This window comes from Prunus avium, chromosome 5 (genome assembly GCF_965620075.1).
Source record: "Prunus avium chromosome 5, drPruAviu1.hap1.1, whole genome shotgun sequence".
In the NCBI taxonomy this organism is placed as follows: Eukaryota; Viridiplantae; Streptophyta; class Magnoliopsida; order Rosales; family Rosaceae; genus Prunus; species Prunus avium.
In genome coordinates this window covers 23395138-23535285 of record NC_142288.1, presented here as the reverse complement: position 1 = coordinate 23535285, position 140148 = coordinate 23395138, and the positions used below count along the sequence as shown (strand labels likewise).

General features: G+C 36.9%; 15 protein-coding genes, 1 long non-coding RNA gene, 4 other non-coding genes and 2 pseudogenes across 28 annotated transcripts; 10 read left to right on the top strand and 12 right to left on the bottom strand.

Annotated features, from left to right (window-relative positions):
- The first annotated feature begins 12048 nt into the window (after positions 1-12048).
- Positions 12049-16651, top strand: LOC110766679 (importin subunit beta-1). The gene is made up of 3 exons (XM_021970046.2): positions 12049-12234; positions 13275-15700; positions 15797-16651. The coding sequence occupies exons 2-3, from the start codon at positions 13281-13283 to the stop codon at positions 15993-15995; spliced, it is 2619 nt and encodes an 872-aa protein (XP_021825738.1). The 5' UTR covers positions 12049-12234; positions 13275-13280; the 3' UTR covers positions 15996-16651.
- Positions 16652-17092: 441 nt separating this feature from the next.
- On the top strand, positions 17093-21058 carry LOC110766680 (beta-amylase 1, chloroplastic-like). Its single transcript, XM_021970047.2, has 4 exons — positions 17093-18266; positions 19386-19596; positions 19689-19805; positions 19966-21058. The coding sequence occupies exons 1-4, from the start codon at positions 17698-17700 to the stop codon at positions 20770-20772; spliced, it is 1704 nt and encodes a 567-aa protein (XP_021825739.1). The 5' UTR covers positions 17093-17697; the 3' UTR covers positions 20773-21058.
- A 4963-nt stretch (positions 21059-26021) lies between these two features.
- On the top strand, positions 26022-26863 carry LOC148294527 (uncharacterized). Its single transcript, XR_015836111.1, has 3 exons — positions 26022-26144; positions 26245-26300; positions 26441-26863. It is a non-coding gene; the product is annotated as an uncharacterized LOC148294527 (long non-coding RNA).
- A 1810-nt stretch (positions 26864-28673) lies between these two features.
- LOC110766682 (uncharacterized) lies at positions 28674-29524 on the top strand. Its single transcript, XM_021970050.2, has 3 exons — positions 28674-28868; positions 28970-29025; positions 29116-29524. Exons 1-3 carry the CDS (start codon positions 28808-28810, stop codon positions 29239-29241), a joined length of 243 nt encoding a protein of 80 aa, XP_021825742.1. The 5' UTR covers positions 28674-28807; the 3' UTR covers positions 29242-29524.
- Positions 29525-34440: 4916 nt separating this feature from the next.
- LOC110766671 (protein KINESIN LIGHT CHAIN-RELATED 1) lies at positions 34441-38268 on the top strand. The gene is made up of 3 exons (XM_021970033.2): positions 34441-35400; positions 36333-37241; positions 37740-38268. The coding sequence occupies exons 1-3, from the start codon at positions 34748-34750 to the stop codon at positions 37972-37974; spliced, it is 1797 nt and encodes a 598-aa protein (XP_021825725.1). The 5' UTR covers positions 34441-34747; the 3' UTR covers positions 37975-38268.
- A 5381-nt stretch (positions 38269-43649) lies between these two features.
- On the top strand, positions 43650-46149 carry LOC110766675 (bidirectional sugar transporter SWEET4-like). Its single transcript, XM_021970040.2, has 5 exons — positions 43650-43949; positions 44111-44147; positions 44704-45085; positions 45174-45293; positions 45593-46149. Exons 1-5 carry the CDS (start codon positions 43907-43909, stop codon positions 45788-45790), a joined length of 780 nt encoding a protein of 259 aa, XP_021825732.1. The 5' UTR covers positions 43650-43906; the 3' UTR covers positions 45791-46149.
- Positions 46150-46415: 266 nt separating this feature from the next.
- Positions 46416-50915, bottom strand: LOC110766674 (protein NLP6-like). The gene is made up of 5 exons (XM_021970039.2): positions 50427-50915; positions 49148-49719; positions 48908-48955; positions 47838-48777; positions 46416-47689 (listed from the first exon to the last, which is right to left on the bottom strand). The coding sequence occupies exons 1-5, from the start codon at positions 50713-50715 to the stop codon at positions 46566-46568; spliced, it is 2973 nt and encodes a 990-aa protein (XP_021825731.2). The 5' UTR covers positions 50716-50915; the 3' UTR covers positions 46416-46565.
- Positions 50916-60960: 10045 nt separating this feature from the next.
- TRNAY-GUA (transfer RNA tyrosine (anticodon GUA)) lies at positions 60961-61032 on the bottom strand. Its single transcript has one exon. It is a non-coding gene; the product is annotated as a tRNA-Tyr (tRNA).
- Positions 61033-70152: 9120 nt separating this feature from the next.
- TRNAC-GCA (transfer RNA cysteine (anticodon GCA)) lies at positions 70153-70224 on the bottom strand. The gene has a single exon. It is a non-coding gene; the product is annotated as a tRNA-Cys (tRNA).
- A 4654-nt stretch (positions 70225-74878) lies between these two features.
- Positions 74879-82764, bottom strand: LOC110766676 (protein NLP6-like). Of its 4 annotated transcripts, none has more exons than XM_088253844.1 (3): positions 82254-82764; positions 76322-76675; positions 74879-76123 (listed from the first exon to the last, which is right to left on the bottom strand). In XM_088253844.1, exons 1-2 carry the CDS (start codon positions 82540-82542, stop codon positions 76371-76373), a joined length of 594 nt encoding a protein of 197 aa, XP_088109970.1. In that variant the 5' UTR covers positions 82543-82764; the 3' UTR covers positions 74879-76123; positions 76322-76370. The 4 variants fall into 4 exon arrangements, with proteins under 4 accessions (XP_088109970.1, XP_088109971.1, XP_088109969.1 ...); XM_088253845.1 differs by having other exon boundaries at positions 74879-76127; positions 76349-76675; XM_088253843.1 differs by having other exon boundaries at positions 74880-76127.
- Positions 82765-94701: 11937 nt separating this feature from the next.
- Positions 94702-94773, bottom strand: TRNAC-GCA (transfer RNA cysteine (anticodon GCA)). The gene has a single exon. It is a non-coding gene; the product is annotated as a tRNA-Cys (tRNA).
- Positions 94774-99523: 4750 nt separating this feature from the next.
- LOC110771742 (uncharacterized) lies at positions 99524-100403 on the top strand (annotated as a pseudogene).
- Positions 100404-102998: 2595 nt separating this feature from the next.
- Positions 102999-106100, bottom strand: LOC110771724 (protein NLP6-like; annotated as a pseudogene). The gene is made up of 4 exons (XR_015836082.1): positions 105729-106100; positions 104373-104944; positions 104133-104180; positions 102999-104002 (listed from the first exon to the last, which is right to left on the bottom strand). The product of XR_015836082.1 is annotated as a protein NLP6-like (transcript).
- Positions 106101-110584: 4484 nt separating this feature from the next.
- LOC110771726 (kish-A-like protein) lies at positions 110585-112231 on the bottom strand. The gene is made up of 4 exons (XM_021976071.2): positions 112016-112231; positions 111807-111913; positions 111046-111080; positions 110585-110934 (listed from the first exon to the last, which is right to left on the bottom strand). The coding sequence occupies exons 1-4, from the start codon at positions 112214-112216 to the stop codon at positions 110867-110869; spliced, it is 411 nt and encodes a 136-aa protein (XP_021831763.2). The 5' UTR covers positions 112217-112231; the 3' UTR covers positions 110585-110866.
- A 22-nt stretch (positions 112232-112253) lies between these two features.
- LOC110771730 (uncharacterized) lies at positions 112254-117036 on the top strand. Its single transcript, XM_088253151.1, has 14 exons — positions 112254-112485; positions 112584-112803; positions 112910-112957; positions 113037-113111; positions 113368-113465; positions 113645-113888; positions 114041-114138; positions 114306-114549; positions 115046-115143; positions 115344-115479; positions 115563-115685; positions 115908-116147; positions 116246-116307; positions 116736-117036. Exons 1-14 carry the CDS (start codon positions 112381-112383, stop codon positions 116910-116912), a joined length of 1968 nt encoding a protein of 655 aa, XP_088109277.1. The 5' UTR covers positions 112254-112380; the 3' UTR covers positions 116913-117036.
- Positions 117037-117224: 188 nt separating this feature from the next.
- Positions 117225-119310, bottom strand: LOC110771731 (protein ABIL2-like). Of its 3 annotated transcripts, none has more exons than XM_021976081.2 (10): positions 119117-119310; positions 118770-118861; positions 118610-118692; positions 118379-118529; positions 118205-118308; positions 118019-118119; positions 117869-117905; positions 117688-117764; positions 117485-117585; positions 117225-117401 (listed from the first exon to the last, which is right to left on the bottom strand). In XM_021976081.2, the coding sequence occupies exons 1-10, from the start codon at positions 119151-119153 to the stop codon at positions 117225-117227; spliced, it is 960 nt and encodes a 319-aa protein (XP_021831773.1). In that variant the 5' UTR covers positions 119154-119310. The 3 variants fall into 3 exon arrangements, with proteins under 3 accessions (XP_021831773.1, XP_021831774.1, XP_021831775.1); XM_021976082.2 differs by having other exon boundaries at positions 118019-118093; positions 118209-118308; positions 119117-119304; XM_021976083.2 differs by having other exon boundaries at positions 118987-119121.
- A 944-nt stretch (positions 119311-120254) lies between these two features.
- Positions 120255-122933, bottom strand: RPN12A (regulatory particle non-ATPase 12A). The gene is made up of 6 exons (XM_021976084.2): positions 122716-122933; positions 122228-122306; positions 121789-121891; positions 121341-121604; positions 120961-121072; positions 120255-120608 (listed from the first exon to the last, which is right to left on the bottom strand). The coding sequence occupies exons 1-6, from the start codon at positions 122818-122820 to the stop codon at positions 120468-120470; spliced, it is 804 nt and encodes a 267-aa protein (XP_021831776.1). The 5' UTR covers positions 122821-122933; the 3' UTR covers positions 120255-120467.
- Positions 122934-123066: 133 nt separating this feature from the next.
- LOC110771734 (Translation elongation factor EF1B/ribosomal protein S6 family protein) lies at positions 123067-125537 on the top strand. Its single transcript, XM_021976085.2, has 2 exons — positions 123067-123521; positions 125160-125537. The coding sequence occupies exons 1-2, from the start codon at positions 123150-123152 to the stop codon at positions 125397-125399; spliced, it is 612 nt and encodes a 203-aa protein (XP_021831777.1). The 5' UTR covers positions 123067-123149; the 3' UTR covers positions 125400-125537.
- Positions 125538-128532: 2995 nt separating this feature from the next.
- On the top strand, positions 128533-130831 carry LOC110771751 (putative E3 ubiquitin-protein ligase RHA4A). The gene is made up of 3 exons (XM_021976105.2): positions 128533-128889; positions 129098-129183; positions 130021-130831. Exons 1-3 carry the CDS (start codon positions 128647-128649, stop codon positions 130469-130471), a joined length of 780 nt encoding a protein of 259 aa, XP_021831797.2. The 5' UTR covers positions 128533-128646; the 3' UTR covers positions 130472-130831.
- Positions 130832-130894: 63 nt separating this feature from the next.
- Positions 130895-134205, bottom strand: LOC110771750 (cellulose synthase-like protein G3). 2 transcript variants are annotated; one of them, XM_021976103.2, is made up of 6 exons: positions 133531-134204; positions 133284-133433; positions 133002-133127; positions 132451-132894; positions 131785-132132; positions 130895-131644 (listed from the first exon to the last, which is right to left on the bottom strand). In XM_021976103.2, exons 1-6 carry the CDS (start codon positions 134119-134121, stop codon positions 131069-131071), a joined length of 2235 nt encoding a protein of 744 aa, XP_021831795.2. In that variant the 5' UTR covers positions 134122-134204; the 3' UTR covers positions 130895-131068. The 2 variants fall into 2 exon arrangements, with proteins under 2 accessions (XP_021831795.2, XP_021831796.2); XM_021976104.2 differs by lacking the exon at positions 132451-132894 and having other exon boundaries at positions 133531-134205.
- Positions 130905-130986, bottom strand: TRNAS-UGA (transfer RNA serine (anticodon UGA)). The gene has a single exon. It is a non-coding gene; the product is annotated as a tRNA-Ser (tRNA).
- A 1703-nt stretch (positions 134206-135908) lies between the features above and the next one.
- LOC110771754 (cellulose synthase-like protein G3) lies at positions 135909-139905 on the bottom strand. 2 transcript variants are annotated; one of them, XM_088253324.1, is made up of 6 exons: positions 139151-139905; positions 138421-138570; positions 137948-138073; positions 137380-137823; positions 137103-137279; positions 135909-136716 (listed from the first exon to the last, which is right to left on the bottom strand). In XM_088253324.1, the coding sequence occupies exons 1-6, from the start codon at positions 139739-139741 to the stop codon at positions 136168-136170; spliced, it is 2037 nt and encodes a 678-aa protein (XP_088109450.1). In that variant the 5' UTR covers positions 139742-139905; the 3' UTR covers positions 135909-136167. The 2 variants fall into 2 exon arrangements, with proteins under 2 accessions (XP_088109450.1, XP_021831798.1); XM_021976106.2 differs by having other exon boundaries at positions 136932-137279; positions 139151-139902.
- Between the last annotated feature and the right edge of the window lie 243 nt (positions 139906-140148).

Genomic DNA, 140148 nt, shown 5'->3' with positions numbered 1-140148 from the left:
ATGAGGTTGTAAATCATATTAGGGGTTTGACATAAACAATCCGTACCCTAATAATATGATTTGAAACATTGTATAAGAGAAGGACCGTATTGCATTGCAATTCTAACTGAATAGGTTCTTCATCTATTCTGGTTAGCTTGGGTAGCCTTGATATATTGCTAGATGTCACTCTTGGCTTGTGGAAGTCCTAGGATTGATTGTGATCGATCTAAATAAAGGAAGAATTAAAAAGGGGTTTTAATTCCAGTTGGTTAGAAAGAGTTCTTATATTTTCCCACTGCCTTGCTAATTAGAACCTAATGGATCGCACACCTTAAATGGTTAACTTTGAGTAATACAAATGAGAATGAGGAAATCAATTTGATTGATTTGATGTTGATGATTTACTACGTGTAAAAGCGTACTTGGGCCTCGGTAATAGTTAACGGGAAGCCCAAATGGTTGGGTATCAAGCCCAAGGGCTTAAGACACCTAAATATTATGGTTTAAGTGTCATAAGGCCCAATTTTGGAAGCCCAATGGGTTTTGGCCGAAAATGCTTAAGTAAGTATGTATGGGAATTGTTTCTATAAGCTCATTAACACAAAAACACAATCCAACATCAACCAAATGGGTTTGGGAGATCAAAGAGAGAAAAAGAGAGTTTTCAAGAGTGAAACACTTTCATCTTTCAAAGTGGTTTAGATTGAAACCAATCTTGAGAATCTTGCACTAGCATCCAAGTATTCTCAAGATACTTCTTCTCATCTCAAGGTTCCATTGGTATGGAGACTTAGAGGCCATATACTTTTGTGGCTCACATGGAGGAGAAAGATCAAGGAGCAAAGATCAAAGATCAAAGAGGAGATCAACAAAGAGGAAATCATCAAGAGAAGACCAAACACAAATTGGTTCATATAATTGCTTCAAGGGTAATTAGATCTTATCCTTTCTCTTGAATTTTCATTTATGAAAAACATATCAATGTTCATGGCTTAAGATACTTGGAAGAAGTTTTGTTTTTGAATTTAAACAACCACCTTAGACTTCCGCTGCGAGTAATTTGATTAAATGCATGTTTAATATTCAAATGAACTTTGGAAAAATGTTTTGAAATTCCTACAGAGAGCTCCAGAGCGTGAAAACGAAGACGTGCGTGTTCTGTTTTCGCGAGAGATGGGCTCGTTATTTTGAGAATCATGGGTTATTGATGGCAATGTAGGGAACCAGTTTTTCGGTTAAAATTTCACCCGAAAAAAAAAAGGGAATCATTTTTGCTTTGCTACCAAAAATTCAAACTATACATTCTTCAAAGCTTCAAACTTCCCTAACATGGAGCCACTAGTCTTATTGGAGCACGAGGTGTCCTTCGTGATTCCTTAGGTGACTGGATTGCTGGTTTTTCTGTGAATTTGGATAAGGTGCAAATTTTGGAGGCTGAGATATGGGGGCTGTATTTTGGGCTCAAGCTGCTGTTGATAAAGGTATTTCCAACCTTGCTATAGAGATGGATGCTGCTGTTACTATTTCTCTCATTCGGCAAGTCTATTTCTTGCAATGTCATCCACTTGCTGCCTTGGTGCATAGTTGCTGTAGTCACATGAGGCAAATTGGCTATAATTGTGTTGCGGACTGTATGTCTATAATTAGAGTTGCGGACTTAGTTCACTCTTGGTGGATGATTTGTTAGGTAGAGGAGAGAGGAGAGATTGAGGCAAACTAGAGAGGTAGATGAAGACCCTCGCTCGTGAAACCGGAGAAGAAGACGAGAGCTCCAGAGCGTGAAAACGAAGACGTGCGTGTTCTGTTTTCGCGAGAGATGGGCTCGTTATTTTGGGAATCATAGGTTATTGATGGCAATGTAGGGAACCAGTTTTTCGGTTAAAATTTCACCCGAAAAAAAAAAGGGAATCATTTTTGCTTTGCTACACAAAAATTCAAACTATACATTCTTCAAAGCTTCAAACTTCCCTAACATGGAGCACTATAATCCTAAAATGCCACCCCTACACACGCTTGTTGCATTTAAAAATGCCTCTGTTGTTTGTTTTGGACATAAGAAAAGTGCAAACTTTTGTTTTTCCTTTCATGTAATTACTATGTTGATAGAGAGAGAGCCAAAGATATCAGATAAAGTTGGGTGAGGAAGATACAAAACAGATAGAGAATCATGGGTTATTGATGGCAATGTCGGAAACCAGTTATTCGGTTAAAATTTCACCCGAAAAAAAAAAGGAATCATTTTTGCTTTGCTACACAAAAATTCAAACTATACATTCTTCAAAGCTTCAAACTTCCCTAACATGGAGCACTCTAATCCTGAAATGGGCCTCATTGGTCTTGGTCATTCACCTGAGAAAACTCAATCTCCTCCAAATCCCAACCATTTCATCCCCAGAAGGTTTTCCCTTTTCTCTTTTCACCTTTTGTTAATGTTTGTTTTTTCAAAGGTAGAAATTTTGAAAGTTTTGTATGTGTGTGTCTGTGTACTAGGGGTGGTTGCGGTTCGGTTACCACCATTTTTTGGCAAAATCGCAAACTGACCGACTATTTGTGGTATGGTGATTTTTGAAACCGAAAACTGATAGAGAATCATGGGTGATTGATGGCAATGCAGGGAACCAGTTTTTCGTTTAAAATTTCACCCGAAAAAAAAAGGGAATCATTTTTACTTTGCTACACAAAAATTCAAACTATACATTTTTCGAAGCTTCAAGCTTCCCTAACATGGAGCACTCTAATCCCGAAATGGGCCTCATTGGTCTTGATCATTCACCTAAGAAAACTCAATGTCTTCCAAATCCCAATCATTTCATCCCCAAAAGGTTTTCCCTTTTCTCCTTTCACCTTTTGTTAATGTTTGTTTTTTCAAAGGTAGAAACTTTGAAAGTTTTGTATGTGTGTGTCTGTGTACTAAGGGTGGTTGCGGTTCGGTTACCGCAATTTCTTAGCCAAACCGCAAACTGACCGACTATTTGCGGTATGGTGATTTTTGAAACCGCAAACCGATAGAGAGTCAAAGATATCATATAAAGTTGGGAGAGGAAGATGCAGAACAGATAGAGGATCATGGGTTATTGATGGCAATGCAGGGAACCAGTTTTTCGTTTAAAATTTCACCCGAAAAAAAAAGAGGGAATCATTTTTACTTTGCTACACAAAAATTCAAACTATACATTCTTCAAAGCTTCAAGCTTCCCTAATATGGAGCACTCTAATCCTGAAATGGGCCTCACTGGTCTTGATCGTTCACCTGAGAAAACTCAATCTCCTCTAAATCCCAACCATTTCATCCCCAAAAGGTTTTCCCTTTTCTCCTTTCACCTTTTGTTAATGTTAGTTTTTTCAAATATAGAAACTTTGAAAGTTTTGTATGTGTGTGTCTGTGTACTAGGGGTGGTTGCGGTTCGGTTACCGCGATGTTTTGGCCAAATCGCAAACCGACCGACTATTTGCGGTATGGTAATTTTTGAAACCGCAAACCGATAGAGAGAGAGTCAAAGATATCATATAAAGTTGGGAGAGGAAGATACAGAATAGATAGAGAATCATGGGTTATTGATGGCAATGCAGGTAAACGATGTTCCAATTTAGAAAATCTCTCTGTTCTCTTGACATAAAAGCACTCCGAATTGAAATTCTCCGAATTGAAACTATGGAGATAAAATTGACAAAATTAAAACTATAGGAACCAAGGCGGTAAATATGCAACAATTATCCAAATAAACAGTCAAACCTACTGTAATTATCTGGGTAATTGTACAACATAAGGTAATCGATCCAAATTTTAAACCACCGCACAAGTCCAAACCATAATGTCAACAACAACATAATATAATTCATAATTGACGTGCACCCATCCAACTTATTCCTCAGCCATTTCATGCATAAGCCAAGCAACCTTGAAGTAAAGACCTTGCACTTTTGAAAACATCACTCTCTTCCTAGGTTGATATTTAAATAGCCCTCTTGCAAACCACCACAAAATACCATTGGCACGTCCCCCAGGTAAAGATTCGACAGCCCGCATCACTTCATCAAGTGAAGGTGCAGTACTACTCTCAACTGCCTCAACAAGGCCACCACTCCCTTGTGCCAAGGTCGCAGTACCTCTCAGTTGTGACAATGTTGCGGCACCTCTCCGTTGTGATAATGCCCTCACATTTCCTTTGTCATTCTCATATTTCTTAGCTTGTATGACAAGTTGTTCAGCTCTCCTTTCCCCATCCCAGATGAACCCGTAGGTTGAGTGGCTTCGACCGGGATGACATTCCTTCAGTAGTAAGTACACATCAATAATAGGGTCTAGTAACTGTGATATAGAATTCATCCATATATCACAAGATAGAAATAAAAGATTGAGTAACATACAGAGTGATCACATTCGGAGAAAACTTAACTTGAACTGTTAAAGAATACCAATAGGCACCAATAAAAGTAAGAAAATGCATGCAATTCAACCACATGACATTTAAGATCAATTTAGATCTTTAATAAAGGTTGTAATGGGGCTAAGGGTGTAAGGTGAGTAAGAAATGAAAGGTATGGATAAAACAAAGTCCAAGGAACTCAAAGTATAAGAGCATAAACAATTGTTTTCAAGACTTCGAATCATCACAATGAGAATATATATATATATATTTTTTTACATGATCAAAACTCCTTATACCTTCATTTACATTGATTCATACTCCTTTATTGAACAACCAGCAATTTATTTTGAAGGCCCAAAAATGAATTTTCAATCAACCACCACTTAATCACAACTTTTCTCTTTTCTTTCACCAATTGTGTGAATTTTTTTTTTCCCCGAAATGAAACACCCCTTCCCAAACTTAGTATGAAAAACATATTCCAATTAAAGCTCATAAGTTCCTTAGAAAGGTAAATATTTGTTTTTCAGGCTAAGGCGAGGAAATATAATTGGTTAAATGAAAGAAAAGGTTTATATGTAGGTTCAAAATGGTTAACAATGGAAAATCATGCTTAAGCATGCATAAGATTAGCTTGAAAGGCTCAAACGATCCAAAGAGGGCTTTAATATCATTTCTTAAATGTCATGATATCAAAATGCAAATGAATGAATGACTTTTAAGTGTTCAACCAAATCAATGAATAATGAGATCAAACAACAACTTTAGATTACAAGAAAATAAAAGTATGCATATAACACTCATGAATTGAAGTACAAGGCTCAAAAGCTCACTTTGTATGGTTATATAAGTCTAATTTATGCTTGATACAATTCTTTAGATCATGCAAATCCTTTAATTGGAAAATTATGAAACAAATGACAAGTGTAAAGAAGGTTTCAAACATATCATGCTAGAACAATGCCATTTTTTTTAAATTAAAAAAAATTTATTAAATTTTTTTTTTAAAGAAAATCCAATTTTCATTTAAGTCATGCAAACATTTATCACAATCTCATCAAATGTGTTCGGAAAGTGACTAAAAAAAACCAAAACAAGACTCCAATGAAATAAAATAAAAAAGAAAAACAAGCAAAAAAAAAATTTAAGAAAAACCAAATTTACATGCTAAACTCCAAGTAGCATGGATAAAAAGAAAGATTGAAGACTCTGCAGAAAATTGAATATGTTCTATTTCTGTAATTTGTTTGTAATTAAATTTGTTTTATTGTTTTGTTTTTAGGTTGTAAGTTTTATATTGTTTTGTTTTTAGGTTGTAATTAAATTTGTATTTTCTTGTTGGTTGTAATTTTAAATTTAATATTGGATTGTTTTATTATTTTTGTCAAAGAATAGTGGTTGTTTCAATATGGGAATTGGGCCAATTGTGATGTTTAAGGCCCAAATTTTTTAAAAATCAGATGGTCTTGAAGCTTAAATACACAAAAAAACCAAACTGGGCTTTACAGCAAGCCCAAACCGTGAGAACTGAAAACCGAACCGAAACCGGTAGATCCGGGTTGGTTCGGATTTTGGTATGAATTTTAAGCAAAATCGGTCCAAACTGAACCGATCTGCATTTTTTATTCAGGTTCCATATTTTAACAAAAATCGGTCCAAACCGGACCGTGCCCACGCCTACCCCAAACCTAGAAATGAACATTGTCCTTAATGTTTAAAAGTTAGCCACAAGCAATGTCATAATAACAAATGAAGATATTAAAGCAAATAAAAATCATAAAATAAAATAAAATAATTACAAAAAATAAAAATAAAAAACTAACTTAATATAAAACAACTAAACATAAAAGAAAACAAAGAATTTCCAAATTGCAAATTTAATATTTATTATTATTAGCAAAAAAAATAATACCAACCCAAACTTAGAATTTTTAAGTTAAACTATTATTTTTTTAAATAAAATTTTATTTTAAAAACACACAAATATACAAGCAACTCAAGGATGACCAGTTAAGGGCCTCTGAAAACATAGTCAGGGGATCTGGGAAGGTTGGAGGGGTCACAATGGTCCCGCTTAAAACCCAAACTTCTTAGACACCGAAGGTGTCGCCTAAAGAACTCCTAGACACTGTATTGACGGAGACTCTCACTAGAGTTACCAAAAGTCAACTCATATGAAAAATCTTTTTTAAAATTTTTTATGAAAAGAAACATAAACTTAAAAATAATAACAAAACAATTAAAGAGAAAGGATTGGAATGCCCCCCTTGAAGCGATTAGGTCGAGCATGGATGCATTTGGAGGTCGTGACTTCTCCTACTACTCCACACTTCATCTTTTTATGATTGAAGTTGCCTTCTCATTCCCTTTTTATTGAGCTATCTAAATTGCTATAACAAACACACACAACAACTTGAAAGAGAATTAAATGGATTAAGAAATAAAAACTAAAATGAAAAGGAAAATCAACACCATCCAATTCCATGCTTCAAAGTAACAAACATCAATGTGTTGTGTAAGCTGGGACTCAAATCCAGTTCTCATGCTTGTCAGGCAATTGTCCTTTTCCGTTGGACAACAAACACAACTTGTCCATTAACGTGATTAACTTTAAAACATGAAACTGTCTAGGAAAACATGAAAAGGAAAAATAAGAAAGTAAAACAAATAGGGAAAAAATAGAACCAAATTATGTTGCCAATCCTTGGCAACGGCGCCAAAAACTTGTTGTCGTCGGATCAGCTGAACCAAAATGGATTCAACTGCATCCTCAACTTGTGATACTCACAAGTGCATGAGCCGTTTGGTAGTATAGCATATTTAAGTGCAAGGTCGATCCCACGATGATTGATGATAGATTGATTCAATTCGATTCCTTGTACAAAACAGAAACGGAAACAAGATTTAATTGTAAAAACTACAAAGATTGAAAAGAAGAAAGAAAGAAAAATAACTAACTCAAGCAAATAAGTTCTCAAGTTCAATTTAGATTAACGGATTGATTCTAGTTAAAGTATGATTAAGTCATGGTGTCTGGTCCTAACCTTGTATTCCTAATTCCCTAATTTGATCATCTGTTGTCTAACCTAAAATATTGTTTCCATTGCTGAATTAAGCATAATGAATAAGAACAAAAACCATAATTGAAACTTGGAAACTAATCAAACTTGAAAACTTAAGAAAAGAATTTACATTACAAAGAAAAATAAATTACAACTAAGAAGCAAAAGGAAAACTAAGAGAATTTGAGGGAGAGAAGGGAGGGGAGCTCTAGAGAAGTATTTGAGAGCTCCCCCCCTTGGGGTGTGTTTACAAGCTTGGAGAAACTCACTATTTATAGGCCTAAGGGAAGTGAAAATCTGAATTAAGTATTGCTTCTACCTACAACACTCACTTCACCAACTTACCTAACACGCAATTGCATTTGAAAACAATTCCTCTTGTCTTTAAGCTTAGTGTTGCAGCTCCCACTTCATCTTCTTTTACTTCATTTGGCTGCTGCAAAACTCCACTTCAATTATAAGTATTGAATATGCTTCACCTAACCTCCCCACAATCAATAACACTTCATCATGCATAACAATGCATTGCAGTCAGCTTGTGGGCTAGTTTTAGGCTTGTTAATCCATTCATAAAATTCTGGAAAAATATGGATCTTGAAGCTTTTTGTCTTATCTTTCCAAGAATATGCAGCCCAACTCAAGGAAAAGTCGGAAAGACCTTCAAATGTCACTTTTGGCCCAGTAACGCAGATTCTGCCGATTTTTGACCTTAAGCTGCCAAAACTTGTATAACTTTCTCTAGAAGACTCGGAATCATGAACCGTAAAATTCTCCAGAAACTAGACTTCCGTATATTTCCAATGATGTATGGCTTATTATCTGGTTCTTCTTGAGCAAGTACAGTCCAATTCGTGAAGTTGATTGATCTGCAGATACCGTTTTGAGCTAACTTGTCTCCAAAATGCATTTAATGAGTCTCAAGCTTATTACACTGAAACAAACACAAAAGAAATTAAAAGCACAAGTTTAACTCAAAAACATAACCAAATCATAAGTTAGAAGTGTACAAAATGATATGTAATTATGCACCGATCACACGTTAAGGTCATTTTGAGATCTCTTAACTTTGAAAAAGGCATGCCAAACTCAAGTATTGAAGGATGCAACGGCTTCCAGAATGATACTTTTTTTGTCCTTCATATTCCTATAATCTCCTTGCAAGGTAGTTGGGCAATTCTTCCATTGCCAGTGCATGCATTCAATGCTTACAATCATGCCTGGGAAACCTCGAGGCTTGTCTTTTTGTAGAAGCCTTTGGAAGTCCCTAGGCACAGGTTTACGGAGGTGCCTACGTTTGTCCACGTTCGGGCCATGGCCGAGTTGTGAACCATGGTGGTGTTGGCTTGATCGATCGAGCATACCCACTGTCATGGCAACTTGATCATCATCTGCTTCCCACTCCCTTTCTTCTTCATCACGTTTGCACATTCTTTCTTTATTTTCTCGCTAGACCCTCTCCAACAACCTCCTCGTGTAAGACATTGAAAGTAGAATGTGTTTTGTAAAATCTGATAAATGAAAGGATAGAAAGGATAGAAAGGATATAAAGGATATTGATGATTGGTGTGAGTTGAGGCTGTGGTTTTATAAAACAATTTAGAAGACAGAGATGACACATGGCGCAATTATAGCAACTGAAAATCTTATCCAAAATCTGAGATGTGAAGTTTATAATAAATATGGACATGTGGCAACTGAAAATCTTATATGAAATCTAAGATGTGAATTTTATAATAAATATGGACATGTGACAACAACAAAAAATTTCGAAAATCTTATCCGAAAAATGATATGTGATTTTATAATAAATATTGGCACGTGGCAACCGAAAATCTTATCCAAATTAATTGTTTAAGTATAAAAAATAAAATAAATTTAAAATGAATAGTAATTGCCCTTTGCCCTGGCAATGGGTGGAACCCCAACAAAAAAATTGCAAGTGCATACACTATTTATGTGAATAGTAACAACCATTGCCTCCTCTTCCCCTTTACCATGACAAATGGATGGAAATGTTTTAAGTGCTAGGCAGACTCCTAGGCACTAGGCTGGTTCTCCTTTAAAATAAATAAATAAATCAATAAAGCTATACTCTTTAAATATATTATATTCAAAGGTATAGCCGAGCGGCTATAGCTTAGACCTTTTTTTAATTTTTTTTTAAATAAATAGTATCACCGCACGGCTAAACTCTTTAAATACACACTGGGGTCCTTTTAAAAAAAGAATTTTATTTTTTCCATGATTTTCGTTTATCGATAAGAGTAATTTCGAACATTATTCATTAGGATTAATGACCTAAATGGTCACCAAACTATTGCCCCAGTATCATTTTGGTTCACCAACTAAAATTTTCAATTCAAACGTCCTTAAACTTTTTATTTTGTACCAAAATGGTCCATCAGTTACAGATTTCGTGACTTCTGATCACGCGATGGTCACGTGACTGAGTTTTGAAGTGTATATACGACTTTTTGAGAAGCTAACAGAAAACTCCCGGGTTATTGATTTCAATGGTCCCCCCAACTATTGCTCCAGTATCATTTTGGTCCCCAAAACTCCCATTTTCTTCTTCTTCCTCCTCCCTCCCAACTGCCACTAAATTGTTGCAAGATTCACTGTTAGCAATTCAGCAAGTTTCAGTCTTTATGTCGTTTTGGTGCTCAAGATGCGCCAAATCCCTCAATCCCCATCCCCCGCAGCTCCCCAACCCCTCGGCATCAGTCACCTCCTTCAACCTTTCGCCGCCTCACTGTTGGACGAAGCTGTGGTTCCAATGGTGCTCAGGAGGATACTCACCTAAAAATACGATTTTGTCCCTCGATTTCACGGAATAATAAACAGACTTTGACAGATGGACCATCTTGGTACAAAATAAAAAGTTGAAGGACGTTTGAATTGAAAATTTTAGTTGGTGGACCAAAATGATACTGGGGCAATAGTTTGGGGACCATATAGGTCATTAACCCTTATTCATTATTATTAGGACATTACCCGGGTCTCCCCCTTTTGATTTTTTACTATTCTAGAATTATTATCCGTATAAAGAATTTAGTATTTTTTCACTTAATACTCGTATTATACACCTACATATGTATTTATCAATAATACTTATGTTTTTCGTACACATCTTAAAGGTTTGGTAAAATACATGTTTTTATAAAAAGTAAACATACAATACACTTATTGGACACGTAAGTACATATTTTTCATGTTTAATACACATGTTTGTTTTTTTAAAATTTCAATAATACACACAAAAATCACGTATTATACACATAACTTTCACATATTATTGAATAAAAATAGTATATATTTAAATATTTAAATAAATTATAGTAAAATATTTTATAGTGGCCGACCTTTTCTACTAGAACTTGCCAAAATTATAATTTTTTAATAAATAGTACAACCGCACGGCTATACTAGGGTTTTTCCTTAATTTTTTTAAATAAATAATATAGCCGCATGACTATACTTTTGAAATATAATATATTAAAAGAGTATAGCGGCGCGGTTATAGTTTTTTTTTTAAAACCAAAAAAGGGCGGCCTAAGTGCTGGGTGGGTCCCCTTTTTTATTATTTATATAATAAATATATAGCCGCGCGGCCATACTTATGACCTTTTTTTATATTTTAATTTTTTAGTAAACAGTATAGCCTGCGCCTATACTATTTTTAAATATATTATATTCAAAAGCCCATCCTCAGCTAGAATTCCTGATATATGAACTTCCAATTGCTAAATTGTACAACCCAAATTTGAACCCACATTCTGGTCCTTACCAATTGCTGCTAATACGATTTCCTCAAACTTTAACTTCTATCCTCTCATTGCATTTGAAGACCAAACAATAGATTTACCAAAAGAAAGAGAAAGAGAAGTATGATCCCCTGCTTCTTAGCCAAAATTGATTATCTTTATCTATTTTCTTGCTTTCGTAGGAAGGAAGGGTAAAAGCATCCCAACCCATAATTTCTCACTCTGTAAACCAACACTTTTACAAAGCATAAACTCCCAGATCCATAATTTCTACTATATAAACAAAATTAAAGCCGGGAGTTCAAATAAGCAAATAAACACATTCTACCAATTTTGAAGTTAATGAGCATACATAAACTCATAAGTCGGCAAATTTCTTACTCTGTTTTTTGTTTATATAACATGAGAACCAAACAATAGACTCACAAGGGTACAACGGTCAAACAAAACTAAATAGAAGATTTTTTTTTTTTGGAAGAAACAAAACTCTTCCTAACTTACCGTTGTACCCTTGCGAGTCTGTCATTTGCTTTATATATTAAATTAAGCAAGAATATTGTTTATATTAAAGAGAGAAAAAAAAGAACACTAATTAGCGCCTTCCAGCGGATCAAAGCCCATACAAAATGAATAAACAACTGCAATAATAACGGTGCTAAATAATACACGGACGCCCAATCCCACACATCCTTGAACCGCGTATCAAACACGACCAATCAAATCATCGTCCTCCCAAACGATAACTCGCTCAAACACCGGGGCTCACTAAATGCACCCAATCACCCACTTCCACTTAATTGACGCTGTAACCCGCCGAGGACCGCGCGTGGGAAACCTGAGGAACTATAAAATTCAGATATCGTTGTTTTTTTGCAAATCCCAGCTTTACAAAATATTGGGCATATTTGCTTTTCTGCTTCCCACACTCTGCTAGGGTTTTCAGAGTCGCCGCTTCTCTTTCCTTCTTCTTCTTCTTCTTCTACTTGGTCTTCGTTTTCTTTTTTGACTCGGATTCATCACTCATTCGCTGTCTCGCCGAGTCCACTCATCAACTCGGTAAGTTTTCTTAAATCTCAATCTCTGTTTTATATAACATTTGCTGGCACTCTGATTGCAGTTTTGTCGGTCTGATCTGAAATCCTTGATCCGCGATTTGTTATTGTTTTTTGCTTAGTTTGTTCAATTTTGATCTTGGGATCAGCGAGTTATTGATTGATTCGGTAAGTGTTTGATGCGTGATCAATTTGAATTTCAAATTATGTTTAGGAAAGTGAAGGAGTCGATAGTTTTGAATATCCGATTGTTTTTGGGTATAATTAGATAGGTAATCCGTACGCTCAGTGTGTGATAATTTTGACTGGTAACTACTACTGTTGCTAGTTTCACTTCCACTAAGTTGGGAAGCATTCTCAGACTGAATTGCAATAAGAAATTATGTACTTAATGACTTATTAGTTATGTTTTTGTCAGTCAAGGAAACTTGGGTTTTGTGAGGATTAGTAAAGGGTGCTTTTTTTATTTATCATTATGAGCAGTTGGTTTTCCAAGTTATGATTTAATATGGGATTGATTCCAATGTTAATTGGAGTCTTGTAGTTGTAGATATAGCTGATTAATGAAGACATAAGTTAATTGGGTATCGATGATTTGTTGTCCCGTCAATAAATTGTCAATGAATTCTGATAAATAAGCTGCAATACTTTGTGATTTTTTTTTTGGATTATTATGATTTTTTTCCGGCATTAATCTTCTTTATGCTCAACCCTGATGCCCTCTCCCTCTGTCTCTCTCTATCTATCTCTGCACCTCTATCTCCCTCTCTCTTAAAGCTCTGTTCCTCGGAGTTATTGTTATGGCTGTTTCTGATTGTACTTGTCTTAATTGTATGAATGAAATTACTCATTGAGTAGCAGTATGGATGATTTTTGTTGGTTTCAAGTTTTATTTCTTTAGCCCTAAATGCATTCCTCCGTTATTTAAAGAATTCTATATTGTTCAGTGCTACTTGGTTAGTGCATACATGATTACAATTTGTTTTGGACAAGATATGTAGAGCTTTGGTACTATTAATAATTTAATTGGTTTATTGATTTCAGCTTCAAATGGCGATGGAAGTTACCCAGATTCTTTTAAATGCACAAGCAGTGGATGGGAATGTACGCAAGCATGCAGAAGAAAACCTTAGACAATTTCAAGAACAAAATCTTCCAAGTTTCTTGCTCTCTCTTGCTGGAGAATTGGCAAATGATGATAAGCCTGTTGAGAGTCGTAAATTAGCAGGTTTGATCCTTAAGAATGCTTTGGATGCCAAAGAACAACATAGGAAGTTCGAGCTTGGACAAAGATGGTTGTCCTTAGACCCATCTGTGAAGGCCCAGATCAAAGCTTGTTTGTTAAAGACCCTTTCTTCTCCTGCCCATGATGCTCGATCAACTGCATCTCAAGTCGTTGCAAAGCTAGCAGGGATTGAGTTGCCTCTTAAACAGTGGCCTGAACTGATCGAAGCTCTATTGTCAAATAATAATCAACTTCCAGCCCATACTAGACAAGCAACTCTTGAAACTCTTGGATACATATGCGAGGAAGTCTCCCCGGATGTGGTAGAGCAGGATCAAGTGAATAAAATGCTTACCGCTGTAGTTCAGGGCATGAACTCTTCTGAGACTAATAATGATGTCAGGCTTGCAGCCACAAGAGCTTTGCATAATGCCTTGGGTTTTGCTCAGGCAAATTTCTCAAATGATATGGAGCGTGATTATATAGTGAGAGTTGTATGTGAGGCTACTCTTTCCCCCGAAGTAAAGATTCGACAGGCAGCCTTTGAGTGCCTTGTTTCTATATCTTCGACCTATTATGAAAAGTTGGCTCCGTACATCCAAGATATTTTTAGCATTACTGCTAAGGCTGTGAAGGAAGATGAGGAACCTGTTGCACTACAGGCCATCGAGTTCTGGAGTTCAATTTGTGATGAAGAGATTGACATTTTAGAAGAATATGGCGGTGATTTTACTGGGGATTCTGTTATTCCGTGCTATTATTTTATTAAGCAAGCACTTCCTGCTCTGATCCCTTTATTATTGGAGACTCTTCTTAAGCAAGAAGAGGATCAGGATCAGGATGAAGTGGCCTGGAATGTTGCAATGGCAGGTGGAACTTGCTTGGGCTTGGTAGCACGGACAGTTGGCGATGATGTTGTTCCACTTGTAATGCCATTTATTGAGGAGAACATTACAAAACCAGATTGGAGGCAGAGAGAGGCAGCCACCTATGCGTTTGGTTCTATTTTGGAAGGCCCATCCCCTGACAAGCTCATGCCTCTGGTTAATGTTGCTCTGAATTTTATGCTGAATGCTTTGATGAAAGATCCAAATAACCATGTGAAAGACACTACCGGATGGACTCTTGGAAGAATATTTGAATTTCTCCATGGTTCAACTCTGGAGACACCCATAATTACCCAAGCAAATTGTCAACAGATCATCACAGTTCTTCTTCAGAGCATGAAAGATGTCCCAAATGTTGCTGAGAAGGCATGTGCTGCTCTCTATTTTCTGGCCCAGGGTTTTGAGGATGCTGGACCTTCTTCCTCCCCACTGGCTCCTTTTTTCCAGGATATCATCCAGGCCCTTCTCGATGCCACTCACCGAGAAGATGCTGGAGAATCCCGCCTGCGAACTGCAGCCTACGAAGCTCTGAATGAAGTTGTAAGGTGTTCCACTGATGACACTGCTCCAATGGTGATGCAATTAGTTCCTCTCATTATGATGGAACTCCACCAGACTCTTGAGGCACAAAAGCTTTCATCTGATGAGAGGGAGAAGCAGAATGAATTACAAGGCCTTCTTTGTGGTTGCTTGCAGGTCATTATACAGAAGCTTGGGTCATCTGAACCAACAAAATATGTCTTCTTGCAATATGCTGACCAGATGATGGGCCTGTTCTTGAGAGTATTTGCTTGTAAAAGTGCCACAGCTCATGAGGAGGCTATGCTTGCAATTGGAGCTCTTGTCTATTCAACAGGCGCTGATTTTGTTAAGTACATGACTGAGTTTTATAAATACTTGGAAATGGGTCTCCAGAATTTTGAGGATTACCAGGTTTGTGCCATCACAGTTGGTGTGGTGGGGGATATATGCCGGGCTTTAGAGGATAAAATATTGCCTTTTTGTGATGGGATAATGACTCAGCTCCTCAAGGATTTGTCGAGCAACCAGTTGCACCGCTCTGTGAAGCCTCCCATATTTTCATGCTTTGGTGACCTAGCTTTGGCAATTGGGGAGAATTTTGAGAAGTATTTGATGTATGCCATGCCCATGCTTCAGAGTGCGGCAGAGCTATCTGCCCATACATCCGGAGTTGATGATGATATGATAGAGTACACAAATACATTGAGAAATGGAATTATGGAGGCATACTCTGGCATCTTGCAAGGATTTAAGGGCTCTGCAAAGACCCATTTATTGATGCCTTATGCACCTCATGTTCTTCAGTTCTTGGATAGTTTATACATAGAGAAGGACATGTAAGACCTCTGGAACCTTTAATTTATGGTTGTTTTCTTTCTGCTTTTGTTCCTACTAGTTCTAGTATTTCTGATTTTTTTATTTGCTTCTTTCAGGGATGATTTCGTGATAAAAACTGCCATCGGGCTCCTTGGAGATCTAGCTGATACACTGGGTAGTGCTGTTGGTTCATTAATTCAGCAATCTGTGTCAGCCAGAGACTTTCTAAATGAATGTCTCACGTCAGATGATCCTTCGATTAAGGAAGCTGCTGAATGGGTCAAGATAGCTATCAGCCGGGCAACTAATTTTTGAGGCTGCTGCTGTTTAGTATATTCTTGTTCTTACATGCATTTGGTGTCTTGAGTTGGGGTCAGGTCTGGGATTGCATATCATGAGTCGGGTCATCACCATTTTTGGGCTGATATGTTTGCTTCAACGGCAGTCAGTATACCAAATCAGCATCGGGGAGTCAGTTTTTTCTGGTTATTTTTTAATTTTATTGCTTGCATTGCATCGGAGGAAGTTGGTGGTGATGACCCCTGTGTCTCTGCTATCTTGGCAGAAAGAGATGAATAGAAAAAAGAGAAACTGGTCCAATGGTGTTGGAGGAATGAGATATAGAAATACACCCGCGAGTACCCGTTTCATATGTCTGAAGTTGATGGTGGTGGAGGTTTTTGGTTCAGGAGTCGCCGAGTCGGGGCCCTTCAGCAGCAGTTCTGTAAAGTCTGCATTCTCTCTCCCCCTCTATATCTTTTGGCCTTCTTTTTCTTTCCTTCACCAGAATTTGGTGTCTAAAAAAGTATTTGCATTGTTACATCATATGTCAAAATTGTGATAGAGTTTGGTCTCTGCCTTTTTTGTAGTCAGTCATCCCTGTATACTTGCTCGTTATGTAGGATTGGTGACGTCATCCGCATAATATTTGGGCAATATTCATGCATATTATTTAGTCATATTTCATATCATTGTTGTACTCACAGGAATTTTTCATTTTGTCAGGCAAATGTTCCAATCTCATGCATTTTTATTTAAAATCTTATGCTGCCGTTGTTTGTGGTTGGTTGGTTGGGCTTTTTGTATATATATAGCCTATAGCCCATCCCTTGTGTTTCTTTTTGCCCTTGGTCATTTGGGTTGCACCAGATTAGGTCGTCAAGTCCGGGCCTTTTTATTGCCTTGATTTGTCAAACATAAGATTTTATTAAATCTATTAAATCGTCTTATGATATTAATCCTTTTATTTGTTCTTGCATATTTATGAGTAATGTCTTCTTCCCCAATTCTCATGCCTCCCTTGGTTTGGCAAGGTGCTTTTGTCAGAGTAAGTAGAAATGAAAACACATGCTTTGTATAGCCCTTGGGGTTAGCCCAGGTGGCGAAATAGGTCCGGGTTCTGGGTTCTGTGTTTGATTCTCTTTTTTGGGTTCTGTGTTTGATTCTCTTTAGAAAAAAAAAAACGTTAGTACAATTACATTATACACATTCAGACCTGCGAAAATATATCATACGCATTAATACACAACAAATTGGGTAAAACGATCATTCTCTCCCTTCACACACGATTTCAACGAGATATTTTTAGATACAATTATATTTGTTTATTGGTTTTAATTGATAATATCACAAAAATAAATTTGATGACGCGACTTAAAAATGTCAAAAATACTCAGTCGACGTAAGATGTTAAAAATACTCAGTCGACGTATAGAATGTCAAAAATACTCAGTCGACATTAAACGACACAGCAGCCAGCCTGGGCCATTTTATAGTTATAAAAATCAAGAGGACCGAATAGTAAAAGCCCAGTCCCAAAAATCCGATAATCGTAGAGAAGAGAGCCTCTCTCTCTCTCTCTCCTCTCTCGCGCCCTGTGGCTGTGGACAGTGGAGCACATACACACGCGCCCACACCGTAAACCCATTTCCGTCACTCTCTCTCCCTCGCTCTCTTCTGTAGAACAACCACAAACCACCATTTCCCAAACCCTAACCAGAACTCCAAGATTCCTTCAATGGCGATCGCATCTCCGTCCGCTCCAAGCTTCTCCGCCTCCTTCTGCCGTATTCGCACCGAGACACCCTCAACCTTCACTCGCGTCCCGTCCATTTTCACTCACCGAGCCAAGCCTCGCCCACTGACTCGCCGACTCGCCCTCAGCGCTCGGTTCAACAAGTCAACTTCTTCCGATGCCGGAGGCTCAGTCTCGCCGGACAACGGTGAGCCGGAAAACGTTGAGCCGGACGACAGTGAACTTCAGTACGAGCTCTTCCACGGCTTCTCGCCCCAGCGTTGTCGGAAAGGATCTCCGGTGTTCGTCACGCTACCTTTGGACACCGTCGGCCCACTGGGCCTGCTGCGGAGGCCCAGGGCTATGGTTCAGTCGCTTAAGGCCCTCGCGGCGGCCGGAGTCGAAGGCGTGGTCATGGAGGTGTGGTGGGGCCTGGTGGAGAGGGATCAGCCTATGCTTTACAATTGGGAAGGCTACTTGGAGATCGTCGCTCTGGCTCGACGCTGCGGATTGAAGGTTCGTGCTGTCTTGGCGTTTCATCAGTGTGGCACTGGGCCGGAGGACCCTCATTGGTTAGTTTTCTTTGATTCTTTTAGGTTTTAATTTATTTAATTCAATCTTTGATTCTAATAAATTGACCAATGGTCTTTTTTGGATTAGTTTAGGTCTTGCGTTTTCTTTATTTGGACTGGGTTAAGAAATATTGTAGCTGGTTCTTTTGTTTTACTTTGGCGTTTTCTTGTTTAAAGAATTCTCTAATGTTTCTTAATGGCTTGAAGTACATATAGGAACCTGCAATCCAAAGATAGGATCTTTGATTACCAGTCTTGTAATAGCTAGTGAAGCATGTTTACTCTGACATTTTGGTTCTCCATAGGTTTCATGGACTCTTTTATTAGTTCCATTACCTTGACAATGTTTTTTGACCTAAGTTGAGGCTTGAGGGTATTTGGTTGTTCATGGTAATAAAAACTAGAAAAATGTAAATGGACTAGAACTTCAAATTCTGTCGCACAGTTTTATTCTCGTATCATTCAGATTTGGATACAAAATGAATCATTTGCCACTCTACAAGGGTTCATTGATTTAAAGCAAGTTTATGGTGGCAATCTTTTTATCTTTATATATAACGTGCCTCCCATATAATAGATGATCTAAAGTAGAAAGTAACAAAAGGTTTAATAATGATTTGAATATTGGGATTTACCATTTAAGTCTAAATATCATAAGCAATTCCCCTGGTATGCCTTGAGTATCTTTATAATGGATAATGTAATTACTACTTGGGGACATATAGATTTATTTCAAAGGCAGCAATTAAGACCTGTTGGCTGATGTGCCTCTCCTGTTCTCACTAACTATGGAGGAACTTTATTTTATTCTGACATTTTATAGGACTTCATTTGTTTTTTACATGTTCTACTTTAGTCAATATTGTCCTGTATCCAATGCATACCTTTTGTACATTTACAAAATATGTTCTAGTATGTGCTTTTTATCTGATGACTTGAACATCTCCTTCATAACTTCTAAAGTGAATTTTTTTAGAGATTGAGTTGTGGGATTCTAGATGATCTGGCCAACCGTGATTTCATAGTGGTGGCATTAATGATTTAAGTTTTTCATGAATGTTATCTGTTAGCTTGTTTAAAACCTACCTCAGCTAAATCCTTTCCCTTCGTGCATTGAAGGATTCCTCTTCCTCTGTGGGTACTTGACGAGATTGATAAAGATCCAGATTTAGCATATTCTGACAGATTTGGAAGAAGAAATATGGAATACGTTTCACTCGGGTGTGATATGCTTCCTGTTTTGCTGGGACGTTCACCTCTCCAAGCATATGCAGATTTTATGAGGAACTTCAGAGACACTTTTAGGCCTTTTCTTGGTGTTGTCATAACAGTAAGTTATACGAAATGATAGTTGAGCGCATTAAGGTTGTGTTCATATTGATATAATCCTAAATAACAAAAATAACTGCTCTCTCCTTGCAGCGCATTCAAGTTGGGATGGGTCCTGCTGGTGAATTAAGATACCCTTCTTGTCCTACCCAGAAACTAACATGGGCTTGGCGATCTCGTGAGCTTGGAGAGTTTCAGTGCTATGACAAGGTATGAAGAAATTTTAAACTTAATTTACTAGCTAATAGTTGGATTTCTGCCTGTGCCTGAATGAGGCTGCACTGGTGACCGTCTTTGCTACTCTTTTATCCTGATAATTATATTAGTTGTCCCTGTATTGATTTCATTTTGTCTTCAATTCCCTGGCCAGTATATGCTTGCGTCTCTCAATGCATGTGCAAGAGCCATTGGGATGCCTGAATGGGGAAATGGGGGCCCTATTGGTGCTGGCAATTTGATGCAGAATCTTGAACAGACAGATTTCTTCAAAAGTCATCATGGATCCTGGACTACACCATATGGTAATTTTTTTCTTGAATGGTACTCAGGAATGCTGCTTCTGCATGGCGAAAGGATATGCAGGGAGGCTGAGACCATTTTCCGGGGCACAGAAGCTAGTACGTCAGTAAAAGTAGCTGGGATCCACTGGCATTATCGCACTCAGTCTCATCCATCAGAGATAACAGCTGGCTATTACAATACCAGACTAAGAGATGGATATTTACCAATTGCTCGCATGTTGGCTAAGTATGGATTTACTTTGTGCTGCTCATGTTTTGAATTGCAAGATCTGGAAGAACAGCGGACAAATCCAGTCGGTAGCCCAGAAGGCCTTCTCAGACAGCTGCTCTCAGCTGCTCGGGTGTGTGATATACCCCTAGAAGGTGAAACTTCCACAACCAGTTTGGACCATCAATCGTTTCAACAGGTGGTAAGGATGTCAAAGTTTTACTCATATGGTCTAGAGAAGCCCTCTTTTTCGTTCAACTTTGTGAGGATGGACAAGAAGATGTTTGAATATCATAATTGGATTCGTTTCAATCGTTTTGTGAGGCAAATGTCTGATGCCAATGCTTTTCGAGCCAAGCTAGAGGTTGATGCAATGCCTGATACACGTCGGTCTCCCACTTCCATTTCGGACGTTGCAAAATTTGGAATGGGTTCTACATATTGTTAGGAATCGAACATTCCCTGCTTACACAGAGTTCATTTACCCATTTGATGTGAATACGTACATAACATGATTGCCTCTGATCTACTACTGCTGTGAGATGTGTAGTCATTAAGTAATGCCTCGTTTTTCCAGTCGACGATTCTCATAAGCATCTTCTTCTGCAGAGAGTTATTACAATGTGTTGTAAATTTGTAATACATCATCGCCTTCCTCATATTTTTAGAATGGTTGGCTTATCCTCAACTGTAGTTGTAATTCAAAAATTAAAAATAAAAAACATATTATCTTCTCCTCTTGGTTTTACTTGAAGCTGATAATTACTGTGATATTTGGCTTATCCACACCGGTAAATTACTAAGCTAATAATGATCCAACTCCTGTTTTTGGAGCCAAAATGCTGGAACCTGTAGCCCCTGATTAGAATGGTATTTGCTTCAACGCTAAGACTTCATATGGTTTGCTAGTTTTTCTGTTTCCCCAATAAGCACAAAAGCTTATAACTCTTTATTTATTCACATATTATGTCTGTCATTTTCAAATAATTTGTGATGTATTAATATATTTTAGCCTTATGGTCCAAAGGGTACCAAATAAATTCAAATAAATTTTAAAATTCTTGATCCCAAACAGCTCATAACAATTTTTTTTATAAAAAGCATCAACTCTTGGATTGCAACATGAATTCATGAATAACATGATGATGGTGACTGGTACATATATGCCCCAGCACCTGAGAAGGATGACATGATCATCATCAAAATTGACTGCCCCACTCTCCTCCCATCCCCATACTAAAAACACCATGGATTTTAATATTCTTCAGGCCCCCCACTGTCCTTTCTCATTAGATGGTGAGGACAAATGTTGGTCATTTGATGAAAAAAAAGTAGGGCAGGGTGAAAATCTTGAAGCCCCTTCTCTCCCCATGGACCTCAAAAATCCCATTATTCAGAGAAAAAGTTAAACACAGAAGCATGCATAATATGCATTGTGGTTTGCCCACTTTTGTTGATGTGATTTTCATCATCCTAATTGGATCAATTCAAACAAAAGTCAGCTTTGAAACGTTTCATTTCAATCAAATACATCATCAAAACCACATGGAATTCAATGGAAATATTGTGCTGCTGCTGCCGACAGTAGAGAACAGCAGGGTTTGATTTGAGAGATGAGAGTTGTGTGGTCAAGTTTAAAAGGGTTTTCTTCTTTTTGTGGCCTTGAGAAAATGCAATCTGCCCATCACCACACAAGAAAAGAAGAACAAAAAAAGTTGGATTGAGAATATGCAGAAGAGAAGTTGCTGCTTTGATAAAGTAAGCATGCAAGATTAACAGTAACATCTACAATCTTATGATCTGCAGGGCTTATCTATAGTTTGACCATATGAATAGCCTTAGGTCATCTCCAGTCATGACCATAGGTCAAATATAACCCTAAAATAATGCAAAATCCATCTTCAATCCTGGGGTAAAAAAAAACTTGGGCAAATTTGGAGGGCCACATTTAGCCCTTTAGCTCTCCAACCAGGCCACTTGTAGCATAGCTTTGGCCTATGCCAAAAATTTTTGTGGGCCCAGTACATGTGCTTTTCAAGAAGAGAAAGTATCGTGCGTGGGTAAGAGCACGAAACATCTCGTGCTACTGCAAATCTAACAACCAATATTAAGGACACACTAATGTCATTGATCATGTTAGCTAGCCGTTAGTTTTTTTTTTAATGTTTAAAATTCGTTTTGTTTTATATATATATATAATTGATTTCTAACCATCGGAGGTCAGAACTATTGATTGAAAAGTTACTTTTTAAAAAATTATTTAAAACCTTTTAAAATGTTTTAAATTCATTTTGTTTAAAAAATTGGTTATAACCATTGGAGGTCAGAACTATTGAAATGCATATAATATTTTTTTTTAAAAATTTTCCTTCGTTGGCTTTATTATTATTATTATTTTTAAAAAAAAATTTAAAAACTTAAAATAGGTCTATAAATACCTCAAAAAATTTCTCACTCATTTCATTCCACATTTCTTACAAATTCTATCAGATTCTCTACTTATTCACAACTTTCCACTCTTTCTTTTTGTCAAAAATTTTCCACACTCATTTCATCCAAACATTTCCTACAAATTTATTTTCTTTACTTATTTTGTTATTCACGTTGTTTGAAAAATGTCTCGGACTTTGAAGGGACGAAATGGTCACGAATGGAAGATGAACATCTTTGCAAGGCTTTCATAAAAGTCTCCGAAGATAGCGTTGTGGGTTCTAACCAAAAAAGCACTGGGCTTTGGGAACGCATCTCACAAAAATACAGAGTCTACGGAAGGCATCATCAATCCTTCCATTTACAAAGAAAGGAGATGAAGTTGTGAGATATTAAATAAAAAACACTCCATTTATTGACATTTGAAGATGAAGATAAGAGATGCCACGTCGACAAAAATCTAATTGAAAATCTGGATAGTTGCTCCTAGACCGACACATGTCACTCGAAAATCATATCCAAAAAGTTATTAAGATTCTTTCAGGATAAGATGTGCCACGTGGACACAAAATCTTATCAGAAATCTTGTTAAACGCTTATCAACGTACACATGTCATATATGGAATATTGTCTCTAAATAGTAGTTTAATTAAATTAAACAATACATAGTTGTGGAATGTATGAGTGTTGTACCATATTTTTTCTCAAAATAATAAAATATGAAGGGCCCTAAAATATAGCCACGCATGGCTGGAGTTGGGAACTATATGCACAATTTTGAATCTTTTCTTTCTAATTCAACTAATGTTGAGCTCGATAAATCAGAGCTGGACCATTATTTGGAAGAGTCTCTTTTTTATATATTATCATGGTGGAGAACAAATGGCATCAAATATCCTACTTTGCATGATATTGCTAGAGATTTTTTGGCCATTCCTGTGTCCATAGTTGCTTCAGAGTCGGCACTTAGCACTAGTGGAAGAATTATAAGCCCCCATCGTAATCGACTTCATTCAAAAACTGTGGAGGCCTTGATGTGTGCTCGAGATTGGCTATGAAATGAGATAAAAGGTACTGAAAATATGTTATATAAATTTACTATTAAATGTAATTGTTACTTAGTATTTTCTAATTATTCACGTTTATTGTGAATAGGTTCAAACTCTACAGCATTGTCCCAGGGCTGCACATCTGATAATGATGTTGAGAATGAGGTAAAATACAAATTATATTATATAATTGATAATGATGTTTAATATTCTACTCTACATGATTATAAAATTTATATTTTGTTTTATTTGTGTCAGGGATCTTACACTGAAGAAGTTGAAAACATCACTTTGTGCGATTGAGATGTGTGATGACTACCTCTATAATGATGAACATGTCTTGGACATGTAATTTTGATATATATTAATTTTTTTTTATGTAGTCTAGATTTTTAGTTAATAACAATTGAATTGACACATATGTTTGCGCTTATAGTGTTTTTTTCTCGTTCAACAAAGGATTTTTTTATTGGTTTTTCTTCAATAATAGGGCGGGTAGGGGAACCCGTTCCCCAATGAAGGCGGGGATGGGGAATCCCCACTTAGAATATTGCGGGTATGAATGCAAGGGTGGGGGAAAAATGCTTAACGAGGATGGGGATGGGAATGACATACCCTTCCCCGATTCGACCTATTGTCATCCCTACTTCCGGACCAACACGTGTCACTCGAAAATTATATCCGAAAAATTATTAAGATTCCTTCAAGATAAGACGTGTCACGTGGACACAAAATCTTATTAGAAATCTTGTTAAATGCTTATCAACGTACACATGTCATATATGGAATATTGTTTCTAAATAGTAGTTTAATTAAATTAAACAATACATAATTGTGGAATGTATGAGTGTTGTACCATATTTTTTCTCAAAATAATAAAATATGAAGGGCCCTAAATATAGCCATGCATGGCTGGAGATGGAGAAATTTATCCCTACACTATTATTTAAAAAATTAATATTTTGAAAGGCTAAATTTATAACTTTGGACTATATTTAGCCATATAACTGAAGATGTCCTTATTTTATGCATTCCCCCAAAAGTTGATAAAACAGGACAAAAAGCTAAATAAGGGCACACAAACAGATGATAGGGCTCATTTCAATTGTGCTTCCAAGCCTCCCATAGTGTTTCAGCTGTTTTCTGATTGTGGAGAAGCACATAATATTTACATTGGCATGATGTGGTCCACCCAAAGACTGACCAATTCAATGTACATTTACTTTATAAGATTCACTTAATCTAACCCTAGCTTCAAATGCTTTGACATTGATTTCATTTGTTGGCTACGTAGAGAATGAGTATGAAATGTGTTTGAAGATTAAAAGCGTATTAGTCACTGTATTTTGAGATTGCTTTTAGAAATGCTAGCTAAAAGCGTTTTATGACAATTAAAAGCGCTCTATCAACATTATTGAGAGAAAATTTTTTAAAATGCTTGCTTATGGCTCATAGTTTTGTTTTCTAGTGTTTTTTTGCTAGGTGCTTCTCTAGGAAACACTTCAATTTTTAATAAAAATATTGACGTTCTAATAAAAATACTTTTTCTAAAAGTGCTTACGAGTAAAAGTCCTTCCTATCGAAATAATCCCATACGAGCCCTAAATATGTTGCTGATAAGACTTCCCTCTCGACTAAAGAGTGAAGTAAAAAGCCCTAGTTTTCGTAGCTATATATCCCTATTAAACAGGAGCTTTTATATGTTCAAGTCTTTCTCCCCCAAATATTATAATTGGTAAAATAGGAATTAAGTTTCTACAACCAAAGTGGTACCTGTTCCCTCATAATATTGTGTAGCCGACAAGTGCTGCTTGGTAAAAGGAACACTTAGAGAAAAAAAGAAAAAGAAGAAGAAACCCACTATAATTTGATACTTTGAATCAGTTTTGAGATAAGTGACATATCCTACAACCCACAACACAAAATATATATGGAGTTTGAGCCATGCAAGCATCACTTTTGTTTCTATCCATAAATTTTTTTCTTTTTCTTTCTATTTTTTTTTTAGGTGCAAGTCCATATCCATTTTGGTGTCTTAAAAGTTTAAGCTATAATGACAGAGATTAGTCATGCTAGTGTGGTTTGACTTTGTAGCAATTGCGCACACACAAAAAAACTCACTACCATTCAAAGCTTTTGAGTAAGTACTGTTGCACCATGAAATAGTAGCCCTAGCTCCTTCTCCTTCCAAACCATATAAAAGCAACAAAACCCTTGCCCCTTAAATCTCAACGTGCCTTGCCTTCTGAGAACAAAACACCACCATTTTTACAATTCACCATGGATACCAATATCAAAACCTGTCTTCTCCTTCTCTTGCTCTTTCTCGACGCTTCTTCAGGTGAAGAACATGAACATGATACTAATAATGTGTTATCAGTTAATTAATTTTGCTATATGATTTTAGAAAGCTCAAGTGTTACACATTTTATTTCCTGCAGGCAGCAGAGTGAAAGGCTTTAGACATGTTATAAATCCTGCAAATCCACCAAGCGAGGTAACTCGGTTACATTAATTTTACATGCATGAAAAAAATAATATATTTGTGGTAAATTTACATTTTTTTTGTTTGCTTCTTCCTTTTTCCTTCATTTTTGTGGGGTTTCTGCTAATTTGTGTTATGTTTTTGTGTTGAAGGTCATTGGTGACATGGAGATGAGAGAGCTCATTGCAGCTCATGCTATGTTGGACTATGAAAAGCCAATACCAAACCCAAGGCATGACAAAGGGAGGCCAGGTGGTGGTAAATAGTGAAAATCTGTCCTTCCATTTTCTTACTCTAATGTCACAGCAATCAATAAATGGTGCTCTGCCTATAAGGAGGGGATGTGAGGGGCTATCAGATCATTATATCATAAGCACTATGGAATAAATAAAAAGGTTAAAAAAATTAGAAGAAATGTATAATTTCCTAAGTGGATAGAGTAACACAAATCATATATGTTCAATGCCAATTACCATGTAAAAATGGGTTATTGGTTGTGACAGAAAGGGTTGACATGGTGAGACCAAATGTATTGCTATTATTTCTTCCAAAGATTATTGACCTATGTTTTTATATCCCCTTGAGTCTTGATAAATTCCACTGCAATTACATTATGTCTGCCATTAATGAAACAAAGATATGACTTGCTGCAAAACACCAATTAGCTCATTGCTAAGATGCCAACCGACATGAAAGGCAAATCAATTATTAGGTTATCCAACCCAACATAACATCTTTGATTTGTTTTGTTTTCTTCGATGCAAACAATATTGGGGGAGGGGAGAATAGAACACCAAGGGTTCAGCCCCTTGCACCTAACAACTCAAATTTTAACCCCCTGAGTATAGAGGTAAGAAAGTTGTGTGATTTAGCAGCTTTGACATATGTTGAGCTGCTGGTATAATTATAAAGCTTACATGAAAGGTGGTAACAGCAAAGCAAGAGTCATCTTGCTCTTGCCAACCACATAGATTTCATGGTGAAGGCACAGTGAATAATAATTACTAATTAGCAGAAATTGTGCTGGGATGGCACTAAGCCTGGTAATGGGACTATAGTCTTCTTCAATATGAAGCTGTCAAAACTCAGAAAGTCAACTCTTGAGAAAGTTCTGGGATATAATGATTTGATGACCACCATTCATATGCATCACAGAATTTCTGTAAGCAAAATGGTGACATTTCCAACGCGTTATGACAATCCCATGGCCAAAAAACCAAAAGGAGAAACCACTGTTTGATAGAAAAGCAACCAAAGCTAAGCTGTAAAAGAAATTTGGCAAAACTAGAAACAGTGAAAATTTGATTGGACCAGTGAAAACATTCAAGTGTTCTACTCTTAACTGGGACAGTAAATAAAATGGATGCCATTGTATGCATGAGAAGAAAATACAAAATAAATTATAATAAGGAGAAAGGCAAGGCCAAAGGACATCTAATTTTCTGTTTCTTGGGAAATTGAGCATCTGGGGTTTTATTTTTTTCCAGGAAAGCTGTTGTGTTTGGGAAGTAGGCCTTTGTTATGATGTTAGCCGACAAGCTCAAGTTGTGCAAGCCAACATGGGATTGGAATCTTCATCATTTTTACAACTTTAAAAAAATTGCTTTGCAAGGGCCAGCATTATCAACATGAAACCCTTATGGAAGTGATTTTATTTTATACAGCAAAACAGGTGTCAGGAGCCAACTCAACTAATTAAACTATGATTAATCTTATCTTAGGACTGGGTCATTGTACTATATGTGAACTTTTGTGCCACCCCCAGAGGGCTCATGCTCATGAAAGATGTGAATTTTTAAGTTTAAGCAAATTCCAGTAGGCGTGTCAATCCTACAGGCTCCAGCAAAATTTATATTAAAAAAAAAGTTAGAATAAAAAATTCTGACAGAACAGGCAAACCTGTAACTTCTATTTTCACAGAGATCAATAACGCTGAAGTTCACAGCTAGCATTTCTTTCTAAAGCCCCTCTGTTTTAACTTTTTTAACCTAACAGATGCTTTCAAAATGATTTTGTTCCCCGTGTTACACGTAAGTTCTTCTCGAATATTTGGGCAAATAGAGCTTATAAACTGCTATAAGGAAACTATAAATGGAGTGATACCTAACATCTGAAAGTGACCCACAAATTAAAGGCATGAGTTGATTGAATAGTTAGATAGATCAAAAGGGAAGTGAATTCTAAAAGGTGAACAAAACCCACAAGCTACGTTGTATTTGTCTGTCACATTTCCACACTTAATGCTTGTTCTTGTGACACATAAAAGGAGATACAAAAGCTTTTGATGTTAAGGAATTTAAGTGCAGTTGACTTTGAGGTGGGGGATAATATTAATGGGGTATTGTAATTTTCACAATCATGTCACAATGCTTTTGTGCAAGGCTCATCATGACTTCCTCTTTTGGCTCCATTTCCTCCCACTCACCATAAAAAGCAGGCCATAGGGCTTCTCCTCCAAACACTGAAACTCAAACAACAGCAGTAAGCTAGGGAAAGAAAATTGAAAAAACCTAGCCAAGATGCTTCTTCAAGTCAAGATTTTCATCATCCTCTTCCTGCTCTTTGATTTGCCAATTTCAGGTAAGAAGTGGTTTGAGCATGCAAATCTCTTTAGTTCCAGATTTTCTGCAGCTGAGGTAGGAAAAATGAACCAAACCCTCTTCTTCTTTTTTGATTTACAGGCAGAGCTGACAACTTCAAGGATGGCATGGAGCTCACCTACTCAAGTGGTCATGAGGTAAAGCTATATACAAACGATGTAGAAGTTTCTTAGTGATTTTAGATGAATTAAATAATTAAACTTCTGCTTATTGATCTATATATGTAGGTGAATATTATTGAGATGATGAAAGGGAGAAAGCTGCTTCTTGCACTTGATGCAATGCTGGATTATCAGGAGCCAGGGGCCAATCCAGGGCATGAACCACGTAAAGGTGGAGGTAGAGGTCCTTGAATATCTAGATGTGATCACCTACTTTGCCGCCAAGCTATGAACTCTTGTGAAAACCTCAAGAGAGAGTGATGATGTGATGTGTTTCTGATCGTGAGTGAGTGAGTGAGAGAGAGAGAGTTTTTATATTTTCGGTGTGAAAACTGTGAATACCATGAATTTCTTTCTGGAATTAAATCTTAGAAATATATATATATATATATATATATATGTTGGAGATGTGAAACCTCTATCTATGTAGTGCAAGTCCTCTATATATCAATATATATATATATATATGCTTATCTTCATTAAACCTAGAATGCATATGAACAAAACATATGTTTTGCGGGTTGTAAGTAATTGCAGGTTCTAAAATGCTAAGACAGTGAGCAATCATGAATATCAAAGACAAAGAAAAGGTCATGCTGTGAGCTTCCTCTTCAACCAGAAGAGAGGAGACAGTTAATTAAAGTCACAAAACTAAGGAAATTAATCTTGTTCATTCAGCACAAGACTAAAATTTATGATGATGATGAATATGTAAGTTTTTAAGCAAATCCAAGATTGGGTGAAATTCATAAGAAATTTAAATTTAACTTCATGCTTAGCATTTTGGTAAGGAAAGGAATATCCAGTTGCCTGCAGAACATGAATATAGCAGACCCTTTCACATAAATATGCAAAAGCTGTATTCTCTTCAAGAATTAAAACCAGGGCAAAAGGAATAAACAAAAGAAAATAAAGGACAATATATTTCAAATAATTGTTCTTCTTTGCTCTCTCTCTGCAACTCTGCCAGTGACAAGGAAAGCACATATGATTTCAGGCTCCTTTCCAAATGGTTCATTTTCCTTCAGTCTTCCTTGAACTTTCCTTGCATGTTCCACAGCTGCTTCTGTTAAAACACAGGTTTTTCTTGCTTGGAGCCCTCCTGTTCGTGGTACCTTCAAGCTCAATGTGGACGGCTCTCGACGGGCTGCTTCTGGATGTATTGGTGCTGGAGGGGTCCTTCGAAATTCACTTGGAGAGTGGAATGGTGGTTTTGCTATTAATTTAGGGATAGGCCAGGTGCTGGAGGCTGAACTTTGGGGTCTTCTCTTTGGTTTGAAGCTTGCTGCTGATAGTAGAATGTCTAAACTCATCATTGAGATGGATTCTGCTATTGCAGTTCAACTAATCCAACAACACAATCTTCTCCTCCTTCATCTTCTTGCTGCTTTGGTGTCTAGTTGCGTGGGGATCCTAAACAAGTTTGAGAGTTATGAGATTTATCAAATTTATAGGGATAAGAACACTGTTGTAGACAGATTGGCTAATTGGAGTCATAACCTGGATCTGGGTTTGTATTTGCTTGATGAGGCTCCTGATTGGCTTGGCTCTGTGTTGGTGGATGACCTGTTGGGGTTGTCTAAACCTCGTATGATTTGTGTTGTTTAGTTTCTTTGGTTGTTGGGGGTTCTTACCCCTCCCTTGTTCACCCAAAAAAAAAAGGGATAAAAAAAAGTATAGTCCAGTTGTTCCATTATGGTATTTTTTTTATCAGTCTCAACATGCATATGTACTTCTGCAAAATCAGCACAAGAGAGAGAGAGAGAGAGAGAGAGAGAGAGAGAGAGTCCATCTAATAATAGAAAATAAAAATAGGAGACTGCATGTAGGTGCACATAGGTGAAGAAATTGAACCGAAAGTGCAGGCATTCCATTCCAAAGGAAAAACGAAGAAAAGATGGTTAGGTGAAACTAAAGGGCATGCCTCATTTTACTTTTGTTGTCTTTTCTCTCTTACCTGGAAATTAAGCTTTGTGAGTTTTGAGGGCACACCTTGTATTTTCACTTCACTTTTAATCTAATCTGATTATTAACCTTCTCTTATTGCATTAGTTCAATTTTCAAGTACTCAAAGTAGTAAAGTGTACAACTTTGTGATAAGTAAGCTATTGAGCCCTATGATTTTGCCTCCAGCAGCACCAACAACAAAACCTTCTTAATGGCTTAATGCATATTATTCTATAATTTGCTCCTATTATAACAGATAAATCGGAGGAAGTTGACGGAAAGAATCAATAACACAGAAATGGTCATATATAATTTGACGATTACACAATCTAAACAATCAAATTCCGGAAGAAAATTGATAAGTTAGATTGTAGTTCAAAAACGATTGCTAAGACTAAGAACATCTCCAACAGTAGTAACAAATAAAACTCTTCAAATTGAAGTTTGTTGACCTACGTGTCAATTTGAAAAGCCTTATTTGCTATTTGAATAATTTTTGCTCCAATAGACTCTTCAATTCAATTAATGCAGTATCATGGAAAAGAATGAAAACATGTGAAAAATATTTATGTATTTATTATATGAAAAGAAATAAATGCATGTTTTTAACATTTACAAGGTAGGTTTTATTTTTTCGAAGTAAAATTAAATGTTTGAAGAGCCAAAGTTAACTTATCGGTCCTAAAGAGAGCGAAAGAGGTAAGTTTGATGACTGAGGTTGAAGAAGCCGTTGGAGAGAGCTTTTTTGATGTGGCTCACCTATTTTAGAATTCCAAAGCTGTTAAAGAGGTTGTTGTAGATGCTCTAAAGTCGTAAAAGTTAAAAGAGTAAATTATAACTGCAAATTAAGTAGGCATGATTCTATTTATATTATACTAGCCGCTCCACCAGTGGTGGGTCTGTGCAAAGGGTAGGCTGGGTGCCTGCCCAGCCCAAATTTATAAAAAAAGAAAAGAAAAAAAGAAAAAACCTATATGGGTTATAAGCCCAGCCGAAAAATAAAAAGAATTAAAAACAAACCCTACCCATATGTTGCCCATCCATGTGGTCCCATCTTTTCTCTCATTCTCTTTGGCTATTAGACTTCCTCTCTCTCTCTCTCTCTCTCTCTCTCTCTCTCTCCCTCCTTTTTTTTTTTGGGGTCAAATTCTTCCTCTATTGGCTACATCTTCTCCTATCCTTTTGTCACCAACAAGGTATTATTCTCATTCTCTCCTTTGCTATATATATATATATATATTTAATTATAGTTTTAATTTAAAATTGAGTATTCTAGGGTTTAATTAGGGATGAATTATAATTTTGAGATTTTGTTGAAATTAATTAGGGCTTTGATTAGGGATGAATTATTCTAAAGCTTTGATTTGATATTTTGTTAAAATTGAGTATTCTAGGGTTTAATTATGGATGAATTAAAATTTTTGGTTTGGTTTTGTTGAGATGCTATTATGAGAATTTGTTTGATTTTTTATTGGTATGTTTGATTAAAATTCTTTATAAATATTATTCATAGGCTATATTTTATTATGTCGGATCACAATCGACGTAATTCTTTATAAATATTATCACAATCGGAATCCCAAGAAAACAAAGAATTTGTTGTTTTTTTTTAAAGAAAAAGAATGATGGGTCATCATCTAGTACATTGCCTTCTAGCACTTCTTTATCTACTCTAATATGTGATGAGCAAAATCTTCCTGAGTCTCCCATTGTCGAGCCTCTAGTTGAAAGAGTTGAATCTCAAAGAGTCGATGATAATCATGATTTTAATTTCAATTATCTTGAGCGTGATCTAGGATTACGTCGTTTAATGTGCAAATATTCGGTGAATGAACAAGATAATGTGCGAAGAGCATATATTCTTTTAGGACCATGTTAACCTGAGTTAGAAGATTATCCAAGCCACTTAGAAGGGCGGGACTTTCGTCGATTTAATCAAAAGTGGTTTGGCCAATTCACTTGGCTTGAGTATTCAGTTGCTAATAATAAGGTATTTTGTTTTCTTTGCTTCCTTTTTGACATGAATCAGTCACACCCAACCTTTATTGTTGATGGGTATCAAAAATGGAAGAGAATTGGTGGGAATCAATGTGCATTTCAACATCATGTAGGCAAGCTAAATTCACCACATCATCTTGCTATACAAAAGTGGATTAGCTTAAAAAACTCATCTCTTCATATTGAAAAAGTGATAGATAAGCAATCAAAGCAACAAGTGATGGACAATCAGTTGTGACTTACGACCACAATTGAGAGCATTAGGTATTTAGCAAATCAAGCATTGACTTTTCGAGGCCACGATGAATCCGTTGACTCATCTAACCGGGGCAATTTCATTAAAATAGTAAAGTCTTTTTGCAAGAATGAATATAGAAGTTGAGAAAGTTGTCCTAGATAAGGCTCCTCAAAATGCTCAGTGCATTTCCAATGTCATACAAAAACAAATCTTGCATATTTTTGCTACCAAGGTGAGGAAGACAATTTGTAGAGAATTTGGGAAGAACAAATTTTGTATTTTTGTTGATGAATCACTTGATGAATCCAATAAAGAACAATGGCTATTATTCTAAAATTTGTTGATTGTGATGGATTTATTCGTGAGTGCTTTTTCGATATTGTGAGTGTTTTAGACACTAATGCCTTGACTCTTAAAAATGACGCCTACGATAGCTTTTTTTTTTAAAATTTAAATTTATTTTAGAATTAAAAAGATAATGGGTAATTGTGTTCCATAAAAATAGGATTAATTATCTTATTTTTCTTTTAATTTTAATTTTTTTAATATGAAAAAGTGTGAAATTACCATATTATCCTCATTTAATTAATAATTTCAATTCTTAATGTTTGCATTAACCAAGGGCATTTTTTGGTATTTTGAATGTTTTACCATTCTCTGCCTTTTGCTTTATATATATACTAGCCTCTCTGCAAGCGCTTCCGAGCCTGCGAGAGGCTTTTTTGAAAAAAAATTTAAATTTATTTCAGAATTAAAAAAGATAATGGGTAGTTGTGTTCCATAAAAATAGGATCCATTATCTGATTTTTCTTTTAATTTTAATTTTTTTTAATACAAAAAAGTGTGAATTTATCATATTATCCTCATTTAATTAATAATTTAAATTCTTAATATTTGCATTAAACCAAAGGCATTTTTTGGTATTTTGAATGTTTCACCATTCTCTACCTTTTGCTTTATATATAGATATAGACATGATCACAATATAAATAACATGGTCCTTATATATATATATATATATATATTTTAAAAAGCACGGCCTTACACCAGTAACGCAGCGCCACGCGTCTGCTACAACGGTAACAATCATTTAATTTGCTTGCCTCCAGTAAGAAGCTGCCAACGGTGGGTCAAAGCCGATGTCGAAATTACTATTTTACCCCGCGCAAAAAAAAACTGAAACCAACCACCACCACCCCTCCTTCACACTTTGCCAGCACAGTCTAGAGAGACATCTGATCTGCATCTTCAATTATCTTCTCTCTCTCTCTCTCTCTCTCTCTCTCTCTCTCTCTCCTCCACAGTCGTCGGTCTCAGATAATTAAATCCACTCCACACTAATCAGCTTGTTGAGCATGGTAGCAAGTTCTAATCCTTTAATTAACTTGACTTAATTACATCATTAACCCAAAACACACTCTCTGTTTCTCTGTTTTATTCATCAAACCCAAACCTCTCCTTCTCTCTCTCTCTCTACAGTTCACAACCCCCTCTTCTTATTCTTGTTCAACGAAGATGCCGGGTTTGGTCTCCGTCAAAACCCCGCCCGACTCCGCCCCGCTCCGAATCTCGGTCCCGGAGCCCCAACCCCAGCCCCAAAGATCCGAACCCGCCCCAATTTCCAAAACCCCCTCGCCCCACCCTAAAAAACCGCCATCCCCGTCCCCCTCCAGATCCAAACCCTCACCCACCCGATCTAAGAAGCCCCAACCCGCTTCCCCCGACCCGATTCTCGCCGATGCCTCACTCGACAACCCGGATCTCGGCCCGTTTCTCCTCAAGCTGGCTCGAGACACCATCGCCTCCGGCGAAGGCCCGAACAAGGCTTTGGACTATGCGGTCCGGGCCTCCAAGTCGTTCGAGCGGTGCGCCGTCGACGGCGAGCCGAGCCTGGACCTGGCGATGAGTTTGCACGTGCTAGCGGCTATATACTGTAGCCTGGGCCGATTCGAGGAGGCGGTTCCGGTTCTGGACCGGGCGATTCGGGTACCCGAGGTCCAGAGAGGTTCGGATCACGCGCTCGCGGCGTTCTCGGGGCACATGCAGCTGGGGGACACGTACTCGATGCTGGGACAGGTGGACCGGTCCATTGAGTGTTATGAGGAGGGCTTGAAGATCCAGATCGAGGCTTTGGGTGACACTGATCCCAGAGTTGGTGAAACTTGCAGGTCTAAATTTCGCTGCTTTTTACTTTTATTTTCAATTTTGTGGGTTGCCGTGCATGGGTTTTTGTGTGTGCTTATGGGGATCAGTTTAATTGTTTGGAGATTGCTGAAAAGATTAGTTCTTTTATTTTATTTTCTCTTGTAGAAGTAATATTAATGGTTTTTGTTTGAGATTTTTTTGGATAATGGGTCAAAGATGGAAGATATATAGTGGGGTTTAAAAAACTCGGTAGAGAATTATGGTAGAATGCGTAGCCAAATTTGGAGAAGTTGTTAATAGTTTCTGCCAGTGTTTATTATGCCGGCTGAAAATTTGGGCCTTGAAATGTAGAACACAATCAAATTTGACCAAATGTGAAGGAAACAAAGATAAATAAGTTTTACTTAAACTGGGGCAAAATCGAGCAATTGAACTGATTGGTTGAACTGTAACTTGAGGTTAGCATATTGTTAAGCTCATTGCGTAATTGACCTTGGTGTTCATGTTTGTTAAACTCATTTCCAAATTGATAAGTTTTGAAAACATTTGCATGTAAATGTGGGTTGATGCAAAGATGAACTGAATTTGGCGGGACAGAATAAGGCTTTCTTTTCCTGAAATGCTTAAGTTGAAATGAAACACCTGGGATACATGGCATAAACATTGACTGAAACAGTATTGTTTTCTAGGTCACACCCAGGAGAAAGGGATAGATTCTTAAGGGGCTTTTATGAAATCAGCTACCAGTTAAAGATGCAATGCTATCAACCACGTATCAATTATAGTTGTGCAAGTGTTTTGCTTCCCAGAGTGTGTCTTGTGTCTTTTTCTTTTTGGGTTAATATTTTTTGAAATGAATGCTTAAATTCTTCAAGTGAACTAAGCTAATTTTAGTGATGGCTTGAAATAAAGTTAGAGTAATTGAATTTTAAGTGAACCGGTGTTGGATATGCAGATATTTAGCTGAGGCCCATGTCCAAGCAATGCAGTTTGAAAGAGCAGAGGAATTGTGCAAGAAAACTCTTGAAATTCACCGTGCTCATAGTGAACCAGCATCTCTTGAAGAGGCAGCTGACCGCCGGCTGATGGCTCTCATATGTGAGGCAAAGGGGGATTATGAATCAGCACTTGAACATCTTGTCCTTGCCAGTATGGCAATGATTGCAAATGGGCAAGAAAATGAGGTTGCTGCTATTGATGTCAGCATAGGTAACATTTACATGTCTCTTTGTCGCTTTGATGAGGCCGTCTTCTCTTATCAGAAGGCACTCACTGTTTTAAAGTCATCAAAGGGCGACAACCACCCTTCTGTTGCCTCTGTCTTTGTTCGCCTTGCTGACCTATATCATAGAACTGGAAAGATCCGAGAGTCCAAATCATATTGTGAGAATTCCCTGAGGATATATGTGAAGCCTGTGCCTGGAACAACGGCAGAAGAGATTTCTGGTGGGTTGACTGAAATTTCAGCCATTTATGAATCCATGGATGAGCCTGAGGAGGCACTAAAGCTGTTGCAGAAGGCGATGAAGTTGTTGGAGGATAAACCAGGACAGCAAAGCACAATTGCTGGAATAGAAGCACGGATGGGAGTGATGTTTTGCATGCTTGGGAGATACGAAGAAGCAAGGAGCTCTTTTGAGAGTGCTGTAGTGAAACTTAGAGCTAGTGGAGAGAAGAAGTCGCCCTTCTTTGGGGTTGTGCTGAACCAGATGGGATTGGCTTGTGTACAGTTGTTCAAGATAGATGAGGCTGCTGAGTTGTTTGAAGAAGCGAGGGGGATATTAGAACAAGAGTGTGGTCCATGTCATCAAGATACTCTTGGAGTATATAGCAATCTTGCTGCAACCTATGATGCTATGGGGAGGTAATATATTGAGTCCTCTGCTTGCATTTTTTTGGCTCAAGATGTTAGCATGTTTCTCATTTGCTTGAACACTCCATGCAAAAGCTATTATTTTGTTCTATATGGGTTGTCCCTTTGTTGTTCATCTTCTTTAGAATCGGAAAAATGTGTATGACCCTTGTAGCCAGGGTGTTGATAGTCAGGAATTGGGTGTTAGCACCTGCAATTCCCCAAATTTGGCACTAGTGGATTGCAAATCCATATTCCAGACTTTTATCATATCTTGTTACTGGCCTTGAATGAGGTTTTTTGACTGCCTCAGTCATGTCTGTCTTCCAGGTTTACATCATTTAAATAGTCTGGAAACATAATTTTCTTTGCTCCTTTCGCTTTTATTATGCCAAGTATTCTATATGTGTGTTTACCGAGAATGTGCCAGTGCCACTGATAAACGTAGGGACTTGATTATTATGCCTTGAAAATTCAGTTGTTAACAAATCTTTTGTGGATCTTTTTCAGAGTTGAAGATGCAATTGAAATTTTGGAGTATGTCCTTAAACTGCGAGAAGAAAAGCTCGGAATTGCAAATCCTGATTTCGAAGATGAGAAGAGAAGACTAACGGAGCTTCTGAAAGAAGCAGGTAGGACCCGAGACAGAAAAGCAAAGTCACTGGAAAACCTCATTGATCCAAACTCGAAGAAGACAAAGAAAGAGGGCACAAAGAGGTGGGGTGGCTTGGGCTTCAGACTTTGAAAGGAAAAACCCGGCAAGATTTTATTCAAAAGAAAAAAGATCTCCACTTCCATTTCTTTCTGCTCTCCTGCACCTGCACATTCTGTAACATAGTTCAAGATCATGTATAGGCTTGAAGTTTTAATTTGGCGAGGTTTTCTGTTTCTCGAGTTTTGAATTTCTCTTCTTCTTTTTTTCTGTTTTTTTTTTCCTTCTCTGATATTGAATGTCTGCATTGTAAGCTTGAAGCTCTTCACTGAAAAGAAAAATATGCATTTGAGTGAATAAAATTCACATGTATGTTTTCCCCTCTCATTCTTGAGTTCTTACATTTTTCAAGCATCTTAGTACTCTCTACTAAATATCCTAATAGTCCAAGAGGTTAACTAAAATTTCACCTCTGCCACCCAGCAGTGCAGAGCCCACAGAAAAGCCTTGACTTGCATCTGCGATGTACATGTAGACCTCAGACTTAAGAGAATCAATAAACAGACCAGACTTGACTAATTTTAAAACATTGAGAAAGTTTACCAATGGACACTTTTGCCCAAATTGATGCATGGGTGGGCACAACTTTAGGCAACTTCAAATTAAAGAACTTTTCTTTTTTATTCTTTAGTATAATTCGGCGAGACGGATTTTGTCAAGGTCTGTGTACCGCGCATGTGTGGCGATTTCTAACATTTGATAAAATGTTGGGATTTTGCCAAGATTTGTGTACCGCATGTGTGGCGATTTCTAACTATTGATAAAATGTTGGTTTTCAATAATTTACAGTAAATAATCACTCACTTAAATATCAATTTCTAATAATTTGCGGTCAGAAATCACTCACGTACGTAAAGTTTTAAAATACAGATAAATGGACGTGAAGTTTTAAAATACAGATGTCTCTTCATATAAGAATGATTAATTGTCAGACTTTGAATAACTTTAAGACACATTCTTGCTGTGTTTCCCAACTTGTGTTTGTATACCACCTTAATCGAAATCACATCACTTATCGGTGCCCATGATTTTGCCAGGAAATGCCAGCACTCATTATTATACCCGTTTCCTTAAGAATCTGGTCTCCATTATTTGTACTGAATCATATTCTCAACTCTTTATAACTGACAAGATATAAAATACTCGTGCAATATTAGTTCTCTGGATCAAGCAAATAGTTCCTGGGCCATTTCGGCTGAAGAGGTATATGGGATTAATGGGTTTATGGCAAACCAATTAAAGTAAAGGAGAATTTAAAAAGGAGAATAATTAAAGACACATAATAAAAGAATTCAAGTTTCTCATCAATTATTAGAAACTTTAGGTAAGTTTTTTTCACCACTACTACGCTCACCGAATAATGTCCTAACTTAACTTGTCGTTTGCTTAAATCCGAGAGCCATTTATACCAAATACACAACACATAAGGTTCGATAAACATATCTGATTAATAAATTTGATGAACCTAGCATTATACTGAATAGTATTACGCGCCAACATTTTGACAAATGAAATTAGATGAGCATTAGCCTTATATTGGGTCCATCAACACATTGGCATGAAATACTTGAGTGATGAAGAGAAATATTATTCCTCATTTGGATATTAAGATAACAAAGAACAAGAATTTGAAGGTAGTGATTAGGAGAAAAGGTGCGTAGTTCCATAATACACTACAAGGGGCCATGGGTCATCGACATAGTAGAATATAATATTTATATATATGTCTATGACTTGACTCGAAATGAAATATTTGCCAATTCTTTTTTCTTTTTGGTGCTGTAAATTTTTGAGCCTCACACTTTGTACACAAAGTCATGTCCCATCTTACCTTCTTCATGTCAGTCCAAATATTAGTCTTTATCAGAATTTGATTCATAAGACAGATAGATATATACATCATTAATCTCATAGATGAAAGGAATATGTTCACATCAAACCCTAGGCCGGCCTAATATGCAAATGCAAGCCTTGCCATTGATTTGAAACACTGCCTGTTCGTTGATAGAGACTCAATTCTTCTGCCACTAGTTGATGTCTCAAGTGTGTGCTGTGACTTAACTATTGGTCTGCATCATGAGTAGGTTGATTTTGGATGTATTTGTGTGGCTAAACTTCTGCTTGAGACTCAAAAGATTGTATTGTTCTTTCCAATTTCCATTCCTATCATTAAAGAGACAATTAGTAAGTGTCAAAGTTGAGTTTGAATTCTCTGTGGAAGCTTTTGTAGGGTGTTGATTGTATGTCTACGTTTAAAGCTAGGTCACTTTAGACTTTTTTTTTTCTTCTAGTTATTACTTGTTGAATATAAATCCTAAACACTATTTAAAACAAGAAACGGAATTATTTATATTCAAAAGCACAAAATTAGTACCAAAAAGATTAGCAGATGATCCTAATTTTTCAAAATTGGCTACTAGGGGCTTTAGAGAGTTTTCACCCATTTATCATGGCAAAGGATAAGGACAAACAAGGGATGTTACTATTCACGTGAATTGTGTATACCCAAGCAATTTTTTGTTGTTGTTTTCCCACCCATTACCATGGCAACTCGAGTAATCACTATTGACATGAGATTAATTTTATTTATACTTATGAGATTAATTTTTATAAGATTAATTTGATTTATACTTATGATATGAGGAGAGGAATTTGTATGGAGTTTTGGTTTGGAAAGTGAAGAATATTGTTAGTTTTTTTTTTTTTAAATTCTGAATTTTTTGGTATAAATTGGTAGCCGTTGAATGAAGGAAAAAAAATTGCATCGGACTCCCTAGGGGACGCCACGTGGCCCACACCACTTTTTGTTTGGTGTTCACTGACACGAAGCACACATGGTAGCGTTAAAAAACATTAAATTTATTCGTTGACGTCAACGCCTTTAGGTACCAGCTCGGGATGATCTTGCCTTTGGGCTTGGCTAGTCTTGGTGGACCCCACCTCCTGCCCAGGCTGGAAATTCATGGTGGGATGGGTTTTGCCAGCCCGCCTTTTGTCATGGTAAAATCCATCGATAGAAGTACTCTTAGAGCATTTCCACCCATTTGTCGTGGCAAAAGGTAAGGGGAGGCAAGGGTTGTTACTATTTACATGAATAATGCATGTTATGTTAATTTTTTTGTAGGTTTTTCACCCATTGCCATGACAACCCAAGGGCAACTACTATTCACATGAGTTATGAGGAGAAGAATTCGTATAGAGTTTTGATGTGGGAAGTGAAGAATATGGCTATGTATTTATTTTTTTTTAAATATGAAATTTTGTATTTTTTTTCGATTTTTTTAAATTTTTTTTGTTGCTGACGTCATCACTAAAATCACAGCCATCATGCAACAATTCGGGCTCTTCTTGCCTTCGAGCTTGCCAGGGCTTAGTGGAACCCACGCCTTGCCTGCGCTGTTTTGTACCGCTGAAGCTGTATTTCTTGAACTGGATTGGACAACCTTTTGCTAGGGCTGGGCTGTCCGCTAAAAGTGCTTAGAACTGTAATTATAAGCTAATGAGTGATATCAAGTGATTTATTGTCCCACTATTTTGGGTAAAAATTAAAATATCCATACATTACACCAGTTTTTGGGTTTAATAATAGAAGCTTCCACAAAAGGCATGAACCATTTATAACAGAAAAAATCCGTGACTCTATGTCACTGGTGGCAATGGCATGGTGCCATAGATTGATAGAGGTGCACTGAAAGTCAAAAAGGGTTCTGCAAATAATCCAAATGCACTTCATATAAATTATTATAATATGTGAATAATGGTTAAATGAATATGAATCGAAATCCGTAGGCATTTTTTTGTACACGTTCATGAAGGGTTAAATGAATATGAATCGAAATCCATTAGGCATTTTTTTGTACACGTTCATAAAGGGTTAAATGAATATGAATCGAAATCCAATTCAAACATATAATATAAATCAAAACATGCATCAATTGACACTAGAATATTACCATCATGATCAAAGTGAGAGTGGAATTATATATAATAATGGTGCAATTTCTCTATTTTGTGCACGTAGCAGGGCACCTTCTGGATGATTTGATGAACAGAATCGTATCAAAGCAGAGAGAATTGTTCATGCAAATCGGTCTTGGACATTGGCCATTAGGCCTACCTTAAAAAATTATTACAAAACCTCCACGCACAAAAAAACACAAGTAAAAAAAAAACCCTTTACAAAACCTATATATTCTCCAACAGTTTCAACGAAAAAGATAGTTAACTGTCTCTGAAATTTTTGGACGGCTTTAAGGTCGATTCTGTGGACAGCGTGACCTAATTATTAGTCTATATGTGTCTGTTATTAGTCGTTTTTTGGACAGCAAGCTCACTCACTTTAACTGAAATCTTGATGCCTGTGTATCTGATATTAGTTCTTTTTGGCCAGATTAAATGTCCCCCGTGCTACAAATCAAGATCAAGTTAATATAAAAGTTTAAAAAAAGTGAAGATGTGGGCCCTATAATGCCACGTAGACAACTAATGGTGAGATCTGACAAAAACCCTAACGGCGGAACCATATTGAAATAAATTTAAAAGACCGGAGTATCTAATTGTAAGAATCGAAAAAATAAAGACTGATGTGTCTTAAGGGTATAGCCACATGGTACTAAACTGTAATTAACCATATTTATTTATCACATCTCTTATAAAAAGGCGATATGGAGACTCGTATAAGATATGATCAACAATGATATTTGGACTCGTATTATTTATCACATCCCTCTCTCTTTTTGGGGATTGTGATAGAGTCGGATCTCATTCATATTTGTTATTATTAGAACTGATTTTGTACACATGCTTTTGAGTTGAACTTGATGCTAATTAAATTAACTTATTAACTTAAAATGCAAGTTAATTATTACTTAACAAAAACAAGATATCATGATTAATAATAGGCAACGTTAATTGAATGCATGACCAACTCACATTCGAACTTAGACGGTGTGACTCACTTGTCACTCACCATTGTACTTGTCATGTGGACCTCTCGAATTTAATTTCTTCCTTTTCGCTAATGATAAATTGGAATTTTATTTTATTTTATTTTTTAAAAAGGAAGTCGATGGTCGTCCAGTTATTGAAAAAAACAAAAAATCTAAGCCCCACCTGCTCTGCTCAGAATTATTCTTAGAAGAAAATAAAATATATAAAAAAGAAAGCCGAATCCGTAATTATATGGAGCATCTGATCTAAGTTGTACCATCAAAAATTGCACCAACTAAACTTGACTAGCTAGCTATGTGGTACAAAAATTAATATATATTTTGTTTATAAAAGTAAAAAATGTGAATTTTTTATCCCACGTGATTTTTCTAACGAGGCAACTTTTTCATGCTCTTTTAATCACTGTAAATTTGCACAAAAAAATCAAGAAATTAACTAATAACTGGACTTCTGTGGACCCAAATAGCAAAAATGCACCCAAATAATGGATTCAGTGGGAAAGCAATGGATAAATCTATGAAAAAACCTCTGATAATTTTTTATTAATAAAAGTCACTTTCTAAGCCCTGTAACGTTTGCTAGCAGAGAGTCTGGTAACGTTAGGGTTCTGAGAATCTTGAAGGTAGTGCCAAAGCCAAAGGCAAACACATACACACACTCTCTCTCTCTCTCTCTCTCTCTCTCTCTCTCTCTCATCCTTTGGATGAAGGGCATTATTCCCTTAAAATCAATCGTTTAAAGGGCACTTGATCCTCTTCCATGTGTTGCTATAAGTTGCACCACCCAATACATGCCATGCAAGTGACCTAACAGCTCTGAGGGTTACAAATTACAATCCAAACCACCAAAACTAAACAAGACAATCCTCCTGTCCCTCATTTTCTCTTTCCTTCCTTCCATCTCACTCTCCTTTCAGCTCATCTAGTTTCATCACCTTATTTCTTTCTTTCTATTTCTTCTTCTTCCTTCTTCCTTCTTCTTCAGTTAGCTTAATTAAGTAGATTTAGTCACAGCCATGGTTTCTCCAGATGTTGTTCGAACCGTGGTCGGTATCATAGGTGAGTTAATTAGAGTGTAATTAGCATCTTTAAACTCAAAACAAGTGTAGAGTGAGGAATTGAAGTTCATTTCTTTCAGTTTCATGTATATATAGATTGCTTTATCTTCTGAGATTCAAACTTGATGTCGGCAATTGTTTTATTTTTGCTTATTTTTTCAGGAAACGTTATCTCACTCATTTTGTTCCTGTCACCAGTGTAAGCATGGTTCTTCTCCATTTCTTTAATTCTTCAAGGCAGAGTGATATTTTTTTTTAAAAAAAACAGAGAATATAAACAAATTTACAGGTATTAAAATTTTGTTGAATTGTACACAAAATTTGGTAAATGCATGATTTTACATTATCTTAAGTTTTTCTCAAGATGGTTTAATACCGGTACTAATTTACAGTATCCGATATATTGTGAATATTTAGTTGATATTTTGTCAATATCGTCTTGATATTTAGTGATACCAAACTATATACGAGTAAATTGGTATCCAACACCAAACAATCACGGCATTTTTAGATAAATGGTATTAGTCATAATTATATCTTAAATTTGTAATTTGCCATAATTAAGGTTGGAAGGGAATTTACTCGTATTTATCCCAATGAAAAAGTAAAGTTGAATTATACTTTTGGGTATATAGCACCATTAATAAAAGATGTGTTGCCATAATTAGGACCTCCACCTCATCCCTTTTTCCCATATTTGAAGTTGACAACATTTTTGTCCTAACACACAGTACACTAATAATTCTCATTTCCAGGCCGACTTTTGTTCGAATATGGAAAAAAGGTTCAGTGGAGCAATACTCACCAGCCCCATACCTTGCAACCCTAGCCAACTGCATGGTGTGGGCCCTCTACGGATTGCCTATAGTGCACCCCCACAGTATTCTGGTGGTGACCATCAATGGCTCTGCCATTTTCATTGAGCTTTCCTACATCATCCTCTTCCTCATCTACGCGTCTGACAAGAAGCAGAGGCTCAAAGTGCTTCTGGGTTTACTTGTGGAGCTCATACTCATGGCTCTTCTTGTCCTCATGGTTCTCACTGTGGCCCATACACACGAGAGGAGGTCACTTATTGTTGGCATCGTTTGCATTCTATGTAACATCATGATGTATGCTTCACCTCTCGCTGTCATGGTAAGTAATTACCCTAATCATATTTTTTTTTTAAAATTATTCTCATTTGATCATATTCTAATTCTATTGTGTTTCTTGTGCGTGACAGAAATTGGTGATTACAACAAAGAGTGTGGAATTCATGCCGTTTTGCCTCTCGTTATTTTCCTTTGCCAATGGTCTTGCCTGGTTTTCATTTGCTCTCATCCGTTTCGACATCTTCTTGACTGTAAAGTTCTCAAACTCTAATTATAATAATTCTCCATCCATCTAAAATATAAATTAATGGACAAATAATTTTATATTTTAAAATAATTAAAAACATTTCCGAATTATTTATTTCCATGCATTTATTGCTTATGTCCTTTTGGGTCTGGATAAACCTGAAAAGGCAAACATGCACACGGGTTTCTTCATGAAATAAATATAAAAAAATTCTTTGTAGTTTCTTTGTGTTTGATCTTCGGCCCCCATTTTACCCCTAAAATAAAATAAAATAAATGAGGCCTGTGATGTGTTCATTTTCAGATTCCCAATGGGCTGGGCTTACTTTTTGGGTCGGGCCAGCTGATTCTCTACGCCACATACTACAAGAATACAAAGCGACTGTTGGCAGAAAGGAAAGGTAGGCAGGTGAGTTTGACAGAGGTGGTTTCCGACGGAGATGAACCCAAAAAGATGGGTCGTACTACTCAGAATGGTAGTGCTCCTCACCACGGGACATGAGCAACTCCGCCGTGTATCATCTCCGCTGCCGTCCAATGAGTCGGACAAGCGGACCCTATGAAAGAAATATAAGTTTTTGATAAAGGTCGGACTTTATTTATGTTTGTGTTGTGTGAGACCACAATATGGTCACTATGGAACAAATAGTTTCATTTCATAACGACAGATACATGGTTACATGGTTTTCTGTGTCATTCTGTGGCATGAGTGACTTTATACTTATGCCATATGAAATGTTATAATTTCATAATTGTACCAGGAACCATGAGGACCATGTATCTATGTTTACCTTTAAATGATCAAGGATCAAGGCAGAAGCCTTGTTTATAAAAAAAAACCAGCTTTTTGTTTTGTGGCTATATTTTCCCCTTTTAATGCAAGAAATATTAAGGAGGTAGCATCGAAATAATGGCCTGATTGTAAGGCACCTTAACCACTTGACGTACAAGTCTCTCGCATTTTGTGGTGGTAGAGAGTAGCTAATGCTCCAAGCTCTTATAAACGGTACTTCAGACAGCTGCAATGTTGAGGCTAAAGGAGGTAACATCAGAAGGAAAATGCTTGCATGTCAATCTGATTAACATGTGTGTAGATATTTTTCTTTCCAACTGTAACAAATAACACATTGAAATCGAGGCAATGAGGGGGCAAAACTGAAGCAACCTCAAAGAATCAATACCTACACTTTGTCAGACAAAAAAAATAGAAAAGAAAAAGTACTTATATCTTCACTTAAACTAAGTTACTAAACATATTTACAATTTAATCCTGATTCCTACATGCTCCCGCAAGAGCTTCCAAAATTGGACATAATGTCATGAACCGAGAGTCGGATCATATTTCTGCCTAATGATCTACAAATTTCCATAAACTCCTGCAGGTCTACATCACAGGCTATCAGAACCCACTCCAGGTCATCATCCATATATTTGATATCAAATGTGCCCATTTCCAGTTTTAATCTCTTTGCCACTTCATCTTTCAGCTCCACAATACCAGAACTCATAGATATACGAAACCGAATAATATCTTCTTTATACGTAGCCTTTATGGTCACACTCTTCATTTCTTGCCTAGCTATGATATGTGGCATTGTGTTGGATGGCTTTAGAGCGGAATCAGAACATGGGGGGTTTGTGCAACAAGCTTCTGGAACTTGCTCGTCCACCATGGCGTCTGCTTGAGGACACAGATTTTTCAAATCTTTTGAACTTCCAGCATCCTCTATTAGCATTCCTCTACATGGTTCTTCGGGATCTGTCATCAGGACAGCATCGGGTATTGAGCATGCAACTGATAAATTCAGTTCCTTTGGTGGTCGAACTGCTGATTCAGGGAAGCCATTCACTTCGATGCATTGACCATGGATGGAAGAAACAAAGGTATTGTTTACCAACGCATTTCCATTTGCAGGACTACCTTGGCATGATCCATGAGAAGTAGGGGTACCAGCACTCGCCTCCCTTGAGCTGCTTCCCGTTTTGGATGTGTTTGAGCCTTTACCATCGTCTAGCAGAAACCTGCCATGTTCCAGAAGAAGTTCCTCCTGCAGAATCCCTCCATCTAGCAACTGATTTTCTATCCAAGCCTGCTCCTCTTTTCCTGGTGTAGTAGGGGTGGGTGAGTCTTTCTTTTCACCATGAAGTTCACTGGGTTTAGACCTTGGTGAGCTTTGCTGATTAGACCCATTTAAGATATAAGGCCGAGAAATTGACCCGACAGCACCAGAACGTGGACTTGCAGTAAGAGAAGTTAAACCAAATGCTCCTTCAGCACCTTGGACTGATTCAATTACACGCTGTAGCTTAGAGAGAGAATGGTTGACCTTCTTGATCTTGCGAGATGGCCAGCGGGAGATTCCATGATGCCTACATATGCGCTTCATTGTAGTAGGACAAACTGCAAAGCAAGAATTTCGTTCAGAACAATTTATCTCAATTGCTACTGAAACCAAAAAAACAAGCTTTTTGTAAATAAAGATTTTAGCATTTGTTGAGACAACATGAGCATAATTGTAAGAAACAATATGTTAAGTGCATAAGCATACCTCCAAGGCTCTTAGCAGCATCTTTAAGACTCCCAGCAAAATATTGTTGGAGAACCTCTAGACTAATTGATTTCTCTGCTTTTCCTCGTTTCTTTTCTGATTTCTTTCTTATGTCTTTATTCTCTGGACAAGAAATATTGTTTTCTCCACCCTCATTAACAGCATTGCTCCCATCATTTGCAGGATCAAAGTCCACCATTAACTGTGGCTTTGATGAATCTAGCTGCACCATCTCTTCTCCATTAGGTAAGGTAGGCCCTGGTGGTGTTTCCGCGGAACGGGGTATACGTATACATTCAAGTCTTGACTCAAGTTCCTTGTTTGTAGAAGCTTGAACCATTTCGACAAGCCCTTCCTCTTCAAGTATAATTCCGGAAGCAACCTTGAGACTCTGGAAATGATTCTTTATTATTGCCAATAAGGAGCCCAACAAAGTTTGTTGTTCATAACTGTCTGTGATGCTCGGGGGAAGAAAAAATTCTAGAATGTAATCATCATTTCCAGTATGAGTGCTCTGTAAGCAGATTGCAAAACAGCTGGTTAACTTAAACATGCGTGCGTAGTGTACTAAAGGGTAGTCAGTTTTGCAGAACTGGGTAATGTCTCTGCAGAAGCATGCGTTATGGGACAAAAAAGCCCTCCCAGCAACCCCTTGACCCTTTTGTAAGTGATGCTCAACACAGGCCTCTCGAAAATGCCACATAGGAGCATCGACAATGTAGAATGCCGCATCAGTTGTGGACATGCAAACCTGTTCCATGCAACTACCATCAAAGCTAGTACAGCTCTTCTTCAGGCCACCACCATATGCCAAAACATTGCGATGCATACAAGGAACCCAGGTCTGAGCAAGCGGTAATTTGTGAGTTTCACAAACCACTGTCAGTATCTCCAAGATTTCAGTCAATGCAGTTTGGCGACCTTCATTGCATATTTGAATCTGGTTACAAGAAGTGCCAAGCATATATCTGTGAGAATGGAGGAGGAGGAAATGAAAGAAGAAATCCATATTTACTTTCTTGTGTTCCAAAAGAATACCAAATTAGGCACACATTGTAATTGCAGCTCACCTGCATGCTTGTATGATCCAATATCTCTGAACTTTTCAGACTTACTGCCTGCAGGAGAATTGCAATTTTTTCACTGACAAACCTCTTCGTGTTTGAAGCTCACTCATATAACAGTATTAGTATTCAAATGAAAACAAAAGCCATCAATTTACCAAATAAGTACACTAAGCTTGTTTAAATAAGAGCATGACACAATATGTAATACTAATATATGCTCAGAAAATAAAATAATAAACCAACCTCAAGTGCTTTGCAAACTTTATCAACCTCAGAAGCATAGTTGATCTTCGGAGAAGTCATTATGAGCTCAAGAACACCAACACAGGACCGTCCAGAGGGTTCAAACACGGGCAAAGCTAAGGTTCCCTGAACATTGTAATGCTGAGCATGACCAAGCCGTGGATACTCTTTGATGGAGTAGTATTGAACATTTGGGGTCCATTCTGGCAATTTTTGCTGGAAAACACGGCCAGGGAGCCCAAGCATTCCATCACTCTCTCCATCCACAGAAAACATATACATCAGAGAAGCCATCCTATACTGATGAAGTCCATTAGTATGAGGATCAAGAACAAAGGGTTGCCCTGAAGTTGTGAGCACATACCGACCCCCATTCTTCACTGGTGCCCAAACCTGTGCTAGAACATGTTGGTCAGTCAATTCCTTGAGCTGTCTCAGAGCTTGAGTGATCTTCTCTTTAATTAAGCAATAAGCTTCAGGATTTTCAACAGGATCCAGTCCCAAAGAGGGGGATGTAAGCATTCTTCTGTCCTCATTCTCTCTTGGTATTTCCCTTCCCGGATCAGGAATACCTGCATTTTTGTGATATTATATGAGAGAAAACTCAAATGAGTGAACCTCCTGACTGCTACTCAACAACTGCAAAATGCTAACTGAAGCAATATGTTAAGCCAGCGAAATGTGTTTTCAATTCCAAGGAATTTCAGGCCAAAAAGACAAAAGTTCCCATAAACTTTTTATTTTTTAGATGGTTGACATCAAATTCTAAGAATATTCAAACCAGATAGAATTAAACAAAGATTAATGAACAAGGAGAACTCATTTCAGAGGAACCAAGGTCTCCGAATCCAATTCCTGGCCCAGCAGGAATGTAAACATGCAACCTTTTCAGTATAACAGGGTATAGTCTCTTTAGTTGCAGAGAATTGAGAAACGAGTAAAGGAAACACTTTTTGACCCTTAACTATTCTATTGTTTAATTCTAAGAGTACAATTTTATTGCTCAATACCAAATAAATGTTTAAAGTCAGGAAAAAAAATCTATTTATATAAAAAAAAAATTAAAAAAGGACACGACCGCCTAGCCGCCTAGGCCGATTTTTCGAACACTGCCCAGGAAAGCATTTGTTCAGCTGAGTTCTATGATTATCATAGTGAACATACAAACTTCTAAAACATTTCTGATTCAGAAAAACCAAATTCAATGGTAAGACAGAGAAAACTGATCGACCCAGAAAAGAAAAAAACAAAAGAACACAACCCAATATGAAAAACTCACAGGAACTGAAATGAGGACGGTCAGAAAGAGCTTGATCAACTTGTCCAGCGAGCTTATCATCCTTATCAGCATCACCATCAGGAAAACCCCATAAAGGAGAACAGGGCTGGTCAGTGGACGAGAACAAAGGCGGGGACGTGGGGTTAGAAGGAAAGTGAATCGGATCCAACGGCCAAAAAGCATCGAGGTCAAGATCAAAGTCCATGAGCGCAGCTTCTCTGTCGTCCACTATGTTCTTTGACTTTGGCGGAATGGCTGGAGTTTGGCTTTCGTCTTCTGGCTCGACCATTTTCTGGGAAAGCAGTGATTTTTCTTTCGTTTTCCGGGAAAGTTGTCTCTCTAGGAAAAAAGATTTTGAGAGGAAGAGAAGGATTCAGTAATGGTAATAATCTGCAGGGTCGGTGTGATTCCATGGAATCCATTAGTTGTTTTTTAAGTTTTTTTACAACTTGCAGCTGAGACCGGAGAGTGAATATAGTGTATAAAGTATTCCGGGGAATAATCATCTGTTGCAATCAACTGCCAAATAAGTCTACAACTTGGAACTTGTTTGCTCTCTTCTTTTATTCTTTAATTTTACTATTTGCTTAGGTGTGGTTGCGGTAATATGGCATGACATGTGTGGAATTATGATTTCATTAAAGTAATCCGGCTATAGTTTAGACGTCCATTCTTTATCAAAAATGAATTGTTGATATATCATTTATAATGGGTCGATATTATTTTCGACAACAAAATATATCAACATGTTATCAATACATTTTTGACAATATTGCATATAGAATTTATGTCTAAGAGAATCTTACTTGCAATCTGGGATACATTCCTTTGTGTTTATAGCACTTGTCACATAACATGGTCGCATAATAAGTGTTGTGGACAAAGAAATATACTCCTTGTTAGAAATTAGATTTTCTTATAAACCTATATTATAACACGTGTATAATTTTAGAGTTTATAATTTGAGTGAACTTATAGCAGCACATAACATATGCCACATGATATTACCGTAACACATAATAACATGCGAAAGAAGAAAAGGGAACGCAAAAGTAAGTGCCGACAAACTATGAGGCAATTAGAAAAAGGTAATCCCAATTTTTTACCTAAAATTATTGCGCAACCTGCGTCACAGAGTCACTGTTATTGTTTCTTATAACAAAGTGACAGGCTTTTTACAAGAGGCTAATGGGTCACTGCCTCGGGAAGTATCTTAATTAAAGGAGTTGTTAGCTTTTAAAAAATGCTAATTAGCTTGACTAGGTCATGAACTAAGCTTATTTAGTTCTCAACAATGGAATATAATTATATAATTTTTTGATTTTTTTAGTTTTATTATTATATATAAGTGTGAAATAGACATCTGGAAGTTGATGTTGGAATTATAAAATATGGATATCAAGAAACTACTAATACACAGTTGTTTATTTGGACGCCATCGAATAAAATATAAGTAATTTGGATATAATTGGATCCATTAGTGACAATGACAAATCCACTGTATCTATTAAGATAATGATTTACTGAAGCATCAATAATTTAGTGATGCTAATTACCATAATTAATAATTTGGTGACACAAAATCAATACGTTTACTTTTTCTGCAAATAGAAATTACCGATTTTGGTTGGCTTATATGGATCCACATCCACACTTGTACACTTGTCTCCCAACAGCTTCTGTTTGTTTGGTAGCAGGTATAAGCTCCTCTTGTCTTTTGGGGAAATCACGGCTCACAAAGCCGCGTATCTTATCTTTCGTTTGGACCTCAAATTTATTCGGCAATGTTGTGGGATGAGATTTTACCAAACTCAAAAACATCCACACACAAAGTATGCCGCAATTTTTTAGCCAAGGGATTGAACTAAGTTGGATAAAACGACACAATCAACATATGCTTATAAGAAGTTTAGTTCAACTTGTTGTTGTGTATTCATATTCGGTACTTTAGTTGCTTTGTACTTATTTTCTTATCAATAAAATACTATCGCTCTTTAATTGAATTGAGCATACTCAATCAAAGAGAGAGAGAGAGAATAATATCATTGATCAATATGAAGATTTCAAGTCCCATTGTGTTGCTTTTTGTGTGCTCGGCATTGCTGTTCAATGTAGGGTTAGGGAGACAGTAACCCTAATGTTGATCATGAGGCACATCCGAAGGCAGTCTCACGACTTTGGTTCTACCTTGGGCCGCCTTTGACTCCACCGCCACCACCGGCTGGTACAAGTTCCGGCACCGCCAACATGGAAGCCACCAACGCAAGAAGATTATGAAAAGTGTTGGTCATCACTAACTGACATAGACAGATTAGTGGGAGACCTCATTTCTGCACTTTTAACTGGCGATTATAGTCGCATTGGACCAGATTATTGCGCTGCCATCGATGGAATTGATCAGAATTGTTTTGGCGTGATTTTAGACAGTTACGCTGATCAAAGCTCTCCACCCAAGGCGCCTTCCAAAGCTTAATTAGTTATTTCAATTCGTAGATCATATAGATCATCTAGCTAGGTTTCTTTTTAATTGTTTCTTTTATGTTTTAGAATTTTCTTTTTAATTGATCATATAGATCATCTAGCTAGGTAGGTTTTTTTTAATTATTTTATTTTATTGATTTAGAGGCATGTTTACAGCTTGCTCAATTTGCAATGACTAAATACATGTCTTTTTAATTATGTTTATTTTTCATAAATTAGTTAAATGTTGAGTTTTCAATTTTTTACACAATTAATTTTTACCTCCTTCCTCACCCCACCCACCCCCCCCCCCCCCCCCCCCAAAAAAAAGGAAGAAAAACAAATGCAAAAAGGTATATAGAATTTTGTATGCATAAAATTATTACATATACAAGAGAAAAATATAACAGAAACAAAATGAAACACTAAGGAGGATATTTAGGAAAAATGTTGCCGTTAATTATCATAAATAATCACAACTTAATTCATCAGTTTTTATTTACAATAAATAATCTATATCTGCTCGAGTAGGGATGGAATCGGTCGAATCGGGGGTGGGTATGCCATTTCCATCCCCGTCAAGCTTTTTCTCCCATCTCCGCCTTCATACTCGCAATATTCATATAAGGGATTCTCCATCCCCACCTTCATTGAGGAATGGGTTCCCCGACCCGCGAAAAAAAAAAATATAGGACTAGAGCAAGATAATGATTATATATATAATATATATACGTATAAAATAATATAAAAATGTTTACATATTAAATGGAAGTTAACTAAATATATAAATAGTGTGGCTTAAAATTCATATAAATTATATAAATATATAATATAATAATAGGAAATATAAAACTTAGTCGGCACAGTCACTTTAATAGATTATTTATTTGTACTATATTTTATATATATATATAGGATCATGATCGACAATGGTAATATTTCCCCTTCAACTTGGCAATATGATGGGTGGGACGATCTCAAATTAAACTTGTAGAGGAGCCTGGGATATATGCTAGAGATTAGGGGATTTATTGATAGCTTGTGAATCACAACAATAGTAATATTTTCCCTTCAACACCAATATGGGATTATATGCTAGAGATTAGATTACAAAAATATAACAGTTGAACTTTAGATAAACATGAAAATCTGAGAACTTGCACTACTACAAAAATCGAAATAGACGACGGTAATCCACCGTCGTGTATTCGGTTTTTCAACCGTCGTAAAATCGAGCGACGTCTTTTCATGCATAAAACCACGACGGTAAATCCCCGTCGTCTATTATTTTTAAAGACGACGGTTTTTTTATAAAAAGGGTCGTCTATTATATGTAAAGACGACGGTTTTTTTATAAAAAGGGTCGTCTATAATATGTAAAGACGACGGTTTTTTTATAAAAGGGGTCGTCTATTATATGTAAAGACGACGGTTTTTTTATAAAAAGGGTCGTCTATTATATGTAAAGACGACGGTTTTTTTATAAAAGGGGTCGTCTATTATATGTAAAGATGACGGTTTTTTTATAAAAGGGGTCGTCTATTATATGTAAAGACGATGGTTTTTTTATAAAAAGGGTCGTCTATTATATGTAAAGACGACCCTTTTTATATGAAAATGGTCGTATATTATGAATTAAAGACGACCCTTTTCATATAAAAAGGGTCGTCTATTATATGTAAAGACGACGGTTTTTTATAAAAAGGGTCGTCTATTATTAAGTAAAGAACTATGTGTTATTATATCCAAAGACGTCGGTTTTGTTAAAAAGCCATCATCTATTAAATGTGAAGACGACGATTTCTTGAAATATTGTCGTCTATTAACTCTAAAACAACGATTTTTTAGTAAAACCGTCGTTGATTGTATATAAAAAGACGTTATGGTGTTAAAAGAGGTCATTGATAATATATACAGATGACGGTTTTTCCAATAAAACCATCGTTTTATTATCTTTAGTTTTTTGAAGAGTCAATAGTTATTACATAGTCAACCAATCTTTATTCTATTACATACATACTTCCTACCTATAATTAGAAATAACGGAGCTCACAAATTCTACTAATTTGATTTTAACTTCATCAATTTGTTCTTGGGTTGACTTAGCTCTGCCTTCTTGCACATTTTCCAAGTTGTTGGTGTCGGAAAAGGAAAGACCTGCACGAAAGAGACCCCAATACTCTTAAACATAAACTTGTTTAGCAGTAACCTAACCTTAGCAAAAAGATCTATGCAGCTCTAGAATGACAACAGAACACAATTGGCATAATTGGCAAAGTACCTGTTCTTGTGGTGGCACCATAACAAATGAAAAATCAGAGATTCAGAAAATTAACAATGAAATTCCAAAATAATTAAAGTAAACAACAAAAACAAAAAGTATTTTGGACCTGATGATGTTGTCGGTCCAAAAACAAACGGATCTAGTGAGGGATGGGTATGTTTTGCCTCATCTTCTTCGTCAGCTTCTTCTTGATTACGAAGGCCTTGTGGGACGGCTGTGCATATTTATAAAAAACCCAAATGAGAAACTCACTTAAATCCCACGAAATTAGCACAATACATGAACAAACATATATATATATATATATATACACACATATATATATATATATATATATATATATATATATATATATATATATATATATATATATATATAGACCGATTTCCATAAGTCTTTCTAGATCTAGTCGCTGAGTTTGATGAGCGAGTTGAGTGCCTGAGAGCGAGATCTTCTTTGAAGAAAGTGAAGGTCGAGATCTTTCAAATCAAACCTTTCAACCAGCTTTGATTCTCAAATACAGAACCTCCCTCTACATCTTATGGATCTGCGAAGACCTCAATCTCTCAACTCCTTCATTGATATCGATTTTTTGATGATTTTGTAGAGAGTTTCATGAGGGTGTTTTAGAGAGTGCAGGAGGGTTTCAAGGAGGGAGAGATAAGGTTTTCAGAGACGGGGGAAAATCTGAAACTTTGTCGAGCGCGAATTCACTTAAGTAGCCTTTTTTTAGCGTGTTTTAAAAGACGACGCTTGTTAATGAGAGATAAGGTTTTCAAAGACGGGTGAAAATTTGAAAATTTGTCGAGCGCGAATTCACTTAAGCGGCCATTTTTTCGCGTGTTTTAAAAGACGACCCTTTTTATCAAAAACCGTCGTCTTTACTTAATAATAGACGACCCTTTTTATAAAAAAACCGTCGTCTTTGTATATAATAGACGACCCTTTTATAAAAAACCGTCGTCTTTACATATAATAGACGACCCTTTTTATAAAAAACCGTCGTCTTTACATATAATAGACGACCCTTTCATAAAAAAACCGTCGTCTTTACATATAATAGACGACCCTTTCATAAAAAAACCGTCGTCTTTACATATAATAGACGACCCTTTTATAAAAAAACCGTCGTCTTTACATATAATAGACGACCCTTTTTATTTATACTTTCATTAAATACAACATAAGATTTTGTGGTATCCACTAGTGTAAATATTTTAAATTGAAGATCAAATTGAGTCATTGTATTCATATAGGGTCAAGGAGTGTAGCTGTAAAAAATCATCAAAATCGGAGTTAAAATAACCGTTAAATCTTGATTTTTCGTTTATAACCGTCGAAATGTTTTGTCCCATTACTTGATCTCTGATTTATTTTTTTTCCCGATTTTTGGCGTATATGATCACGATGTGTAAACAAACAAGTTTGACGGTTGGATCGTTGAAACTAGTTTCGTAGAATGCGTATGCCATCAAAACAATATATTCACTAACAATTAAGAGTTTATTTATACTTTCATTAAATATAACATAAGATTTTGTGGTATCCACTAGTGTAAATATTTTAAATTGATGATCGAATGTAGTCATTGTATTCATATAGGGTCAAGGAGTGTAGCTGTAAAAATTATCAAAATCAGAATTGAAATAACCTTTAAATCTTGATTTTTCGTTTATAACCGTCGAAATGTTTTGTCCCGTTACTTGATCTTTGATTTATTTATTTTTTCCCGATTTTTAGCGTATATGATCACGATGTGTAAACAAACAAGTTTGACGGTTGGATCATTGAAACTAGTTTCATAGAATGCGTATGCCATCAAAACAATATATTCACTAACAATTAAGAGTTTATTTATACTTTCATTAAACATAACATAAGATTTTGTGGTATCCACTAGTGTAAATATTTTAAATTGACGATCGAAATCAGAGTTGAAATAACCGTTAAATCTTGTTTTTAAAAAACCGTTATCTTTACTTCACAATAGATGACCCTTTTTAAAAACAAACCGTCATCTTTACATATAATAGACGACCCTTTTTTTAAAAACCGTCATCTTTACTTCATAATAGACGACCCTTTTCATATAAAAAGGGTCGTCTTTACTTAATAATAGACGACCCTTTTTATAAAAAACCGTCGTCTTTACATATAATAGACGACCCTTTTATATGAAAAGTGTCGTATTTACTTCATAATAGACGACCCTTTTCATATAAAAAGTGTCGTCTTTACTTAATAATAGACGACCCTTTTTATAAAAAAACTGTCGTCTTTACATAATAGACAACCCTTTTTATATGAAAAGGGTCGTCTTTAATTCATAATAGACGATCATTTTCATATAACAAGGGTCGTCTTTACTTAATAATAGACGACCCTTTTTATAAAAAAACCGTCGTCTTTACATATAATAGACGACCCCTTTATAAAAAAACCGTCGTCTTTACATATAATAGACGACCCTTTTTATAAAAAAACCGTCGTCTTTACATATAATAGACGACCCTTTTATAAAAAAAACCGTCGTCTTTACTTAATAATAGACGACCCTTTTTATAAAAAAAACCGTCGTCTTTACATATAATAGACGACCCTATTATAAAAAAACTGTCGTCTTTACATATAATAGACGACCCTTTCATAAAAAAACCGTCGTCTTTACATATAATAGACGACCCTTTTTATAAAAAAACCGTCGTCTTTACATATAATAGACGACCCTTTTATAAAAAAACCGTCGTCTTTACATATAATAGACGACCCTTTTCATAAAAAGGGTCGTCTTTACATATAATAGACGACCCTTTTATAAAAAAACCGTCGTCTTTACATATAATAGACGGCAGTTCTTTCAAAACAACCATGTCTTTACCAAAAAAAGGACACTTGATTTTTAAAAGACGACGCTTTTCATACCTGCTGTCGTTGTTTTTTGGTCAGATTTTAACTATGAAGAAAAGCTTTTTAATAAGACGACGCTTTTTTATTTGTGTGCGTCGTTATAAAAAAATTCTCAACAGTATCTCAATTTTTTAGTTGTTTAAGTCACTTATCCACGACGGTTTTTTGTTACCGTCGTCTTTTTAAAAACAACGACGGTTTTTTGTTCTTCCGTCGTCTTTTTCTGGTCGTCTTTTGCCCTTTTTGTAGTAGTGTTGTAGCCCAAAATATGTAAAGGGAGATTCTCACTATAGTTATCTTAATTAGTGGAATAAGATATTTTCCAAGCATCTTATGTACTATCATGGCTTCAAGTTAAGAGAATATCACAGAGGGAGTTGCGGAGGGAACAGAGCTGCACAGGGAGATGGGTTATGAAGTCGTAGAGGAAGAGAGTGAATAAGATTGTTGGGAACTAGACATGAAATCAAATTAAAGAAGAGAGATAATCGGAAAAAAAAATAATAATAAATAAATTTCTATTTAAACTCCATACTTTTCTTTGTTCACCCCAATACTTCAATAATTAAGCTCTTAAGTTTTATTATTGTGTAAAAAGACAAAAAAAAGTCATCCAACTTAATACTTAACCCTAGTACATCTATACACACACCCCATACACCCCACCACTCTTCATATTAAGTTTTAGAAAAACATAAACTCCTCTACACACCATATTGTCAGATTACTATTCTCTTTCAATCCAAGAAACCAACTACACTCTCATTGTCTTTTTATCTCTTTAAGTAATGTAAGGTTGAGATGAACTTAGAGTGGTGAGGGGCAAGATAGCGGGGTGTGGGGTGTGAGGTTGATGAGTTTTTTATTTTTATTTTTCTGTTAAGTGTGTATTTAGAGGTAGTTTGGGAAGATAGTGGGGTTTTCTTAGGAATTGTGAAAATTTGAATTAGAAGTTAAGGTGAACTTAGAATATGGGGTGAATAAAGAAAAATGCGGGGTTTAAATAGAAAAACTCAAAAAACAAAAACAAAAAAGAAAAGAAAAGAAAAAGAATGAGAGAGAGAGGAGTTTTAGAAGTTTGTGTTTAGAGTGCTGCTAAACGAACCCTAAAATTAACTGAGTACACCCTATGATATAAGTATACCCTAATATTTTAATTAAAATATTAAATTAACTAACTACACCCTATTTAACTATCAAAAATACCCCTATACACCTATACACTCTATCACACAACACCTTAATACCAATCCTAAACCAAATTTCTCTTTTTACTTGAATTTGTGCCCTATGTTTATATTTATATTTGTATTGAATTTATAGACACACACATTGAACTTATTATTTGATTTCACAAGTTATATGAAGGAATTTTCATGGGCCCTCAACATATTATTTGGATCTAAACCAGAAAAGCTATAAAGGCATTTCCGATGTTTGTAGCATGTCTGTAGCATACCCACATGGTCATGGATCTCTTCAAATCATCAATATTAAACAACCCAGAAATTGCTCCCTTTGAAGAACAAATTAAAACCAATTTCCAGAGGAAGGTTACAAAACATTGTGGGCAGTGAAGAACAAATCAAGATAGTTTAACCCATTTGATAACAAAATCAAAATGAGATTTACCAATATCAGAGGACCACAACGCCAGTATAATGGTACGACGAGGGCATTGTTGTAACGGTGGAGAAGCGAATGCGACGACGGTGTTAGTGTGATGGTGGAGGAGATGATGTTATGAAGGAGGCGTTGTTATGTCCAGTGGAGGAGATGACAACGGTGTTTGGGGTTTAGGGTTTAGGGTTCATAATTCAATATATCCTTTTTGGTCATTTTATATTAGGGTAAATTAGTAATTCAATAAATAGTTTGTTAGTAAGGTGTACTCAGTTAATTTTAGGGTTCATTTAGCAACACTCTTGTGTTTATTGCCAATAAAGTAATAAATGCAAAGTTAAGTGCATCTTAAATGAATTCTGAACCGTCAGATTGGGATAGATCTAAGGGTTGAAGATGTGTGTAAAAACGTATGGTTTTATGTATGTCCCCCGATCCTGATCAATATATGTGTATATATATATATCGGGGATTCAAATATCATCCCTGTCCCTCCCGAACACCATACGCAATAAATTCCCCGTATCCGTTCCCATACCCATTTTTTACCCTTCATACCCAACCCATTAGGGGTCGTCGAGAGGTTGCCCATCATCCCTATCGAGTGCAAGAGCACAACTTCATCAGAGTTTTGATTTTTGTAAATTTTCCAATGGTCGTCTTTGCTTCTAATTTTTAAATCATACATGCTTTTGGTTACCATGAATTTCATTTTACAACACAATTCAAACAAAATTACGATTGTGATAATAGAAAAAGACTAATTAGTTAAAAGTAGAAGCAAATAGCTTATATATATATATATATATATATATATATATTATTTGAGGGACACCATTTAGGGTCCCCTACTAATTTTTTCTCCAAAGATCAAAATCATATATTTTTTAATTCTACATTCATAGATTATGTAGGATACAATTGGATATCGAACTGGTTTTCGATTTGTCTAAGTTTTTTGCAAGGATGATCTATGAATATAGACTTAAAAAATAGATGGTTTCGATTGTGATAATAGAAAAAGACTAATTAGTTAAAAGTAGAAGCAAATAGCTTATATATATATATATATATATATATATTATTTGAGGGACACCATTTAGGGTCCCCTACTAATTTTTTCCTAAAGATCCAAATCATCTATTTTGTAATTCTACGTTCATAGATTATGTAGGATACAATTGGATATCGAACCGGTTTCCGATTTGTCTAATTTTTTGCAAGGATGATCTATGAATACAGACTTAAAAATTAGATGGAAGGGCCCAACCGGGTTCGAACCGGTGACCTTTTGATCTACAGTCAAATGCTCTACCACTGAGCTACGGACCCAACTGTTGATAATGTTCCCCCGCAAAGAACCAATTTTCACAACTTCTATTCTAAAATAGCCTCCCTTACATTAAAGAGATTGTATGGGACAGTGACTATTATAGAATAAAAATTGTGAAAAAGGGCTATTTTAGCACAAACCCCAAATTAGCAAGCCTATCCAATTATAATGTTAAAAAAAATTATGTACTTCACAGCGCGGTTATGCTACTTTTTATTTATAAGTATAGTATAGCCGAGTGGCTATACTGTTTTTAATTTTATTTTAAGTATAGCCGTGCGAAATTTCTATCTGAAACAGGTATGGGTATCCCTTCTTGTGATTTGGGGGTTATGTGTTAGGTTTGGACTGGGTTCTAATGAACAAGGAGAACTCATTTCAGAGGAACCAAGGTCTCCAAATTCAATTCCTGGCCCAGCAGGAATGTAAAAATGCAACCTTCTCAGTATAACAAGGTATAGTCTCTTTAGTTGCAGAGAATTGAGAAACGAGTAAAGGAAACACTTTTTGACCCTTAACCATTTTGTTGTTTAATTCTAAGAGTACAATTTTATTGCTCAATACCAAATAAATGTTTAAAGTCAGGAAAATAAATCTATTTATATTAATAAATAAAAATTCAAAAAGGACACGACCGCCTAGCCGCCTAGGCCGATTTTTCGAAGACTGCCCCAGGAAAGCATTTGTTCACCTGAGTTCTATGATTATCACAGTGAACATACAAAACTTCTAAACCATTTCTGATTCAGAAAAACCAAATTCAATGGTAAGACAGAGAAAACTGATGGACCCAGAAAAGAAAAAAAAATTAAAAAAAGGACACGACCGCCTAGCCGCCTAGGCCGATTTTTCGAACACTGCCCAGGAAAGCATTTGTTCAGCTGAGTTCTATGATTATCACAGTGAACATACAAACTTCTAAAACATTTCTGATTCAGAAAAACCAAATTCAATGGTAAGACAGAGAAAACTGATCGACCCAGAAAAGAAAAAAACAAAAGAACACAACCCAATATGAAAAACTCAGAGGAACTGAATTGAGGACGGTCAGAAAGAGCTTGATCAACTTGTCCAGCGAACTTATCATCATTATCAGCATCACCATCAGGAAAACCCCATAAAGGAGAACATGGCTGGTCAGTGGACGAGAACAAAGGAGGGGACGTGGGGTTAGAAGGAAAGTGAATCGGATCCAACGGCCAAAAAGCATCAAACTCCATGAGCGCAGCTTCTCTGTCGTCCACTGTAGAAAAGATACTTTTTCATATATGCAATTCACGGGTACAGGCCTTATATACAGGCATAGGAGGTAGGTAAATGGTTTTACAACGGTAGTGCAGTAATTATATCAAACCTAAATGCTGTAATTACAATACAATAAAGCTATAATTAAGATACAATAACAATGTAACGGAAATACTCCTTGAATGGGCATAACTATGATTGAATGTCATGATTGTGGTGGTAACTCCCTAACACTCCCCCGCAAACTTGACGCCGGATAGGTGACAAGGTTGGACACAAGATGCGCAAAACGGGCTGCAGGTAGGCCTTTTGTGAATACATCAGCAAGCTGATCTTGAGATGAAATGAACCGCACTTGATGACTTCCAGCAGTAAGACGTTCACGGATAAAATGATAATCAATAGCAACATGTTTAGTGCGGGAATGAAAGACAGGATTGGCAGCCATGTAGGTTGCAGATAAATTGTCACAATGAAGAAGAACTGGTTTAGAAAGAGAGAAGTGAAGTTCATGAAGAAGACTCTGAATCCAAATTGTATCAGCACAAGCATGGGCAAGTGCACGATATTCGGCCTCCGCACTGGAACGAGATACAGTGCGTTGCTTTTTAGCACTCCAAGATATAAGAGTCTTGCCTAAGAAAACACAATACCCAGTGGTGGAGCGTCGAGTATCGGGACATCCAGCCCAATCAGCATCAGAGTATGCGACAAGAAGAGAGGGGGCAGGAGAAAGGTGAATGGGTAGACCATATCCGAGCGTGCCTTTCAGGTAACGGAGAATGCGTTTGACAGCCTCAAAATGAACATCAGTAGGGGAGCCCATAAATTGAGAGACATGTTGAACGGCATAGGAAATGTCGGGTCGTGTGAAGGTTAAGTATTGCAAGGCACCCACAAGTTGCCGATAAGGAGTGGGATCTGAAAGTGGTGAACCATGAGAGCGTGATAGAGAGGTCTTGGAAGCTGTAGGAGTAGTCGCAGGTTTGCACTCAAGAAGGTTGCTGCGTTTGAGAAGATCAAGAGTGTACTTGTTTTGAGTAAGATGAACTGAATCCGGCAAATAAGAAACTTCAACACCCAGAAAGTAATGCAATCTACCAAGATCCTTGATTTCAAACTCAATGCCCAATCTGTGAATGAATGTACGGAGTTGATTGGAGTCGCTACCTGTAAGAACAATATCATCCACATAAAGTAACAGAATCATCATAGAATGTGCATCTTTGTAAACAAACATGGAAGAGTCAGCTTTGCTATTAACAAAACCAACACGAAGTAGGAATGAGCTAAAGCGATGAAACCAAGCACGAGGGGCCTGTTTGAGACCATAGAGAGCCTTATGAAGCTTGCACACATGGTGAGGGCGACTAGGATCAACAAAACCAGGAGGTTGTTGCATGTAGACTTCTTCAGTAAGAAGGCCATGGAGAAAAGCGTTTTTGACATCCAACTGTCGGAGAGACCAACCAGAAGAGATAGCTAAACTGAGCACAATGCGAACAGTGGTAGGTTTCACAACGGGACTGAAAGTATCAAAGTAGTCCACACCGGGTTGTTGATGGTAACCCTTGGCAACAAGCCTAGCTTTGTGACGTTCAATAGTCCCATCAGAATGGCGTTTTACTCGGAAGACCCATTTACAACCAACTGTATTGAAATGAGGGGATGAGGGAACTAAAGACCAAGTCCCTTGTTTAAGAAGAGCATTGAACTCTTCAACCATAGCATTTTTCCATTCAGGAAAGCGAGAGGCCTGTGTGTAAGAAGTAGGTTCATCATCAGTAGTTAAAAAAGCAGCAAAAGCTTGAGGCAGGGGATAACGGGTGGAGAAATTGGCATGATATTTGGGATTGGGTTTATGTATCCCAGATTTCGAGCGAGTGTGGATCGGGCTGGAGCGTGAGGGTGGTGGTTGAGTAGAAGCAGTAGAAGGTGCAGAGGCAGGGGCTGTGTCCAGCGCTGCCGTTGAGGATAAGGAGGAGGACAGAGGCTCGAGAGCTGGTCCAACGTCTGGAGCAGTCAGGCAAGAAGGGACGTTGTGACTGGCACTGCCGGATGCTGGGAGCAGCATGGCGTGCGATCTGGGGAAGTCGGGGGCAGGGTTGGAGGATGGGATTAGAGGCACGGGATCAGGGGATGGAGGCGTGATGGCTGAGGACGGAGAGAGGGCAAGTGATGAGGTATGAGATGTGGCTTCGGGGTGAGTTAGGTTGGTGGATGAAGGAGGAAAAGGCTCATGGGCTGAAGGCAAAGAGGAGAGGGAGGATTGGGCCGCAGAGAAGGAAGGAGGGTTGGGCTGGGCCGTGGTGTGGGGTTGAGGGGAGGGGCTGGAGCTGGGCTGCTGGAGGTGTGGCTGGGCTCCTGGGGCTGTGGCGTGGGCCGGGTGCACTGTGGGAGGATTTGATGCTGGTGGGGGTAGCGGAGAGAGCAAAGGGTCAGGGTCAATGCCAGCAGGAACAATATCGAAGGTGTGTGATGGAGCCGGGGAGGAAGCAGCAACAGGGACAAAATAATAAAATCTGTCTTCATTGAAAACAACATGCCGAGAAGTGTAAAGGCGACCGGTTGGTGGATGGAAGCATCTATAACCACGATGACGATCACTGTAGCCAACAAAAACACACTCAAGAGACCGAGGTTGTAGTTTGTTAGAAACATAATCACCTAAGAAGGGATAACAAGTAGAACCAAAAACGCGAAGCAAGGAATAAGCAGGAGGATGACCAAATAATTTGTGATACGGAGAGACCCATTGGAGAACAGGAGTGGGTAGTCTATTGATTAAATAAACGGCCGTACAGAAGGCCTCGGCCCATAAATTATGAGGGAATTGGGCAGTAAGAAGGAGGGTGCGACCCATGTCAGCAATATGACGGTGTTTGCGTTCGGCCAAGCCATTTTGTTGAGGGGTATGGGGACACGAGAAACGATGAACAATACCATTTGTAGCACAAAAATGGCGAAACTGAGAGTTGTCAAATTCTTTGCCACCATCACTTTGAAATGTTTTGAGAGAGATGGAAAAATGATTGCGAACATACATGACAAAAGTGGAAAAATGACCAAAGACTTCAGATTTAAGACGCATGGGGAAAATCCAAGAATAACGGGTGAAATCATCAGTGAACAAGACATAGTAACGAAAACCAGAAATTGAAGCAGTGGGAGACATCCAAACATCCGAGTGTATTAAGTCAAAAGGAGCAACAGTAGAGTGTTCTATGGGAGAGAAAGAAAGTCTTATTGATTTTGCCAATGCACAATGTTTACAATGTTCACGTGGTAAACGAAAGGAGGAACCAAGTAAAGATTGAGAAACAAGAGTGCCGAGCACTTTATTGGAGGGATGTCCAAGACGGTGATGCCAGAGAGACGAGGACGAGACAACGGTGGTAAGAGCAGTTGGAGAGGTAGGCAAGAGCTGGGGAAAGATAGGATAAAGACCATCTTTACATGGGCCCTGAAATAGAACAACACCAGTTTTCAAGTCACGAATAATATAACCCCATGGAAAGAAAGTAATACTGACAAGGGAATCCTGAGTAAACTGAGCAATGGATAAGAGATTTTTACGAAGAGAAGGAACACGAAGAACGTCGAAAAGACGAAACAAAAAATTGCCAGAAGAAAATGAAACGTTACCAGAATGAGTAATGGGAAGGGAGTCACCATTACCAAAGACAACTTGATCATGAGGGGAAATAGTGGCGGAGGAAACGTTGGTGGAGCGACGGGCATCATTGGTCATGTGATTGGTCGCACCGGAATCCAAGTACCAATTAGGATCAGATGAGGCAGCAACATGCATGCCGGCGAAAGCACGGGACTGAGGGCACTGAGAAGCAATGTGACCATACTGGCTGCAAGTCCAACACTGGACAGGGGAACGAGTAGCAGGAGACGGACCCAAAAGGCCAGAAGAGTTCTGATTAGGACGCTGGCGGCGGTTGGAAAAAGATGACGGAGGATTCGAGCGAGGCGAACGCGAGTCCTTGGGCGCACCGCGGGGGCTACGCTGATAGTGCTGGTGGGCATGGTGCTGGGTCAAAAAGGCAGTGGGCTGTGGGGAAGGCGAAATGGCAGCATGGTGTTGTTGCTGGGCTTCAAAGGCCAGAAGGCGGGCACGCAATTCAGCAAAGGAGGGTAATGGAGAAAATGTGGTGATGGCAGTGACAAGCATCGCATATTCCGGACCTAATCCCCGGAGAACATAAGTGACTAAGTCAATAGGAGAAACGGGAGAATTGATAGCACTGAGTTGATCCGCCAGATTCTTGGCAAGAGAGAGATATTCTGTAATTGGTTTAGAGCCTTTGGTGAGAGAGAGAAGCTGAAAACGAATGTGCGTGGCATTCGCAAGAGACTGTTGGGAAAAATTTTCCCGAAGACAATCCCAAATTTCCTTGGAGGTAGAACAGCCAACAACCTGAGAGAGGATGGATTCCTTGAGAGTGGAGCGAAGCAGACTCATGAGATAGTGGTCAGTTTGAAACCAAGTAAGATACTCAGGATTGGGCGTGGGATCAGAAGAAGGAATGTCGGTTGCTTTGGCGGAATCAGAGGAAGTATCAGGAGAGAGGAAAGGGGAGGGGCAGACATAAGAGCCATCAACGAAACGCCACCAATTTTGCCCAATAAGAAAGGGCTTGAGTTGACTTTCCCAAAGTAAAAAGTTGGATTCTGAAAGTTTGTAGGAGGCAAAGGAGGAGATGTTAAAGGGAAGAGTGGGACCAGTGAGAGAAGAAGACGAGGAGGCTATAGTAGAGGCCATGAGAGTAGAGAAAAAAAAAGAAGAAAAGAAGCGAGGAAAAAGAATAAAATGCCGAGGCTCTTAGGCTCTTGATACCATGTAGAAAGTTGAGGTTCCACCCCAAAACCAATTGGCAATGGAGGGAGTAGCCCAACTCCTTATAAACCCAGGCTAGGTCCCTTAACATTTCAATGTGGGACAAATACTCTCAACATGAAGGAAGTTGAGGTTCCACCCCAAAACCAATTGGCAATGGAGGGAGTAGCCCAACTCCTTATAAACCCAGGCTAGGTCCCTTAACATTTCAATGTGGGACAAATACTCTCAACACGCCCCCGCACGTGTGGCGAACTTTCAAGCCTAACACGTGGACAACACATATTGGGTGACGTGAGAGCACGTGTGGCCGTTGGGCCCAACACGTGAAGCCTTGCTCTGATACCATGTAGAAAAGATACTTTTTCATATATGCAATTCACGGGTACAGGCCTTATATACAGGCATAGGAGGTAGGTAAATGGTTTTACAACGGTAGTGCAGTAATTATATCAAACCTAAATGCTGTAATTACAATACAATAAAGCTATAATTAAGATACAATAACAATGTAACGGAAATACTCCTTGAATGGGCATAACTATGATTGAATGTCATGATTGTGGTGGTAACTCCCTAACATCCACTATGTTCTTTGACTTTGGCGGAATGGCTGGAGTTTGGCTTTCCTCTTCTGGCTCGACCATTTTCTCGGAAAGCAGTGATTTTTCTTTCGTTTTGCGGGAAAGTTGTCTCTCTAGGAAGAAAGATTTTGAGAGGAAGAGAAGGATTCAGTAATGGTAATAATCTGCAGGATCGGTGTGATTCCATGGAATCCATTAGTTGTTTTTTAAGGTTTTTTTACAACTTGCAGTAATGAAAATAGTGGATAAAGTATTCCGGGAAATAATCATCTGTTTCAATCAACTGCCAAATAAGTCTACAACTTGGAACTTGTTTGCTCTCTTATTTTATTCTTTATTTTTACTACTTGCATAGGTGCGGTGGGGGTAACATGGCGTGATATGCGTGGAATTATGATTTCATTAGAGTAGTCTGCCTATAGTTTAGACGTCCATTCTTTATTAAAAATGAATTGTTGATATATCATTTATTATGTGTCGAAAAATATATCGCACATAGAATTTATGACTATGAGAGGATCTTACTTGCAATTTGGGATATATTCCTATCTGTTTATAGCACTTGTCACATAACATGGTCACATAATAAGTGTTGGGGACAAAGAAATATACTCCTTTGTGAGACATCAGATTTTCTTATAAACCTATATTATAACACACATATAATTTTAGAGTTTATAATTTTACAAATGTTATAATTTGAGTGAACTTATAGCAACACATAACATATGCCACATGATATTACCATAATACATAATAATATGCGAGAGAAGAAAATGGAGCGCAAAAAGTAAGTGTGGGCTGTGAGGTTGATGAATAAAAAATCTATATCTGATCGGGTATGGATGGAATCGGTCGAATCTGGGGTGGGTATGTCATTCCCATCCCCGTTAAGCTTTTTTCCTCATCCCCGCCTTCATACCCGCAATATTCATATCGGGGATTCCCCATCCCCACCTTCGTTGGGAATGGGTTCCCCGACCAGCCCCATTACAGAAGAAAAAATCAGTATAAAACTACTTTGTTGAAGAAAAAAAAAAAGAAAAGAAAAGGATATCCCCTATTGGATTTCATTGAATATGTAAAGGGAGATTCTCACTATAGTTATCTTAATTAGTGCAATAAGATATTTTCCAAGCATATTATGTACTATCATGGCTTCAAGTTAAGAGAATATCACAGAGGGAGTTGCGGAAGGAACAAAACTGCACAGGGAGATGGGTTATGAAGTCGTAGAGGAAGAGAGTGAATAAGATTGTTGGGAAATAGACATGAAATCAAATTAAAAAGAAGAGATAATTGAAAAAGAAAAGAGTTTTTATTTATTTAAACTTCACACTTTTCTTTCTTCATCCCAATACTTAAATAATTAAGCTCTTAAGTTTTATTATTGTGTAAAAAGATAAAAAGGTCATCCAACTTAATACTTAACCCTAGTACATCTATACACACCCCAATACACCCCACCACTCTTCATATTAAGTTTTAGAAAAACACAAACTCCTCTACACCCTATTGTCAGATTACTATTCTCTTTCAATCCAAGAAACCAACTACACTCTCATCTTCTCTATCAAAACCTCCTAGTTCATTCTCAAATTTTTAATAATAATAATAATAATAATAGAATAATGCTGCTACTATATTTGATAACAGTGTTTTTATCTCTTTAAGTAATGTGAGGTTGAGATGAACTTGGAGTGGTGGGGCAAGATAGCGGGTGTGGGGTGTGAGGTTGATGAGTTTTTTATTTTTTATTTTTCTGTTGAGTGTGTATTTAGGGGTAGTTTGGGAAGATAGTGAGGTTTTCTTGGGAATTGTGAAAATTTGAATTAGAAGTTAAGGTGAACTTAGAATATGGGGTGAACAAACAGAAGCGCAGGGTTTAAATAGAAAAACTTTATAAAAAAAAAAAAAAAAGAGAGAGAGAGAGAGAGGAGTTTTAGAAGTTTGTGTTTATTGCCAATAAAGTAATAAATTCAAAGTTAAATGCATTTTAAATGAATTCTGAACTATTAGATTGGGATAGATCTAAGGGCTAAAGATGTGTGTAAAAAAGTATAGTTTTATGTATGTCCCCCGATATATATATCGGGGATTCAAATACCATCCCCGTCCCTCCTCGACCATACCCAATAAATTCCCCATACCTGTTTCCCATACCCATTTTTTATTCTTCATACCCAACCCATTAGGGTCGAATCCCCCTGAAGACCCTTACCCGAGGGAAAATTGCCATCCCTAGCTAGGGAGCTCCACTAGGGTGTTTTAGGTTCATGTTGTTCTTTTTACCCCCCAACAAAAGAAGCAAAAAATTTACATATATTATGCAAAATAATTTTTATTTGGAAAGAAACGACATAAGAAGTTTTTAACAAAAATTTAAAATTTAAAATAAAATTTTTATGATCTATGAATGTACACTTAAAAAAATAGATGGAAGGGCCCAACCAGGTTCGAACCGGTGACCTCTTGATCTGCAGTCAAATGCTCTACCACTGAGCTATGGACCCAACTATTGATCTTGTTCCCCCGCAAAGAACTATAAACGCTACACATACGGGTGACTTAAAAAAGTAGCTAGCTTTTCTTTTTTTTTTTCTTTATATGAATAATTTTATTTATAGAAATTTAGTTATATACCCAATCTTAGACATAGTCTTATAAAAAAACCCTATACCATTTAAAAACTATAAACACACAAAAAAAAAACCCAAAAATTGACAGCTGTCAAAAATTTCAATTTAATAACTGTTTTTTAGTTTATTTGTGTGTGTTAAATACCTATATTGCCCTTGTACTACGGATTTGAAAGAGAAAAATCAGATATGCCCAGATTTGCCAAAAAAACAAGATCTGCCAAAAAATGAAATCAAATTTATTTTCTCCTTTCTCGGTGGTGCTTTCTCTGGTGTTGGAGCAAGAGGAGCTTCCATTGAAGCTCAGTCTCAGGTCCAACTATATTCTTCATCTTTAATCTACAATTTTCAATATTTCACCTTCGATTTCTTGTTCTAAAATCGTGCTTCTATTGATATTTTTTTTTTCCGAATTGTTCAAGACCTCGAACGAACCTAGATCATATGCTCTTAGCTCTACTCCTCATCTTGGAGCTCTACTCCTCTTTCGCCATGTCGTCGTTGTTGTCATCATCATCATCGTCATCGTCGTTTGGTTTGGACTTGAGATTTTTTATCGTTTGCTTCAATTATGTGTTTATCTTCGGATTTTAGTTGATTTTCGAAATGTAATTTAAGCTTTGATGATCGATTTATCTTTTGTTACTATTTCAGTTATGGATCTCCTTTTTGTTTAACGATGTACTTCTATGACAAAGTATTAACAATGTACTTATATAACAAAGTATTAACAATGTACTTCTATGACAAAGTATTAACAATGTACTTCTATGACAAAATAGTATTAACAATATAGGCTTGGCTTGTTTTGAGTTGGTCTGGTTTGTTCATTTTTCATCTTTTCTTTGGTGGACATGTATTAGAAATAGCAACATGACAAGCATTAATCATGTCATGCCCCGGACCCGGGGGTTGGTGGAAATCCCACGCCCGGTGCGTGAGAAAAAAAAAAAGAAAAAAAAAAAAGAAAGCCGAAACATAAAGTAAACTTTTCTTATAAAAATAGCTCCCAAAATCTTACAACTTTACAATTAATAAATAAAGCTCTATCACTCTCATCTAATTCAGCCTCAGCTGGTTTAGTCCTTGTCTTACTCACTAATTCATCTGAAAAATTAAACAGGGTGAGGGGTGAGCAACCACCGCTCAGTAGGGACATGAGACCTTACCATAGTAGATTGATATAACTAAATTAAGTGATATGCAATCACACAGCCAAATATCACATTATTAATAATAATGCATGGATGCTCTTCATCTAATCCTGTTAATTCATATAACTGGACAAGCAGACTTGCATGTCCCATACCATGCTTATACCACTTGGTCCCGAATGTCCATTTATATGAACTAACACCCATCTCAATCATTCCATAATTCCCTTTTTGTTAGTCATCTTGTCTAACTCCCTTTCGCCAGTCCCGAATCACCCAATAAAAACCATGTGCACTGTGGGATCCCTAAGACCTGGTACCTACCAAGAGTTAGACTCAACTACACAAAAGATCCTTCCCATTACCCTCTTTTCCATCATTATTTTCTCCACCCAACAACTCCATATAATTCCCATGACATGATATAATTATACATTTCACATATCCATATATCTCACAACAATGTAACATTTAAAACATCACCAACATATATATATATTTATATATATATATATATTATTCAATCAGTCAAGAACACATAAACATTCCATGAAAAACATTCAATTGTAACAAGAATATTAATCAAATAATCACATCACGCATAATATAATGCTCATGAAATTTAATTAAATCAATCCCCGTAAAGGGCCCCCAAGAAATCCCTACCTCGTTTTCATAGCTAATTCCAAGTTAAGAAAATACACAAGCTGGGACCTCTATTCCTCCAGGGACTATATCACCACTAGCTTTCTTTCTTCCTTTATCTTCTTCCTCTCTCTCTCTCTCTCTCTCAAGAACTCTTACTTTGCATGCAATGCATGCAGTGTGCAACCTCAATTAGTACACAAGGTTTTTTGTGTGTTTTCACAAGATGCAACGGATAGGCCTATTTATACTAGAAGAAGTTGGTTGCTACTAGCTTCTATTGGTCTAATAACTAGAAGCAACTATTAAACAATTAAAAGAGAACCTATGTACTTATTCTCCAAGGAATAGAACCTACTTATTCTCCAAGGAAACACAAATATCTACTATATTTAAAGACTAAGTATTTGCATGTTTGTGCATGTGTCGAAGGATGAATTTAGACAAGCCACCTCAAGTTAAGATGAATTCCTACGTGTTGTTTCACCAAAATTCTATTGCTAAGAATGCATGTGAAAGCTCCACATGCTAACTCCAAGCCATGGCTTGTTGACAAGGAAAAAGTAACTTGATAAAACACAAACTACACGTCCACTTTAGAGCTTAGTTAATTGTTTAAAAATATATAAGTATATAAAGCACCCAATAACCATCTAGTGACATCTCAAGCAATAATGAAAAAATATATAATTTAAATAAACCTTTTTATTATTATTATATATATATATATATATTTATATATATTTAATTGAATAATATATTATACATATAACTACTGAAATGATATTATAAAAGTAAAACAACTATAAATATACATTTCTTTCTTACTAAGATAATTACTTATATAATAACATTTATTTTTCTTTAATCAACATTTAAGAAAATGGACTCTCACAAATCAGCATGACAGTAAACTAGTAGTGTTATTACCCTAGACTGGAACTTTACAGGGGTAGACATGCATTAGAAATGGGATGTCATAGGAAACTAGCAGTGTTATTACCCTAGATTGAAACATTACAGGGGTAGATATGCATTAGAAATAGGATGTCATAGGAAACTAGAAGTGTTATTACCCTAGATTGGAACATTACAAGGGTAGACATGCATTAGAAATAGGATGTCATAGGAAACTAGTATTGTTATTACCCTAGACTGGAACATTACAGCCATTAATCAACATGACAGTAAACTAGCAGTGTTATTACCTTAGACTGGAACATTACAGCCATTAATCAATAAGACAGTAAACTAGCAATGTTATTACCATAGATAGGAACATTACAAGGGTAGACATGCATTAGAAATAGGATGTCATAGGAAACTAGCAATGTTATTACCTTAGATTGGAACATTACAGCCATTAATCAACATGACAGTAAGCTAGTAGTGTTATTACCATAGACTGGAACATTACAGCCATTAATCAACATGACAGTAAAGGTGTGGAACATTATAATCATTAATCAACATGACATGTAAATGAAGCTATGGTTTTCAAGACATTTTGTTTGTAATGAATTGCTTGGGTTTTTTTTATAAAATTGGGTTGGGCTTATTTTGGGTGCTATTTAAGTTTTTTTTTGTTGAGCTTCTTTTTTCAGTTGATCAATGGTAGTCATGTAATTTATAGGAACTTAAACACCAATTTCTTATGTAGTAAATGAGTTTTGGGTGTGTTTCTAAAGTGCATTCAATGTGGGGTTTTAAAAAAAAATAATTTCAACCCCTATTTTGGGTATATTAGTGAAGCTCCCTTTTATTTAAATGTTGCTCTATAATTATGAATTCCAATAATATTTCTATTTAAAAGATTCTCTATATATTTCGTTCCCATATATTAATGGCTTCAGTGGTGTCATGTGACAAGATGTATCCCAAAAATGTTTCTTCCTTGGAAGCCATTACAATACTTGAGTGCAAACCTAGCAATGAAATGGTCCAAAATAACCATTTTTCACAACTTCTATTCTAAAATAAACCCCTTTACATTAAAGAGATTGTATTGGACAGTGACTATTATAGAATAAAAATTGTGAAAAAGGGCTATTTTAGCACAAACCCCAAATTAGCAAGCCTATCCAATTATAACATCAAAAAAAGTATGTACTTCACTAATAGGATTATGAACACACAAGTATAGCCGCGCGGCTATGCAATTTTTAATTTATAAGTATAGTATAGCCGGTTGCTATACTATTTTTACTTTTATTTTAAAGTATAGCCTCACGAAATTTCTATCTGAAATGGGTATGGGTATCCCTTGTCGTGATTGTTTCAAAATTTTCTCTTTGGTTCTTCGATTTGGGGGTTATGTGTTTAGGTTTGGTATGGGTTCTAACGGGTAATTCTTGATATGGGTTGTAATGGTTAAATTTTATAGGGGTTGTAATGGGTAAAAAACAAAGCATATTACTCTTAGAAATCTGCAGTACAAGCATATCATTATTAGAAATCAGTACTGTAGTATAAGCATATTATTCTTAGAAATCTATTTTCATGTGTGTGATTGTTTATTCTTTTACGCAAGTTTGGCTTTCACATATGACTTGTTGTGGAGGAGCTTTCTAGTGGTTCTCGGATCATGATGTCTTTTCTTTTGTAAATTGACAATATCATGATGTTGTAATGGGTTCTAAAGGGTAATTTATACGACTACAAAACAAAATTGTTGCTGTGATTGTTTCAACTGGGGTTCTGCGAAGGGCTTTTAGTATGGATTGTTTCAATTGTTGCTGTAATATCAGAGTGCTTGCTATTGTTGATCTTTAAGATCTATGCATGCATTGTGATTTGATATGTTGGAAATTTGGTGCTCATGTATTGATCAAATTACACTGGTATTAGGCTGCTGCAATTCAGTTGGAAATTAGAGGTGGGGAGCGGAGAAATGCATATATGCAGATGGATGGGAAACCATGGAAGCAGCCAATGCACGAGGAGTATTCAACACTAGTGGAAAAAATGAGCCATCTTGCTGCGGTTGTTCCCTGTTGTCATTATTCTCTGGACAAGAAATATTGTTTTCTCCACCCTCATTAACAGCATTGCTCCCATCATTTGCAGGATCAAAGTCCACCATTAACTGTGGCTTTGATGAAATCTAGCTGCACCATCTCTTCTTCATTAGGTAAGGCAGGCACTGGTGGTGTTTCCGCGGAACGGGGTATACGTTCAAGTCTTGAGTCAAGTCCCTTGTTTGTAGAAGCTTGAACCATTTCGACAAGCCCTTCCTCTTCAAGTATAATTCCAGAAGCAACCTTGAGACTCTGGAAATGATTCTTTATTATTGCCAATAAGGAGCCCAATAAAGTTTGTTGTTCATAACTGTCTGTGATGCTCGGGGGAAGAAAAAATTCTAGAATGTAATCATCATTTCCAGTATGAGTGCTCTGTAAGCAGATTGCAAAACAGCTGGTTAACTTAAACATGCGTGCATAGTGTACTAAAGGGTACTCAGTTTTGCAGAACTGGGTAATGTCTCTGCAGAAGCATGCGTTACGGGACAAAAATGCCCTCCCAGCAACCCCTTGACCCTTTTGTAAGTGATGCTCAACACAGGCCTCTCGAAAATGCCACATAGGAGCATCGACAATGTAGAATGCCGCATCAGTTGTGGACATGCAGACCTGTTCCATGCAACTACCATCAAAGCAAGTACAGTTCTTCTTCAGGCTACCACCATAAGCCAAAACATTGTGATGCATACAAGGAACCCAGGTCTGAGCAAGCGGTAATTTGTGAGTTTCACACACCACTGTCAGTATCTCCAAGATTTCAGTCAATGCAGTTTGGCGACCTTCATTACAAGAAGTGCCAAGCATATATCTGTGAGAATGGAGGAGGAGAAAATGATAGAAGAAATCCATATTTACTTTCTTGTGTTCCAAAAGAATACTAAATTAGGCACACATTGTTATTGCAGCTCAACTGCATGCTTGTATGATCCAATATATCTGAACTTTTCAGACTTACTGCCTGCAGGAGAAATGAAATTTTTTCACTGACAAACCTCTTCATGTTTGAAGCTCACTCATATAACAGTATTAGTATTCAAATGAAAACGAAAGCTATCAATTTAAAAAATAAGTACACTAAGCTTGTTTGAATAAGAGCATGACACAATATGTAATACTAATATATGCTCAGAAAATAAAATTATAAAAACCAACCTCAAGTGCTTTGCAAACTTTACCAACCTCAGGTGCTTTGCAAACTTTATCAAACTTTATCAACCTCAGAAGCCATCCTATACTGATGAAGTCCATTAGTATGAGGATCAAGAACAAAGGGTTGCCCTGAAGTTGTGAGCACATACCGACCCCCATTCTTCACTGGTGCCCAAACCTGAGCTAGAACATGTTGGTCAGTCAATTCCTTGAGCTGTCTCAGAGCTTGAGTGATCTTCTCTTTAATTAAGCAATAAGCTTCAGGATTTTCAACAGGTTCCAGTCCCAAAAAGGGGGATGTAAGCATTCTTCTGTCCTCATTCTCTCTTGGTATTTCCCTTCCCGGATCAGGAATACCTGCATTTTTGTGATATTATATGAGAGAAAACTCAAATGAGTGAACCTCCTGACTGCTACTCAACAACTGCAAAATGCTAACTGAAGCAATATGTTAAGCCAACGAAATGTGTTTTCAATTCCTAGGAATTTCAGGCCAAAAAGACAGAAGTTCCCATAAACTTTTTATTTTTTAGATGGTTGACTTCAAATTCTAAGAATATTCAGACCAGATAGAATTAAACAAAGATTAATGAACAAGGAGAACTCATTTCAGAGGAACCAAGGTCTCCGAATTCAATTCCTGGCCCAGCAGGAATGTAAAAATGCAACCTTTTCAGTATAACAGGGTATAGTCTCTTTAGTTGCAGAGAACTGAGAAACGAGTAAAGGAAACACTTTTTGACCCTTAACTATTTTGTTGTTTAATTCTAAGAGTACAATTTTATTGCTCAATACCAAATAAGTGTTTAAAGTCAGGAAAATAAATCTATTTATATAAAAAAAAATTAAAAAAAGGGCACGACCGCCTAGCCACCTAGGCCGATTTTTCGAACACTGCCCGGGAAAGCATTTGTTCAGCTAAGTTCTATGATTATCACAGTGAACATACAACTTCTAAACCATTTCTGATTCAGAAAAAACAAATTCAATGGTAAGACAGACAGAGAAAACTGATCGACCCAGAAAAGAAAAAAATAAATAAAAAAAGGACACGACCGCCTAGCTGCCTAGGCCGATTTTTCGAACACTGCCCAGGAAAGCATTTGTTCAGCTGAGTTCTATGATTATCACAGTGAACATAAAAAATTCTAAACCATTTCTGATTCAGAAAAACCAAATTCAATGGTAAGATGGAGAAAACTGATCGACCCAGAAAAGAAAAAAAAATTAAAAAAAAGACACGACCGCCTAGCCGCCTAGGCCGATTTTTCGAACACTGCCCAGGAAAGCATTTGTTCAGCTGAGTTCTATGATTATCACAGTGAACATACAAACTTCTAAAACATTTCTGATTTAGAGAAACCAAATTCAATGGTAAGTCCATCTGATCTCCTTACATTAGATCTTGCACTGATATGAAAAACTCACAGGAACTGAATTGAGGACGGTCAGAAAGAGCTTGATCAACTTGTCCAGCGAACTTATCATCATTATTAGCATCACCATCAGGAAAACCCCATAAAGGAGAACAGGGCTGGTCAGTGGACGAGAACAAAGGAGGGGACGTGGGATTAGAAGGAAAGTGAATCGGATCCAACGGCCAAAAAGCATCAAACTCCATGAGCGCAGCTTCTCTGTCGTCTACTATGTTCTTTGACTTTGGCGGAATGGCTTGAGTTTGGCTTTCCTCTTATGGCTCAGCCATTTTCTGGGAAAGCAGTGATTTTTCTTTCGTTTTGCGGGAAAGTTGTCTCTCTAGGGAGAAAGATTTTGAGAGGAAGAGTTTGCTGTCTTATTTTATTCTTTATTTTTATGTGTGGAATTATGAATTCAGTAGAGTAGTCCGGTCGGTTATAGTTTAGACGTCCATTCTTTATTAAAAATGAATTGTTGATATGTCATTTATTATGTGTCGATATTATTTTCGGCAATAAAATATATCGACATGTGATCAGTACATTTTCAACAATATTGCACATAGAATTTATGTCTGTGTGAGAATCTTACTTGCAATCTGCGATATATTTCTTTCTGTTTATAGCACTTATAACATAACATGGTCACATAATAAGTGTTGGGGACAAAGAAATATACTCCTTGTGAGACATCAGATTTTCTTATAAACCTATATTATAACACATACATAATTTTAGAGTTCATAAATTTACAAATGTTATAATTTGAGTGAACTTATAGCGACACATAACATACGCCACATGATATTACCGTAACACATAATAATATGCGAGGGAAGAAAATGGAATGCAAAAAGTAAGTGTGGGGTGTGAGGTTGATGAGTTTTTTATTTTTTATTTTTCTGTTGAGTGTGTATTTAAGGGTAGTTTGGGAAGATAGTGAGGTTTTCTTAGGAATTGTGAAAATTTGAATTAGAAGTTAAGGTGAACTTAAAATATGGGGTAAACAAAGAGAAGTGCGGGGTTTAAATAGAAAAACTGGAAAAAAAAAAAAGGAATGAGAGAGAGAGGAGTTTTAGAAGTTTGTGTTTATTGCCAATAAAGTAATAAATGCAAAGTTAAGTGCATCTTAAATGAATTTTGAACCGTTAGATTGGGATGGATCTAAGGGCTGAAGATGTGTGTAAAAAGGTGTGGTTTTATGTATGTCCCCCGATCCTAACCCATATATATTACCCGGGGGATAATTGCCATGCCTAGCTGGGGAGCTCCACTAGGGTTTTTTAGGTTCATGTTGTTCTTTTTACCCCCCAACAAAAGAAGCAAAAAATTTAGATAGATTAATTAATAATTTCAATTCTTAATGTTTGAATTAACAAGGGCATTTTCTAGTATTTTGAATATTTCACCATTCTCTGCCTTTTGCTTTATATATATAGATTATATTTTAATTATTATTTATTTAGTGAATATTTAAATATTTTACTGATTTTGTAAATTACTTGGTAAATAGTAATTAATTGTTTTGAATTATTTTGTGAACTTTGTTTTTTGTTCTTTGATATTAAATAATCATTAAAATACTAGCGTACGTGTACAATACATGTATTATACATTTGCTTTCATTATACCAAGTCTTTAAGATGTATACGAAAAATGGAAGTATTATTGAAAAATACGTACGTACGTGTATAATACGAATATTAAATGGGAAAATGCTAAATTCTTTATATGGGTAAAAACTTTGGAAAAGTAAGAAATCAAAAGGGGACAATAGCTATACCTTGGGAATGGCCTAAACGTAATTGATAATGCTCTAGACTAGCCTTATCGACAAAGGAAAATCAGGGACAAAAAATTTATAAAAAAAAAAAAGAGACAAAAGGCACCCATTAGATATTTAAAGAGTATAGGCACGCGGCTATACTATTTATTTTATTGAAAAGGACCCACACAGCGCCTAGCTAGGCAGCCCAATTTATTTATGTATTTATTTTAAAGAGTATAGCCGCGCATATATCTGAGCAAGCGGTAATTTGTGAGTTTCACGCACCACTGTCAGTATCTCCAAGATTTCAGTCAATGCAGTTTGGCGACCTTCATTGCATATTTGAATCTTGTTACAAGAAGTGCCAAGCATATATGGAGGAGGAGAAAATGATAGAAGAAATCCATATTTACTTTCTTGTGTTCCAAAAGAATACCAAATTAGGCACACATTGTAATTGCAGCTCACCTGCATGCTCGTGTGATGATCACACTGTGATCCAATATATCTGAACTTTTCAGACTTACTGCCTGCAGGAGAAATGAAAATTTTTCACTGACAAACCTCTTCATGTTTGAAGCTCACTCATATAACCGTATTAGTATTCAAATGAAAACAAAAGCCATCAATTTAAAAATGGGGTTCTTAGATCTAGGTCCAAAACGATTAGCTGTCATTGGGTCTAGTCCTCGTATTTTTGGTTTTAGATGTAGGTCCTTTGATATTTATTACTTTTTTGTTGTGTCGATTTTACCCTTTAAGGTAAATAAGGAAAACACATTGAAAATCTAAATTTAATGCATTATTTCCTTGAAATTGAATTCCAATTTTTTATTTTTGATTTTTTTTTCCTTGATAATATTCCTAATATATAGATAAAATACAATTTAATCAATAAAAAGTAAAGACTCACATATTATACCAATCGATCAGACAAGCACCCACATTAAATTATGTACCTGACATACAGGTAAATAATGTTAATACATACAGGTATATATGTACCTGCCTTACAGGTAAGTGTTTTTTTCTTGAGTTTTCTTAAGCAGTTTTTTCTGGGGGTTCATATTTATATACATATGTACATGTCTTCCATGTAATAGTGTTTTTTTTTTTTTTTTCCAAAGAAATTTTGTATAGATTTTTATCTCAGTTGAGTTTAAAGATCCATACCAAGATATTATATGAGTTCAATTAGCTGGGCTAGAGGGTATAACTACCTAGACTAGAGGTAATTTATGGATTTAATTACCTGGACCAGAGGTAATTTATGGGTTTAATTACCTGCATACTACATAAGAGGTGTATGCATAGGTACCTTACCTATTGTTAAGGTATGAAGTTTTTATGAACTCTTATTACAAATTTTGATGTCGATATACCTTGGGAAAATTTCAGAATTCAATAAATAGATTTGCAATTAAATTCAAATCAAATATGATAATTAATATCCTACAAATCAATAACTTACCAGTTTTCGGAATTCATAATTTACCTTATTTATGTTTTAGGTGCATAACTGGAACAAAAAACAAAAAATAAAAAAAAGTAAATATCAATAAATTGAAATAGGCATGTAATCTTATGTGGCGCAAAAGTCAAAGGACTTGGATCAACAACAATTTCTGCGTGGATTGCACCCAAAATCTCTCATCATAATTGGACTTGAGCCAAATTTTCTATTTAAAAAATAAGTACACTAAGCTTGTTTAAATAAGAGCATGACACAATATGTAATACTAATATATGCTCAGAAAATAAAATAATAAACCAACCTCAAGTGCTTTGCAAACTTTATCAAACTTTATCAACCTCAGAAGCCATCCTATACTGATGAAGTCCATTAGTATGAGGATCAAGAACAAAGGGTTGCCCTGAAGTTGTGAGCACATACCGACCCCCATTCTACACTGGTGCCCAAACCTGAGCTAGAACATGTTGGTCAGTCAATTCCTTGAGCTGTCTCAGAGCTTGAGTGATCTTCTCTTTAATTAAGCAATAAGCTTAAGGATTTTCAACAGGTTCCCTTCTCGGATCAGGAATACCTGCATTTTTGTGATATTATATGAGAGAAAACTCAAATGAGTGAACCTCCTGACTGCTACTCAACAACTGCAAAATGCTAACTGAAGCAATATGTTAAGCCAACGAAATGTGTTTTCAATTCCTAGGAATTTCAGGCCAAAAAGACAGAAGTTCCCATAAACTTTTTATTTTTTAGATGGTTGACTTCAAATTCTAAGAATATTCAGACCAGATAGAATTAAACAAAGATTAATGAACAAGGAGAACTCATTTCAAAGCAACCAAGGTCTCCGAATTCAATTCCTGGCCCAGCAGGAATGTAAAAATGCAACCTTTTCAGTATAACAGGGTATAGTCTCTTTAGTTGCAGAGAATTGAGAAACGAGTAAAGGAAACACTTTTTGACCCTTAACTATTTTGTTGTTTAATTCTAAGAGTACAATTTTATTGCTCAATACCAAATAAGTGTTTAAAGTCAGGAAAATAAATCTATTTATATAAAAAAAAAAATTAAAAAGGGCACGACCGCCTAGCCGCCTAGGCCGATTTTTCGAACACTGCCCGGGAAAGCATTTGTTCAGCTGAGTTCTATGATTATCACAGTGAACATACAAACTTCTAAAACATTTCTGATTCAGAAAAACCAAATTCAATGGTAAGACAGAGAAAACTGATCGACCCAGAAAAGAAAAAAACAAAAGAATACAATCCAATATGAAAAACTCACAGGAACTGAATTGAGGACGGTCAGAAAGAGCTTGATCAACTTGTCCAGCGAGCTTATCATCATTATCAGCATCACCATCAGGAAAACCCCATAAAGGAGAACAGGGCTGGTCAGTGGACGAGAACAAAGGAGGGGACGTGGGGTTAGAAGGAAAGTGAATCGGATCCAACGGCCAAAAAGCATCGAGGTCAAGATCAAACTCCATGAGCGCAGCTTCTCTGTCGTCTACTATGTTCTTTGACTTTGGCGGAATGGCTTGAGTTTGGCTTTCCTCTTCTGGCTCGATCATTTTCTGGGAAAGCAGTGATTTTTCTTTCGTTTTCCGGGAAAGTTGTCTCTCTAGGAAGAAAGATTTTGAGAGGAAGAGAAGGATTCAGTAATGGTAATAATCTGCAGGGTCGGTGTGATTCCATGGAAACCATTAGTTGTTTTTTAAGTGTTTTTACAACTTGCAGTTGAGACCAGAGAGTGAATATAGTGGATAAAGTATTCCGGGGAATAATCATCTCTTACAATCAACTGCCAAATAAGTCTACAACTTGGAACTTGTTTTGCTCTCTTATTTTATTCTTTATTTTTACTACTTGCATAGATGTGGTGGGGGTAACATGGCGTGATATGTGTGGAATTATGAATTCTTTAGAGTAGTCCGGCTATAGTTTAGACGTCCATTCTTTATTAAAAATGAATTTTTGATATATCATTTATTATGTGTCGATATTATTTTCGGTAACAAAATATATCGACATGTTATTGGTACATTTTCGACAATATCGCACATAGAATTTATGTCTATGAGAGAATCTTACTTGCAATCTGGGATATATTCCTATATGTTTATAGCACTCACATAAAATGGTCACATAATAAGTATTGGGGGACAAAGAAATATACTCCTTGTGAGACATCAGATTTTCTTATAAACCTATATTATAACACACATATAATTTTAGAGTTTATAATATTACAAATGTTATAATTTGAGTGAACTTATAGCGACACATAACATATGCCACATGATATTACCATAACACATAATAATATGCGAGAGAAGAAAATGAAACGCAAAAAGTACGTGTGGGGTGTGAGGTTGATGAATAAATCATCTATATCTGCTTGGGTATGGATGGAATCGGTCGAATCTGGGGTGGGTATGCCATTCCCATCCCCGTTAAGCTTTTTTCCCCATCCCCGCCTTCATACCCACAATATTCATATCGGGGATTCCCCATCCCCACCTTTGTTGGGAATGGGTTCCTCGACCCGCCCCATTACAGAAGAAAAAATCAATATAAAACTACTTTGTTGAAAGAAAAAAAAAAAGGATAGCTCCTATTGGATTTCATTGAATATGTAAAGGGAGATTCTCACTATAGTTATCTTAATTAGTGCAATAAGATATTTTCCAAGCATATTATGTACAAAGAGAGTTGCGGAAGGAACAGAGCTGCACAAGGAGATGGGTTATGAAGTTGGGAAATAGACATGAAATCAAATTAAAAAGGAGAGATAATCGAAAAAGAAAAGAGGTTTTTTTATTTAAACTCCATACTTTTCTTTGTTCACTCCAATACTTAAATAATTAAGCTCTTAAGTTTTATTATTGTGTAAAAAGACAAAAAAGGTCATCCAACTTAATACTTAACCCTAGTATATCTACACACACACCATACACCCCACCACTCTTCATATTATAAGTTTTAGAAAAACACAAACTCCTCTACACCCTAATTTTGTATGGGAACTCTACACCCTATTATCATATTACTATTCTCTTTCAATCCGAGAAACCAACTACACTCTCATCTTCTCTATCAAAACCTCCTAGTTCATTCTCAAATTTTTAATAATAATAATAATAACAGAATAATTCTGCTACTACATTTGATAATAGTGTTTTTATCTCTTTAAGTAATGTGAGGTTGAAATGAACTTAGAGTGGTGAGGGGCAAGATAGCAGGGTGTGGGGTGTGAGGTTGATGAGTTTTTTATTTTTTATTTTTCTGTTGAGTGTGTATTTAGGGGTAGTTTGAGAAGATAGTGGGTTTTCTTGGGAATTGTGAAAATTTGAATTAGAAGTTAAGGTGAACTTAGAATATGAGGTGAACAAAGATAAGTGTGGGGTTTAAATAGAAAAACTCAACAAAAAAAAAAAAAAAAAAAAAAGAATGAGAGAGAGGAGTTTTAGAAGTTTGTGTTTATTGCCAATAAAGTAAGAGTAATGCTATTTGGACACACAACATTGACACACTTAGTGACACCCGCTGATGTGTCAATGTATCATTTGCTCTTCTTTTCTCCTCGTTTTCTATTCAGCGAATGATACATTGACACATCAGCGGGTGTCAACTAAGTGTGTCAATGTTGTGTGTCCAAATAGCATTACTCATAAAGTAATAAATGCAAAGTTAAGTGCATTTTAAATGAATTCTGAACCGTTAGATTGGGATAGATCTAAGGGCTAAAGATGTGTGTAAAAAAGTGTGGTTTTATGTATGTCCCCCGATATATATATATATACCATCCTCGTCCCTCCTCGAACACCATACCCAATAAATTCCCCATACCCGTTCCCATTCATACCCGATCCATTAGGGTCGAATCCCCCAGAAGATCCTTACCCGAGGGAAAATTGCTATCCCTAGTTGGGGAGCTCCACTAGGGTGTTTTAGGTTCATGTTGTTCTTTTTACCCCCCAACAAAAGAAGCAAAAAATTTACATATATTATGCAAAATAGTTTTTATTTGGAAAGAAACGACATAAGAAGCTCTCTTGTTTTTAACAAAAATTTAAAGTTTAAAATAAATTAAAGGTTGTATCTTTATTGAACACAACTACCCATTTAATCTTTTTTAATTCTAAATAAAAAAAACGAAATGACAAGCATGTGTGAAGGAGCTAGTGATAATGATGAGAGTGCTACATTTACAAGAGTGTATAAAGCTTTTTAAAGATTAAAAATATGAGCTTCCACGTGGAATATGGAGTTGTGCTTAATCAATGGGGTCGTCGAGAGGTTGCCCATCATCCCTATCGAGTGCTAGAGAGCACAACTTCTTGGTTCATAATTGTATATCATTTTGTACCCTTCTAGCTTATGATTTGGTTATGTTTTTGAGTTAAACTTGTGCTTTTAATCCTTTTTGTGTTTATCTTTCAGTTCATTGAGCTTTAGGTAATAATGATGGCTTTGGATAGTAAATGATGCAATCCGTGCATGTTAGGGCCTAATTTGGATGAATGGATGAAGAGCTTAAAGACAAACTCAATTTTGGCTACAGTCCCCTGCCAGCCCAGTTTCGTAGGTCATATTGCAAGCTTTGTTTCAGCAACCTACATAGCTCGGATGAGGCCACATTCTTCATGAAAGTTGTTCCAATGGGTGTATACTATAACATATCCGAAATTCAGCCCCATTGGATAATTGTGGAGTCTGTTACCTAGCAAACACAGAGCCATGCTCAGGATGGATTTTATCAGCGCGCAAAATGAGTTAGCATTTTGTTTTGGCCTTAACTTCCTCCTCCGATCTTGGATTGGCCCAAATGATATATGGCTGGAAAGAAGACATTCTGAACTTCAAGTTTGAGTGCTTAAAGTCTTAATTTCCTTAAGGGAAGCCCAATTCGTAAGCCCTTGAAGTTGCTGGTCATGCTGACCTCAGGATGAGCTATTATTTCTGGTTGGAAGCTTGGTCATGGTGACATGAAGATGAGCTAGGGCTGCTGGTGGGATTTATTAGTGAAGTGCATCAACCATTTCAGATTTTATAATGCAAGTGTTGTATGCATTAGTGAAGTGCATCAACCATTTCAGATTTTATAAAACAAGTGTTGTATGCATTAGCCATACTTAATTCAGATTTTCAGCTTCCTTAGGCCTATATATAGTGAGGTTTCCCAAGCTTGTAAACACACCCCAAGGGGGGGAGCTCTCAAACACTTCTCTAGAGCTCCCTTCCCTTCTCTCCCTCAAATTCTCTTAGTTTCTCTTTCTAGTTTTCAATTGTTATAATGAGATCTTTGTGCTGAAATTCTCCTTAAGTTTTTCCAAGTTCTACTTAATTTTCATTGTTATGTAAATTCTTTTCTTTAGTTTCAAGTTTGATTAGTTTCCAAGTTTCAATTATGGTTTTTGTTCTTATTCATTATGCTTATAAGTTAATATGCTAGTTTGAATGATTGATCACCATTTAGGCTTGCATGTTAGCTATCTTGGTTTGAATTAAGAGTAGACACCATGCTTTAATTCGAATTGAACTATGAATAGGAAGAGTATGTATGGACATTCGACAACAGGGATTAGATACATATTTGGTTGTTTAAAATGTTCTTCTATGCTTAATGGGTTCCTAATGCTTAATTTTAGGTTAGACAACAAATGATCAAATTAGGGAATTAGGAACACAAGGTTATGACCACACACCATGGCTTAATCATACTTTAGCTAGAATCAATCCATTAATCTAATTGAACTTGGGAACTTATCTGCTTGAGTTAGTTATTTCTTTCTTCCTTGTTTTATTTATTTCCTTTCTTTTTCATTTCTGTTTTGTGTAGGAGAAATGAATGGGATCATTCAATCACCAATCCTCGTGGGATCGACCTCGCACTTACATACGCTATACTACCGAACGGCTCGTGCACTTGCGAGTATCACAAGTTGAGGATGCAGCTTAATCCATTTTGATGCAGCTGAAATCCACACAACAAGTTTTTGGCGCCGTTGCCGGGGATTGGCAACATAGTTTGGTTCTATTTCTTTTCCCTACTTGTTTTATTTTTATTTTTCATTTTCATGTTTTTCTAGACAATTTCAAGTTTTAAAGATAATGACGTTAATGGACAAGTTGTGTTTGTAGTCCAACAGAAAAGGACAATTGCCCAACAAGCAAGAGAACTGGGTTTAAGTCCCAGCTTACACAACCCATTGGTGCTTGTTGCTTTGAAGCATGGAATTGGATGTGTGTTGATTTTCCTTTTCATTTTAGTTTTTATTTCCTAATCCTTTTAATTCCATTTCAAGTTTGTGTGTTTGTTTTAGCAATTTATGATAGCTTAATAAAAATGGAGAGATATGGCAACCTCAATCATAAGAATGGGAAGTGTGGAGCAATGGGAGAAGTCGCGACCTCCAAGTGCATCACATTCGACCTAATTGCTTCAAGGGGGAGCATTTCAATCCTTTCTCTTATTTGAATTATGTTTATTTCCGTCATTGTTTTTACCTTTTGGTCCGCGTTGAGTTCTTTTTTTTTCTGTGCTGAATCCAACCATATAAAGAACGTGAAATTTGGACTTACGGTTGGAAAGTTATAGCCTAAAAACTGAACACAGGTCGAAGCTGAAAAACAGAGAAACGAATCTGTCCAAATGGTGATAAACGGGTGATAGAAAGTGCTGTTTGTGTTTTTCTTTGATTTATTGGTTTGTTTCTTTTAGTACAACAATTTATGTTGTTTGTTTGAATTTGTTTTGAGTACTTAGTTCATTTTCGTTTATGGTTTGTTGTTCCATTTTATCTTAATTTGTTTTTGTTTCTTATCTTAAAAATTTTAAAAAGATTTTTCATATGAGCTGACTTATGGTAACTCCAGTGAGCACTTCCGTCAATACAGTGTCTAGGAGTTCTATAGGCGACACCTTCGGTGTCTAAGAAGTTTGGGTTTTAAGCGGGACCATTGTGACCCCTCCAACCTTCCCGGATCCCCTGGCTGTGTTTTCTGAGGCCCTTAACTGGTCATCCGTGAGTTGCTTGTATATTCTTGTGTTTTTAAATTAAGTTTATTTTTATTTTCTTTGTTTTCTTTTCTGTTGAGTCTTTGTTTTTTATTTGTTTTTGTTTTGTTTCGTTAAGTTAGTTTATGTTTTTATTTACGTGGTTTGGTTGGTTAGTTTATTTCTGAGTGTTAAAACACATTTTTATTTCAAACATTGCATAAAAAAAAAAATAAAAAAAAAAACCACAAAACAACAAAAACAATAAAAAAAAAACAAAACAAAACAAAAAAAAGAAATATTCTTCATCTTCTTCATCATCATGGCTTGCCTCTATTTTCTCGCACTTGTAGAATCTGCAGCAGCTCCACATGGTCCTCATTTTTTCTTTGCAGTGCTTCCACGTGCTGATTGGCACAGTAGAGCCGCTTCTGCAAGTCCGCCACCATAGCCTTCAAGGAAGCTATTTCCTCGCTCATCGCGGCACACTCCCTTGTCCTCGCTAGTAGGCGCATGCCCAAATTGGTAGCGGAGACCGTGTGGAGCACAGTTAAATTGTGGGACTCCTCTACCGCTGCCTTGTCAGACCTCTGTGCCACATGCAGATGATCTGTCGGAGTGAGCTTGCTGCTAATCATGCCTCCTAGCAGCACTGCTCTGTTCGGCAGTGCCTCAGAAAAGTTCGGTATTGCCTCAGCAAAGTTTGAGGCCGTACCGTGATGATATGTGGAGTTTGGGAAGACACGGTTTGGAGGAGCCCTTATCTGGGCATTCGGAGGTGCAAGGGACAGCTCAAGGTCGAGATCATCAAGGTGAGTGCATGAGGATGCCATTTTTTTGTTTCTGGATTTTTTGATGTTTTTCCTTGAGTTTGCAGGAAGAAATGCTGGGTATCATCCGCTTGTAGAGGCGTGCTTTAAATAGACATATGCTGATGAAGGTGCCAACACCATTTCGGATTTCCCGGGCATGCTCGACCTAATCGCTTCAAGGGGGAGCACCTTTACTTTCACTTTACTTTTCTTTTTTCCGTGTTTTCTGGTGTTTTATTGTTTTGCCCGTTACTTTCATTTTCTAGAGCTTTGTGTTTTTTCCTTTCCCTTTCGGCTATCATCTTTATTTTATTTTAGTTAGGGAACTGTGCTTCCATTTCCGTTTGTCGTCTTCGTTTGATTTAAGTTTGGAAAGTGTGCTTTCTTTTCCGTTTTCTTTTTCCTTCTGCAAATTTACTCTTTTATTTCCAAAACAAAATAAAGACAAAAACAACCAAAAAAATAAAATAAATTAAAATAAAAACATCAATAATGCAGTAGGAAATCATTTCTTCTCGGTGCTTGGTGTCTCGACCATTGGAGCTTTGAGTTTGGCCCTCTGGCTGTCCTCTTCCGGGGCTTCACGCACAGCTTCTTGGGGCTCATCACTTGAGCTCCCAAAGATCGCAATCTTAGCTTGAGCGTAACTACTCTCGCGATCTGCTTGTTTGCGTTTACCCGGTCGGTCTAGGTCCTCCAGCTGCTTTCGCATGTCGCGAGAATACAACTCTACCATCTTTGATAGGTTTCTATTCTCGTCCCGCAATACTTCTAGCTGGTGTCGATTCACCTCCACTATCCTTGACCTTTCCCTTTTCAAGCTTTTTATAGCAGTCTGACACTCCTCAACCATACTTCGCTCTGCCGCCAACTGACCTTTCAGCACCTCTACCTCATGGGACTTCGCAAGTAGGCGATGACCCAAACTTGCGACTGTTGCCGTACTCTGCACGCTCAGTGCCAGGGCATCGCTCACGACCCGGTTGTCATCCCTTGTCCCCAGAACACGTATATCTTTAGGAGTCACCAGATTTCTGCCCACTCCAATGGCAACATCGTTGTCCAGGAGTATTGAGTCAGTTACTGTCACAGGCCCCCGTGCGGAAGCAAAGTAGGGCATCCATACTGGTGCCGCTGCTTGGCCTCGTGTCTGAGTCGGTGGAGCTAGGTTGAGATCCAACGAAAATGGGTAGTTAGAGGCCATTTGATTTCTCACTCTCTTTTCTTCTTTCTTTCTTTTCTCTTTTGTGTGTTCCTGAGTTTGTTTTTTTTTTACCCTTTCTTTTTACCTTTTATAGACTTAGTCTGCTAAACCCTAGCCGCTGCGGTTCTGAGTTCTGTGCGGCCCTTACCACTTATCTCTATATGTCGCCGCACCCGTTTCCCAACCCCCTTAATTGCATTTTCACCTTTCACCACCTTCAAGTGAAAAAGTCGTCGCGCCTTCCTACGAGTCTAATAATTCTAGCTTGGGGGATGTGAAAGCGGCCTCTGCACGCCGACACGTCCCTCACCTATTTTCCCCGTGACTTCCCAGGAACCAAGGCATCAAGGACCACACTTTTTCTGTTTCGTAAATACCCGCCTTCGCACTCCCAATTCACGTTTCATTAAATTAAAATAAATAAATAAATAAAAATAAATTAATAATAACATGTGGGCTTCGGACTTCATTGTGGGCTTTGGGTTTTCACCGTTGTTAGGTTTCAAAGTGTGTTAACTTCTTTTGGGTTGGGCTTTCAATCGTTTGGGTTTTGGTTTGTGTAAGACTGTTTGTTTTCTGTTTCGAGTGTTTTACTGTTTCGTTTTTTTATTTTTATTTTTTTTGTTTGTTTGTAATTTTTATTTTGTAATTATTTTATTTCAATTCTTGTGTGTTTTGTGATTTTATATTTACTTTAGTACCTTTCATTTCTTGTTATGACATTGCTTGTTCCTAATTTTTAAACATTGAGGACAATGTTCATATCTAGGTTTGGGGGTATTGGAGTTTACCAAGTAAATTTAGTTTCTCTTATTAAAAAAAAAATATATATATTTCTTGCTTGTTTTTTTTCTTTTTCTATATTTTGAGTCTTGTTTTGTTTTGAGTCACTTTCCGAACACATTTGATGAGATTGTGATAAATGTTTGCATGACTTAAATGAAAATTGAATTTTATTTATTTATTTATTTATTTATTTGTGTTCCTTGTAAATTCTTCTTGTAAAATAAAAAAAATAAAATAATTCATTAATTAATTAATTTGGCATCGTTCTAGCATGATATGTTCGAAACCTTCTTTGCACTTGCCATTTGTTTCATAATTTTCCAATTAAAGGATTTGCATGACCCAAAGAATTGTATCAAGCATAAATTAGACTTATATAACCATATAATGTGAGCTTTTGAGCCTTGTGCTTCATTTCATGAGTGTTATACACATACTCTTATTTTCTTGTCATCAAAGTTGTTGTTTGATCTCATTATTCATTGATTTGGTTGAACACTTAAAAGTCATTCATTCTTATGCAATTTGATTTCATGACATTTAAAGAAATGATATTAAGGCCTTCTTTGGATCGTTTGTGCCTTTCAAGCTAACCTTATGCATGCTTAAGCATGATTTTCCATTGTTAACCATTTTGAGCCTACATGTAAACCTTTTCTTTCATTTTACCAATTATATTTCCTCGCCTTAGCCCGAAAAACAAATATTTACCTTTCTAAGGAACTCATGAGCTCTAATTTGGATGTGTTTTTCATGCTAAGTTTGGGAAGGGATATTACATAGAAGAAAAAAAAGAAAAAAAAAGAAAATCACACAATTGGTGAAAGAAAAGAAAAGAAAAAAGTTATGATTAAATGGTAGTTGAATGAAATTTTGTTTTTGGGTTTCATTGGTGTTTGGAAAGGAGTTTAAATCATTGTAAATGAAGGTATAAGGAGTTTTGATCGTGTAAAAGAAAAAATCTAATCGTGATGATTCGAAGTCTTGTAAACAATTGTTTTATGCTCTTATATTTTGAGTTTCTTGGACTTTGTTTTATCCATACCCTTCATTTCTTACTCACCTTACACCCTTGGCCCCATTACAACCTATGCTAAAGACCTAAATTGATCTTAAATCTCATGTGGTTGAATTGCATTCATTTTTCTACTTTTAAGTGTTTGGCCTCCTTCTTGAGATCATATTAATGCAAGTTCTTCATCTTCCTATTTTTGAGTTAAGTACCTTATGATTTAACTCTAATCCCATGTCTATAACTGAGTGTTGCATTGTAGCCCTCTTCTGAGTGATTCATTTGTGAGAGGACAACTTTGGTGAGATTTGAAGTTGCATTTGTGCTTGGTATGATTTTTGAAATTGTGTGGAAACTAAGATTGGGGAATTTGTTGCATTTGGCTATCACACTACTACACTTTGAGCATATTATGTTTTGAACTTTGCCGCTTTGTGAATAATGTCTAAAATTGAGCTTTTATTGTCAAAACGTTTAAGTCATGTGCATGAGTCATTTCTCTTCACAAAATGTTCGGAAAGATTGTTTTGAGTTTTTATTTTGATTTTGTTTTTTTTGTTTTTTGTGTTTTGTGTTTTGTTTTTATTTTTATGTTTGTTTTTGGTTTTGGTTTTGCTTAAGAACTAACAAATCTAATAAGTTTTCTAACCATTTTGTTTTGTAGAGTTAGAAAAACGTTTGTGGGTATCGTAACTGTTAAACCCTCAGGAGACACAACTCCTCCTACTAGGGATGTCTAGAGGTTTAAAGGCTTGTTGCATTCGCTCAATGCAATCGAGTTACCTACGAAAGTGGTCTAGTTAACTTCTTGTTTTGTTTTTAACTTTGTTTTGTGTTGTTTTGCTCGAGGACTAGCAAAATCTAGGTTTGAGGGTATTTGATTGGTTCATAATTGTATATCATTTTGTACCCTTCTAGCTTATGATTTGGTTATGTTTTTGAGTTAAACTTGTGCTTTTAATCCTTTTTGTGTTTATCTTTCAGTTCATTGAGCTTTAGGTAATAATGATGGCTTTGGATAGTAAATGATGCAATCCGTGCATGTTAGGGCCTAATTTGGATGAATGGATGAAGAGCTTAAAGACAAACTCAATTTTGGCTACAGTCCCCTGCCAGCCCAGTTTCGTAGGTCATATTGCAAGCTTTGTTTCAGCAACCTACATAGCTCGGATGAGGCCACATTCTTCATGAAAGTTGTTCCAATGGGTGTATACTATAACATATCCGAAATTCAGCCCCATTGGATAATTGTGGAGTCTGTTACCTAGCAAACACAGAGCCATGCTCAGGATGGATTTTATCAGCGCGCAAAATGAGTTAGCATTTTGTTTTGGCCTTAACTTCCTCCTCCGATCTTGGATTGGCCCAAATGATATATGGCTGGAAAGAAGACATTCTGAACTTCAAGTTTGAGTGCTTAAAGTCTTAATTTCCTTAAGGGAAGCCCAATTCGTAAGCCCTTGAAGTTGCTGGTCATGCTGACCTCAGGATGAGCTATTATTTCTGGTTGGAAGCTTGGTCATGGTGACATGAAGATGAGCTAGGGCTGCTGGTGGGATTTATTAGTGAAGTGCATCAACCATTTCAGATTTTATAATGCAAGTGTTGTATGCATTAGTGAAGTGCATCAACCATTTCAGATTTTATAAAACAAGTGTTGTATGCATTAGCCATACTTAATTCAGATTTTCAGCTTCCTTAGGCCTATATATAGTGAGGTTTCCCAAGCTTGTAAACACACCCCAAGGGGGGGAGCTCTCAAACACTTCTCTAGAGCTCCCTTCCCTTCTCTCCCTCAAATTCTCTTAGTTTCTCTTTCTAGTTTTCAATTGTTATAATGAGATCTTTGTGCTGAAATTCTCCTTAAGTTTTTCCAAGTTCTACTTAATTTTCATTGTTATGTAAATTCTTTTCTTTAGTTTCAAGTTTGATTAGTTTCCAAGTTTCAATTATGGTTTTTGTTCTTATTCATTATGCTTATAAGTTAATATGCTAGTTTGAATGATTGATCACCATTTAGGCTTGCATGTTAGCTATCTTGGTTTGAATTAAGAGTAGACACCATGCTTTAATTCGAATTGAACTATGAATAGGAAGAGTATGTATGGACATTCGACAACAGGGATTAGATACATATTTGGTTGTTTAAAATGTTCTTCTATGCTTAATGGGTTCCTAATGCTTAATTTTAGGTTAGACAACAAATGATCAAATTAGGGAATTAGGAACACAAGGTTATGACCACACACCATGGCTTAATCATACTTTAGCTAGAATCAATCCATTAATCTAATTGAACTTGGGAACTTATCTGCTTGAGTTAGTTATTTCTTTCTTCCTTGTTTTATTTATTTCCTTTCTTTTTCATTTCTGTTTTGTGTAGGAGAAATGAATGGGATCATTCAATCACCAATCCTCGTGGGATCGACCTCGCACTTACATACGCTATACTACCGAACGGCTCGTGCACTTGCGAGTATCACAAGTTGAGGATGCAGCTTAATCCATTTTGATGCAGCTGAAATCCACACAACACACAACTTCATCAGAGTTTTGATTTTTGTAATTTTTCCAATGGTCGTCTTTGCTTCTAATTTTTCAATCATACATGTTTTTTTGGTTACCATGAATTTCATTTTACAACACAATTCAAACAAAATTACGATTGTGATAATAGAAAAAGACTAATTAGTTAAAAGTAGAAGCAATTAGCTTATATATATGTATATATTATTTGAGGGACACTATTTAGGGTCCCCTACTATTTTTTTTTTCTTCCAAAGATCCAAATCATCTATTTTTTTAATTCTACATTCATAGATTATGTAGGATACAATTGGATATCGAACCAGTTTTTGATTTGTCTAATTTTTTGCAAAGATGATCTATAAATGTAGATTTAAAAAAATTTATGGAAGGGCCTAACCGGGTTCAAACCGGGAACCTCTTGATCTGCAGTCAAATGCTCTACCACTAAGCTATGGACCCAACTATTGATATTATTTCCCCCGCAAAGAACTATAAACGCTACACATACGGGTGATTTCAAAAAGTAGCTAGCTTTTCATTTTTTTCTTTATATAAATAATTTTATTTAAATGTTGCTCTATAATTATGAATTTCAATATATTTCTATTTAAAAGATTCTCCATATATTTCGTTCCCATATATTAATGGCTTCAGTGGTGTCATGTGACAAGATGTATCCCAAAAATATTTCTTCCTTGGAAGCCATTACAATACTTGAGTGCAAACCTAGCAATGAAATGGTCCAAAATAACTATTTTTCACAACTTCTATTCTAAAATAAACCCCTTTACATTAAAGAGATTGTATGGGACAGTGACTATTATAGAATAAAAATTGTGAAAAAGGGCTATTTTAGCACAAACCCCAAATTAGCAAGCCTATCCAATTATAACATAAAAAAAAGTATGTACTTCGCTAATATGATTATGAACACACAAGTATAGCCGTGCGGCTCGGCTATACTATTTTTAATTTATAAGTATAGTATAAAATTATGGTACTTTCTAATTTAGGCCTCTAATTTATATATCATTTTATTTTGCATGATTTTGGTATAAATTTATAATTTATAATACAAAATAACAATAATAATAAAATATAAAAAAGGCCCCGTCTGATGCCGGCCTACCACCTAGCGATTTTTCGACCATTGGCATTTTCATGTTCTTTTTTCCTAGATGAAATGCATGTTGCTTTATCATACAACGCATTCCAAACAATAAGCTTACGTGCATTAACAAGATACTCATCAAGCACCATGAGTGTTTGGCCAGACAGACTTGATATGCAGGTATGGGAGGTGCTATTGGTTTCCATTTCAACGACAATGAGGAAGACGATCTGTAAGATGAGCTTTAGCAATCATTCAACAACTCAATTAGCTGGGCATTCAGATCTGTCACCCAAAATTCAATATATTTTAATTTTCAGAAAAGGCTACCTGGGCTAGAGCCCATGGTAGCCCTTAACTTGGTTTCGCCAGTGTGTTCAACTCGAAACAAATTTATAGTTGGTGGAAAGGCCCAAGAATATTGAAACTATTAATGCAAAACTTTCATCCTTGACGTGGAATACTGTCAACAAATTCACAACAGTTTCTGAAATTATGATTGAAATCACATGGGATTATCATATCAAATATTTCAACGACATTTTCAAAAACTAATGCCATTGAATGGAGGATTTGAGTCTCACACGCCTTGAGCAGTAAACATAAGACCAAGAGGGATGTCTACACGAAAGGCAATACGGTTGTGTTGCGTACTTGGATAAATTTTGGACCTTGGGATAGACTCCTTCGCTTAAATTGCTACTACGTACTCTCTTGTTCTTGTTTAAAATATCAGTAAATTTTGGTGCCTATATGGTTAACTATTACTAATCCTGAATTACTACAATTATCATGCTATTTTGCCTAAATAAGGGTTTGAGCTTAATTATGATATGATCTTGCTTGCTTGCTGCAATATCATCTTCCTTTTTTTTTTTTTAATCAATGGGTATCCATGTGTAGATGACGGGGATTTGGATTTTACCTTTCTTTAATATTGAGATTAAAGATAGTAGAAACACTAAAAAAGACTTCACTCTTGAAAAAACAGTAAATCCCACATTGGAGAAGTATAATACTTGTGAAGTACTTAATATTGTTAACTCCTAAAATTTTGATTGCCGAGCCTAGTAACGTGGGCTTGTGATTCAATGTGGAGGTAATAAAGATGGAATGTGAATTTGGTCTTATTAGGTAGAAAACCTACGGCCCAGTGCCCTAAGTTCAGCCCATTATTTAATTGCACTACTTAGTGGCCCAGCCACAAAAGTAGCTTTCTGCAAAGACGCCAGTGCCCAGGAATTTGTGGTGACCTATGTTGGTGGCTTATTTGTGGAAAGGCAGTTTGGCTTATCAGAGCAGCTGAGCCCGCCCACTACGAACTTACTGGGCCAGGCCGAGGTGGTCCACTCTTGACCTCTGACCGCCACCTCTTAACAAGTTTTCTTTTTAACTTGAATTTTAATCATTTTTATTTATTTAACTTACCCTTTTTTTTTCTTTTCTTTTTTATGGCATTAAAATTTAATTTGTGTAACATCAAGCTAGTGCCATCCATTAATTCAAGATCGGAGGAAGGGAGTTGAATGCAAATACATCCTCTGATATCAAATTCAAATCATGTTACCTCTCTCAGGGTCTTATATATTAAGCAGACACATATTGAAAAGAACATTAGCCACAACTTCTTCAAGGTCTTATATTCTATCTTCTCCCAAGACACAACAAGAAGAAATGGCTTTCCACATCCGCTCCAACAGCTTCCCCTCAAGGCCACACCCGTTCAAGAAGTCGATGAACATTTGTGTGGATTGAGATTCTTCTGAGGCCACCTCCACCCTCCTCGTCAATCAGAGCCACAAACTAAGTGGCCTCCAAGACTTGCACGATTGTATTGATAGGTTGCTTCAGTTGCCCCTCACTCAACAAGACTTGGCCCTTAATTAATTAGAAATTGACTAATGAGCTATTAGATAACTCACCTAGGCTCTTGGATGTTTGCTGCAGTGTCAATTATGCCCTGTTGCAAACCCAGGAATGTGCACAAGAACTTCAATCAATCCTACGAAGAAGGCGGGGAGGGAGGTGAGAAACTGGAGTCACAAGTGAGATTAACAAATACTTGACCTTTGGATGAACCTTAAGGCTCGGGCTTCCTTCTGTTAAAAGGACAAACAGGATACAATTTGGCGTGTTCCCCTTGGTATAATCATCCTTTTAACCAATGCGGAAGGAAGATTGTTTTGTAATTAATATAGAGTCCTTTTCTCCTTCTATCTTTAAAAAACAGTTATCCCACATTGAAAAAACATAACCCTTGTTAACTACTTATATTGTTAACTCCTAAAATTTTGATTGCCGAGCCTAGTAACGTGGGCTTGTGACCCAACGAGGGGGCATTAAAGGTGGAATGTGGGAAGGTCTTGTTAAGACGCGACTAACAGGTCCAGTGCCGGTGTTTCCCCTATGGTTATAGTAGGCTTCTACAAAGATGCTCCCAAGTTGATGGCTAATCTCAGTTGGCTGGTTGGCAGCATTGTGGAAAGGCAGTTGACTTATCAGAGCAGCTGTGGCAGACATAACGGCATCTGATCTCACTCTGGGCCGATTGAGACCCGCTCTTGACTTGACCAATGACCACCACCTTTTTACCTCCCTCCTCCCACAACCCACGATGCCAGCCCAATTCCTCTCTTTTTTTTCGTTTTTATATGTATTAGCTTTTCGATTTTGAACATAAAAAAACATACCTTGCATGCAAATACATCATCTATCGGATATCAAATTCATGCCCAATCTGCTTTGTAAATATTCCAATTATTATCATGCTATCCATGGCGTCAATTAAAGTTAATTCAGAGAACATCTTCCTAACGGATAGAGACCAAGATTAAGAAAAATTACAAATAAAAGGAAAAAATAATTTTTTTATAGAAAGTCAGTGTTTGACCCGAAACAAATTTGTAGAGGCCAAGAATATTTAAACTATTAATGCAAAAGTTTCATCCTCACGTGGGATAATCTCAAAAAATTCAAAGGAGTTTTTGAAATTATGATTGAGATCACATGGGATTTTTGCAAGCAAATCAAATATCTCAAGGGAGATGAATAATCAACAACTAATGTCTAATAGCATTCAAAGGAGTATTTGACTACACGCTTTGAGCAGTAAACATTATACCAAGAAGAATGTCTAAACTCGGCCGTACGGTTGTGATGTATATATACTTGCATGAAGCATACACAATAAATTCTCCAAAGGCCTTTAATTCTATACAAGAAAATTACTGAACTGCTCGAAATAGAGTTTTATTCCTTTTCCTCTTCTCTCTTGAAAAAACCGTAGATCCCACATTGGAAAAATATAATAAGTGTTATGTACTTAATATTGTTAACTCCTAAAACATTGCTCGTCGAGCTTAGTAATGTGAGCTTGTGACCCAACATGGGGGCATTAAAGGTGGAATTTGGAACTTAGTGTAAGACGTGGACAAACTATGGCACAATGCTCTCGGCACGGTTGCTCGCGGGCTACCCTACGAGCAACCATGGTGGCTTATCAGAGCGGCTGTCGATCATGCTAGGCCTAGGTCCGCTCTTCACCTGACCGCCACCTTTTTTAGTTTTCTACGATTTTCCATTACCTGTACAGATTTAATTCAAAACCTATACATTTTCTTCTGTCAATCTCTCCAACCACAGTAGGCAGCCAATCCACTTTTGCTTTGCTTATTAATTCGAAATAAAATGTTTGGGGAGCAGTCCAATTCATAGAGTCTGCTAGCTACAAACCATTTTTCATCATCATGGAAGCATAACGCAATTGCACATGATCATTGAAAAATACAGATTGCAAATCTTGCCTGCTATTACTTGCTTAACAATCATGCCAAGGACCTGAAAAATAATATGAACTTGATCAGCATATAATTGAGTTTATGCATTAGAGTTAAGCATGTTAGTTTATAGAACTCTATCCAATATGTTAGTTATGAGCTAAATTAATGAGTTCATGAGTTGGGATCCAATTCAAATCATGTTACCCTTCTCACTGATATGATTGAAGAGGATGACCATGTCCCCCTCCTCAACCAACACTATATATTAAACAAACACATGGAAAATATATTACATTAACCACTTCTTTCAAGGTCTTCTATTCTATCTTCTCACAATACACAACAAGAAGAAATGGCTTGCCACATTCGCTCTAACAGCTTCCCTTCAAGGCCACACCCAATTGTTCAAGAAGTTGATGAACATTTGTGTAGATTGAGGTCTTCTGAGGCCACCTCCACATCATCAACATCAATCAGCCACAAACTAACTGGCCTTCAAGACTTGCATGATTGTGTTGATAGCTAGGTTGCTTCAGTTGCCCCTCACTCAACAAGCCTTGGCCCAAGAGCAGAATGAGAAATCGACTAATGAGCTATTAGATGGTTCTCTCAGGCTCTTGGATGTTTGTAGCAGTGCCAAGGGTGCCCTGTTGCAAACCAAGGAATGCGTACAGGACCTTCAATTGATCATGCGAAGAACGCGAGGAGGTGAATCTGGAGCACTCACAACTGAGGTCAGGAAATACTTGACCTCAAGGAAGATGGTGAAGAAGGCAATCCACAAGGCTATGGTAAATCTCAAGGGATCCAGTTTCTCATCCCTCAGCAAGGACAATGAGACTATTGCCGTGGTTAGCACGTTGAGAGATATTGAGGCAGTTACTCTCTCAGTGTTTGAATCACTCCTGTCCTTCATCTCTGGTCCAAATTCAAAGCCGAGCAGCAGCTGGTTATTGGTTTCCAAGATTATTCGCACCAAAAGAGTAGCTTGTGAGGAAGAAACAGAAGCAAATGAATTTGCCCTAGTGGATGCTGCTCTGCAATCATTCTTTAAGACAAGCAAATCTGACCACAAGAATGCAGACAACCAGCTTGACAATCTGGAGTCATGCATTCAAGATCAGGAAGAACAACTTGACTGCCTATTTAGGCAGTTGATTAAAACAAGAGTCACCCTCCTCAACATCCTAAACCGCTAAATACATAGATTAGCTTTTTCGATTTTGTACATGAAAAACACACGTGTATACAAATCATCCTCTGGATACGAAATGATTACTCATTTGCTTAATTGTCAATTATTGTCCACCATTTCCATCCTATATATTGATCCTCTTATCAATATCTATACTTGGTCTATTTGCAAGAGACGATGAATTAACTCTGACTCTAAGTAACTCAGAGGAGTATCGAAAAGTATCATTGTCAAGAGCAAAAAGGTTTTGGTTCAATTGGGACAGTCTAGTGAGCCATGATGGAGCCCTACAATGACAAGAGGTTTGACCGATGAGTTATCACTGGCAAGACGCATAATCGCTTGAGCCTACAATGACAATATCTATGGGAATCAATATAGCAGATAATTTTATATAATTATTCACAATTTGGTAAGACATAACATTATAATAAATTGTTTGAGAAAATTATTTTCAGGAAAAAGAAGTTGAACAGTCAAATATGGCAGTCACAACATAGACATCATGGATTTCAAGCTTTGGGCACATTATTATTTCCTGAAAATTAAAAATTTGTGTGCATTTCTTTGAACTATTCACCTTAGCAGGAATATTGTCATAGACATTGATAATCCCATCATAAAATATTTTCTGAAGTCCTGTTGGATTGATCATCACATCTGTGTATGACACACACAACAAAAATTGAAGAGGACTAACTTCAAAAGGGAAACTAATGTTATAACACAAGAAAATAATTAGGGTAACGATTTTGGCACTCCTAGTTTAGCTTATAGAAATTCAATTTAATTCCTTTTAAAGACTCTCGGTGGACGTTCTAGAAGCATAAACGGAGAGTGTCAACATCGCTACCCAAACATAATAAGCATATATAATGACGAATGTAAGGAAAACATACCGCAATCAAGGAAGCAACTGTTGCTCTATCAAAGATAGCCGGTGTCCTGGGAAATTATTACTACCAAGAAATTTAGGTGGTAATAAAGGGCGAGGTGATGAATGCCTTTTGATAATTTCTGATTCAAATTCAGCTTCCATGCTGGTTTTAGCCACGTTATTTTGACTTCTTGTAAGAAGATACTTTCTGAATAACCAAACACTTTGAGACATATATTATTCTCTCCATCCATTGATCTTAAGCTGATGTCTCTTTGCTGGTCATCTGGGGTCCTTATAACTTTTTCAAAACCAGAACTATTTTATTTTCGTCTTCTCCATACAGTTCTTGGTCTGTTTTCATGAAGAAGTCCTTTGGTATAATTGGAGTGTTACAAGCCATGATATATATATATGCTGCTCTCTCCCAACTTATTCCCAAGAAGTGAACAGAAGTCTTCAAACATATGTATATATATATATACACACTTGAGAAAGAAAAACAAAATTGTTGAACATCGAACCCATATAAAGGAAATGAAAATTTTATATATATATATAGCCAAATCCCCATCATCCCATGACTAGCACAAAACTGAAATGGTATACAAGAAACCCCTCAAATATTACTCTGTGTCGAGGACAAAGATTGGTTGTTTGAAACAGAACAGGTTCAAGGTGACTTAACCTGCATGGTGTTCATTGACAGTTTTGCAGCATCCACAGGGACGTAAGTCCCTGCCAATATCTTTGTTAGTAGAGGAGTCAGGGGTACTGCCCCAAGAGTTGTGCATACCGTCATTACAATAGACAGAGGAACATCCCCTTGAGCAATTAAGGTCACCTGAAAGGCTATTTTATAAAAAGCATTGAATGGAGTTGAACAAATGGGCTAGGCGGGCGCTAGGCGGGCTAGGCGGTCTAGGCGGGCGCTGGAGAGAGAGAGAGAGAGAGACGAGGATGACGATGGCGCTATGAGGCGAGAGAGATAGAAACGAGGATGACGATGGAGTTATGTTTAGGGTTTAGAAAAGGGCCGCGCGGCTATACTATTTATAAAAAATAAAAAATAATAAAAAAGACCATAGTAAAGCCGTTCGGCTATACTGTTTTTATAAAAAAATCCCGAGTCTATTTGTTTAAAAAAAGGAACGCATAGCGCCCAATCAAGAGGGTATAGCCGCCCGGCTATACTAGTTTTTTATAATAATAAAAACCGAAGTATAGCCCTGCGGCTATATATAAAATCTAGTGCATTAAACATGAAAAATACATACGTACTTGTAAAATACGAGTATTAAACATGGAAATGCTAAATTTTTTATACGGCCAATAACTTTGGAAAAATAAAAACTCAAAAGGGTACAATAGAGACTCGTGTAAAGGCCTAATAGTAATGGAAAATGCTCTAAGCTATCGATAAACAAGCATATCATTATTGGAAATCAGTACTGTAGTATAAGCATATTATTCTTAGAAATCTATTTTCATGCGTGTGATTGTTTGTTCTTTTACGTAAGTTTGGCTTTTGCATATGAATTGTTGTGGAGGATCATGATGTCTTTTCTTTTGTAAATTGACAACATCATGATGTTGTAATGGGTAATTTATACGACTACAAAACAAAATTGTTGCTGTAATATCAGAGTGCTTGCTATTGTTGATCTTTAAGATCTATGCATGCATTGTGATTTGATATGTTGGAAATTTGGTGCTCATGTATTGATCAAATTACACTGGTATTAGGCTGCTGCAATTCAGTTGGAAATTAGGGGTGGGGATCGGAGAAATGCATATATGCAGATGGATGGGGAACCATGGAAGCAGCCAATGCACGAGGAGTATTCAACACTAGCTAGTTGAAAAAATGAGCCATCTTGCTGCGGTTGTTCCCTGTTGTCATTATTCTCTGGACAAGAAATATTGTTTTCTCCACCCTCATCAACAGCATTGCTCCCATCATTTGCAGGATCAAAGTCCACCATTAACTGTGGCTTTGATGAATCTAGCTGCACCATCTCTTCTCCATTAGGTAAGGCGGGCCCTGGTGGTGTTTCCGTGGAACAGGGTATACGTATACATTCAAGTCTTGAGTCAAGTCCCTTGTTTGTAGAAGCTTGAACCATTTCGACAAGCCCTTCCTCTTCAAGTATAATTCCAGAAGCAACCTTGAGACTCTGGAAATGATTCTTTATTATTGCCAATAAGGAGCCCAACAAAGTCTGTTGTTCATAACTGTCTGTGATGCTCGGGGGAAGAAAAAATTCTAGAATGTAATCATCATTTCCAGTATGAGTGCTCTGTAAGCAGATTGCAAAACAGCTGGTTAACTTAAACATGCGTGCATAGTGTACTAAAGGGTAGTCAGTTTTGCAGAACTGGGTAATGTCTCTGCAGAAGCATGCGTTACGGGACAAAAAAGCCCTCCCAGCAACCCCTTGACCCTTTTGTAAATGATGCTCAACACAGGCCTCTCGAAAATGCCACATAGGAGCATCGACAATGTAGAATGCCGCATCAGTTGTGGACATGCAGACCTGTTCCATGCAACTACCATCAAAGCAAGTACAGCTCTTCTTCAGGCCACCACCATAAGCCAAAACATTGCGATGCATACAAGGAACCCAGGTCTGAGCAAGCGGTAATTTGTGAGTTTCACATACCACTGTCAGTATCTCCAAGATTTCAGTCAATGCAGTTTGGCGACCTTCATTGCATATTTGAATCTGGTTACAAGAAGTGCCAAGCATATATCTGTGAGAATGGAGGAGGAGAAAATGATAGAAGAAATCCATATATACTTCCTTGCGTTCCAAAAGAATACCAAATTAGGCACACATTGTTATTGCAGCTCACCTGCATGCTTGTATGATCCAATATATCTGAACTTTTCAGACTTACTGCCTGCAGGAGAAATGAAAATTTTTCACTGACAAACCTCTTCATGTTTGAAGCTCACTCATATAACCGTATTAGTATTCAAATGAAAACAAAAGCCATCAATTTAAAAAATAAGTACACTAAGCTTGTTTAAATAAGAGCATGACACAATATGTAATACTAATATATGCTCAGAAAATAAAATAATAAACCAACCTCAAGTGCTTTGCAAACTTTATCAACCTCAGAAGCATAGCTGATCTTCGGAGAAGTCATTATGAGCCCAAGAACACCAACACAGGACCGTCCAGAGGGTTCAAACACGGGCAAAGCTAAGGTTCCCTGAACATTGTAATGCTGAGCATGACCAAGCCGTGGATACTCTTTGATGGAGTAGTACTGAACATTTGGGGTCCATTCTGGCAATTTTTGCTGGAAAACACGGCCAGGGAGCCCAACCATTCCATCACTCTCTCCATCCACAGAAAACATATACATCAGAGAAGCCATCCTATACTGATGAAGTCCATTAGTATGAGGATCAAGAACAAAGGGTTGCCCTGAAGTTGAGAGCACATACCGACCCCCATTCTTCACCAGTGCCCAAAACTGAGCTAGAACATGTTGGTCAGTCAATTCCTTGAGCTGTCTCAGAGCTTGAGTGATCTTCTCTTTAATTAAGCAATAAGCATTAGGATTCTCAACAGGTTACAGTACCAAAAAGGGGGATGTAAGCATTCTTCTGTCCTCATTCTCTCTTGGTATTTCCCTTCCCGGATCAGGAATACCTGCATTTTTGTGACATTATATGAGAGAAAACTCAAATGAGTGAACCTCCTGACTGCTACTCAACAACTGCAAAATGCTAACTGAAGCAATATGTTAAGCCAACGAAATGTGTTTTCAATTCCTAGGAATTTCAGGCCAAAAAGACAGAAGTTTCCATAAACTTTTTATTTTTTAGATGGTTGACTTCAAATTCTAAGAATATTCAGACCAGATAGAATTAAACAAAGATTAATGAACAAGGAGAACTCATTTCAGAGGAACCAAGGTCTCTGAATTCAATTGCTGGCCCAGCAGGAATGTAAAAATGCAACCTTTTCAGTATAACAGGGTATAGTCCCTTCAGTTGCAGAGAATTGAGAAACGAGTAAAGGAAACACTTTTTGACCCATAGCTATTTTGTTGTTTAATTCTGAGAGTACAATTTTATTGCTCAATACCAAATAAATGTTTAAAGTCAGTAAAAAAAATCTATTTATATAAATAAATAAAAAATTAAAGGACACGACCGCCTAGGCCGATTTTTCGAACACTGCCCAGGAAAGCATTTGTTCAGCTGAGTTCTATGATTATCACAGTGAACATACAAACTTCTAAAACATTTCTGATTCAGAAAAACCAAATGCAATGGTAAGACAGAGAAAACTGATCGACCCAGAAAAGTAAAAAACAAAAGAACACAACCCAATATGAAAAACTCACAGGAACTGAATTGAGGACGGTCAGAAAGAGCTTGATCAACTTGTCCAGCGAACTTATCATCATTATCAGCATCACCACCCTATAAAGGAGGGGACGTGGGGTTAGAAGGAAAGTGAATCGGATCCAACGGCCAAAAAGCATCAAACTCCATGAGCGCAGCTTCTCTGTCGTCCACTGTGTTCTTTGACTTTGGCGGAATGGCTTGAGTTTGGCTTTCCTCTTCTGACTCGACCATTTTCTGGGAAAGCAGTGATTTTTCTTTCGTTTTCCGGGAAAGTTGTCTCTCCAGGAAGAACGATTTTGAGAGGAAGAGGAGGACTCAGTAATGGTAATAACCTGCAGGGTCGGTGTGATTCCATGGAATCCATTAGTTGTTTTTTAAGTGTTTTTACAACTTGCAGTTGAGACCAGAGAGTGAGTATAGTGGATAAAGTATTCAGGGGGATAATCATCTGTTGCAATCAACTGCCAAATAAGTCTACTACAACTTGGAACTTGTTTGTTCTCTTCTTTTATTCTTTATTTTTACTGCTTACTTAGGTGCGATGGGCAGTAATATGGCGTGACATGTGTGGAATTATGAATTCATTAGAGTAGTCTGGCTATAGTTTAGACGTCCATTATTTATTAAAAATGAATTGCTAATATATCATTTATAATGTGTCGATATTATCATTTATAATGTGTCGATAATATATCATTCTATGAGAGAATCTTTCTTGCAATCTAGGATATATTGCTTTGTGTTTAAAGCAATTGTCACATAACATGGTCACATGATATGGGTTGTGGACAAAGAAATATACTCCTTGTGAGAGCATCCACAATGGGCTCCGTAAACCACCTCCTTAACTAAAATTTAGGGAGGAATTGAAAAAACCCACCTCCAATCATGCTCCCTATTCAGCTCCTAAAATAGGGAGACCTTTAGGAGCTTATAAATCTGAGGAGAGAGAAAGGATTCCTAGTAACTCCCTATAATTAAATGCTTCTTTATTTAATATTATTTTAAGCATTTATTTAAAGCCAACTATTTTTTATTGTTGCTTTTGTGTCTACACTTTATTCAAAATTTGAATTAAAAAACATTAAAAAAAATTATGACTCTTTAAACTAGGGAGTATGGTTGGAGTTGAAATTTTATAGAGAGCTCCTAAAATAGCTTTCTAGTGTTTTTTAGCTACATTTTAACTAAAAATTAGAGAGCATGATTGTGCATGCTCTGAGACATCAAATTCTCTCATAAACCTATATTGTAACACACGTATAATTTTAGAGTTTATAACACAAGAGTAGTAATGAGTATGCATGCATTTCTTTAATTTTACAAATATTATAATTTAAGTGATCTTATAGCGACATATAACATATGCCACATGATATTACAGTAACACATAATAATATGCAAGAGAAGAAAATGGAAAGCAAAAAGTAAGTGCGGATAGCCTATGAGGCAATTTGAAAATGGTAGAGTTTGTATAGGAAAAATACACCATTCAAATTTTCTTGTCACCTTCTAGAATCAAATTGAAAGATTATGACGTTTTATAAATTACTCTTAGTATTACTCAATGAGTAAAGCCACAACTGTAGAGTTTGTATAGGAAAAATACACTTTCATTTACTCCCACATTGGAAGGGAGTTGTTTCCTTTCATGGTTTATAACCACCAACACTTCAGAAATACTAAATAGGGTATGGGCCTAGTGGAGACAAAGTTGAGCCTCATCTTGGTTTGGACTTGGATATATATTTGGGTAATAAATAAAAGTATATAATTGTCAAAAGATGGGCATTGGGCCTTTTGGTCCATGTTGATTTAATTAATATTTCTTTTTAGTAACTATTGGATGAAGAGGTATCAGACCTATCAAACTGTGGACAAACTCCTATCGAACTACAAGCACAAGGGTAGAGGAGAAATATTGTCTAAAGGACACTGCAACTTTGCAGGACTCTATCATCTATCCAAGTCAGTACTGTGTAATTTATTCATTCCATTGTTGTATTGATTTGATTATATATATAAAATATATTTCGTCTTGTTTTATTATGTTATTTGGTTATATTCTGATTGTTTGTCATTAACAACAATCCTTTAAACTAGTCTATTATTTTTGTGAAACGATCTTATTTTTCTTCATATAGAACCAACTTAATCTCATGAAAAGCCGAATGATGTAAGAATCGAGTTATCTTTGAAGTCAGAATTTTTTTTTTTTAGGATATAGCCGGGCGGCTATACTATTTTGACACGTGACAATAGGCGGGTCCTGTTTTTGTTTATAAAAACTAGTATAGCCGTTCGGCTATATACGGGTATTTCCATTTTAAAAAATAGTACAGCCGTGCGGCTATACTCGGTTTTTTTATTTTTCCATTTAAACTAAACTATTTAAAGCGTATAGCCGCACGGCTATACGGTTAAAATTTCTATTTATAGTTAACTTCATAAATTACATTACTTGATAAATAGTAATTAATTTTTAAAATTTTTTTTCTTTACTAAAATATTTAGGGTTAATTTCAGTTTGGTACCGTGAAGTTGTACTCTTAAGGCATTTTTGTCCCCATGTTTTCAATTTTAACAATGATGTACCTCCACATTTAAAATTTGTTGCAATGTGGTTCTACCGTTAGAAGATCCGTTAAGTGATGACGTGTAATTTATTCGGTCCCATTTTTTTGCTTATGTGTAATAAAATATTAATTAAAAAATTAAAAATAAAATCTCTCCTCAACCCTCTTGATTTAATTAATATTTCTTTTTAGTAACTGTTGGATGAAGAGGTATCAGACCTCTATATATTAACTGTGGGCAAACTCCTCTACAAGCACTAGGGTAGAGGAGAAATATTATCTAAAGGACACTGCAACTCTGCACGACTCTATAATCTATCCAAGTCAGTACTCTGTAATTTATTCATTCCATTGTTGTATTGATTCGATTATATATATATAATATATTTCATCTAGTTTTATTATGTTATTTGGTTATATTCTGATTGTTTGTCATCAACAACAATCCTTTAAACTAGTCTATTATTTTTATGAAACAATCTTATTTTTCTTCATATAGAACCAACTTCATCTCATGAAAGGGCGAATGATGTAAGAATCGAGTTATCTTTGAAGTCAGGAAATTTAAAAAAGAAACAAAAACAAAAAAATGGTATAGCCGAGCGGCAGTACTAGTTTTATTTGTATTTCTCCGTACAGCCAAGGCCATACCCTTTAAATAATGTATTTAAATAGTATAGCCGGGCGGCTATACTACTTTGACATGTGAGCACCTAGGCGATAGGCGGGTTCTCTTTTTGTTTTTAAAAAAAATAGTATAGCCGTCCGGCTATACCCGGGTTTTGCTATTTAAAAAAAGGTACAGCTATACCCGGGTTTATAAGGAAAAAATTATTTAAGGGATCCGTCAATATATATATATATATATATATATATATTCAAAACAACATAAATTTTATTCAAAATGATTATAGTTTTTGTTTTTGGATCAAGAAAATGAACTGAGCAACGTAGGAAGAACCACAATTATTTTTATTTTCAGGGGATATTGGTCACATATTAAAAACCCTTTTATGAGTTTGAATAGAAGACAAGTGCTTGAGTGTTTCGCATAAAAAATGTAAGCTGATGAGGTTGTAAACTAGTCCAACTCTACTTAACAAACTATAAAAACCCCTACGAGAGCAACATGTAGAAGCACAATTGACAGGGAGAGAGAGAATAATATCATTGATCAATATGAGGATTTCAATCTCCATTGTGTTGCTTTTTCTGAGCTCAGCATTGTTATTCAATGTAGGGTTTGGGAGGCATAACCCTCCCTATGTCACCCAATTCCTTATTGATCGTGCTGCACATGCACATCCAAAGGTAGTCTCACATGCGCCACATCCAAAGGCAGTCTCACGACTTTGGTTCTACTTTGGGCAGCCTTTGACGCCACCGCCACCACCCTTACCGGCTGCCACAAAACAGCCGCCGCCACCACAAGTTCCGGCACCGGCAACATGGAAGCCACCAACTCAAGAAGATTATGAAAAATGTTGGTCATCACTAACTGACATAGACAGATTAGTGGGAGACCTCATATCTGCACTTTTAACTGGCGATTATAGTCGCATTGGACCAGATTATTGCGCTGCCATCGATGGAATTGATCAGAATTGTTTTGGCGTGATGTTAGACCAGTTCAACAATAGATATTATGTTCCTGCCGTTAGACAAAGTTGCGCTGATCAACGCTCTCCACCCAAGGCGCCTTCCAAAGCTTAATTAGTTATTTGAATGAGTAGATCGTATAGATCATCTAGCTAGGTTTTTTTAATAGTTCTTTTATGTTTTAGGTAGGTTTTAAGGTTTTGTTCCAGGTGGATTTTTGTTTTTGTTTGCTTGATTTAGTCACATGTTTACCGCTTGCTCAATTTGCAATGACAAAATACTTATCTGGTGGTTAGTTATAACCTTTTTTTTTCTTCGGGGTGTATAGTTTTTTAGTTTTTGTTTTTTGAGTAGAAGCGATTGGGAAAAGAGAGTATGAGCTATAAAACTATTCATTGAGTGCCTAGGGTTTCGAACCTCTATCCATATGGTTTCGAACGACTGAGCTATAAACGTATAACAGAAACAAAATAAATAATTCATAATTCAAACGAGTTCTTATTCGCCCAGGCCAATGAGTTGAAGATGCCATAAGAAAAATAAATTCCCAATAGATATAGAAAAAAATTATCAAAAGAATGTATGTTATATTCATATTTTCCCACTATAACAAAAGAAAACACAGTATTTAAGGTCGTTCGATCCCTCCATATGCGAGGTATGAAAGTATTAACACCAAAACCCTAACACCCTAGTAACCAGTTTGACAAACTCTCTGGTACTAGCCAATTCAAATTAGGAGTTGAACAGAGAGAGGCAAAGAAATAAGAAGCTGAATTTCCATTCATTCATGATGTGGAGATAGAAATAACTGTAACACTATCTATATACAAATCAACATGCAAGTTATACAAGTTTGTGTCGCAAAATTAAACCACCAATTAGATGTTCAAATCATTTAAACCAGAAACCTAATATGTAAAATTCATTAGCATCGCAATTCCTACGAGGTCATGAACAAGAACCAATACATGTGTTAGGCCAAAAAAGAGACATTAACAAAGACCTGCAGCAGCTTCCTGGAGCACAAAAGCAACCTGGGCCTAGAAAAATAAGATTGAAATTCCCATTGTAAAGCATCCAGCAGCAACCCAAGGACTCAAGCGTTCACCTGTTCCAAGTGGCAACAAAGTCATCCACCACACCCATGAACTAGGTAATTCCAACTACTCTAGCAGCAACATGATAGATAATAAGTCAAAAGAAAATCGTAGTAACCTACCTATTCTTGCTGCCTTCCAAAAAAATCCCCGGAACCTGCCAGCACCAGACATGGAATCAGAACATTGACCCAAAAAAAAGGCATGGAATCAGATCAGAGCTAGAACTTGAATTTTGACATATCATACAAAGGCATGGAAGCATGAAGGAAAGTATGACACAAACATCACCGAACGGAAGAAAATAATCAGTAAATCAAGTAGAAGAAAAGCAAGTATCCTACGGAGAGAACTCTTATAGCGTAAGCAGGACGACAGAATGCATAAAGAATACTACACTGCACGTGAAAATCAGAGTCCAAATAGCAATCATCTAGTATGTGTGTGTGTGGGCGTGTGAACAACCATTGCCTTTCAAACAAGCCAGGAAGAAGACATATCCAGTTGGAAAAATTGCTACCCTTTTGTGTTTAAGCAATCTTTACTGCGAAGCAATGCTTAAACCAAGCAGAAGGGCTGAATTACAGATTTCAATGAAGTATTTTAGCCTCACCTAACAATGTGCGTAGGCAGTGATCATATATTGCAAACTTACAAGTTACAATTAGGGTAATAGTTTCCAAGCCTGGACATTGTTATATAGGTTTTGCAAACAACATCATTCAGGACTTTTATCAAACATATTCCGATCAAAGCAGTACCCATTCACATAAACAAAAGCACTTATTGTAAAGTTCAATGCAATTAATGGAAAACAAATATTAACAAACAACCCATTAAAGTAAGTAATTGTAATTAGAGAAGACATGGAACTGTGACTGACCCAGTTTTCTGCTCGAGGACGGCCGGGAACTGCATCTTCAAGAACGTGCACGTGCAAATCACGAGCAGCACCACCGTCAAAAACGAATTGAAATTGAAAAGCGCCGACTGCATCCAAAGAAGTGCAAATCAAAACCCTAATTTTTAATATAAACACCCAATTTCGATCAAATTTGAAATAAGTCAATAACAAAATTCACTGATTCTGACCATGTTCGAAGTCTGGGTCTTTGAATTCGTACAGATCCACGAGAAAGATTGGGAGATCTGAGCAAAAAAACTGAAGATTCGAACAGAGCTTTGCGCTTGCAAAATATACAAGCTGAAAGCAGTGCTTTTTAAACGACACGTCGTTTGTATGGCGGTCGAATAAGCCAGCGTGGCGGTTATTAAAATTACTGAAAGACTCATGAATTTGGTTAAAATTACGAAGTTGAGCACCGCCAATTCGAAAATTTTCGAGGGTAGCCCCCCGCCATAAGAAACCAAATGCTCTTTTGGTGAAGATTTCGATCATTTTCTGGAATCTTCGTCGCCCTCCTCCTCAGAGACTGAGAGTGAGTGAGAAGACGGCAATGACGGAAGTGAAGCGGTGGAGCGTCACCTACACCAAGCACATGAAGCAGAAGCGCAAGGTTTACCAGGACGGTTTCTTAGAGCTCAACACCTCCACTAATAAGGTATTTAATTCACAAATTTTCAAATAAATCCCAAAATTACTTCAATTTTTTCTTTCAATTCATAGTTTTGTGCTTAAATTTTTTATTCTAATGCACAGGTGTTGCTGTACGACGATTGTGAGAAGCTCTTGGAGTGCAGGCTCTTGAAGAAAGACGAAGAAGTTAGCTCAGGCGAAACACTCACATTCAATGCTTTTCTTGTTGACGTGAACGAAGCTGATTCAGCCGAAGGAGATCGCAAACCTGTACCTGGTTTCAATTCTCAAGCAAAAGATATGAAATTCAATGAGAAACGCGCAAAGCCGTTTGTGAATACAAGTTCAGTTTCTACTGTTATTATCTCAATAAATTTTGTTCAATTCCATAGCATTGTATATTTTTTGCTTCCTTGCTTTTGAGATCACCAATTTTGAGATTCTTACAGGGAATAAGCCGCAGCCAAATTCGAGCCCGTCGCAAAAGATAATTAGAGGTTAGTCTGCCTCCCATTATAATCTCCTTTCACATGTGAAAATTTTTAATTTATTTTATTTTTATGTTTCACATTTCAGAGTTCAAGAATAGGGAACAGCACAAGTATGGTGCAGCACAAAGTAGTCCAGAAACGATGAAAACTAGCAAGACAGGTTTGTTAGTTATCAGTAGCTCTATTTATGTAAAAGCAATTTTAACTCTAAAATGTTGAAGCATAGCAGAATTTTATGATTTCTGTACTGCAATATATTACAAGTCCCTTTAATTGGGAGTTGTTGCTTCACATTTGGCATGTGTTAGTTTCATTATAGTATCATGGTTTCTCTGGGACTCACTGTGTTCTGTTCTTTATATTCCCCACTTCCTTCCTTTTATAATTGTTTTCACGGTCTACCATTTACAATCCAGAATGGCAGGTTCTATACACCACACAACTAACTCAAAAGGCCAAGAAGTATCATGATGGTTTCTTACAACTTGCAATTTCTGGGTCTTATGGAAAGCAGGTTGACTTATCCTACTACCCATCTGTTCTTATTTGCAATCTCAAGTTTTCCTATAAATCCTTAGGCCACTCCTCACTTATGGAAGTACAAATCCTTTGTCGAGTCGTGTGTGTAATTGCACACAAATTTACCTAAGGGAAAATTGACTCTCAGGCTTTACCTTTTCTCTCTCTGTACAGATAATACTGTTGGATGAAAGCAGGAATCACTTAGATAGCAGGTTCCTTAAGAAAGATGAAGTCCTAGCATCCGGTGAATCAATAGGATTTAGTGCTCATTTAGTTGAAATTGGAGAATGTGAAGGAGATAATAAACCCGGGAAAAATTTGCATTTCAAAGAAAATAAACGTAATGTTGTTAGAGAGGCAGGAGTAAAGCATGAACAAAGTAATGGTGTTATCACTGATAAAGGTGCTGAGAAAGGTTCGTAAGGGAATGGTATTTTCTTGTTCCAGATTTAATTTTTGTATCTCTGATTGCAACTGTTTACATATTTTCTTCATTTATCTTATCTGTCCCCCCGCCCCCAATGATCGGGTCCAAGGTTGACAACTTTTTTCCTTTCTCTAACTTAGAATGGAAGGTCCTGTACACTACACAATTAACCCAAAAGGCCAAGAAGTACCATGATGGTTTCTTAAAACTAGCAATGTGTGGCTCCCAAAGGAGGCAGGTAATATATTAAGAAACTTTAGATGTTTTCAGTGTTATCATCTTGTTCCCACACCTAACAATGTATGATCTAACTGATTGTAAAATTTGTTCTTTTTTCCCTTCTTATTGTTGGTTTCACTTTCTACGAAATTTGATGATTACTGTTCCATCTTTTGTTCTGCACAGGCCCTGCTGTTTGATGCGACTAGGAAACTCATAGATAGCAAGTTCCTCAAAAAAGATGAAGATATAAGATCTGGTGAATCATTTACATTTGATGCTCATTTGGTTGACATTGGAGAACCTGAAGGAAACCATGAAGCTTCGGTAGATTTGAAATTTCGAGGAAAAGACGATTGCTATGTCCAGGAAACAAGGAAATTAGGTGGTGGAGATGACTGTGTTATAGTCAATAATTTTGAAGTAAAAGGTTAGTGTGACATATATTCGCTTTTGTTTGGCTTTTGTTTTTGTTGTTGTTTACATTTTCATGGTTTTTATGCAATGGATCCTTCTATCTATTTCTATAAATGATGTACAGGTTTCCACCTTTCATGTAATCCCTTATTTTAAATCTTAAATGTAATGGAATAAATCTTAAATGTTGTTTTATTCTTAATAACCAAAAGCAGAGTCTTCAAGGAAAAGGCAACGGTTTTGATGTTCTTCATAGTTTGAATCAGTGTTCACCTTTAAATTTGGAAATTAAGTTAACAAGTTGAGATCATATAGTTGAAGGGATCAAATTTACATTATAGTTGAAGGGATCAAATTTACATTATTCTGGGACCATTTGGATACGTTTTACAGAATTGGAGGATGGAAATTGCATGATATACACTTTGCACATAAACACTACCCTTAGTTCTGTCTGTGAGAGTTATCCTTCTAAGATTCCTATTGCACTTATATTCTCTAAAATGCAGAGTGGCATGCTCTTTACACCACTCAGATTACTCAAAAGGCCAAGAAGTACCATGGTGGCATTCTCAGACTTGACTTTTCTGGTTCTTACCGTAAGAAGGTTGTTTACATTTATCTCGAGCTCCCTGTAATTGGTGTTGCTTTCCTATCTATGAGCTATTTCTACTGTACATGATGTGTCACATGATGCCCATCTATGCCTTGCATGAAATCCTATAAGCCTTTAGAGCTGCATCACTTTTGTGGGATACTGAATTCAAAACTAGCTTCTGACATTTTGAGTCATTGTATGTATGTCAGGTTAGTTTACTTAGTGAAGATAAAACCATGCTGAGCAGTAAGTATATCAGTTTGTCAGAAGATATAAGAACAGGATGTATGTTTGAGCTGCCAAAATATTTGGTGGAGGTTGGTAGACTATATACAAGTTCTGGAGGTATGGTTCTGTTATAATATGCTAACTTAGACATTGATGCTTGCTGAGGTCTTGACTATGTCTGCGGCATTTTTGGCCTGAAGGTGAAGGAAAACCTCACAACAAAGATTATTTCAGGAAAGCTTCAGAGTCAAATCTTAGCATCTCTAGTGTAGAGGAAACTAAATCAAGCAGGGCAGTCCATACAAACAAGCCTTTACGTGATGGTGAGTCTAGGATTACTTGGTGAATCAATTAGAATAATTTATTGAATTTGAAGTATTTTCTTCTCCTTTTGTAATTTATTGTTTGTTGTATTTATTTTCTGCTTTTCATTTTTTGGCGCCTGAGGTAGGCGTGCCACGTGGGAGCTTTGATCTGTCTATCTTGAGTAATTTCCTTTACATCTTACTGCATTGCTGATTCTTTATCTGTTTCCATATCTGCAGCCAATCAGATTTTGTCCATTCTCCAAAGACCTATGGCTCAGGAGAGGATAGTTTCAGGCCATGCTAATAACAGCACAGCAAGACCAATTGCCTCCACTAAGGAGTCTCAAGTTTCAGATGCTATAATAGTGAATTTCCCTGAAGATGGTCGACCATCACAACCACATAGATCAGTTGAAAGAATAGAGCAAAGTGAAAATATGGACACTGGAAACCCCCCTGATCCTATGTCTTTCAAAGGCAAGTTTTATCAGAACTGTTTAAACTTGCATCACCTTTTACTGTTATATTTTCTGAAATTAATTATGTGGCAATTCAATATGAATTGGAATATGCAGCAATATCCAGTGGTAGTGGCAGTCAAGTAGCTGATGGAATCGACATGAGAAACTCCGACCAGGTCTAGACTGTTCCCCACACCACAGTATCTATTGCCAAATTTCCTTTTTCTGCTTGTACTATTCAAATTTGGGTTGTCTGCCTCTTTCATATTGAGATCCTTGTTAGCCAACAAATTAAAGGGGAAATAATTAAAATTATTGTATTGCATAAACAACCAGTGTAAATCCTGCATAAACGAAGAAGTTTGGGATATAGTTAGTTGAACCCAATCCATGGAGGACTTATATCATTCAAGTATATGTGGAATCCCACTATGGCACACGATCTTCATTCAATGTTTGAAATTTATGCAGACAATACATGGTTGATAGCTCTCTTTTATCTATTTCTTTTATTGCTTTTACCATGGATTTCACTCCTATAGCACCCATCGTTGAACTTTGTAGTTTTGACATGATATATCGTGTTTGCAATTGTCTCAAGCAGTTTTGTCCAGGACATGTGAAAGCTGACACCAGACGGCATGACACAGCATATACTTCCGACAAATCGAATTTGAGTTCTTGTGTTTCTCATGATGCTGCGGATGAGAAAAGGAGTAGTTCTGAGGAGCCTACTTGTGAGCAAATCGAAGAATGCCCTAGTTTTGATCTTGGATTTTAAACAACACCTGGCACTTTGCTTTGTATATGTTGTGTGATAGCTTTTAGTGAGTCCTTGTTTAGTGAGAGTTAGGAATCTAATGTTCTGTATGGCCTGTGCTTCAATGTTGTGGCTTTGATGATTTTATTCACTCTTTTACTCTTAGCAGATGGTCAAAAATGAGAAACAAACGAGACGTAGATGCAACCAAAGAAGTTGAACACTTAAAACTTATGAATGATTTAGAATTTTGGTAGCAAAGAGCAACACAGGCATGAAAGTGTAAACTGAAATTCTGATAGGCTTCGTGATACCTCTTTCTGTTTTGTTCTCTCAATTCTCATCCAAATATTTGTACAATGTGGCATCCTTTCTAGACTTGCGCATGCTAAGCAAGGCCTTAAACAAATGTTTATTTTTGCTTGAGTGCTGATCAGTGTCTTTGGTCCTGTCTCTTTCAGCATGAAGAGACAATGAAATTGATCTCCTGGTTCGGGGCTCCGACATGTACTGAAAATATAATCCAATATATTTTCTAAATCTCAAGTATTTGATTATTCAAAAAACTAGAGCTGAAACTTGCAAGTGCTTACCCGCTGTTTGACAGTAGAAGAAGAGTTCATAGTGCTTGATCTCTTAACAAGAGAGCCACAACGGGGAAGTGGAAACCGATGCGGTGAGACCGTTCTTTTCTCTGATTTTATGGGGAAAAAATTGAGGAAAATTGCATTAAAGATGTTGTATAGCTAACAGAAGCTTAGCAACATATTAAATGGAATAAACATTTTATACAAACCATGTTTGGCTGAAATTCTTGTGAACTGAAATGCTCCAGGTGAAGATTGCGCAGGGTGTGATGCAGAAGGCTCTTTACTGCATCAGAAATAAAGCACACAGGCTTGGTGAAAAAAGTTCAGACTCAGAATAAGTTTGGCCATTATGTTGAAAAAAAAAAGGTGTTCACAGATAACATTTACCTGACAATTGTTGGAGCAATCTCCCTCATTGTTTTTGCTTCAGCAAAATATTCGCATAAACAAATTATTAGATTTTCCCCAGTAATTTAACAATTAAAATGAAAATTACAAAATATTGAAGGATGAAATTGTTTATGATGAAATGAATACCTGTAATCTCATACAAATCCTCTTCAGCACTTTGTCTCAATGCAGACTGGCCAACAGTATCCACGGCTACTCCCACTGAGCACCAAAGTACCAACATAAAACTATATTTTTAATCAAGCAAAAAGTTCAAAGGGTAGGCACCCCAAAAAAAAAAAAAAAAATCAAAGTTTCATGATGAGAACATACTTGCCTGGAAAGATGTATCTCCTGTGGTGCTTGGGAAACTTTAAGGCTAAAGAATTTTGGAAGACACCCCCTTGAGTGACGAAATCTTGGCACGTCCTTAGTCGCTAGAAATTCCGGAAAAAAAAAAAGTTTAGACAGGGTTGAATTAACAGAGGAAAAATGTTCAGCTCCAACCTGTTCAATGCAAGACAACCTAAGCCCAGTTTGTGAGACTTGAGTGACATTTTCATCCAAAAATCCATTGACCTTATAGGCCATTGAACCCAAGTGATCCACAGTATTGACAACTGCTTTGAGGACATAATCCTTCAAGGTCTCCATCACTCTACCAGTGCAAAACATAGAAACAACAATCAGAATTAGCAAATGCCATAATTCATTTTGGTCCTCTGTGCTGTAACTCACAATTGTTTTTGGTCCTCTTTGCTGTAAGACATTTCGAAATATTCGGCTGCTGAGTACAACTGTTTCCTCAGATTCTTCAGTTCCTGAATTAGCAAATGCCATAAAATGAGTTTGGAAAACTTCATGGACAAGACTAACATGGAAGAGAGGTGAAACATACATTCAGATTCTCTGAAAAGCGCACCCTCTGCTGCATGAAGAGTTCATCATCATGGTGGGAAGCTTTTTTTGGGACAGACTGCATTTTGCCACCTGCAGAAAACACAAACTTCTGATATCAGTCACAGAGCTGAAAGCAAAGACATGCTAATCTGAGATCATTTTGAACCAGAGAAACCATGATTCTGTGCTGAAAGCAATACAAATATTTGGCTTACTTGAGTCAGAAAATCAGAAACCAGCACAACAAGACAGTATGGTTACTTTCCTTTTACTATAAATTCCCGGAAAGAAAGCAAACAAGAAATAGCAGATAAAAACTAGTGAGATGGCAAAGAGCACAGTCACCTGGGTGCTCAGGAAAAATCAACTGGCCTTCATTCATGGAATATTTATGTCTTTTGTTGACAAGAAACTGTCAGCATAAGGAATAGAAGATACTGACTTTTCCACTCAGAAAAGTGAGAATGAGAGAATGCTGTTACTGGATTTATTAAGAAAGTGACAACATCAATCAGAACTAAATATCATTTTTTCTATTCTTGAAAGCAAAACATCAAACAGTTGAGTCACTAATCATTTTTGCTACACTGCTTATTATGAGTTCCTTTGCAAAGAGGAAAAAGCCTACCAATAAGTCCATCAAAACAAGCCACTTGTCAGCCATGTGGTGGTTTGATTGTTTTCAAACCTGGGACCCCCAAAGTTGATGGGAGGAAGATGAATCTTTACTTTGATCCCAACTTACATAAGTGATGGTGTTTGCTAGCTTGGCTGCAGAAAAAAATCATTTAATCCAGTGGTTCTATATCTTATGATGTCTTGCCTTAAGAGCCAACTACTTCACCCTCTGATTAATTATGAATGGCAAGTTGGTAACCACTTAATTTAGTTGTTTATTATTACTGCAAGTCTGCAAACTATAGGACCAGAAGCTGAAGCTGAACATAGTTGATCCAATTTTCTTATAAAGTGATGGATCATGGAAAATCAAAGTCAAGAAATTGCATTTATTTTGGTACAAAGAAAGGTTGAATGTAGCAGCAGGGCATCCATGTCAAAACGCTACCGGAAAATGCCAACAAGATATTTTTTAATCGTACGTCAGTGGGGGATTTGACATTAGACATTGGATTTATATGGCATTAAAAATGAGACTGATGGGCACATATAAACCACTATTAATCAACTTGCATTAGCTTTGTCTTTTAGATCATAGGGTCGAGAGTGTTACCGACAATGCTAAAAATGCTATACTAATGAGGAAAAGGTTGTTTACCAAAAAAGAAGGAAAAAGTTTCTTTGTAGCTTTTAAATCAACTATACAATGTTGTTCATCCATATATCACCCGGAAGGGTCGATTGACAATGCATCAACAGGTAAGAGTCACACACTCGATGCATAGATGGCTGGGAAAATGGCCCAAGCACTGCTCTTGAGCTTTCTCTATTTCTCTTTCCATCACATAAACAGAACCATTTCAAGTAATCAAAAGTACCAACCATCTGATTAATGAAAACGCGAAGAACATAAATGCTGAAAAATATTGCCACCAGTGTGGTCAAACTAAAGTACAATAGTAGACAAATTTTTAATCTTCGCACTAAATTGAGAAGAAAATTTTGAAGGTGAAAAGTATGAGCAACAGATGTTAGGTGTCGTGATAACAACACAAACAACCACAATGCGGCAGTATTTTTAAACAATCCGCTCCAACTCTCTCGCATAGCTGAGAGTTTGGTTGATGAGCTGTAGAGAAGGTATCTCCTTGCAAGGCGCAGTCTCCTTTGCCTTCTGGAAATAGACAGCGTCATTCTTTACTTCCCACTCAGGATGATCCTGTATTCAAGGATCAGAGTTAAAAATTTGTAGAACCAACAGAGAAAGTAAATCGTATTTCTAATGCTGGTGTAAGAAAGTTGAGCGTATTCCCCTTGTTCAAATATCCGTATGCTCAATGAGCAGGAGGCTCATCGTATTTTTCACTCAATCGAAATCATTGGAAACTTCTACATGTGCATGGTGCCTTACCCACCCATGATTTTGCAAGGGTATGCATAATCATTTTATGCCAGACAGTAATAAGCATTACATGTGATTGCAAAAACAGAAGATTGATCCCTCTGAAGCAGTACAGTCAACTTGAATAATATATGAAAAAAGGAAAAATACATGTTATAGTGAACGTTACCTCCTCCACATATGCCAAAAGGTCACGGTCAGAAGGGAACAGCAACATCTGACATGCATCCTTAATGGAGAGATAATCATATGCCTTCTCGCTGCATCCAGCTATCTCATCTCTAAAATTGACAGAACAAATCAACCAAAAAGCCCATTAAGGCATACAATTCGTAAATAGATGCAAACATATTATTTAAATAGCTAAGCTACACAATAACAGGAAGACGATGGGCTCTAATCGTTCACATATACCTAGGAGCCACAGATAATAAATTGAACTGCATTGATGCAGAACTCCAAAATTCTAGCCTTTACATTTTCTTTTCGCATGTTTGTATAACTTTTGCAACTATTCAAATATAACCATATAGAAGCAAAACAAAGTACCTGACTGTTTTTGCCAGGAGATCCATAAAATAAACATAAGTCTCATGTGGCACCGTCTGCCTAGCACTCAAAACACGGTTGTAAGCCCCCTCCATGAAAGATTGCTCCAGCTCCACAGCATGCTTAATGCAAGGGTTCTCCAAAGCAGCGGATGAAAGCAGTTCCAGTTCAGTGTGGAACTCAGCAATTCTATTCTGGACAAGGAGTCTTAACAGGTTGAGACCTAAAATTGGGTACTCTTGAGGGGATGGCGGAAGACGGTCACTGCTCCAAAAGAAATGTAAATTCATTAACAATCAAACACTTATTTTTCTTTTAAAAAAGACTGAATAAATATAAAATAAACAAAGTCAAAACTGCATAGGGAGAAAGAGTCAACAGAAGTTCAGCAACATCAAACGTGAGAAAATAAAACTTCATAGGTAGCTTAATGGGGTTGATAAATTACCGAGCATCTGTGTAATAGGACTTCAACTGAAAGAAATCCCTTTCAAATGCATCCTGATCCTCAATCTTCACACTAAGAACAACAGCATGCTCATATATATCCCCTGAAAGTTTTCAAACATGAGAATAAAAAGGTCAGCAAGGCAGTAGTTGGAAGGTGACCACACCAATGAACAATCTTAAACTAGCACACATTTTTGCTACAATGTAATTACGCAGCACAATGAAGTATAAAAGCATATCTCCTTCTTACAACAAGACTTGAAACTATGCTTTACCCCTTCCCTTCCACACCCCAATGCCACTTGAGCAGCTCATGGGAAACTATAAAGCAGTGTTTGTTTTTCCTTGTGTATTTGTCATGCTATTTACACAAAGAATTTGGGAACTAAACCAACAGAAAAGTAAGAAGCAACATGTTTGGGTAAAGAATGCTCTACTTGCTAATGTTAATTCACGAATCGCATTAGGAGTGTCTTCGAACAAGGGCGGTAGGCTTCTGAATTCAGTCAGCTTGACCTGAAAAACAACAACGAATACAACTCAGCCCACATACAACAACAGAATTCCATATGTCTTACAAAACCAACAAATAACTTAAAAATTCCTCCAAACGAGCATTTCACTAACTATCAGCTTAAAAACCGAGACTGGTAGCTCTACAACACGTTACACGAAATCAGGAAATTTTGAAACTTTAATTCACCAAATCCATAATGTAATTAAAAGGTAACTAGCAAAAGAAAGAAGCAAAACGATGCACCCAACACTCTGATTGACCCAAAAACCTAATCACATCGCGGCAATATACAAAGAATCATACTTTAAGTAGACAAACAATAGAATAAGAGTTACTAAATCATGTGCAGGAGCAGCTGACAATCTCAAATTTGGCAGAAAATTAGGGTTTTGGAGATTGGTACGTTACCTTGAGCTGGGAGAGGAAATTGGAGCAGGTATCGAAATCGTTCCGCACAAATGCCGCTTTGAACCGCTCGAAGAGCTGCGCCACCTCTGTCAGCTTCGGATCCATATCTCGTCTTCCTGTGCTTGCTTGCTTGCTTGCCTCCTCTTCTTCGTCTTCTTCCTCTGAGTGGTTTTGCTTTTCGCTTGCCTTGAGCTTTTATCACTCTTTGCTTCCTCTACAAGAAGAAATTGTATTTTATGGGGCTTTCATTCTGGGTTGGGCTTGGTCTTGGGCCTTAAGGCCCATCACTAATATACTAAGTGTCGTAAAATAGAACATAAAGTACGACGAGTCGTTAAGACTCAATTGTCCTACTGCTCCGTCCCCTTATCAATATCCACTCAGCGAGCCACTGACCCAGAAGCTTTCTTCTGCTCAAAACAGAGCTTCAAACAATGGCTTCCACTTCTTCACTCATTTCAACTCTAGTCACTCCTTCGAATTTCCAGTTTTGCCCCAAAGCAATTTCCCAAATTCCATCTCTACCCCAGACCATCTCATTCACTCATTTCAACCGAACCAGACCGGGTATCGGTTCGGGCCTGACCGCCAAAGTCCAGTCACTGGAGTTCTCGGGCTCGTTTTTCGAGGGAGGGTTCCAGTCAGAGGATGATCCGACTTCACCACCCGGGTCGGGTTTAACCGCAGTGGAGGAGAAGGAGGAGCCACCGTGCCCACCGGGGCTCCGACAGTACGAGACTATGGCGGTTCTCAGGCCAGACATGTCGGAGGATGAAAGACTTACTCTTACCCAAAAGTACGAGGAGGTAAACGGATTTTCTATATTTGGGTGAAGTAAAGTTGATTACTTTGGTTCTTAAGATAGGTGGGGTTTATCTATCTGTTTCAATTTTGCTTTGTAATGTGTTTGGTGGCTGAGAAAAAAATGGTGGGAAAGTGAGGAATGTGTTAAATTGAGGTTATTTGAAGACCAATTAACAAAAATGAAATTTTGAATTGAATTGAATGGCTCTACATAATGCATAGTGCATGCCCATAACTATTTAGGCATAGCACAAAGCTAGATTGGCCTTAAGTTGGTGCAATGTAGTTAGTCCTATTGCCAAAGTGAAGCTGCTTAACTAGTCTCTCTTTATGTCCATTGGAAGAGAAACTAGTGTGTAATAAGAGTTGAAGGTTTGTGATGGCAGAGAGTACTTGAATTTTGATGCACTAAATGCTGAAGGAGTTCGGACACTCCATGGATGTTTAACTCTGAAAAGCTTACTTTCCTGTGCGGGATGCTTTTCTTTGTTAGAGCTCTATTTTTCAAGACATTACTTTGCTAATGGAAATTGAATCCTCAAACTGCAGCTGGGCTCATCGGTTGATTTAAATTCCAGACTTAAAGAGTACCTTTTCTCCTGAAACTGTGTTTAGGTACCAGTTGTATTTAGTGAGAAGCTGTCATGTCAGACAGCTCAATTTTTGTGTTAGCAGATATGCCACTTATTGATTTACCCTATACATCCTGTCTTGTTGGAGATATAAGTTTACCCAATACATCCACTTGCTCGATCACATCTTAAAATAGTGGCAAACCAGCACTATCTATCATGATATCAAAGTGGGAGATCCTGAATCTGAATTTGTACACCTTCAACCTCCCAATTTATGTTGATTCTACGTGTTGGAATCTCTAGTGATAGGGGGAGGCAGAGGGCCACACATGAGAGGGAGTAGTGGTAAACTAAAGGCATTTTATCATTGTATCATATTAGTTTGTTGTCTGTTATTGTTTTCCATGCTTGGATGTGCAATAACTACTTCTCCTTTATTATACGATAGAATAAATCTATTGTATGGGATGGGAATCTAGTAGAGTGATGATGATCATGGAGCAATCGATTACAGCGAGAATGGGAAAAACTACACAAGCCTGCTCTTATTAAGACCCTATTTTCTTAATTTTTTAAATGATGTGGCCTTGAACAGTAGGACATTGTTGGGCAAAACTGATTAGATTATGACTGTATTTGGACCAAAAGCTTGGAAAAGCTCAGTGGAAATTGTATCATTCTCACGGGTCACCCAATAATCCCTTAATTGTCAAAAAATGCCAGATTTTTATGTTGTTTGACTTGTCATGCCTTATTTCACCCTCTAGTTTCTATCTACGCTTTTCATGCCATATTTTTAGCCATGAACATCTGGAGAACTAGGATGCGGACTTCCTGCTGGTTTTATCATGACATAATTGAAGTTTCATAGTGCATGGATAGCGTATAAGCTTTTTGACATAAATGTACACATCCGATGGCTCCATGATTTTATTTACTGTTTAAGAAGAACTTATCGGAAATATGATGAGGTTTGGCATATGCAATTTACTTAGAGCAGCCTGATATTCCATGCTGAGGATACAACGCCTTTTGTCTTTTTTACTGATGGCCTGTAATTTGCAGTTGCTTATAGCCGGGGGCGGCATGTATGTGGAGGTCTTCAACAGAGGGGTCATTCCACTAGCCTATGGCATCCAGAAGAAAAACAAAGCTGGGGAGTCTAACACTTACTTGGATGGTATCTACCTACTCTTTACCTACTTCACAAAACCTGAGTCTCTTGAAGTTCTTGAAGCGAATCTGAAAGCTGATGATAATGTCATCCGATCAATGAGCTTCAAAATAAGGAAGAGGAAGTACTAATTTAGTTTTGAATGTACAATGTAATTTCACATGTTTCGAATCTTCCATCCTTTCCTTCTTGTTGAGATTCAGGTCATTCAGTTTGTTTTGTAACATAATTGGATTAATGACCGAAGCAAAAATATGCAGTTGCTAGAATTTACTTGCAATGGTATGACCACACCTTTTAATGACCAACTATAAACATCAAGTTATATGAATATGAAAATGCATTTTCAACATGAACTCATTTGGTGACTCGACTTGGATTGTAATGGAATTCAAGCCGGTCTTTATGTCGACTCACCAAACATTGTCATGAATGCCAAAACAAGAAAGCATTATCAACACGCTGAATCTCCGCTTTCTTTGTACATTAGAACTTCTGAAATCATACAAATCATACAAATCTAACACTAAAATCATAAAAAAGTTGAATGAGATGCTGAAATCATAAAAATCTAACACTAGAACTTCTGCAATCAATAGAATATATGTATGAGTGATGTCCTAGGTTCATCTCATTGCTCGAAAGGTCTTTTCTTTTCAAGACAGCAGACTGCACGATCGCAAAGGTGGGAGTTTGCTTTTTGACAAAAATTGAACAAAATTCATATTTAATTGTCTTATTTTATGTTTTTCTATAGTTTTGGCTATAATCCCCTCCTTGGATTAGCACTAATTAACACATCATGCCTTTAATCATGAGAGCTATGGTGTGTCAGCATGATGACACAGCCAAAAGCCGCCGCTTAATAGTAGCTAGATTGGAGTCATTCTTTTCATTTGTACATGCAGATTCCACAGGCTGCTAAAAAATTACTGAGATGTAAAGCAGGAGCACTTTACTCAGTAAAAACAAATGCGTGAAGTAGGAAATGGGCCAGACCAAAAATTTTAGAAAGGGCTTTTTTTAATAGCTAGAGAATCTGATTGTGCTGCAGAAAGAGATATGATCTTCAACCCACTTTGTGAGAGAGAGCTTTCTTCATGATCCACCAACGGCACTGAAATCTCCCCAACTCAATTAAGGGTCACCCCCAACCCAAATTGCATCCTAGAAAAGCATAAAAGAGGACAAGTTGAACCAATAAATAACATAAAATAAATGTGAAATACATTAAAGAAATATATAGCAGAAAAGTGGAGAACTGCGAAAAAGTTGTTCTGAAATCATGTAGACCAAGATTCTTTTATATAAAAAAAAATTCATTTCTTTTTGGTCATGCTTGCATAAGTGGTGAGTTAAAGAATGATTTGGGTCTTTGTACATGAGAATATGGATGCTTTGCACTTTACTTCACGTCTTCAATTTCTCACTGCACAGATAGCTACTAACCTACTCTGAGCAGCTGTAAAAAATTCAGTCATTCAAATCTCTACCTGAAGCCATCTTTGCCTTCTGCATGTTAATAACCCAAAATAAGAAAACAACAATGTTTTTTTAATTTATTTTTAGGATTTATATTTTTCTCTTCAAGTTTTTATTTGCTTCTTTCACAGTTTATCTCCCGGGGTCCTGAAGAGTGCTCTCGTAGACTCTGATTATTTTTCCTTATTTCAAACTTCCATTTCTTAAAAAAAAACAAAACAAAACTCTCTCTCTCTCTCTCTCCAATTTTTGTTGTCTCTTCTCACTTTAGTATGATCTGACTTGATAAATTCTTAGGTTCGACATTGGAGATGCCATGCTTTAGTATGATCTCACTTGGTAAATTCTTATGTATGGTGATACTATATGTTGCTCAATCTCGTGTTTATATAATGATGAAAAGCTCACAGCACCAACCTCACTTTACTCTAGTGCATGAAAGAAATAATTCTTCTTTTTTCTTTCTTAGCTAGCTAGTCATGAGATAAAGGTCTAAAACAACTTGAAAGGGAAACAATTCTTCCTTTGATCATTAACAAGAATAAGTTCTTTGCTTATATGATATAAAAACAAAAGCTTAACTGGCCCCAGTATAACCCCTTCATCTGTGCCACAGTGTATCCCTTTAAACGCTAGTTAGATATAGACCAAGATTAAGGGATAGCAACTCAAGTAGTTAAGAGCAATTATTTTTGGCACCCGAGGTTCTGCGTTCGAATCCCCCCTCAATATCGCTCGTATACAAAGTATATAGAAAAATTAGGCTGATATGTATTAATATGCCAACAACTTGATGTTCATTGGTGAACATGCAGGCCTAATTATATATAATTGTAGGCTCAGTTACTCATGATGTACCAAAAATATATTTAAGGTAGAAAAGTGTCAATTAATTAGTTGAAGTTGAGACAAACCATACCTTGCTAACAGCCTAACTCCATACATACCTGTATTATGGCTTTATAGGTTTGTTAGGTCATCGACCTGCCAACCATGGATGATCAGATCGATCAACAACAGCTCAAGTAAGACCAATGCGACCTTTCTTGACCTAACCGTAATTTTCTTCTATTTTTTTAATTGAATTCAACCTTTTAATATATCATAATTAGCATTAAGGAGAAATCTGGGCCTCAGTGCTTCATGTTTTAGCTAGTGATAGACATGGGTGTCCCATCATTGAAATTACTTTCTTTTTTTTTGTCGAACCATCATTGAAATTACTGGAAATAAGGAATATAATACCATCATGTTCATGGCATCATGTAAATTTGATCTCAAAAGCTTACTGCTATGGATTTTTTTATTTCTTTGATAAGATGATGGTTCCTATTATATATTAACAAAGGTATATTGTGTCCTTTCCCCAATCTAAAAGCAATCATTGTGTACCTTGCCCTTGTGTGTGTTCTCAGTTCTCTTTCAACCCAAAAAGAAAGAATACAAACTTAAAAAATTTTAAAAAAAACTCATGTTCCTTCTATCCAGCACTGTAAGTAGATCATAGTTACCTCTAAAACCTTGAGTTACTGAGTCATGGAAACTCAGATCTTTTCTTTTCGGTTACATTAAAACGAATCAAACCTTGAGTTACACGTTTCAATTTTTATCAGTAGTTTAAAACATTGACTATCGGTAAGATAACATGTTAAATTGTCGGACGAAATAGAATTACTATACACATATTTAATACTTTAAATATATAAAGCGAAATAAAATCTCTCAGCACTTTTTTGGTATGAAAATGATCTATACTCTCATCGTACCTGAACCAATCCCACCCAAGCTCTCTCCATAAATACACTCAACAAGCCTTTTCTACTTTCCCACACATATCTTCACCTAACAGGAAAACTAATCTCCCACTTTCAGAAGCTAGCTCAGCTAGGGTGAGAGATGAGTAGTCTTCCTCAAACTCCAGCCAGTTCTACCAATTCTCACCTTTATCCTCAAGCTCTCCAACTTAAACTTTACCAGGCCTTCATTTTCTCAATTCCTATCCTTTTCTCCATCATTCTCTTTCTCTTGTTCTACTTGTTCTACCTCAAAAGGAGAGCCTCCACTCTCTCATCTTCTCCACCAATTCTTCCCAGAAGTTATCAGGACCAATCTGCAGCTACCACCTATCATGTTTCTTCTGTAAGTCCTCTGTTTTTCTGCTACATATATTTACATGCATGCATGTTGTTCATGTTGTTCTTCAATATATACTGAGTTCCAATAGCATTGCAAATTGCAATTACAGATCATTTCAACTTAATTAATTATAGAGTTAAGATGATTATTTCACAATCCAACTTAACATGATCTAATTATTTTTCTTTTCTTTTTGCTTTATGTTGTCTAGGATTGTCCTGTGGGTTTGAAGGGGGAGCTGAAAGAGAAGCTTCAGACAATTCTATTTGATGAAGAACAGAGGAAAAAGGATGCACAGTAAGTTTAAATTACTTCTTCTACCATTGATTTGATTTTCCTCCATATTGAGTTTTTGACACCCCAAAATGAAATTGAATTGGTCTTTTTATTAGAGACACCTACCAATGCGGTCTATAACCAATCATGCCCTACAACAAGTGGCATGTGCCAAGATGGTGTCATTTCACATCTTGAAGTTGAAAAGCCAATGCACTTAGCAACCAACTTCTCAGATATATGACCACTTAAAAGAAAACCCAATAGCGCAATGACACGCGGTATAACTTTTTCACATATAATTGCATTATTGGCCGGGGATAGAAAAACAGTGTTATTCCCGTTACAAGAAAGTTTTTCTGCTTACTTAGACAAAGACGTATCCTAGTGATCAACCAATTTTATTCTTGCAACCAGTTATTGCCTAAAAAGGCTAGCATGGTAGAAGTAAGAACCTTTAATTCTCTTCCCATGTCAGTTTAGAACCTCTCATGGCAACCACTATTTTCTCAAAAGTGCTTTTGAGAGAGAGAGAGAGAGAGAGAGAGAGAGAGAGAGAGATAAGTAGTAGAATATATGACAAGACATCTTTGGAGGAGACAAAACGTGAAAAAAGTTTGAATACAATTGTGTGTGCAATCGCTTTCTAAGATTCTTCACTCAAAGTGGATAAACAACACTGAAATCTCAGCACCCATGAACAGCCTCTCATTAACTACTTCTCTATCTTTCTGGCCACTTTTTAATTTGGTGCTTTTTCTAAGTGTTTTCTCTGTCTTCTGAAATTGATCAAATTATCAAATTTCAAGTTAGGCTAAAATTGGGTTGGTTATAAGCCAAAATTTGGTTTTGTGACAGATGCTGTGTTTGCTTGGGAGATTTCGAAATGGAAGAGGAGTTGCTGCAGGTTATATCGTGCAGACACGTGTTTCATGTTGATTGCATACATCACTGGCTACACAACAACACAACTTGTCCACTTTGTAGATGCTCTGTGATCCCCATCAGTACCAAGCTTGATAGTCCTGCACTACAGGCACTACCTAGTGTGTCCAGTCCAGGACAGCACAACCCTAGCATAATAGTCTCCAACCATAGTCCTGGGATTATATTATTGGACCAACAACATCAACAACAGCATCAATTGGTCAGTAATGTTACTTCAAATGTAACAACACCAGTTGAGGGTTCGTCAAGTGAGGGTGGGGGTGCAATTTTGAGGGACTCTGGCATGTCATCTGGGCATTATACTAATGAAGATTTGAGAGAGCCAGTTGTTGTGTGTATCCAAACGCATGATTTGTCATGAGACAAATCATGTTTCCATCTCTTTCTTCACAAATAACAAGGCATGAATGAGAGAACACTCGATAGTGTTGAATGAGAGAACACTCACGTGCCGATTGACATATTCTTTTAGCAACATTTCCGAGTGAGCATTCCAGTTTTGGCGGAGCAACTAGCTAGATGAAAGACTAGTTATATTTCGAATTAGGGAATGGGAGAGAAGGTCAGCTTGTTTTTTTCTTAAACCTCAATGAAGGTGGCAGCAAATTTGTAATTGTCATAAACCTCAATCGAGAGAGTTTAGTGTAATTTGAAGTACCTTTTTTGAACTGGAAGTTCACAACATGTATTATAAATGTGATAATGGGTTCTTTTTCTTGAATGGGAAAATCACACTATTTTCTGCTCACAATTTACAATAATTCACACCCAAAAAAAAGAGGTCTAAAAATGATCGTCGACAGCAGGGTTCGAACCTGCGCGGGCGAAGCCCAACAGATTTCAAGTCTGTCTCCTTAACCACTCGGACATATCGACCACTTGTGATACACTATTAAATTCAACCTATAAATCTATAGCGCAGTGAAACGTGCAATGTTCGCTATAAAATTGTTGATTACTAAAATACACTTTTGGCAGCTGAGTTCCTTAGAGTAACATGAGCTGCCAGATAAAGAAGAAATGCTAGAAATGTTGCAACAACGCTAGTTTTTCTAGGAATTTTTCCTCCATCACTCCTAAAAATTATGGCTTCATAAATTGGTATGCAGTTCACTACGCCAAAACCAGCAATAAACATCTGCACAAACAATCCCTCCAGATTATTATTGGTGCCTCTGAAAACCTCTACATGGCCCCAAGCAAAGGCAGCTAAGTTGACAATGGCAGCCATTGTTAAGGGCACAAACAAGGGCGATGAGACACCAAACTCCATGGTCCCTTGTTCATATCTTTTTCTTTGGTCTTCGTCAAGGACTTTGCTTGTCAGATTAAACCCATGTGTGGAAATGCCTGAGTACTTGAGCAAGAACTCAATCAACCCAAACAGGTAGCTAGAGAGTCCCCTAATGATCCACATCCTTTGGTCATTCCACCACCTATAGAATGTTCCTCCGGCTAACACAAAGTCTAGCAAGTCTTGAATGTATGCTCCGAGGAAAAGATACACGTACAAGAGAAACCATGGCTCCGAAACCTGCAATGTAAACACATAAACCTTATCAAATTGAACTGAAGACATACATGTACCACATTTATTAATAGCATTATCCATATATACATGAATTTCACGTTGATGTGGTACAAATAATTTTATTAATGCTTGTATGTTATTACCTTCGGGAAGATAGTGAGTCCATTGAGGAGAGTTAGCTGGGGAAGGAAGGCATACGAGATGATTGGAATTGACCAAATGGGCCAAAATCCAGAGTGAGCATAAGCAAGGCCCATCAAAGGGCCCATGGCCCGAGTGCCAAATGTGATTGGACTGAATTTGGAGAAAGCCACCTCAAGGAGGCCTATGGCCCATCGCTTGTTTTGGTTCAGCACTTCAACAAGGTTGATTGGGATATCTCCATAAAATGCTGCCCTATCAGGATGACAAAATATTGACTTCCATCCCTCACACTGCAAACGATAGCCAGTGAAGTAATCCTCCACCAGTGAGCCATACCTTACACCTATCTGCACAATTAAAACAACATAACTGATCAATATACCACTGTTGTTGCTTCGCATGAAATTGCTCGATGTTCTTTTGATGTTGATCATGAGTATGAGGGTGTTCGACAAAATGCCTCAAAAATGCTAAGGTTAGGATAGAGAACCAAATGCAATCAGGGAAAGTGATGTTTGGGCTTCATCTTATTCGTCTTAATTATGTGCTACTAAATAATGCAACGAATACGCATTGACAGTCAAATCATGTTGAATGTTCATGTGATTAGAAAATGCGATCCCTCTAGCATTATTCTATAATAAGCAAAAGTTTAGTTGACTTACCTTCAAGCCCCAATTGGTGTTGTTCTCATAATTGCAAGCAGCAACGCAATATGCCAATTCCATAACTTCCGAAGACCAAATGTGCTTGTCCACTAAATTGTTAGGACTTAGCTGAGGGATTTCAGGAGGCAAAAAATTTGAGGGGCATCCAAAAAATGCTCTTCTAGTGAAAAAGCAGCCTGTTCCCAAATGATTTGATCCAGAGAGCCCATTCATTCCCATTGGATCAATTTGAAACAGACGCTTGTGTTCGCATGCATATATGTCGTTTTTGTTAATGCCACGAAAAAGCTGAGGAAATTGGACGTAGCCTAGCTTGGGTCGAACTTCAGGATCTAATATGTAGCATAGGGCACGACGTGCAGTTTGAGGGTCATTAGAGTGCATGTCACAATCTAGGGTCAAAATTATTGGAGCATTGGTCATGATGGCTGAAACTCGAAGCTTTGATTTATATATATATAATAATAATAAAAAAGTAAATCAGTAAAATGTGTAACATAAATTATGTTCGAAATTTCAAAATTAGTTATTTATGTAAAGAAGCTTACCAGGACATTAAGCGCACCAGCTTTGAAATGGTGGGTTGATGTCTTGCTTTTTTCTCTCGAGACATATATTAGGTTTGGCATTAAATTGCCTGTGATGTCTTTGTCTTTGTTACTCTCCAATAAAACCTGCTCACGGTTATTGACAAAATGATTTTAATGGAATGGAATTTTATTTTATTTTTTTACTTTTATACTACTGGACTAGAACCCATTGGCGAAGCGAAAAGAAATTTTTTAGTGTTGACAAAGTCAGATATGTTTGGCAATATCAATTACATTTACCTGAATGACAGTGGGGTGATCTTGGCGGGTAAATTCCTCCGTCCATTTGCTAAAAGCCTGGATTTCTTCTTCTCTGGTTATATATTCTTGGGCAACTTTACCTCTCTCAATTACATTTTTAACCCTCACTTCCATTCTTTTGTACATCACCTGTGAATATAATTACATAATCTTTTAGTCATCTATCTTACCTACCCATGTAAATTTTTAAAAAGAAAAAAGAAAATAGTATGTAACATTATTTTACCTTAATATTCTCAACTTGATCAGAAAGGTGAGAATCACGATCTATAGCAAAATAAGCTTCCGGGCTGCAATCAACTATGTTGTTGTTCCTGCAGAAAGGTAACCAATGTCTTGCAAACTTGGCAGCCTCCATGAGAGCAAAGAGAGTCAGAGACGAGCCCCCGTCATCCGAAACGTACACTGAAACTTTCTGTATCGGATAATCATAAGCCATGACAGATAAGGCCGTGTTCACAACGTTCATTGGGGGCTCTTTGTAGGGATCGGCAGTGCTTATGAACACGTCCAGTGCTGGAAATTCCGATTCTTCAACGACCCTTATGAGGTTTTCGGGGAATTCCTTGCGATAAATCGGACGCATGCGGAAAGACTGTGTGGTGGCGAACATGAAAGCAAGAATGGAGTCCGAGATGAGGAAGGTGAGGGTTATGAAGAAGGAGGTGAGGGTTGTGGAGTTGAGGAGAGAGAGTGCATGGTGAGAAAGTAGGGCTAAGGTGGCACACCCGTAAAGCACCGCGAAGATGCGGTTTGCGGTGGTTCGGCGAGAGGGCTTGTGAGTGTGAAGTGGGAGACCATGGGTGTTGGAGGACATGGTGTAACATTTGAAATTCTAACGAATCATTTGGATTAAAAGTTAAGTTATAGAATGAATGTCGCAGTAACTATGAATCATGTGGAAAACGACCTCCAATATAAGTAATGGAAAAGGGACAAGATGTACCAACTACCAGTCGTACCCATAGAAACTGGTGGATCAATAATTGTTAAGATGAGTGCCGTTAGGTCAAGATCCACACTCAAAATTCATCGTTAAAAAAATTCTTTTATATATATATGTCAAAACCAGAGAGTAGTTTATACTTAATTTGCGAGATCCTTTTTTTCACTGAAAAAAAATTACACCCAAGAAAGAATATTTGGGTTGATGATTGATGAAGGATATACAAATACTAGTCAATGCTGACAATATAAAATAGAAAGGAGAAAGAAAATGGACGCTAGCATTCGTATGACTGATCTGATTATTTTACTTTTTTATTTTGTCTGAGTATATGACTGATCTCTTTGACTGTGAATAAATTCTGCATAAGATAAGATATATATATATATATATATATATATATATATATATATATATATATATATATATATATAAGTATTATCCTCTATTCAAAAGAATATAGAAAACAAAAAAACAAAAAAAGATAACTTGTCTACGCAAACAACTTCGCCATATAGCATTTCACTATAACCCCTTTGGACTTTAATAATGTTTTAATGTTGTAAAATTAACGTTATATGCGGAATATTGAGTTGGAAGTAAAGTAAATGAGATATAAAATTTAATGAGGTTTAGCCATGCTTACGTCCTCGAAGAACAGCAACAATAACTTTTCCACTGTGTAAAATAATAGGGCTACAACTTTAGTGTTTACAATCTTTATGGCTCATTGATTTTTCTCTATGCTCTCTTTTCTCTCATCTCACTCTCTTTTCTTCCTTCCTTCCTTTCTCTCTGCTTGGGCTCTCATTTCCTTCTCTATTAGTTGTTGTGCTCTCTTTTTTTTTTTTTTCTGGAGAGGTGCATTATATACTGACGGAGGTGTCTATTTATAAGCTAAAATATTGGTTGTTCACTCACAAGCCTTTGGCTTCACGTGAATGTTGGTAGATAAGAAGCTTCATCATCTTTCTTCAATCAATTTGTTAGTGGGCTTTATTATTTTGGGCTCCATTCTTAACTTTACAACACTCCCCTTTGAAGACCACAAATAATATGTCGGTTACCTCATTAAAATCTTGCTTGGAAAAAACTCTGTGAGGTAGAAAATTAGTGGAAGAGGAAGAAGAGTACATCAATCAATGTAGCATACTTCTGGATGCTCCCTCTGATATCTTCATGACTATCTTTTTAGAGGAAAATCTTTCGGAGTGAGTGGCCATCATATATTCCTTAGTTGGGTAAGTAAATATATTTCCAGTGAGCGATCTCTATGTAAACCATAAAAAAATTCAGAGTCCGCGTATCCAACAAAACCTAAGCTATTTATAAGTTCGCTTGAAAAGAACATGCCTGTATGTGGTGTGATGCGGAGATAGCATCAAATATGTATCACATCATTCCAAAATGATGGTGATGTAGCTGAGCTTTACGTGGAAAATACAATGTCCGTTCTAGTATATTTCCGGAAAATTATTTAAGTGCCCAACAGATAATCCACATAAATATACTTCAATACTTTCTTAGCATAAGCAAGAATCTCATTGACATAATGTTCGATCTTGAGGCTAAGACAAATATTTCTTGAACTCTTCAAGAGTTTTAAACAAGTATAACTCTTCAGGAGTTTTGATCAATTATCAAGAGGAGTTGTAATATGTTGCAACCATATCTCTCATAGGACAGTAGAACATTTCTTCTCTTAGAAAACAAAACAATGGTCCACAGCTTTGTCGTCAAGCTTTTGGGATCTCCCATAGGGACTCCAAAGTCATTATAAAATTGTAGGGCTCCAACAACGTTTTATTCGAAATCGTTTTCTCTAAACATAAGCTAAAATACAATTTATCCAATTCTAAATAAATCTAAGAATTAATGGTTTTTAAGGCTAAAATTTATTAAGACAGTTTTTGGGGTTCAGTTCCTAAGAGTAACATAAGCTGCTGCATAAAGAGCAAATGCTATAAATGATGAAACTAAAGTAATTTTTGTAGGAATTTTTCCTTTATCACTCCTAATTATGCCTTCATAAATTGGTATGCAATTTACTATCCCAAACCCAGCTATGAGCATCTGCATCAACAGTCCCTCCAGGCCATTGCTGCCTCTGAAAACCTCTACATGCCCCCAAGCAAAGGCAGCCAAGTTGACAATGGCAGCAGTTGTTAGGGGCACAAACAAGGGTGATGGGACTCCAAACTCCATACTTCCTTGTTCGTACCTTTTGCTTTGGTCCTCGTCAAGGACTTTGCTTGTCACATTGAACCCAAGTGTGGCAATGCCAAAGGACTTGAAGAAGAACTCAGTGGCTCCAAACAAGAAGCTTGAGAGTCCCCTAATCAGCCACATCCTTTGGTCACTCCACCACTTTTGGAATGTTACTCCAGTTGAGTAAAAATCTAGAAGATCTTCACCGTAGGCTCCGAGGAAAACAAACACATATAAGAGAAACCACGGCTCTGAAACCTGCAATAAGTACTTCAATCTTAGTGCACATCTTTTCCGACCCTTGTGTATTTAGATTACTACATTAGACACTTATGAGATGTTGTCAGAATGTTAATAAGAATCTTAATTAGGTTAAATTAACATTCTAACATTGTGACATCATATATCAAACTGTCGAATTATAGAAATTAAATTACCCATTATTTAGAAAGTGAAATTGTGAAAAGGGTTACCGTTGGAAATATAGTGAGTCCATTGAAAAGAGCTAATTGGGGTAGGAGGGCATATGTGATGATTGGAATTGACCAAAGGAACCAAAATGCATACTGACAATAAGCAAGGCCCATGAGCGGGCCAATGGCTTTTATGCCAAATGTAATTGGGCTATACTTAGAGAAAGCCACCTCAAGGAGGCCTATGGCCCATCGCTTGGTTTGATTTAAAACATCAATAAGGTTGATTGGAGAATCCCCATAAAATGCTGGCTTATCTGGATTGCAAAATATGGACTTCCATCCCTCACACTGCAAACGATAACCAGTAAAGTAGTCCTCCACCAGCGAACCATATCTCACACCAATCTACACAATTTAAGAACTTAATTCATCAGCTTTCGAATCTAAGTGCACGATGACTTTTTTGGAGAGGAAATAACAACTCGCTCAAAAAGAAAGAGTGTACCTTTAATCCCCAATTGGAGTTTTTCTCATAGTTGCAAGCTGCAACATGGTGTGCCAATTCTAGAACCTCTGGACTCTGAATGGGCTTGTCCACCACATAGTTTGGGCCAAGTTGGGGGTTTTCGGGTGGTAAAAACTTCGATGGGCCGCCAAAGAAAGCCCTTCTTGAGAAAAAACACCCAGTTCCTACATGATTTGGCCCTAAAACCCCATCCATTCCCCATGGATTAATTTCAAACAAATGCCTGTTCTCAGATGCATACATGTCGCTCTTGTCGATCCCACGAAAGCGTTGAGGAAACTGCACATACCCTAGTTCAGATTGAATTTTGGGGTCTAGGAAGTAACAGAGGACACGATGAGGTGTTTGGGGATCATTGGAGAACATGTCACAGTCTAGGGTTAAGACTATTGGAGCATTGGTCATGGCGGCTGAGACTCGAAGCTTTTGTTACAACACACCATCAGATAAATATAAATTAGTTGGTCAAGAAATGAAGATGATTGATTAATTAATTGGGAATGAAATGATTATGTGAGTATAAAAAAAAAAAGGTATGGAAGCTTACAAGGGCATTAAGGGCACCAGCTTTAAAATTGTGGTGTGATGTACTGCTTTTCTCTCTAGAAAAGTATATTAGGTTTGGCATTGAATTGTCTGCAATGTCTCTGTCTTTGCTACTGTCCAAAAGAACCTGTCCACGTACATATATGCTTTGAAGTACATACATATATATATATATATAAGTTTATAGGAGTGCTCAAATGCGATGGTTGATTAGTGGATGATACTGAATTGCCAAAGGACAATATATCAAGCCATGCCCATAGCCTCATTTTCTCGGAATGCCTTGAATGATGATATAATTGAATTTTCTAGTTCTTGTTTTTTTTCTTTTACAAGATTGTTAGTGATTAGTTCCTCACAAATAGAATTTATATATGTAAAAATAGAGATAAGTTTTTTTGGTTTAAAATTCAAAGGAAGAAAGAATCAAACTCTTATCATGTGGATCGTAAGTGTGAGGATAGAAAAATATACCTGAATGATAGTGGGATGATCTTGTCGGGTAACTCCATCTGTCCATTTCCTAAAAGCTAGCCTTTCCCGTTCTCCAGTTATATATTCGTCGCCAACTTTGCCTCTTTCAATTACATTGTTTACCATCACTTTCATGCCTTGGTACATAATCTGTGCCATGATTCAGAACAAAACATAATTAATTAAGCTTAATCTGGGTTAATTAGGCCAGTCCTGAATGTGATGCGATGCGCCCATACAACTTGGTGTTGGCTGTTTGTGCCGTCATTGGCTCATGCATTATGAAGAGAATAGGGACCCAAACAAGGTGACAAATAGGTATTGCAGCCGACGTCACGTTTCTGTGTGTTTTCGTTTCTTTATAGCAAGACTCCATGTCTATTTGTTTCTTGCTTAATGCAACCTTTTGTGTTCTGAATACATGAGCAATTTTGGTAGGGCTTTTCTAAAGATTAAGAAGGTCCCCTTTTCAATTTGAGCACAAATATAAACTCCTTTTTATGTAATACCCTAATTACGGTGTAACTAAGAAAAGTCATAACAATTAGTATTCACAGTCTAATAACATAAGTATTATATGATGTTCTCTTATCACAAGATATAATCCGTCACTATACTTATTTATGTGACAATATAAACCTGATAAGAGGATATTAATACTATACATATTGATTTAGCTAAATATATTTATAGTTAATAATTAAGCAACATTGAAATATGATACTATTACCTTGATCTTGTCAGCTTCAGGTAACCGAGAATGATCCGTTTCAAAGTAAGCTTCAGGGCAGCGTTCCACTATGTTGTTCTCTCTGCAGAAAGGTAGCCAGTGTCTTGCAAACTTGGCGGCCTCCATGAAAGCAAAGAGAGTGAGAGCCGAGCCCCCATCATCCGAAACATACACCGAAACCTTATCGGTCGGATAATCATAAGCCATGACCGATAAGGCGGTGTTTACCACGTTCATTGGTGGCTCTTTGAATGGATCAGCAGTGCATATGAACACGTCCAGCGCTGGGAAATCCGATTCTTTGACAACCCTTTTCAGGTTTTCGGGGAATTCTTTACGATAAATCGGTGTCATACGAGAAGCTTGTGCGGTACTGTACATGAAAGCCAGAATAGAGTCGGAGATGAGGAAGGTGAGGGTGATAAGGAAAGAGGTGAGGGATGTGGAGTGGAGGAGAGAGAGTGCATGGCGGTAGAGAAGGGCTAGGATGGCACACGAGTGAACCACCGCAAACACGCGGTTCGCGGTGGTTCGACGGGAGCGCTTGTGGGTGTGTAGTGGAAGGTCATTATGGGTGGTGGTGGTGGACATGATGGTGCAAGAGTGGAAATTTTTTGAGTCTGAGTCTCCCTTCTTGTACTTCTGCTATTTCATAGGCAGGGCATGAGGTTTAGAGGTTCTTATAAGTGTTTCTCATGCCACAGGCCCCAACACCTTTCGTACGTTGTGATGCATTTCTATCAACCATCAATCATTTTAAATATTTATTAGACACCGAAAATACTAATACAAATCATAATTGTGAACACTAATACCCATGCTCATTGAATATTTATTTTAGTAGTGAATTTTGATTATTATTTTAATAAAAATCAGGCCATGAATGAAACAAATCATGTTCTACCAGTCAATGACAGAGTGATCTGGTTGACTGTTAGAATTTGTGCACAGAAATAATTGAAGATAACATTATCAAATGGAGCTGAGGCCAAGAATTG

Bases quoted from the DNA above. Each gene is read 5' to 3' on its own strand.
- LOC110766679 (XM_021970046.2), top strand. From the start codon at position 13,281: ATGGCGATGGAAGTTACCCAGATTCTTTTAAATGCACAAGCAGTGGAT. The intron at 15,701-15,796 runs GTAAGACCTCTG...TGCTTCTTTCAG, and splicing joins TTATACATAGAGAAGGACAT to GGATGATTTCGTGATAAAAA.
- LOC110766680 (XM_021970047.2), top strand. From the start codon at position 17,698: ATGGCGATCGCATCTCCGTCCGCTCCAAGCTTCTCCGCCTCCTTCTGC. The intron at 18,267-19,385 runs GTTAGTTTTCTT...CGTGCATTGAAG, and splicing joins GGGCCGGAGGACCCTCATTG to GATTCCTCTTCCTCTGTGGG. The intron at 19,597-19,688 runs GTAAGTTATACG...CTCTCCTTGCAG, and splicing joins TTCTTGGTGTTGTCATAACA to CGCATTCAAGTTGGGATGGG.
- LOC110766682 (XM_021970050.2), top strand. From the start codon at position 28,808: ATGCTTCTTCAAGTCAAGATTTTCATCATCCTCTTCCTGCTCTTTGAT. The intron at 28,869-28,969 runs GTAAGAAGTGGT...TTTGATTTACAG, and splicing joins CTTTGATTTGCCAATTTCAG to GCAGAGCTGACAACTTCAAG. The intron at 29,026-29,115 runs GTAAAGCTATAT...CTATATATGTAG, and splicing joins CCTACTCAAGTGGTCATGAG to GTGAATATTATTGAGATGAT.
- LOC110766671 (XM_021970033.2), top strand. From the start codon at position 34,748: ATGCCGGGTTTGGTCTCCGTCAAAACCCCGCCCGACTCCGCCCCGCTC. The intron at 35,401-36,332 runs GTCTAAATTTCG...TTGGATATGCAG, and splicing joins AGAGTTGGTGAAACTTGCAG to ATATTTAGCTGAGGCCCATG. The intron at 37,242-37,739 runs GTAATATATTGA...GATCTTTTTCAG, and splicing joins ACCTATGATGCTATGGGGAG to AGTTGAAGATGCAATTGAAA.
- LOC110766675 (XM_021970040.2), top strand. From the start codon at position 43,907: ATGGTTTCTCCAGATGTTGTTCGAACCGTGGTCGGTATCATAG. The intron at 44,148-44,703 runs GTAAGCATGGTT...TCTCATTTCCAG, and splicing joins ATTTTGTTCCTGTCACCAGT to GCCGACTTTTGTTCGAATAT. The intron at 45,294-45,592 runs GTAAAGTTCTCA...GTTCATTTTCAG, and splicing joins GTTTCGACATCTTCTTGACT to ATTCCCAATGGGCTGGGCTT.
- LOC110766674 (XM_021970039.2), bottom strand. From the start codon at position 50,715: ATGGTCGAGCCAGAAGACGAAAGCCAAACTCCAGCCATTCCGCCAAAG. The intron at 48,956-49,147 runs GTTGGTTTATTA...ATTCTCCTGCAG, and splicing joins AAGTTTGCAAAGCACTTGAG to GCAGTAAGTCTGAAAAGTTC. The intron at 48,778-48,907 runs GTGAGCTGCAAT...TCTTGTAACCAG, and splicing joins TGGATCATACAAGCATGCAG to ATTCAAATATGCAATGAAGG.
- LOC110766676 (XM_088253844.1), bottom strand. From the start codon at position 82,542: ATGATCGAGCCAGAAGAGGAAAGCCAAACTCAAGCCATTCCGCCAAAG. The intron at 76,676-82,253 runs GTGAGTTTTTCA...ACAAAAATGCAG, and splicing joins CCGTCCTCAATTCAGTTCCT to GTATTCCTGATCCGGGAAGG.
- LOC110771726 (XM_021976071.2), bottom strand. From the start codon at position 112,216: ATGAGTCTTTCAGTAATTTTAATAACCGCCACGCTGGCTTATTCGACC. The intron at 111,081-111,806 runs GTCAGTCACAGT...TGGTGCTGGCAG, and splicing joins GTCCTCGAGCAGAAAACTGG to GTTCCGGGGATTTTTTTGGA. The intron at 110,935-111,045 runs GTAGGTTACTAC...CACTTGGAACAG, and splicing joins TTGGAAGGCAGCAAGAATAG to GTGAACGCTTGAGTCCTTGG.
- LOC110771730 (XM_088253151.1), top strand. From the start codon at position 112,381: ATGACGGAAGTGAAGCGGTGGAGCGTCACCTACACCAAGCACATGAAG. The intron at 114,550-115,045 runs GTTAGTGTGACA...TCTAAAATGCAG, and splicing joins CAATAATTTTGAAGTAAAAG to AGTGGCATGCTCTTTACACC. The intron at 116,308-116,735 runs GTCTAGACTGTT...TGTCTCAAGCAG, and splicing joins ACATGAGAAACTCCGACCAG to TTTTGTCCAGGACATGTGAA.
- LOC110771731 (XM_021976081.2), bottom strand. From the start codon at position 119,153: ATGAATGAAGGCCAGTTGATTTTTCCTGAGCACCCAG. The intron at 118,693-118,769 runs GTATGTTTCACC...TTGCTAATTCAG, and splicing joins GCTTTTCAGAGAATCTGAAT to GAACTGAAGAATCTGAGGAA. The intron at 118,530-118,609 runs GTGAGTTACAGC...TTGCACTGGTAG, and splicing joins AAAGAGGACCAAAAACAATT to AGTGATGGAGACCTTGAAGG.
- RPN12A (XM_021976084.2), bottom strand. From the start codon at position 122,820: ATGGATCCGAAGCTGACAGAGGTGGCGCAGCTCTTCGAGCGGTTCAAA. The intron at 121,892-122,227 runs GTAGAGCATTCT...GAAAACTTTCAG, and splicing joins TCGTGAATTAACATTAGCAA to GGGATATATATGAGCATGCT. The intron at 121,605-121,788 runs GTAATTTATCAA...CTTTTGGAGCAG, and splicing joins TCCTATTACACAGATGCTCG to TGACCGTCTTCCGCCATCCC.
- LOC110771734 (XM_021976085.2), top strand. From the start codon at position 123,150: ATGGCTTCCACTTCTTCACTCATTTCAACTCTAGTCACTCCTTCGAAT. The intron at 123,522-125,159 runs GTAAACGGATTT...TGTAATTTGCAG, and splicing joins TTACCCAAAAGTACGAGGAG to TTGCTTATAGCCGGGGGCGG.
- LOC110771751 (XM_021976105.2), top strand. From the start codon at position 128,647: ATGAGTAGTCTTCCTCAAACTCCAGCCAGTTCTACCAATTCTCACCTT. The intron at 128,890-129,097 runs GTAAGTCCTCTG...TATGTTGTCTAG, and splicing joins CCACCTATCATGTTTCTTCT to GATTGTCCTGTGGGTTTGAA. The intron at 129,184-130,020 runs GTAAGTTTAAAT...GTTTTGTGACAG, and splicing joins CAGAGGAAAAAGGATGCACA to ATGCTGTGTTTGCTTGGGAG.
- LOC110771750 (XM_021976103.2), bottom strand. From the start codon at position 134,121: ATGTCCTCCAACACCCATGGTCTCCCACTTCACACTCACAAGCCCTCT. The intron at 133,128-133,283 runs GTAAATGTAATT...AACCGTGAGCAG, and splicing joins ATCACCCCACTGTCATTCAG to GTTTTATTGGAGAGTAACAA. The intron at 131,645-131,784 runs GTAATAACATAC...TTTACATTGCAG, and splicing joins GACTCACTATCTTCCCGAAG to GTTTCGGAGCCATGGTTTCT.
- LOC110771754 (XM_021976106.2), bottom strand. From the start codon at position 139,741: ATGTCCACCACCACCACCCATAATGACCTTCCACTACACACCCACAAG. The intron at 137,824-137,947 runs GTAAGCTTCCAT...TTGTAACAAAAG, and splicing joins CTGGTGCCCTTAATGCCCTT to CTTCGAGTCTCAGCCGCCAT. The intron at 137,280-137,379 runs GTACACTCTTTC...TAAATTGTGTAG, and splicing joins ACTCCAATTGGGGATTAAAG to ATTGGTGTGAGATATGGTTC.